General features: G+C 41.6%; 3 protein-coding genes across 3 annotated transcripts; 1 reads left to right on the forward strand and 2 right to left on the reverse strand.

Moving 5' to 3' along the window:
- Positions 1–350: 350 nt before the first annotated feature.
- Positions 351–7,349, reverse strand: SENP8 (SUMO peptidase family member, NEDD8 specific). The gene is made up of 2 exons (XM_083370962.1): positions 7,317–7,349; positions 351–3,869 (listed from the first exon to the last, which is right to left on the reverse strand). Exon 2 carries the CDS (start codon positions 3,825–3,827, stop codon positions 3,192–3,194), a length of 636 nt encoding a protein of 211 aa, XP_083227088.1. The 5' UTR covers positions 3,828–3,869; positions 7,317–7,349; the 3' UTR covers positions 351–3,191.
- A 497-nt stretch (positions 7,350–7,846) lies between these two features.
- Positions 7,847–100,055, forward strand: MYO9A (myosin IXA). The gene is made up of 45 exons (XM_083371214.1): positions 7,847–7,990; positions 9,277–9,405; positions 26,450–27,363; positions 35,681–35,775; positions 37,656–37,718; positions 39,016–39,115; positions 40,580–40,636; positions 43,270–43,367; positions 43,724–43,850; positions 45,221–45,310; positions 49,013–49,129; positions 51,495–51,629; positions 52,875–52,996; positions 54,201–54,342; positions 55,506–55,701; positions 58,502–58,522; positions 60,373–60,480; positions 65,711–65,786; positions 65,944–66,084; positions 66,578–66,617; positions 67,688–67,810; positions 68,771–68,851; positions 69,701–69,811; positions 70,174–70,296; positions 70,627–70,776; positions 71,284–71,606; positions 71,732–73,360; positions 74,226–74,313; positions 75,073–75,285; positions 79,780–79,892; positions 80,395–80,552; positions 81,386–81,594; positions 82,255–82,371; positions 83,505–83,693; positions 85,235–85,282; positions 85,768–85,879; positions 86,209–86,270; positions 86,749–86,941; positions 87,888–88,016; positions 88,776–88,881; positions 90,105–90,236; positions 91,100–91,223; positions 94,245–94,447; positions 95,475–95,617; positions 95,943–100,055. The coding sequence occupies exons 3-45, from the start codon at positions 26,521–26,523 to the stop codon at positions 96,422–96,424; spliced, it is 7,932 nt and encodes a 2,643-aa protein (XP_083227340.1). The 5' UTR covers positions 7,847–7,990; positions 9,277–9,405; positions 26,450–26,520; the 3' UTR covers positions 96,425–100,055.
- Positions 100,056–101,828: 1,773 nt separating this feature from the next.
- Positions 101,829–107,300, reverse strand: NR2E3 (nuclear receptor subfamily 2 group E member 3; the record flags this gene model as incomplete). Its single annotated transcript, XM_083370963.1, has 7 exons — positions 107,158–107,300; positions 106,421–106,524; positions 105,032–105,298; positions 103,779–103,960; positions 102,792–103,032; positions 102,230–102,335; positions 101,829–101,961 (listed from the first exon to the last, which is right to left on the reverse strand). The coding sequence occupies exons 2-7, from the start codon at positions 106,503–106,505 to the stop codon at positions 101,829–101,831; spliced, it is 1,014 nt and encodes a 337-aa protein (XP_083227089.1). The 5' UTR covers positions 106,506–106,524; positions 107,158–107,300.
- Positions 107,301–122,670: the final 15,370 nt, after the last annotated feature.

A 122,670-nucleotide genomic window follows, 5' to 3' on the forward strand; every position in this document is an offset into this window, starting at 1 on the left:
TGTTGCATTTGGACACTGACTTCCAGAACTCATAGGTAATCTGGTAATAAATGACAGACACACACACAGCAGTGATAGTGGGAGGACATGGGAGTCGCACACTGACTTTTATCTTTTTAAGGAGTAGCTCTGTGTGTCTGTGCACGTGGAGCTTAAGGGATGTTGCAGTTGTCACTTGCCTAGTTTAGTTTTGCAGGCAAGAAGCATCCGTTTCTTTGGCTCCTGCAAGTCTTGTCTCCACTTCAGGTACAAATCACAGTCTCTTGGTCCCTTCTGTCACAGAAAGACTTTTTTCTGGAGAATTCCTGTTGCTCCACGTGCTGAGATGGGAAGGACAGTTGGCCATTTAGGAAAAATCAGTGTAAAGGGGGAGTGGGGGGGGGAAACAGGGGGAAAGTCTTAGAATGCCTTGAACGGCATCTTACTGTTTGTCTTTCTCTACCTGGCGACGCCCTTGGCACCTGAAGCTGTTTGCTTTTCTCTGTACCTAAAGAAAGTTGCTGCATTTGGACTCCTGTGCTAAGCTTTTCAAGCACTTAAGATCACAATTGCACCCGGGTCAATCTGCTAGCTAGGAGCTCCTGCTTAGAACTAAAAGACTTCTAGATCAACAGACCCAGAAATGTTGGAGACGCTTTCTTTATGCAACTGGTGCAAAAGGGCAATTAGAGGAGTCCCAAAGGTGCTTTTTCAAAAGGCAACTGGACTTCGTTTTTCCCCTGAAGACATTTTGCTTCTCATCCAAGAAGCTTCTCCAGTTCATCTGAACTGAAGAAGCTTCTTGGATGAGAAGCGAAACGTTTTCAAGGAAAAAAAAACAAGAAAGTCCCTGATGCCTCTCAAAAAAGCACCTTTGGGACAACCGTGACCTGGAGGACTGAGAATCTTCACAGACATTTAGAGGAGTACATTTCCCTCGCCGCAGCCGAGAGCCAGAAACACTTCCGGTGATGCAACAATGATCCAAATTGCGCTTCGTTGATCATTTCTTGTGTGTCTGCTTTTCCTCTCCTCGGTGGATTTGAAGGCGCTCAGTGGGGCAGAAACTGAAATAAAAGCATCCGTGTAGGGCCTGTTACTTCCTGAGACTTCCCTTAATCCCGCACTCTTTTATTCTGAATTCTCTGTTTACAGATGTAGGAGTGCCAAGATCCTTTTTTTCCCCCTATCATCATGGCGTAACAGCTGAAATTTCATGCTGCTGCAGCATAAGGAAGCTGTCAATCTAGTAATTATGAGTAGTTACCTTTAAGGTGAAGAAGGTTGCTGCTAAAAATACCCAAATGGAAGGCTCTAGCTTTTAACAGCAGTTTGCTATTAAAGTTTTCCCATCTTAGTGTCATTTGGGCGCAAGAGAGAACAAAGGAGGCCTCCAAGGTGCGTCTGATGCTGTCCTAGATTTCCATGATTGAATTAAGGAGCTGCATCAAAAAAAGGCTCTGAAGTCATCCTTGATTTTAATGAGCTATAACTGCGCTCTAACAATCCATCAGGGTCTGCAGAAGCTTAGTCATCTTCCAGAAAATATCTCTAGAACTAAGTGGCTCGTTTCCCTCTCTCCTAGCTGGATATGGATTCCACAATTCAGCAATTGTATGGAAACAAAAACAGACTGCCACTGAGCATCACCTTTTATTTTTAATTTTTGACTGAAGATTTTTCCCAAACATAATGCAGTTATGCAAATAAGAGAAATTACGAAGTGCTTCTGCCCAACAGTTTCAACATACAGTAAACCAACTGAACTTGTTACTTAAATCCTGTTGAAGATGCTCCTTGTGCAGCGTTTAAAAAGGATTTTTGCTGAGGCAGCATCTATCATGAATCAATAAAACAGGATTGAATGGGGGGGGGCGGACATAATATAGGCTTTATGGCTATACCACCTGGCTTGGTATGTTACCGAACAAGATAGGTTACTTTTTTCAGCCCAGCCAAATATTCAGCAGAAGGAAGCAAATTTTCATCAAACCATGGAAGAATCTTGGTTATGATTCTGCCTTCACATCAAATCCCAGATATTGTTCAGCAATTAAAACTGAAGGAGACTTGAGAAATAAGCGAGCGCTAATCCCGTTTCGTTGGCTGTTACAATTTTTCTCCCAACGTGTTGCTGAATCTGCAGCAGAACCACTAGCACACCAGCCAGTTGTCTGCATTTGCAATTCTCAAGGAATGCGAGTCAACTGCAGCTCTTCATTGCACAAAACACTCAAGTTCTCCTGCCTTTACAAGTATATAATCAGAGATCCTAGGGTGCAATGTTAGGTAAGGAAACTAAACCTGACTTCACTCCAGCTGAATACAGTTTAGGGAAATTGATTCAGTGCACTATTAAGGCACTCTCTAGGTCAAAGTGCTCAAAGTGATATGCAGAAATTTCAGTTTCTGTATGAAGGGAAAATTTCTTTTTCTCAAAACAGTTTCATGATACCATTCATTCAGAAGTACGGCACCTTAAAAAAAAATCTTACTGTTAAATAACCAGGAGGCAGAGATGGAGCTAGAAATAAGAGGAGCTGCTTCTCCTGCTTTCAAGGCTACTGTGCTGTACAGTAACTTGGCTTCCTCCCACTACCGTAAAGCGCATCGTTACTGAAGGCAGGCAAAACCCTTTCTTTACACAATAAGTAGCTTTCCCCCCACTTCCTTTTCGGTAAAGCAGGAATGAGGGACCTCTCCTTCCTCGTCCCAGGACTGAAGCTTTGGATACAAGCGACAACAGTAATTTTGCAGCAGTACAACAATCTGGTCTCAATTCCCAGACATTCAGGGATACTTACGAAAGAGAGACACTGAAAGCTGCCATAATTACACAGAGGCCGTGTGTCTGCCACTGACATCACTTCTCTCTCTCTCTCTCTCTCTCTCTCTCTCTCTCTCTCTCTCTCTCTCTCTCACACACACACACACACACACACACACGAGTACAAAGGACTTGAGCGATGTGGGGATTTGGGAGGATGCAGAGGTTAGGCTAAGCAGCAGCTGTTCCAAACGGTGGGGAAGATGGCGTAGCTACTTCTCAGGGATTAGCACTACAGAATAATGCAGTGCAGAAGTGCAAAGATAAGTACATTCTTTCTGTAGGGTGGCGGGGGTGGGGAAGTCTTGTGCACAAGTGCTCCTCTTAGGCAGAGAGAACAAGATTTTTTTTTTAAAAAAAGACCCAATATCTGGAAAGTCACAAGTCACTTCTTGGAGAGTCTAGCAATGAGTTTTTTCCATTCTTCTCTCTTGCCTGTGATGTACGAAGGAGTCAAGAGCTGAAGCACTGGTTCCTGCTGCTCTTGGAAGAATTCTCGGCACAGGGCCTCCGTGTTGCAGATCACGTACATCCCACAGTCGTAGCTGTTCTGCTGCGCTGGAGCCTTCTCTTCTACAAAGGCAGCTTTGCCCCTCTTGCCGAGAAAGGACTGCAGATTCCTCGCAACCTGTTTGGCATGCGCTGAGTTACACCTGCTGTGGGAGTCATAGTGAGCAAAGGCGTTCTTGCCTTGGAAATACACTAGCAAGCTCCAGTGGGTGCCACCAGCTGCTTGGTTGGAGTTGTCATTGATAGCCAGGAACACGATTTTCTTGCGCAACAGGTCCAAGGGCTCAAGGAACAGGGCCAGTTCCTCCAGGTTGGTGGCGCATTTGATGAACTGAGCCACCTCCGGGCCCACGAAGCAGGCCTGGTCAGAGAAGTCTCGGAACTGGTCGTTGGCAAAATACTCAAAGGCAAACCCGATGATGTGGTCGTTAAGCCAGCAGGGAGGATCTAGTAAAGAAACGTCCGACTGTCTCAGCAAACTGTCCATGTAACTCAGGACAACAGGGTCCATTCTGTGCAAGCAGGGCTACACCTGCTGGAGAAAGCCCAAAGCCTAAAATGAACAGAGATGAAAAAAAGAAAATTTACACAGGAGATGTGTGAAGTGCTCCTGCATCTGAACCGCTGAATGAAAAGTACTAAATGCGAAAACTGGAGAACATGCTAAGATATGATTAGCAAAATGGGAGCGTGGCAATCGGTTAGATGTTAACTGGATTTTAAAATAGTTTTCTAGCTCACACTGTTAGGAGAATAAACTGACTCTTCCTTTAGTCCCCCTTTTATTCAGAGGCAAAAATTGCGTATTTTTCAGCCTGATCGGATTCTTGTTTATCTAGAAGTCGGTGCCACTAAAACTTTCTCGAGTAATTAAAAAAACTGACTGCAGCCTTGAAGTTATTTGACGTTCTGCTTCTGTAAATACTTCTGTATATCACTAGGCTCTGATTCAGCCTTTTGAAAGTGGACAACTGACAGTGAGCACTGTCCCCTGGGCATGACTCAGAGACAACTGGAGAACACCCATTCATTACCACAGGAAAGAAGCTGCATGTGCTGATTTATTTACTCATTAGGAAGGAATGAGAAGCTTTCCTGCATGCAATTAAAAGACAAAGGAAATTCACTGATGACCTGTATCTATTAGTAATCGTTAAGATCTTCAAAGGCAATAACTAAACAACTGCCTTTTGAAACAATGAGAGCCAAGAGTGACGTGCATGAAGGATCTATATATAAAGTAGATCTTCTATAGTGCAGGGCTCTCCAAACTTGGCAACTTGTGGACTTCAACCATGCTGGTGGAGAAATTCTGGGATTTGAAGTCCACAGGTCTTAAAAGTTGCCAAGTTTGGAAACCCCTGCTATAATGAACCGGTATGTGGAGTGTGTTTTTTTTTAAATGCATCCAGAGCTTCCCATTCTTCCAAGGCAAATATCTTATGGATTAAGACACATAATGCTGATCACCATAACAGGAGTAATAAGATGGAACAGGAGCATCCATGATTGCCTGAGTCAACAATCTGGACTTGCACAGATTAGTAGCTACACAATGGGTGCTGCATCCTTCTCTTTGCTTAGCCTCCAACTCTCAGGAAGAGCAATGTGGTGGTTTTCAGCATTGTCCCACAGCAAGAAATTGTTCATTTCCTGGCTGCATTTATTTTCCTCCCAATAGCCAAGTATTGCTCATTCTATCCATTAGCTGTTACTTGAAACCTCTTGACAGTGACTCACCAAATAAATTCTATATCTAAAGGAAATCTTTTTCAGATACCAACTATTTTCTTGGAAGCTACAACAAAGCACTTTTAAGTATACTATACAAAGAAAAAAAATAGAACCTGCAATTATGAAGGGATAGGCATACAGGAACCTTTTTTTAGGTCAAGTAACTTTCCAAGTGGTAGGAAACAAAAATAGAAAAATAGCCTTGAAAATTGTAGAGTAAGAAGAAAACTTTTGTGCACAACTTCTGGTGACCTCATGGACACATCCCTATAACTTTTTTGATAAAGATATGGCAGTCGTTTCCACTGCTGCTTTCTGAATTACTTTTTAATGTACATTTCCTAGTGGTGTCTCATCCAAGTATTAACTGAGTTGAATCTTGTTTAGCTTTTCCAAGATTAGCCAAGTTTAGCTAGGTGCTGCCATCTAGCCAGGTTGAATAAGAAAAGCTGTGATGACTATTAGTTCTTAAGAGTTGGGATTTCCCTGCAGGCAAGATGATCTAACAATGTTTTACTTAGCTTTCTAGCTACTAAAAGTCCAGGTGAACAAAACAATCAACTTGAATTAGATGAACTAAAGCTTACAATTGATTGACTCGATCATGAAAGTACCTTACACATGAACACCATCCTAGCTGGCAAAGAAAGGTTCACCAAATTGTCAGGCACTTTGCTCCTAGTGGCCTATTCTGTAAATGCTAGGAAAGAGCTTGGATTTTACCACTGCAATATAAAAAAAAATAAACTCTGACCACTTTCCAAGCAAATCAGTGGCAATTAAAAGGTGTCTGGACTGCACCTTCCCTTCCCTTCCTATAGCTGATCTTCATCTATGGATACCCTTGCTAACAGCTTGGCCATCCAGAGGTGCTTTTCCAAAAGCCAACTGGACTTCCTTGGTTTTTTTTCTTGAAAACTGAAGCAGCTTCTTGGATGAGAAGTGAAACGTCTTCAAGGAAAACCTAGAAAGTCCAATTGCCTTTTGAAAAAGCATCTTTGGGATAACCATGACCTGGATGACGGAGAATCTCCACAGACATTGAGCCTGACCATCGTTATCCTGCGACTTTTCATCAAACTGAAAACAAAAGAGCTCCTTTGAAGATGTTATCTAAATTTTATATACATGTACTTTAAATTTGGGGTCTCCTAATACCATGATACCTCACATGCAGCTTGTTTCGCTTTTGTTTTAGAGTAACGGCCATGAATCCACTTGCCGGTTTTACTGCATTATACACCGACTTACTCAACCAAGCAAAAGTTTTTTACAAATCTAAGGCCTAGCATTATGCGTGAGCCCAAGTCATGTAATTATTTGCTATTTTGCAAAGTAAAGGGCTTGCTTCCACCAAGGAGGCCTGGAAGCATCAGAAATAGTATCCCTGCCTCAGCCAAAGATGAAATCTCCAGAGCCAAAACCTCTGAAGTATAAATACAGCTTTTAAGGAGGAGGGAAATGCCACTATGGAATATGCTGTGTAGTACAGGGGAGTGTGTGTGTGTGTGTGTGTGTGTATGGGTAGTCCTCGACTTATGACCACGACCGAGCCCAAAATGTATATTGCTAAGTGAGACATTTGTTAAGTGGGTTTTGCCCCATTTTACAACCTTCCATGCCACCGTTGTTAAGTGAATCACTGCAGTTGTTAAGTGAACCTGGCTTCCCCATTGACTTTGCTTGTCAGAAGGTCGCAAAAGGGGATCACGTGACCTTGGGACACTGCAACTGTCGTAAATGTGAGTCTGCTGCCAAGCGGCTGAATTCTGATCACGTGACCAACGGGGATGCCGCCAAGGGCCGTAAGTGTGAAAAAAACGGGTCCCAAGTCACTTTTTTTTTCCAGGGCTGCGGTAACTTCGGTCACTAAATGAGCTGTTGTAAGTCGAGGACCACCCAACAGCCAAAGGCAGCCACTCCTCCGGCCTGACACCCCAGAAGGAGCAGAGCTGGAAGGGCCCTTCGAGGTCTTCTAGTCCAGCCCTCCCGCCCAACTGCAGCATTTCAGACAAGCCTTTCCTTGCACCCCCCATTTCGGGGGGGGGGCTCGTCCCGCCTTTCCTGTTTGTCCCGAGCGGATTTTGTCCCGGCACAGAACACGGAGCATCTCCCGAGCAAATAACTCGGGACGAGGCGAATGAATGGCTTCCAACCAGCCGGGCGCCGCGGAGGAGGGCGAACCCAGCCGGCCTTCCCGCTCCTTCCAGCCGGAGCCGCCAGGCCGGATCCCCGCGGGAGGAATTTCCCTCACGGGGCGCCTTACCTGCCGCCGGGCCTCGCGCTCCTCGCCTCCCTCAGCCGTGGGTTGCCCGGGGCGGCCGCCAAGCACCGCCGAGCCGAGCGTCGTAAAAGGAAGAAGCGCGCGGGGGGGGGGAAAGGCGCCGCGTTCCTTCTCTCGGCCTCCACCCCTCCCATCCCGCGCTACGCCACTCGCGTAAGGGACCGACGGGAATCGCGGCCGTGGCGCTGAGCGCGCGCTCCTGCCTTTTTTTTTTTTTTTGCTTGCTTCGGATAGCCCGCCTTGTTTCTACTCCGCCCCTCCCCACACCCCGCTCATGGGAGGGGGGGGAAAGGAAGCGTGGGCGGGACTTGGCTTGGGTCGCCGCGGCCGGAGGAGACTTCCGCCTCTCGCTGCGGCCGCCGCTGCGCGAGGCCGCGCGTCACGTCAGCTGGAGGGGCGGGGCGGGGCGAAGAGGAGGAGGAGCAGAAGAGGGGCGGGGCCCGGCTTGCCCGCGCGTGCACGTCCGGCGCGCGCGCGGCGGCGAGAGGCGGCGGCTGCTGAGGCGGCTGAGGGGCGAGGCGCGGCGGCGGCGGCGGCGTTTCCTCCCCAGGGAAGCGGGGAGGAGGCGGGCGGCCGTGGCGGTGGCGGTGCTGCCCTGGCCGGCGCGAGTCAGGGGAAGCCAGCGCGGCGGGCGGAGCGATGCGGCGGACCCGCAGGTGAGCCTCGCCCGCCGCCCGGCCCTCCCTCCCCCCCCCGCGCCCCGTCCCAGGGCTGCCCGGCTTCCCCTCCGCGGCACCTGCGCCTCCCCCGGGCAGCCCCAGCGACGCCTCGCCGCCGCCGCTTCCTGCGGGATGGAGGGAGGCGAGGCGGGAGGAGCGGGGCCGCCGCCGCCGAGATCCGGACGGGAGGGATGCGCGGGCGGGGAGGGAAGGGGCGGCTGGGCAGATCTGCCCCACGGACCCCCCCCTCCCACGCGGACAGGGGAAGCGGGGACCCGGCGGCTGCAGGGCCGGCCGGGCGCGGGGAGGCTTCATTCATTCCAGGCGGCTCCGGATGGCGAGGCTGGCGCGCTGGCTCTTCTCCTGGGGGAGCCCCCTCCCCTCCCCGTCGCTCGGCCGCCAAAGGCTTCTGGAAGGGAGCCCCCCCTCCGCCCCCCCTCTTCTGCCTGCCTTGCAAGCTCAGGGAGCCCCCACTTTCCTCTCCCCCCCCCCCGTCCCTCCCTGCGCCGCGAATGTTATACGTGAGACCGTCCTTTTCTTGGAGGGTTCCTTGTCAGCCCCGGTTTCCCTTCCCCCCCCCGCAAAAAAGCAAAAGAAGGGAGGGGGGTTGGGGAGAGGATGGTTGGGCTGTTGCATTGCGTGGTGTGCTAGGTTGAAATCTGGGCTGCAGCAGCTGCATTGTGATTTTTCCCCGATGGAAAAAAAAATCTCAAGCTGTGCTAGAGGAGAGAAATAAGTCCCCCCCCACCCCAAATCCTTTCTTCTCCTAAGGAGGTCTAGAGGTATTTAGATAGATAGATAGAGAGAGAGAGAGAGAGAGAGAGAGAGAGAGAGAGAGAGAGAGAGAGAGATAGAGAGAGAGATATATATAGAGATATATATAGAGATATATATAGAGATATATATAGAGATATATATAGAGATATATATATATAACCCACAAGAGAAAAAAGAAATGGGATCTGCTCGGCATCCTTAACAGGCTCTTCCTGTGTAAAAACTTTCTAATGGCAATATTTGTTTATCTGTGCTGCTGTATTTACTAGATAAGCTGCAAAAGGAAGGTTTTTGTTTTGTTTTTTCCATTTTGATTTGGGAACAGGGGCATCAGCGTTTGGTGAGGATTTTGCGTCTGTCGGGCTCAGGCCTTCAGTATGGCAGGAATGCTGCAGTCTCTAGTCAAACTGGTGAAAGGCTCCTCCGATATTGCTGGCTAAACCTGGTTGCATGCCTGCATTAACTGTAATGAAAATACTCAGTTTGCTGTGGTTGTTTTCTTCAAGGGGTGCCTTTAAAGACATGGCATGACACTGCGTGGCCGGCGCGTCCGTTCTCAACTGTTGCCGTGGAATAAAACTCCAGTGACTGTGATTGTTGATGGCTGTGGTTGTGGGTCCCGCTGGCTGAGAAAGGTGAGAGCTTTCGGAAAGCCTACTTGCAGGGTGCTGGTTTGGCAGTAGCTAATGCAGAGCTTGCAGTGACTTTTTATAAATTCAGTCTCTAAACCCACCAGTCTTTGCCTTAATCTTCAGGATGGGAAAAGAAGCTTAATCTTCTTGCTTCCTCCGTGTGTCACGTGGAATTATTTATTTAAAATGTATTTTAAAACTGAGTTTTCCAGTGCTGTAGAATTTAAACATATTTATATCTTTGGCAGTATTAACAAAAATGATTGGCAGCCTCTAAATTCACTTGCAGCCAGTTTCTCTTCTCCCCCCCCCTCTTGTCCTGCTTTTTAATTTAATTTAATTTAATTTAATTTATTGAGATTTCTATACCGCCCTTCTCCCAAAGGGACTCAGGGCGGTTCACAGGGCATAAATATAAATGACAATACAAAAATTAAAAGACAATTAAATCAATGCCCAAGTTAAAACAAGAATAATAAAACAAGCCTATAAAAAACCCATGTACCCCCATCAGGCCAGACCCGCTAGTTCAAATAAATGGGTCTTCAACCCGCGACGGAAGGATCGGAGGTCTGATGCCGTCCGGAGCTCAACCGGCAGTTGGTTCCATAATGCCGGAGCACCCACAGAGAAGGCCCTCCCCCTGGGGGCCACCAGTCGACATTCCTTGACAGGAGGCACCCTGAGGAGGCCCTCTCTGTGGGCGCGCACAGGGCGGAGGGGAGTTGACGCCGGCAGCAGGTGGTCCTCGAGGTATCGCGGACCCATGCTTGCAATGTCTGCGCTCTACTTTTCTTGCACTGAGTGAATTATTTTCCTTAAATCTCTTTTTCGTTTTTAAGGAGCCTTACAGTTTGGCTGTTCAGATTTATCATAACGCAAATGAACTAGTGACAAAGAGGGAGGAAAAAGAAATAATAGCACAGCAGTGTGGGTTGTATTAGGAGGACTTTCTGCCTTTCCTCCATCCAGTGGAGGATGAATGCAGTATTTTGAAAAACTTGGAAGGGATTCCATAAAGGTGAATTGGGCATTCGATGCAGCATTACATGAATAAAACCTCATATTTTTCTCACTAGGTATTTGTGCACATTTGTGCAAAATATGTTTAGCTAGCATGTGGCTCTGTGTTTATTGGACTCAGGCAGGGTGTGATTTTTTTTTTATTTCAAGTGTGCATGAATTCAGCCATTTGAATAAAGTAAGTGAATAATGAGTTAGCATTGACGTAACAACAACAATTTTATTGATTAGCCCTTGGGCCATATCAAAGTGCAAACTTCCAGCACAAATTGTTACTAAAATTTGATAGCATTAATGATTACTGTAGTGTCAAACTCATTATAATGAATACATTATATGTTCATTAAATTTTTCAGGAAAATGGTGCCAACTTCTTTAAAACTGCATCTTCTGGATCTCATATACTAATAGTAAATTTATTTCATTTACTGTATGTTTTCATAAGACACATTTTTGGAGTCCTGGCATCAAAAATGTACATGAAAAAAGTAATGAAATAATAGAACATTAGGAGGATTTTGTGAGTATTCAAGAGATACAACAAACTAATGTATTAGCTGCATTCATTTAAAAAACATCAGTTCTCTTAAGGAAATGCAGTAATCATAATGTTCTATTCAGGTTCTCTTGAAATTGCTGTGGTAAAAGTCAGTCTCAATTTGAACTTGATTTCTGGTGATTACATACTTCTGCTGTATTAAAGATACAGAATTAGGAATCGTAATGAAGCTGCTTTTTTGTGTGGCTGATATTGCTTATCAAAAGACCCACTTAAATTCACAATGTAATTGCTATATGAATGTATGTTCCAGATATATATTCTACCTTTTAATGTATCATTAGTACAAATGAAACATTCTTTAAAAATCTGGAAATGTTTTAACATTAAAAACAAGTATTTTTACTTGGTTCCAAAAGAAGATGCTTTACATAATTTCTAAAGTAGTCCTCATTTACAGAAATATTTCAATATTTTGGTAGCGCTTGGAGAAAATAGAAGGAAGAAAAAGCCTTTACTTTGTAAACACTCCATAGTGAGCCAACTTTTTTAAAAAAAGTCCAGTGATTAAAAAAATGTGACTTTGAAACTTTGTGTTTTCTTGGTTTAATTTTTGTTTACTTTTAAAGGGTGTTATGCCTCAGCCACAATCACTTTTGCCCATTAGTTAGCTGATGTTTAGTTAAAATGTGATGAGAACTAATTGGAACTTGGACCCGCTGTTTTAATCATCGGATGATGAATGTTGGACTTCTCTGCAGATTCAGAAATGGGAAGTTGCTAAAATTCATGCTCTGGGATTGCCTTCATGAGGCTTATGACCCCAAGTGCCATTGTCCTTATGCATGTGACCAGCTTGCTTCCATGAATGCTGAAGCAGTTGGAGCAGTCCCCCTGCGTTCGTGGAGACTAGTTATAAGTAGGGCTCATAGCTATTCCCCTAACAATACAAATTAAAAGAGTTTTAAATGCAACGTAATTGTCTGAATGAAGTTGCTTTCACCAGCTGTTGGGTGCTGCATGAAGAAGCTGCTATAGAAAGTACTGCCCAGAGGTCTAATAAGACATACCTGCTTCATCCAGGTTCCAGTGAAGGTAATGATCCGAGCAGCCACCCCTGTTTCCATCTACTGACTGGGTCAGAATCTTGAGTGAAAGGATTCCTAAGTGGATCTTATGTTGTTGTTGTTTTTTTCTTGCCCGCTCCTTCAGCTAATGCTGCTTCCCAACCTGTATGTATCAATCACAGTTCTGTTTCCTGGGCACCTGACCGGTTTTTGTGTGTAGCTAGTTCCATGCTGCTGTCCTTTGCAGACAGGAAATCTAATGTCCCTCTTAAAGCCTCCCCCTTGCAGTTTCTGCAGGCTTTTGTTTCGATGTGCTGTTTTCCACATTATCAAGTCGTCTTGGCAATGTTCCCATGGAGAACTAAGTTGGAAAAGACGGTTCTGTAATATGATTGGTTGTCTCAATTGATTTTTTTTGTAAAAGAAAAAGGTGCCGGAACTCACACGTCATACAACCCACCTTACCTACCCTACAAGGGCGTTCTGGGCATTCTATGAGAAAAACAGCCCTGGTCGTCTCAATGGATTTTTCAGAGAATATCTGTAAGACAGGATGCTAGTTTTCCTGGCAACTTTCACCCACCTTTATTTGAGAAATCATAAGAATGATCAGTTAAATTCAGTGTACTTTTTTGCCTCAGTCTAAACCAGAAATTGTTTTGAGCTGCAGAACTGCAGAAAGAAAATATTATTTGGAAAGAGATCATAATCCTTGCTGATCACAAATAGTTAAACACTGCATAAATTGTAGGAAGGCAATAGATCTAGTTTGGTTAAAATAATAATAACAACAACAACAACAACAACAACCAGTGTTGATCTGAAGTTTCTATCACCAAATGGCACAATTAATTAATAGTGCCCAAGATAACCTAAGTTGCAGTTACAAGCCCCAAGCAGTATGATTCAAAATACGGTGGATTTTAAACTGTCCTTTTCAGTATCACAGCCGTTTGTATTTATTGGACGTGTGCCATAGAACTTGTGTGAAGTAGTAGATTACATAATCATGGAAGAATGCAGTCCCATTACTGTTGGAAAACTTCTACTATAACATGCAGCATCACTTGAACGGCAGTATGTGTTTTGTTATTTTCGTCAGCTAATTTATTTTGCATTCGAGTGCCCTATCAGATTCCCATCTGAAGTGAAGAGCTTGGTGCAACAACATTTTTTAACAGTGACAGAGTTTTTGATATAATAATAATAATAATAATAATAATAATAATAATAATAATAATAATAATAGTATAATAATAGTAGTAGTAATAGTAGTAGTAATAATAATAAAGTTGGAAGGGACCTTGGAGGGAATCTAGTCCAAGCCCCTGCTCAGGCAGGAAACCCTATACCGTTTCAAGCAAACGGCTGTCCAGTCTCTTCTTAAAAACTTCCAGTGTTGGAGCATTCACCGCTTCTGGTGGCAAGTCGTTCCACTGGTTAATTGTTCTAACTGTCAGGAAGTTTCTCCTTAGTTCTAGGTTGCTTCTCTCTTTCATTAGTTTCCATCTGCTGATTCTTGTCCTGTCTTCAGGGCTTTGGACAATAGGCTGACCTCCTCTTTTTTGTGGCAGCCCCTCAAATGTTGGAACACTGCTATCATTTCTACATCAGTACAATATACAATGGGTCGTAGAATTATCAAATTCAAATTGCAGTAATCATCTTTGGTTATCCTGTCAGTGAAGAACTAAACTGCCCCCAAAGTTCCTCAGCATCAGTTCTTGGACTAAATAAAATATGAATGGGAGATGAATAGATTTGGGATAACCTAGATTCAATGAAGAAATGCATTGAATAGCTGTCTGGCCTTTTTTAAAGACCAGGAGAAAGATCCATGCGTTTTAAATAAATTGGTCCCACCAACAATACGTCTTTACAGTTTTCAATGAACTTCTATTTTTATCATTTAAACTCACTAATATTAGTTTTGCCATCTGAATGAGCTGAGAAAAAGAACTTTATCTGGCAAGCTGCGCATGACCTGTATTTGGAGAAGAAATGAGGAGTTGATTATTAAAATTCTAGAAAGGCACTCTGCCCAATAATGTTTTAGAAGATGCTAAGAGCTTTATATAATTGCTTTCTTGATTCACACATTGTTACATAATAATTTTGTTTTCATGATATGTCAGCCCAGCTATTGTGTTTGTAAAATTTTGTGTTACATTATGTATGAGGAAAACCACTTTGGTATTTTCAATAAACTGTTGAAACAAACCATGGCTTAACACAAACATGCACAGTCAAGCTTCAGAATTATGTTGACCTTATGTTCCTTGAGTGTGGCCTCTGAACCTCTCACTTGGCACAATTTCAATGGGATAGCAAAGAGAATTTTATCCATAGGAAGTAATAACGTCAAAATCATTTGATTTTAGTTATATCAAAATTAGGTGTGACTGGATTCATTTCTGTGCCCTGGCTTACCTGGTAAAGTAACCCGGTTCAGTTGTTTATCTCTGACGCGCAATCCCAAAGCCCCAAATGTTAGCCTTGGCCTAAAAAGCACCCTAGGGATACAGCTGTGAGTGATATAGTTTCCACATATCCAACAATAAATTAGAAGGTTTTTTTTACATTGTTTTAAATCATTCTTTTTAAGTAACATTCTTCTAATGTGGGCATTTTAGCTAACTCATAGTTACTGTATTATAGTGAAGCGGAAGTGTTATAACTAATACAGAACAAATGCATCTTTTAAAACAGGGGTCTTCAAACTTGGCAACTTTAAGTCTTGTGAATTTCAACTCTCAGAATTCCTCAGCCAGGCTGGCTGAGGAATTCTGGGAGTCGAAGTCCACAAGTCTTAAAGCTGCAAGTTTGAAGACCCCTGTTTTAAAGTTACATGTGTTCCAGTTCCAGGAAATAATGTATTTATTAGTTTTTTCTCCCTTTGCCAAGCAATCAAATCTGTGTTTTTTTTAAAAAAATGTAAAAAAAATAAATCAGAAATTGGCAGTAGTTGTTTGGGTGTGGCTCTGAAAGGGCATGTGTTTGGTGGCGTGCGGGCTGGATAAATTAGGTCTAATTATAGATACCAGAAAAAGAAGACAGGGTCAGTTAGAGACTGTCCAGTGATGTTTCTGTTAGCTTATGGCTCAGAATTTAGCTGAGTAATGACAGTTCATTTTATTGTCAATGGGCAACGTTTACATGAATGCTTACCATTTGCATAAGTGAAGGATTTCAAAATGAAATTGCAAGTAATGCTTTTCAGAAAATGGTAACTGTTGTCCCCTCCTCTTCCCCAATATTGGTTTTTCTGTTGGAAATGCCTCATCATCTCATTTTGCAGCTTTCTTTCAAAGTCATTTTTAGCTTGCTTGTTCTCAGGGCTGCGGCAGCATCCCACTTTTCTGTCTCTTGTTAGTAACTCCTCAACCTCTCTTTTTAACCTTGTCCTGTCTTTCTTGAATGGACGTCATGCCTTCTCTCAGGGACCTTGTGATTTGTGTTCCGCACAATGTCCGACACTAGTGTGCTTCTATGTGTATTAAGGGGGGAAAAACGGAGGAGAAAAATGTGGCAAAAATAACTTTACTGAAGCTAACTGAGTATTTTCCTATCTCATTAAGTTGGAGCAAAACGTTCTTATCAGTCTTCAGAAGTTTGAGATAAGAATTAGATAACTATACAAATGGCTACTTTTTAAAAATAATAATAATAATGGCTAGGAAAATTAAGCTGTGGAACAGCCGTTACTGTTTGCTTTTAAAGACCAAATGTACTTTCTCAGATGACTGGTTGAGAAGGTTTTCTAGACTTTGGAAGGAGCTGAAGTGAGTTCTTGGCTGTAGTTTTTTTTTTTTTTTTTTTGCTTTAAAACTTCCTCCCTTCTCTTGTTCCAAAGCAAGTTAAGGGAAAGCTTTCAGCAGCTTGGTTAGCATGGTCCATCAGTATAGCCGTTTCCCATTTTTTCTGCTTTGCCCCAGTGGATTTGTCATGGAATCTTTGTGGGTACCCACTGTCCTACTTCCTTCCCACATCGTGTGGGTTTTTCCAGCGGTTAGCATGGATAGCTGTTTGGATCTATGATAACCCCTTAATCTATAGTTGAGATCACTCCTGCAACAATATTCTCTGTTTAATTTATGGGAAGATGTTCCCTATTCCCCCCCCCCATAAAATATTATTGGAAATCCTAATTATAGTTCATTTTCTCTCAGTTCCTAAACTGAGAGATTGGGCCTTGGAAGGGCCAGTCGTTACAGTTACTAAAATGTGCAGTGACCCTTCTGGGGGGGGAAAGGGGGTTTTTTTTGTCCTCATTGTTTCAAAGACATGGTTAATATCCTGTCACATGCAGAAAGAGTCATTTATACGCTCTTGTGAAAGTGAGGATGTGTTGGAAAGCTTAAGGTCAGATTTTTGTTTTTTTTTAATGTCCCTGTTTGAGTTCTAAATCAGACGGATTCAACTAAAATTCTTACAACCGGTCTCGTCATGCTTAAAGCGAGATTAGGAAGTTTGCAAAACTGATATAAGAATCTCCACGGTATTATTCATCCCCAATTGTCAGGTGGCTATAAGCAAATTTCAGAATCTGAATTTGGAATGTTTGAAAGATAGCATCCACGGTTAAATACTTTTTTAAAGCATCCAGAGCACTATAAATCAGAACTAAGGCCTTTTCAGAGTTATTTGGCAGAAAGCAGAAGGTGGAATTGCGAATAAACATGCTGATTGGAGGAATTCACATTGCTGCCTCTGTTATTGCGTGCTAGACACTTTCTAGCCCTCAGTAACCCAGCAACACTGTTTCTTCTTTTCTCCATCTCCTATTTTCCAGAATCTCTTTTGAGAAACTGTAGAATATGTGTAGAGTTGCAATGTGGATTATATTATTGCTGAGAAACTGGTAGGATCAAATTTCCAGGAACCCTTTAATTCATGCTGCTGATCATATCTTTTTCTTCATACCAACTTGTCCCCTTCCCTTCTTGGAGGGCGTGACTAAAGCTTCCCGGGTTGTCTTTATCTCTTCTAATTGGCATATGTCACTATTAAACATATTCAGCGTTTTTTTTTAGAGATGTAATGAAATGCAGTTCTGGATGCCAATCCCACAAATGTGACATTTAAGTCTGCCTTCACTGAGCTGGGTAGCATTTCATAAACGCATGTATTTTGTTGCTAATTTCTCTTAGACTTACTTTGAGTTTCTACTCCAAAAATAGATTATATCCCTTGTAGTGTAATGCATTTAAAGGTTCTGTATTTTTTTTCCTGCTAGCTTCTGGTAACTGGATGTATTTTAAATGCATCGGGAGGAAGAAAAACAGAAGTGCGAGTAGCTGTGGTTCGGCTATAGTAGGTCTGTGTTAGGTAGATTTTTCCAGAGTATGTCTAAACAACAGGGCTTAGTGTTGTTGTTTTTTAAAAAAGTTTCTCATATTTAAGGTGAATCCCTTTGAAGATGACCTCTTAATTTTGCAGGCATTCTTTTTTCATAATTACAGAAGTTGAGCTCCCTGACGGGAACACATTTTGATCCTGAAGCTTGCTAACGATTTATCCCTAAACATAACAATTTAGCCCTTCAAGCTAATTTTCTTGTTGCTGTTGTTGCTGTGCAAAAGGAATTAACAAATTCTCCAATTGTAGGTTGGAGATTGCATGTAAAATTAAAGGGTAATCACTTGTGTATTGGTGAGTAACTAAAGCTGCACTGTCTTGTTATAGAAAGAGTTAATAATTATCTTTAGCATATCATTTTTAGGATAACGTGTTTGTTTAAAATTATTAACCATTCAGTTCTGCAGGTTTGTGCTCAATTTTGTATGTAAATGTGGGCCTCTAGTTTTTTATTCTGCTTTATTTTCTCTCCAATTTTTTTGTGACCAGTGGTAAAATTAGATTTTTGTTTTGTAAATTCCAAACATCTTTATCTTAAAAATTCTTAGCCAAATGTCAGAAATTGAAAGAATGGATGATACGTTGTATTTCTGTTTGTTAGAGTTGCTGCAGTTTGTTCTTGTCTTCTTATAAGATAGTTCAGAGCTTTCTTTGCTACCTGGCAGAACAATTCCTTGTCTTTATATAATTGACTTGTGAAACTTAGTTACCTTATATTGGTTGATTTGAAAATGTTGGTATTATAAGAAAAATTGATTACAGAATGAATGTGTAAATTGTTGCTCCATTATCTGTCTAATTCTAAACAGTAATCTTCAGAATATTTTAAGCCAGCTGTGTGATTTTGGGCCAGTCTCGCTCTCTCAGTCTAGGATTCAAGCTGTTAGTCCTCTTTATTTTTTTTAAAAAAAGTCCTTTTGGACAAAATAAATTTGACCATTTTTTAAAAATATGTGCAAAGTAGAAAATGTACTGATTTCTTTTTTCTTTTGCAGTAGGGCTCACTTGCAATGATTATTTGGCCTTGCTGCTATAGTCCTGCTCTTGGGTATCTCAGGATAACTGGGGATTGTTGTTTGCACCTATTTCCTTAATGTTCACTCCTATCTTATGGGAAAACTTCCACCTTATGTTATCAAACTCTTCTGAGCAACAACGCCCACACTGTCTGCAGCTCAGATTTTTCTTCATAGCCATATGGTCGTGCAATGCTTCTACGTCTGGCAAGCTTTTTCCACCATTTGCGCTGTTATTTCTTTTCTTTTTTCCCCCTCCGTCCCGCTTCCCGAAGATACAAATGTATAGGCTGATTATCTCACTGCAAAAGGCTTTTTCCAGAACATTAAGAGATGATTGTGGTTCTTCCATATAGAAGTCGTATTCTGCAAATTGGACTGCTGCAGGATTAAGCTTTCCTGCTGACTCCAGGTTGCAGTTTTGTCTTTCCAGAAGATATATTTACCTCTTGTTGTTCCCTCTACCAACTCTTCTGTCTTGCCTCTGCATTGGGCTTTGGAGAAAAACAAATTTCACCCATCCACGCTAAAATATGAAGCATGACGAAAGGGGGCAACAGCAGCTGCTCCCTTCTGTTTTCTTTATCAAGTTTGGACGCAAGTGAGGTCATTTCTTCCTTGAGAAAGACAAAAAGCTGGTGTCTTCACCTTGTCTCGTATGATGGAAAAAGCTGGAGTCTTCACCTCATCCACGTATGAAGGGAACACTAAAGGCCTCAGCAGATGGCCTCAAGTTGGGTACCTGAGCGCCGTCTTGGATGTGTGGCTTCATTTAGTGTGGCTATTGATGGACATATTTTTTGGTTTAATTAGCTGAGCTGTGCACCAGGTTATAGTTGTAGCATGAAGATAAGCCTTCTACCTCAAGGGTCCCCAACCCCTGGTCCGTCGACCGGTACCTGTCACGGCATGCCAGCAACTGGTTTACACAAGCAAGCAAAGCCCCATCCGGGGGATGCAGGCAGCACACAAAACCACGCACCCTCCGGTCCGCAGAAAAAATCTCTCCACGGAACCGGTCCCTGGGGTCCAAAGGGTTGGGGACCTCTGTTCTATCTCACTGTGGTTTTTGACTGCCAATCTTATCAGAAGACCTTCAGAGTTCACACTGACACTGACAAACACCCAAGTAGCCAAGCATCCAATTGAGGCTGAGGGGTAGCATCTGCCCTATGACTGACCCATTACTAGTGGACTGTGACAGAACAGGCTGCCCACTGAATGGATGGCTTGTTCAGTGCTTTCCCCTCTGGCAGCTCCCTGGTGAGTCAAATGCTACTTGCCTGAAGTTTCTAACTCAGCCAGCAAAAGGGAATAAATGTAATTTTTTTTAAAAAAAAAAACCAGTAGGCTATATTTCTTAGCATCTGATCTTTTACCACTGTGTCATTTACATAATGCACTTGCTTCGTCTCAAGGAAAAACAGAGCTAATTTTGTGCAGGTTTTTTTTTAAAGATTGAACCACCATTTTTGTTGGCATGGTAATATTCTACAATATCACGCTTTCGTATGTTGCAGAAATATAATTAGCAAGGGTTAAGCTTGTGAATAATAAATAGCCGAGAACAAATGTGACCACAGTGTTCTTAAAGATGAATTCTAAAGCATATTGCGTTGTTTTAGATTGTATAAATGATGATGAATAATGTGAGTGCGTATTTTGTATTTTTGGAAGCAATGTCTGAAGTAACATTACCTGAGACAGGACTGGCATTTGTATAATTTCATTGATTTAATTTGATTGTTTGCATAGACAGAAGATCACTAACAAAGAGTCTTAATTATGTTCTAGTTGTTAGTGTTCCATTTGAGATCTATTTCATTTCATTCATCTATTTTATTTTTTAAAAAAATTATTTAAACATTTCTTTCCCGTCATCTGAATAATAGTTCGCGAGATGGTTTATTAAGTACTGACTCTTTCAAGAGATGAGGCTATAAGCTGTGTTGGAAAAGCATCACCACTGTGCTGAGTCAACCCTAGAGCAATCTGAAGCACAAGTTACAAAAAGTGTACTGTTGTATTTCCCATTTCGTAATTAATGTGCATTAGTGCACAAAGTGCTCTTATTCAAGATGTTCCTCTGTAAATGTAACCAGAAAAGCAGTGGCAGCACAATATTTGAATGAAATAACATGGGGTGGTGGTGGTTGTGAGAGGAAATGCCTGAATTTAGAAGCACTTTGCTTTGCTAGATAGCATAGCAAACATGTGACAGGAAGCATCTGACTTTCAGAATTACACGCACAAATGGATGGTTTCTCGAACTCATGATGAAGAAGGATTTAAACCACCCTCAAGTAAAGTCAGTATATAAGACTGAAGACAAAGGGACATAGGATAGAAAGCAACCTTAAAATTATACTTGATTAGAAAAAGTGGATTAACCGTTTCCCGGCAGCCAGAAAGAGACTTAATGATAAATCCAACTATCAGTCCATGATACATATTCAAATCATCATGGATTGAATGTACTGCTGAGCAAATTATTTTATGCATTTGGTTCTTAATGGATTAATTCCTTCTAAATTCTCACCAAGCCCCAGTCAGTGTTCTATTAGATCTCAGGTGGGGGCCTCCAGTGACTGTGCATTTTCATATAATCACTCTTAGACCCCAACCTTTCCATTTTTATACACAAAAAAATTACAAATGCTGCTTTAATAAACATTAAAGCTAAGGCCCAAACAAACATTAGAATCACAAGTAATCTTTCATTGCATAGTCAATCTGTTTTGTTTAAATAATGTGGAGTTTGGTTACTTCTTGTCTGCCAAATTCCTTGAAATTATTATTAGACAGTGCTCATTTTCCTTGTAGAGCGACTCATACTTTTGATGCAGGGATGAAAAGAGATATGTGAGAAACACACTGCAAATGTGAATACATTATTTCAGTGCTTCACCTATCATTATTTAAATTATTATTTAATTAGTGGAGATAGTTTAAGTCAAATAAGTAAAGAAGTTCTGCAGCAGCTAGTTGCATGAGCAATTGTGCAAGAAACTCATGTGCAAAGGAGTTGCTTTTGTTACCTTTTGTAACCCTGGAAATAATTCCCAGTTGATACTGTAGGTGCTTCTTAAAGGAGATGTCTAAAGAAGACAGAAAAATGCTAATTATATAGGAGAGGTTTGTGGTTTCCTATTTTTTAAATAGCGTGCTTATTTCAGGAAGTGGAATAAATCCAGACTTGCCAGTAATGCAGGACATGTGACTTAGTTTCAGTTGATATAATTCTGACGTAAGCAATTTCCTTGATCCACCATTTTGGGGTGGAAAGGAAATGGAGGCAGTTGCTCTTCAAAGTTGAGGAAAATGTATGGAATAAATCAGAGATTTCCATTGGAATGGAGATAATGGTGGTAATCTTTAAAGTGTGTGCTTCAGGACTTTTGCATGCTGTTGCTCAAACTACTGTATTCTAGGTTGCCTTAATTGCAGTATATGTTTCACATCCTTTCATAACGTAGTTCCTTCCATTCTTACGGAAGTTTTTCACTTCTGCCCTTCCTCCAGAAAAGGGCAAGTGGTATCTCGAGTCATTTTGGGAAATTTAAAGAGGGATGCGGTAGCTCAGTGGGTTAGGACGCTGAGCTTGTCGATCAGAAGGTCAGCAGTTTAGCGGGTCGAATCCCGACTGCCGCGTGACAGAGAGAGCGCCTGTTACTCGTCCCAGCTTCTGCCAACCTAGCAGTTCGAAAGCATGTAAAAATGCAAGTAGAAAAATAGGGACCACTACGGTGGGAAGGTAACAGCATTCTTTGCGCCTTTGGCATCTAGTCATGCCAGCCACATGACCACGGAGATGTCCTCGGACAAGTGCTGGCTCTTCGGCTTTGAAACGGAGATGAGCACCGGCCCCTAGAGTCGGAAACGACTAGCACGCGTGTGCGGGGGAACCTTTACCTTTAAAGAGGGTTTGATAGGTAGCCTCAGAGCTTGCTTTGGCACTGATGTGTTCCTGCATTTCAAACAGTGATTATAAAGGATTATTGCCATTGTCAAAGTACCTTGAAAAAAAAAAAGGCAAAATTACTGGGAAAAGAAACAGCAAATTCCATTCTGTTTTCATGCCCTGGATGTGCTAGTTTGCATGATCGGGATATCAGTTTTTGCCCTTACCTCTTCCTCTGTTAGGTGTGATGTCCCAGCCACCAAAAGTCTGCCCATTTCTTCTTTTAGGTAAGTTGGGAATTGCATTTCAGGAGGCAGCAATAAAAATAGACTTACGAAAAACGGTAAGGATAGGTCTGAAAATAGCAGTGGCTTGTTCTCTTGCCCCCATAGAAAGAGGTTTGGTCGCAACAGTACAATACAGAATTTTCTGGTCAGATCCTCCTTATTAATGACTGCTATTAATCAGCACAATTTTTTGCCTTGTACTGCATTGCACAATATATTTCATTAGACATTCCAAATCTGTACGGTGGGCTGCTGGTTTAAATAGTTACGGCCAGTTGTTGAGACCCAAGTTTTAATGAAGTTATCCATCACATTATTTTGGAACATTTGGTATGTAAAAGCACTTTTTTGTTTTTAACTACTCAAAGAATGAAATTGTTGAATTTGGCCGCCTCACTGCTAAATTTTGGTCATTTCAAAGAAATAGTTTCCAATATAGTTATTTCAGGGACACACGTGGTGTTTTTCCTTTCTATCATGAAAATGTGATCTGTGCATATATTTTCAATTACTTCTTCAGTTCTCTGACCACTGCCGACTTATAAAATGACCTCTTCTCCCAATCCTAATTTTACATAGATCCTTTGGTAAAGTGTTTTGAAATCTTATCAGCATGGTTGTTGACACTGCCAAACTCTTCATAGTTAAGATAGCATGATGTAACTTTGCTAAACTTTGCTGACTTTTTTTTTTACCAAGACCTGTCCCTGTGTTACCAGCTTACTCAGAGCAGATTTTAAATGCCCTATAATATCCTTATTGGATACATTTCTTGTTATGATTTTCTGACTGCTTTTTACTACTTTGTTACAGAGGGAAATGTTACCAGCGTATATTTTTGTTAGAAGTTTACCCAATTCACATTCAATTTATTTTAGAACTCTGGTGTGGAGTTTTCAGTCATTTGATCAGTCCAAGGATGAATATCACAGTTAAACTTAAATCCACTCAGCTTCTTTACAATACATTTCTTCTGGAGATGTTTTAATTCCTTCGGCATTCAGGGATCGAATATGACAGCAGTTGAATTCACCAAATGGGTAGAATCAAGCACTGATTCCCATGTATTATTTTGGCTTGGAGACTTTTGGAGCAAAGAAGTAGAGGATAAATCAGATAAATTTCAAATTCAGTTTCTGTCGTTATCATCCGAAAAAGACTGGTAGTAGATTACTTTATGAGATATATCTCAGAGTGGGCGCCTGAAAAATTGCCTCCAAGTGGACTACGTTAAGTTGGTTCAGTTCATCATGCTACTCTAATATATTCTGTTGCCTTGACGTACTTAATTCAGTTAAAAGTAAAATAGTCATTTGATGCATACATTTAATATTGTCCATGCTATTTAAGCATTTGTGTTGTGTGTGCATTTATTAGTGGTGTGGGAAGCAGGAGATTGCTATTCCTGCAGGGCTGCCTATAAAAACTTCCTGCTTGGGATCTTGCAAATTTGCCTTTCTAGTTAATTGTTTCTAGAAGGGTTTTGCTTTTACAAGGTCACATTGCTCCAGAGCAGGGGTCTCTAACCTTGGCAACTTTAAGACTTGTTGACTTCAACTCCCAGAATTCCCTAGCCAGCCATGGAGACCCCTGCTCTAGAGAATGCTTTGACTTATTATTTAGCCTCATGCATAAATGCTGCTTGATACTTGAAGGCTTACTGTCCAGTAGTTGAATTGCTGATGAATGTATACTGACTATTTGGGCGCTAATTGACTTCCTAAGATCTGTATTTCATGTTACTGGCAGAGGAAATTCAGAAATAACCTAAACCTAACTGCATGTTTGCATGACTGGCTAGAGTTGAATGTTATTATTATTTTATTCCATTTCACTCAGGCTCAATATTGATTGTGATGTGATTCCCTAAGTCAGTTGATTGGGGTAGAGAGGACTGAAAATGTTCAGGATGTCACGAACAGTCTTTCCATAGAATTTAATAACTAAACTAAAGTATCCATTGCAATCTGGATGGTCTTTCTAGATTGTCCCTGAGAAGGATTCCTTTTGGTAGGAAGTCTGTTTAATTAGCTCACGTGCTGCTTCATTAAAGGAGGGGGAGGGAGGAGGGTTGCTGCAAAGGGAGAATCAATGTACTGTTCGATGAGAGTTTATCAATAGCATCAGTGTGCTTTTGCATTGCCTGAACAAACAAGATGTTAAGTCCCTCTCTCTCCTTCATGCACTGCTTTACAGTTGTGAGCACATTATTAGAGGTAACGAATAAAATGCAGGCTTTTATTATATCCAAAATTAAATTAATTTATCTCTGGGCTGAATTTTTTTTTTATGATTCAAGCACTGACCCCTTACAACTTTTGTGGTGGGGAATGGCTTGCTTTTTTGCCTGACTACAGACCCCATTCAAATAACTTTGTCTAAACTAAGCATCTAATACAGGGGTCCTCAACCCCCCCGAGTCACGAATCAGTATTGGTCCGTGACCTGTTAGAAACCCAGCCACGCAAGTGGCAGGAGAGCAAGTGAAGCTTCATCTGAGCGTGCATGGGGTCTAGGTTGTGTGTGAAACCATCCTACCCCCTCCCCTGATCCACGAAAGACAGTTTTTCTTCTGAAACTGGTCTGAAACTGAAGGCGGCGGGGGCTGCTGATCTAACACATCATATTAGCTAAAGCAACCACTGTCCCATTATTAGTCGTGACAGGATCACCGCCTTAAACGCTCTTATAGAAGGAAGCCTGAAGCCAGTCGCTTGCAGATAAGTTTTTATAGCTGTATACATTTTGATCGATACGTTCTGTCAGGGCAAGCTGGCACCAGTTCAATCTGATTGAATTTCCTTCTCTCGCTCTGTATGATGTGTTTCCAGGGTGTGAGGGCAAACTTTGGTAGGGCTGGCTAAAATATGGCAAGTTTCCTGTCGTCATGATTCTCTGCTTCATGTTCTTTTGTGTTGTAATAATTCTATGATGGGGCCTTAGGGGACGGCCCTAACATTCTGTCTTTAGAAAGATAAATAAATGGTTCCTTTCAGTGGATTGAAGACCTGTTTACACTTGCTGCATATGAAGAGATTGCCTATAGATGTAGAATTTGTATGGAGAAATATAATTAAATATACAAAATACACCAGGTTAAACAAAAGCATGATAGGTGTATCTTTTGTGTGTTCTCCCTCTCCCTCTCTCTCTCTCTCTCTCTCTCTCTCTCTCTCTCTCTCTCTCTCTCTCTCTCGTTACATATATATAGAATTGCAATGTAATATATTCTACATTTCAAATTTTAAAAAACTTCTATTTTTTCAGTAGTTTTTAAGCACATTACACATTTTTGTTCTTCATTTATCCCTTTTTATTGTACATGAGAATAAATCAGGTTTATATGAACACTGTAGGTAATTCAGAGTGAATGTAAGAATATAATTCCCTCAGAATAATGGAGGAATAAACTGGAATAAAGTTGCAAATCAGTATTTGAAAGAAATATGTTCTCTGTTGGCACAACCTTTTGGCCTATACAACATTTATTTAGATGCTAGTGACTATGAATTTGGTCCCTAGCAGACTACAGAAGATCAACATATTAATTATTGAGGGCAAAATAAAAATTAAAAAAAAAGTTAATCACACCCACATCTCATTAAAATGGTTTGCTAAAGAATTCCCTCTTTCCAGCTTCTCCCATCTAGCGATAGAACATGTGTACTTTCCATAGGCTTTCTACTTCTCTCCCAACTCTTCAGCAACTTGTGGTTCTAGAAGCAAATTTTTATAATTGAAATAATAATAATAATAAGTATAAGTTGGAAGGGACCTTGGAGGTCATCTAGTCCAATCCCCTGCTCAGGCAGGAAACCCTATACCAGTTCTGCGTCTGTTCTATAAATACTCAGTCTCCCTAAAATATTTTCTTTCTTCTTCTTCTTTTATTGTAGCACTGTCGCCATGATGGCTTATCTAGCCTTGTTAAAGATGGATCGCAGTTACTGATGGGAAGAAGTCCAATATGAGTGGAAATGATACCGTAGGCAGAAGACGCTTTGAAGACACAGAGCACACACTACACATCTACCCTGGGAGCATTGCCGAAGGGACCATTTATTGTCCTGTCATTGCACGGAAAACGTCCACCGCTGCTGAGGTGATAGACTCTCTGATTAACAAACTGCAGCTGGACAAAACAAAATGCTACGTCTTGGCCGAAGTGAAGGAGTTTGGTGGGGAGGAATGGATCCTCAACCCCACCGACTGCCCTGTCCAGCGCATGATGCTCTGGCCACGGATGGCCCTCGAGAACCGCTTGAGTGGAGAGGACTACCGCTTTCTTCTACGGGAAAAGAACCTAGACGGGTCAATCCATTACGCCAGTCTCCAGTCCTGGCTGCAGGTCACGGAAGAACGGCGCAGGATGATGGAACGTGGCTTCCTTCCCCAGCCACAGTACAAGGACTATGACGACTTGTGTGCCCTGCCAGATCTGAACGAGAGGACTCTCTTGGAAAACCTGAGGAACCGCTTCAAGCAAGAAAAAATTTACACCTATGTCGGGAGCATCTTAATAGTCATTAATCCGTTCAAATTCCTTCCCATTTATAACCCTAAATACGTCAAGATGTATGATAATCATCAGCTGGGCAAGCTGGAGCCCCACATCTACGCCGTGGCTGATGTCGCATATCACGCCATGCTCCTGCGTCGGAAGAACCAGTGTATCGTCATTTCTGGAGAAAGTGGGTCTGGCAAAACCCAGAGCACCAATTTCCTGATTCATCACCTCACCGCTCTCAGCCAAAAGGGATTTGCTAGTGGAGTGGAGCAGATCATTCTTGGAGCTGGACCAGTGCTGGAGGTAACATCCTACCGTGCAGGTAGTCCTCGACTTACAGCAGTTCATTTAGTGACCCTTCAAAGTTACAGCAGCTCATGACCGTTTTTCACAAATACGAGCTTTGCAGCCTCCCCGTGGTCATGTGATCAAATTTCAGATGCTTCACAACTGGTCCATATTTAACGACCGTTGCCATGTCCCAAGGTCATGCGACGACCCCCTTTTGTGATCTTCTGACGAGCAAAGTCAATGGGGAAGCCAGATTCACTTAACAGCCAGGTTGCTAACTTATTGGCTGCAGTGGTTCACTTAACCACCGTGGCAAGAAAGGCCGTAAAATGGGGCAAAACTCACTCAACAAATGTCTCACTTAGCAACAGAAATTTTGGGCTCAACTGTGATCGTAATTCGAGGACTACCTGTAGTTTACGATAAAGCTTTTCTTCCCCCTAATGTGTGCTAAAACAATTAGTTCTTTTAATAATCAAATCATTATTCTTGTCTTGGAGCAATTGATAAAGCTATGCAAAGATTTCCTTCCTATTGTAAGGAGTCTGCTGGTGAACTACATGTGGAAAACATTAGATTGGAATGTGCTTTTTTTTTTTAAAAAAAAATGCACCAAGAACTGTCATCCTCTTAAATCTTTTCTTTAAAAAAATTACAGATTACATTGAACATTTGTCACCCCGAAGTAAAATGTTATTGTAGAAGGACGCTTAAATTTAAAATTAGAGGATTCGTCTGAGACTTTTTAAGTGAGAGTGCTAAATATTGTTTGAGATAATTAGGTATTACACTCCATTCTTTGTTGATCTTGATTTTTAAATCTCAAGAATGACAAGCCAGAACTGCTATAAATGAGCTTTTAGTTTGTTTTTAGTGTTTTTGTATCAGCACAGAACTTTTCTGCTTCCCCCCCCCCCCCCAAGTTCAAAAGAGGTAAATAGTCTTTATTTCATGTGTGGATTCCCCCCCCCCCCATTTCTTTGAAGTGTCTTTTAAATGCCATCTGCTCCATCTTATGTAAATTGCGAACAACTCTGGTGAAGAATTAGGACAGAAATCTAGAATTGTCTTCTTTATGACAGTAATTTAACATAAAATAGAAAACTATCACTTCATACTCATTTAACACATTTATATAAAACAAACTGATTTAGCCACCCATCTACCAAAAGAAACTGGCATGTATGAGTCCCTTGTTCTACGATGAGCCAATGCTAATTTTACCTCTACTAAGTGTAGCACATCATCCATCCAAGGTGACTTAATAGATGAATGAACTATAAGGGAATTATCTAGACTTGTGTTAGGCTTTACTCACCTTCCTAAATGATCATTATATAACAAACCTCAGTGATTGGTCACTCATGATATATATCCCAGTGTGTTCTCCATCTCAGCTTAATATATTCCTAGTAATACAAGTAGATTGTATTTCCTTATAAAAATAGCATGTTCTGCCAACTCAATTTCTGCCACAAGGACAAAGGCACCGCATATACAATATATTGAAGTCATCTGCTAAAATTGCTGATTTTAGCATTAAACATGATCAGAGTAAAAGCTTGATATGGGACAAATTGCTGAGATCCCATATTCATTAACCTCTAAGACTTTCTTCCAAGGAAAACTGAGGGAGCGCTCTGGCTTTCATTGTTACTGACCTCGTTTCTAATGACCAAAATTGGGTAGGCTTGGGTGGACATCACGCACAACTTGTTCAGAAAGGAACGAGCAATTTTGCCAAAGAATGGATTTAAGATTAAGAAACTTTGTGATTTTTTTTTTAATTAACAAAGACATAATATTCCCAAATAGAGTTATTTTCCTATTGCAGTTAAAAATTGTGGTCCTTTCGGAAAGAAATCCAAAATCTCAGTGAAATAATACCGATCTTTAAAAGTTCTCACAAACTGCCTCCTATTTCAGGTTCACCAGGAGAATTCAGTTGACTGAATTTGCCTTAGTCAGAGAACTTTTTTCTTGCTTCATATCTCACTTCCTTATACAGCACTGTTTAATTAACCGATCATAACTACTGCAAGGACTGCGATGTTTAGAAAATATTTTTATCTAAAGTGGAGAACAATTCTTTTATGCTTCCTGTCTTCTAAGTCGCCACTAACTATAGTTGACCTCTGTTTTTAGTACACACAAAAGTACCGGGTGGTAAGCAAGGCTGAATGCCCATCACAGAGGTAGATAGCTTAGTTGCTAAATTTAGTAGGTGGACATCTTTGAGTATTTAAAAATATGTTCTTCAAAACTTGTGAGAGAACTTTTCTTGACAGAAGAGTAGGTGAGGGTGCTGATATAGTTGCCTAATAATAGTTAAAGGAACAGGACCATTAGTTCCTCATCAAGCAGATTTACATTTGTCAGAGGATTAACAGTGGCAGTGGATAAGAATATTGCATTTAAGGGAGAGATTATTCTGTTTCTTTTACATCAGACATGTCAAACACAAGGCCCGGGGGCCGGATCCGGCCCGCGAAGTGATTTCATGCGGCCCGTGAAGCCATCCTGGAAACAGTGAGGGAACGGCCCCCACTGCCTTGGCCCTGGCCCAGAGACCCTCCTTCTGCCAGAGACCCTCAGATCTGTCCCACTCCTGCCCAGGCCCCCATAGGCACCCTTGATGCAAACGATGTAGAGCTGGCCACGCCCACCCAGTAGGCCATACGCACTCTAGCCACGCCCACCCAGTAGGCCATGCCCACCCAGGCCACACCCACCCGGCCCCCTGAGGGCAACCGCAATGCTGATGCGGCCCTCAATGAAATTGAGTTTGACACCCCTGTTTTACATGATACCTAGTATTTCAAGGTATCCTGGAACTGTAAAGCAAAAGATAATTAAGCAAAGGTCTAAATATTACAAGGCACATACAGATAGCTCTCCACTTATGATCACAATTGAGCCCAACATTTCTCATGCTAAGTGAGACCGTTAAGTGTGTTTTGCCCCATTTTATGACCTTTCTTGCTACAGATGTGAGGTGATTCACTGCAGTTGTTCAGTTAGTAACACAGTTATTAAGTGAATCTGGCTTCCCCATTGACTTGACTGGTCGGAAGGTTGCAAAAGAGGATCACGTGACCCCGGGGGCATTGCAACTGTCGTAAATGTGAGCCCGTTGCCAAGCATCCGGATTTTGATCATGTGACCCCGAAGGGCGCTACAACGGTCACAGGCATGAAAAATGGTCGTCGGTCACTTTTTTTCCTGTGCTGTTGTAACTCTGAACAGTCCCTAAATGAACGGTTGCAAATTGAGGACTGACCGTATTCAGGTTCTGAGAAGTTGGGCCGTGCTGATGTGTGGATTATTGCTTAGTTGTTTTCTTTGTATTAGCTGCACAATTAAAAATCTTAGTAGTATTGTCAAGAGGAAAAGGTTGATTACTTTCATGCAGATTGCATCCTACGTTGGAAAGCTCCTTCCCCTTTAGTCAGTTTGAAGTCAGCCAAGGTTGCTTACTTTTCCGGTTTTGCCAGATGCAAGTGAGGGCAAAACCACATAGGTGTTCTTCCTGATGCTAACTAATCCTGAATCTCAACACTGAGTGCCTTTGCCAGGTATTCACTACACCCCAAAAAAACATTTTACATTTTCTTACAAGACGCTTAGAATCAGCTTAAAGGAGATAGTTTGGCTTCGGCGTTGTTTCTTCATATGAATTTTATTCAAATAACATTAATACTTACATTATTTTCATTTTCTTCCTAAATAGAGCACCTCTGGGAAGTCAGCATTTATTGCTGAACTGCCTTGAGACTATTTTCCACGTATATTGCATCCAACCAAGTACTGGTTTGCTTTCCAAACCCAGCTCCTATAATTCTTAAGAGGAAAGTATCTCAACTCCCCATACAGGGAACATATGTCCATTGATTATTGTTTCAACATGTTAGGAGGCGTGTTAGCTGTAACAGTGATATTCATCAAGAAATTACTAGAAGTAGATGTGGATCTTAGACATGTTTGGCCCTCCAAGGATGCATTGATCTTTAAAAAAGCTTATTTGACTCCAACATCTGCATTTAGTTATCCCCTTCCTGCTCTGCCCGCATAAATGAGAGTGAATTTCCTTTTTTTCTACCTCCATTGCATTTCTCTCCCTTCCCCTATCAACAAGTTCCTGTTTGTATCAGCTGTTTTCTACCCAGATCCTTCATCTTCCTTGTTGCCATGTACCCTCTGTTTGTCTTGTTCCACGGCCCTCATCTTTGCTTCCATTTGCCTGCTCCTTGATCCCTTCACTGGATTCAAAAGGATTCTGGTAGCACTTTTTCTGACCAATAACATTTTATTACATAAAAGATGTACACGCTTGTGAGCTGCGGCTACCGGGATAATTCTGATTTTTTTCTTTTTCTTTTTGGTCACCACACACACAGCTCTTCTCATACAGAGTTTGCTCGATTCAATATTTCATAGCTTTTCCATTTGTCTGGGGCTTTGGGGGATTCTTTGAGCCCTCAAAATGGGGCAAAAATGTGGTGTCTGATAGGCGACATCTGTTTCTGTCAATTCTAGCTATTTATGGAGACACCGTGGACTTCCTCCAATATCCTTGCCCATTCAGACTGATGAAACCAAATGTCTTTGAATGAGAAACATTAATGCTGGCATGAAACATTGTGCCTTCACTGTGACAACTGCTACTTGCAATCTGCCGAAGACAATACCCCACTCTTTTTAGAGGATTCATTCCATCTCAGCTTGAATTGTTTAGGATCAGCATGTGAAATTACTTGAGGTTGCAGATATTAGTGACGGAGACAAAGGATTCATTCTTGAATAAAAGAATATTTTAATCTTTAACCACTTTTAACTACCCCTCAGTAGCCAGTGGGGCACCGCTGAATATTTGGATCTAGCTAGTTGTATTTCTTCATACTTTATTAATGCAGTTTAATACAGTTTACGGTTGTGTGTTTGTGACAGTTTTGAGAAATAAAAAGATTTAAAACTGAGTTAGCAGAAAGCACAGTGGGTAATATGTAAAAGTAAAAAATAGATAATAAGTAATAAGTAAGTAGAAAAATAAGGGACGCGGTGGCTCAGTGGGTTAGGACGCTGAGCTTGTCGATCAGAAGGTCGGCAGTTTGGCGGGTCGAATCTCGAGTGCTGCGTAACAGAGTGAGCGCCTGTTACTTGTCCCAGCTTCTGCCAACCTAGCAGTTCGAAAGCACATAAAAATGCAAGTAGAAAAATAGGGACCACTATGGTGGGAAGGTAACAGCGTTCCGTGCGCCTTTGGCGTCTAGTCATGCCGGCCACATGACCACGGAGATGTCCTCGGACAAGCACTGGCTCTTCAGCTTTGAAACGGAGATGAGCACCGGCCCCTAGAGTCGGAAACGACTAGCATGTGCGGGGGAAACTTTACCTTTACCTTTAAGTAGGAAAATAAAAGATTGCCTTTCCTTCTAAAGAAAAAAAAGTAACCGTAAATTAGCTTTGTGCATAGTACCTGAGGGATGTCACCTTCCCCACATCCTTCCTAGCTCCCCAAAATGTAGGACAAACTATGCTTTCTGTTCTGTGATTGCTCAGATCAGAGGAACATGGATTTCACTAGTAGCATGCTTCAAATATGGGGATTTTTTTTATTGAAGGAGCTTCTCATGGCCCTTTCAACTTTCACCAGTAGGCACAGTCAATACATACCTATTTTTCAATTTATATTTTTATTTATTTAGCAATTTTTTTAGCTTTGAGTCAGTGTTGACTCCTGGCAATGCCTACACTAGTATCTATAGTTTTCTTGGCAAGATTTCAGAAGACTTTTGCTATTTCCTGCTTCCTAGGGCCGAGAGAGAATAACTGGCCCAAGGTTACCCAGTTGGCTTAGTGCCTAAGGCGGGACTAGAATTTCCCTTCTCCCAGTTTCAGCCTGGTGCCTTAAACCACATTTGAAAAATACATTACTCGGGCCTATAACTGAAATCTCTTCTTTGGCACCAAAATTATATGTGACCAGCAATATGTAAAGAAACGGCAAGAGAAAACTTGTACAAAAGGATCAAGCAGCCATTCACTGTAGTTAAATCAGTTTTAAATTTAAACAGATTAATCAGACACCTTGTTTTATTAAGTGTAAAAGCAAAAAAAACAATACCAACAGTAACAAATATTATGTGCAATTTGATTAATTTGGAAAGTTTTAGTCTTTGTAAATATTTAGAAGAATCCTGTCCTAAAACTATCTCCTATTAATCTTTCAACTCAAGCTATATTTTTTCTCATAATTATAGAAAACCTCTTAAGGCATGCCTAGGAACTGCGAGTGATCTTTCAATGCATGTAATTTTCTTAGCCAGCATTGACCTGATTCCCACAGCAAAGTTGATACAACATTAGAAATATATTGCCTGATGAGCTGCAATTCAGCTAAAGAGTATCCTAAATGTCTCTTTCCTGGTAAAATAATAATAATAATAATAAGGTAAAGGTAAAGGTTCCCCCGCACATGCATGCTAGTCATTTCAAAGCCGAAGAGCCAGCGCTTGTCCGAGGACGTCTCCGTGGTCATGTGGCCGGCATGACTAGACGCCAAAGGCGTACGGAACGCTGTGACCTTCCTTTTTCTACTTGCATTTTTACATGCTTTCGAACTGCTAGGTTGGCAGAAGCTGGGACAAGTAACAGGCGCTCACTCTGTTACGCAGCATTCGAGATTCGACCCGCCAAACTGCCGACCTTCTGATCAACAAGCTCAGCGTCCTAACCCACTGAGCCACCGCGTCCCCTAATAATAATAATACTGAATTACTAAGAAAATATTATCTGTATATTTCTGCTTTCTCCAAACTTGCCTACTGGCAAAAAGATAATTTAGCACAAAAACTCTTAGATTTTTCCAGATTCCTTTGAAGTAGATTCCGTGCCATTAACAGTCGGGACATTATTAAGGTCTGGTTTTGCAAAAAAGAGAATATAATCTTTCTGTTCAAGTAACTATAAGGAAAGCTAGTGCTTGAGGTTTCTTAAAATTGATGTATGGTGATTTTCCCCCCCCTCAATGTCTAAATTATAAGAATTAATACATATAACATTCCCTCAGATGCCTGCCTGTTATGATAAAATTAATGTCAACAGCATGTAAAATTCCAAAAAGTGTATACATCCAAACCATGTAGTGATTTAATGCTGGGAATGTTGACTACAGCTGTGTTTATGCTCTAGTGTCTCTTTTATGTTATGTTCCAAGCTTGTCACACATATTTTTGAAGGCAAACTTGTTGCTACTTGCTATTTTTTTCCAAGCAGATGTTTATAGGGGAATGAAAGAGAAGACATGTATACTTTCTATTAATAAGCATATTATTTTTACCCAATTAAGTTAGATTTTTCTTGAATACCTAATTCAGTTTGGTATTGAATTTGATCACGATTTGTCATTGAATCATCATCGTTAGTGAGGCCTTGCAAATTGCCAGGGGCGCTGCTGTTCCGTAGGTAACGGGGTATAAGGCCTCGGTTGTGAATAAAATTCATTTTCCTTTTGCTGGACAGCCTTGTCCCTCTCCAAGCTACTGGGTTGGTGATGAATCTGTCCAGACTTTCTGTGCTTGGAAGACTTCAGTTTGTCTTTTCCGAGGATGGGCCAGCCGCAGTTGGTGACTTCAGGGCCACCATAACAGTCAAGGATTCATCCCAGGTCACCGTGGGCATAACACACATCAGACGCTCACTTTAGACCTGGTTTGTATCTCAAAGCAATTGAGGCATAGTTTCAGAATGGAGATCTAGGCTTCATTTCTTTTTTGTGGCCAGATTACAGGTGCCTTGACTTACAACAGTTCATTGAGTGACCGTTCAAAGTTACTGCGGCACTGATAAAAGAGACCATTTTTCATTCGACCGTTGCAGCATCTCCATGGTCGTCAAAATTCAGATATTTATGACCGTTGCAGTATCCTGGGGTCACGTGACCCCCTTTGTGACCTTCTGACAAGCAAAGTCAATGGGGAAGCCAGATTCACTTAACAACCGTGTTACTAACTTAACAACTGCAGCGATTCACTTAACGGTGGCGAAAGGTCGTAAAATGGGGCAAAACTCACTTAACCACCGCCTCACTTAGCAACAGAAAGTTTGGGCTCCATTGTAGTGAGGACTATTTGTATTCTCTAGAGCCTAGCCTCTGCGCAACTGTGTCACTTCCATTCAGTCCAGCTGGCCTTTGCCAGTTGCAGTCCCCTTGAACTGAACTCAGCTCCTGGTAGTATGATGCACGTAGGAAATGGCAGATCCTCATCTCCGTGTTGCCTCTGCAGTGAATTGTTCTGGTAGGTTTTTGACACTTTTCTTATTTTGACAGGCTTTTGGGAATGCCAAGACAGCACACAACAACAATTCAAGTCGCTTTGGCAAATTTATTCAAGTAAATTATCAGGAGACTGGCACTGTGCGTGGGTAAGTGGCAATGAGCAGTGACTAAAGAGCTTTAGGCATGAATGGTGTGCAGCTGTTAGTAGTTTTATATGCATGATTAGAATGTAAAACATCCTGTGTAAATCTGGGCTGTAGCTGCTTGTCTGGGAAAGATGTGGGCATGTCATGTAGGAGAAATAATTGGCTGGATATAGGTATCTTTTGTTGAGGAAAGTAACTTCCTACATTCTTTTCATTACAACTTTTCAGTTTAATCACAAGGGAAATGGAAAAAAATTCTGAAATATGTATTTTTAATTAATTGATATAATAAATTATTAAGAAACTCCACTCTCCACTTAGATATTTTTCTCTAGAATTCTTTGGCTCTGGTTTGGATAGTACACATCATTCACAGCTATTTGAATCTGAAAAACAAACGGTTTTTTCAAGACAGTTACAATGTTAGGAAAGCAAATGAAGGGCCCCTAAATTAAGATACTATGCCTTCAGATCAGAAAATAAGCTATTGATCCCACTAATGCTGTATTAATTAGCAGCTAGAGTCTAGGTTTTCAAAATGGGAAGTAGAAGAAAATATTATGTTCAGTTATAATTGATGGTTGTCTGACAATCTTTTGGAGCTATTACAGTTTAAAGTATATTAAAGAAGAAAAACGTCTGAAACAGTGGAACTCTTTCTGTGACATGACTTTGTAAAATATTTGGGATTGCAGAATTTCCAGGTTTTGAAAGGCCAGTCTGATCATTGTGCTATATTTTGAGCCATTTAGATAGAACCTTCCAATTCTATTATTGGCTTGGTAAAAATTCTACTCTTCTGAATATAAAGAAATAGAGCCAGACATTCCCCCCCCTTTGTTCTCTGCTTCAGTTTCTTCAAATCGATTGCTTTTCCTTGTCAAAAACCAGGAAACAAAATTAGTAGCTTACCTGGGCAGTACAGTGTAATAGTTCCAGGTTTTATGTGGTCTGTTATCTTCCTGGAATTTGAAGAGCAAGCAGGATGTAAAAATCCTGTTTTCATTGTTGACGGCTACACCTTGTTTGGTTTTTTTTCTGCAGTCACATTTAGGATTAATACATGTAAACAATATTGGGCCCTCAGGTGTATCAGTCAGAAGGCATTGAGACACATATTTTTCTATAAACCTTTTGGCCTAGTTGTTCATCTGAGATGCCAAGAATAGCAGTAGTACCTTGATTTTGGCTCCGAGGAAGTTATATTCATCTGACCTTTTGTTTCACACAGACTGTTAATGAATATTGCTATGATGTTGCAACCCTTAGATAAATAAAAAACCTGTTGAAAAAATTATCTCTGTTACTGAAGGATGTTTTGGGCATTCGTGACACTTCTGCTTTTACAGTGCCTTAGCAAATTGCTTTTCATTTTCTTTTATCTGTTAAATACATTTGATGGCATCCGTTGAATGGAAAATGCCACAGGTTGGTCAGCCAAGTTGGGGTATAGGAGATATATAATTGAGTTTTGTCATGCATGTCTTCTAGGTATTTATGTTAAAATCATATCCCATCATTTCCATTACTTGGGTACCTTTTAAAAAAATTAAGAGTCTAATCTAAAATCTAAAGAATTAGAATAGCTCCAGGATAGATGCAATGCTGTAGTACTGATATGGGCAGACTACGTCATGACATGGTGACTCAACAGTTCACCATATTTTGCAGCATGTTTTCATTCAGATGAAGCCCACATTTTGCAGTATTTATATTTATATATTTATATTTCTTTGGGGAAATGGAAAATGCTACCCAGAAAGAAAGTGAAGAAGATGGATAATGTACAGAATTATTTCATCCCTTGTATGAATTAGGGCTCCCCCCGCCCCATACAATATTTTTCCCATACAATGCTCTGCCATTTATTTTTCTTCTAGAGCTTACGTTGAAAAGTATCTACTAGAAAAGTCCAGACTAGTCTATCAGGAACATAATGAAAGGTGAGTAACGAATGAAATAACACATATAATCTACTGGAACAAATAAAGAAAGATAAAACAACTATTAGAATTTCAAAGTATAATTATTTCACCGGGTTATAAATTGTGCCTGCCTTTCAACAATTTGGAAGAGATGGTTCTCATCCAAAATATGGAATGACGTACATATTACTAATTCATGTCCCAGCTTTGAGGGCTTGTTGTTACAATCCTGTTTTTATTGTCTTGATAACTAGCAGCAAGTAATAAAGGGTCCTATGAAATCTATCTCCAGGAATGTATAAGCAAAGATTGTAGGTTAAGAGTAGTTGCTCACACAAACAGTTCAGTTTCTTACTCAGAAATTACATTGTTCTTCTTAAGGGATTGCACACCCTTCAGTGAGCAAGGAAGTAAGGGGAAAGCATGTGCCGCGGTAGTTTATTAGCACTGCACTCCAGTTCAGATTGTACTTGCTGGTTACAGGGAGACAGGAAAAAGAACAGTGGGTTATTTCCTCCCCATTCCCCCTCCAGCAATTTGTGTAAGATGGAACTTTGTGTGTGTGGGGGGGGGGGGGTTATTTTCAGCATATATTTTCCACCGTATTGAAAATTGAAAAATGATACACTGGCCTCCCAAAAAAAGATACCAGATTTATACTTAACACACCTCTGTATTCATCTTTCAGTAAAGAATCCTGGACCACTTTTCCCTGTTTTGGTAGTTTATTGTTAGTGCTCTATTTTTGTATACAGGAAGTCCTCGATTTAATGACCGGAATTGAGCCCCAAATTTCGGTTGCTTAAGCAAGACGTTTGTTAAGTGAATTTTGACCGATTTTACAGCCTTTCTTGCCACCGTTGTTAAGTGAATTGCTGTAGTTGTTAAGTGAAACTGGCTTCCCCATTGATTTTGCTTGTCAGACGGTCGCAAAAGGGGATTGCATCATAAATACGAACCAGTGGCCAAACATCGTAATTTTGATCACGTGACCCTGGGGAATGCTGCAACAGTCGTAAGTGTGAAAAACGGTCATAAGTCACTTTTTCCCAGTGCCGTTGTAACTTCAAATGTTCACTAAGCAAACTGTTGTAAGAACAACCTTGGATTTAGAAAAAGCAAGGACTAACTAGTACTAGATTTAGGTTTTACATTTTCAGCCATGAGTTCCAGCAATACAAAGTAGTCTGTGCTGTTGAATCATCACCCTTTTTTCTAGTGTCTTCCTGGTATGCCAGTAATTTGTATATTTCCCACTGTTGCCCATTCTAGTTACTCATTTTTTACTGTAATACTTTTTTTAACTTGTTATCAGGAACTACCACGTATTTTATTACCTGCTGGCGGGAGCAAGCGAAGAAGAAAAATCTGCTTTTCACCTTAAACAGCCTGATGAATATCACTACCTTAATCAGGTGGGAATAGGCTAGCTGCTTTGCCTGGGTTTGACTTCAGAGTGATGGGCTATTCTCACAACGCTCTTTTAAAACTATTGTTCATGTCATCTGCTCAGAAATGTTGTGACCTAAGCAACTGACCGTTGCAATAGTGAACTACAGGAAATAAAAGATTTTCGATCAGAGCTTTTCAAAAGAATATATAATTTTCCAAGCGATTGTAATATTTATTAACAGCTAATAGTAGTTTATTATTTTATTTTCACAATTTGCACTTCTTAAACAACTTTGCATGCTTTCCTAATCCTTTTGTTTGGTAGCATGACATTTTAATATCTTTACAAATAATCCCAACTGCCTGTAAATAATTGAAATGATGGAGATACTGCATCTTATACTAACATTTCACACCGTTTCTATAACTTGTTTTCTTGAGTACCCAAGGGTTTTGAATGCGATACAACCGAGAGGAAAGAACAGTTAAGGTGGCAAAATGCTATCCCATTAGAATTACGTAACATAATTAAATACAATACTTTTAAGATTGAATCCTAAATTACTTTCCTTCCACTACCCAAATGGTACAAAACAAAGCAGGTTTTTCAGTATAAGATAATGTGAGATCAGTGTTAACGATTCATCTCTGTCTTTGTGTAGAGCTCTAGGCAGCTTAATAGTGATTGAATTATCACTGAAGGAGTATATAGGTATATTTGAAATTTTAAAAAGTAGAACTTTTTGAGTTTTATTTTGATTTCCTATTTTAAAAGATTCCTGGGATGGATACCCAGAGAATCTGGCAATCGGATCATACCTGACCTCTATATCATTAGTTTTACAAAATGAATTGTAATTTTAGATTTCAGTTTTACCCAAATGACTTCTATTTGGTCATAATAAGAAATATTTGACAACTTTTGTTTTTAACAAGATGGGAATCTTAATTTTAATTCAGATTGTAAAATCATTAGATGTTGCAGATTGTTTTAATATTGGAAATTAATCAGGCCAGTGCTGGTAATTTGGTAGAGTGCATAGAAGGCTCTGCTTGGTCTTGGAATAATATATTCAGTTACTAATTTTGCAGTATTTGTACATCATCCCAATCAGACACTTATCTACCACTTCACCAGTGCTACATTAAAAAGGCTGAAAGATAGGTGATCTACCTTACATAATTGTTTGGGTGGGGAGTAAAATATATAAGATGGAGTATTTCTTAAATGATGCAGAAATGCCAAAGCATCCTACAGTATCCTCCAGTTTTAACTATAAAATGAAAAGGGCTTTTCAGTAACATGATAAAACTGTGTGGAGTATGCTTTCTCAAAGCAAGGTGAACAGTACAGTAACACAGAGGTTGTGACGCCTTTCTGCAGTGGGAAAGCCTGACATTTAATGCTTACAGACACAGAAGACAAGTAGAAAGAGATTGTTGTGTGGGATTTGGAATGCTACTTACCCAATCTGCCTTGCTTTCAGATGACAAAGAAACCCCCTAAACAGAGCTGGGATGACTATTACTATGACTCTGAGCCGGTCAGTACAAGTCCATCCATCCATCCATTCTGGGTTACTGGTGACAGATGCAAAGCAAATGCAGAATCAGTTACTTTTTAAATTAACAGCTGTTGGTCTCAACATCTCTTAAGTAGTTTTGGGGGGGTCATTTTTGTGTAGTTATCTTTTTAAAAAATGGGATGGTATTATTATCATGCAAATAGAATTGATTATAAGATTTTCCTTGGTTCTGTTTTTCAAAATACAGACAAATAAGCTTTGCCCAGAATAATTTTTCAAGATAATATTTGATATAATATATTGTCTAGAGAGAAATGCATTGATTTTAAAAAATCTATGATACTTCTTGAACCGTATCTGATTTCAGTGGCCTGGTTCACCTGAGTTTTGTTTGTTTTGTTCTTGGTTTAGCAGGATATGAAAATCCATCCATTATGTCTGATCCTGATGAGTAAACCAGGTCACTTTGGCACTATCTTCAGTTAATTGTGGCTTAGAAAACCCAAATTATTATGTAAATGCAGCTACAGATACTTCAGTTCCCTTATACAGTAAAATGTATTTAATTTTAGGTCCAGGATTATATTTTATTTCATTTATGTATGAAATCAATTTGTATGACTGTCCATCTCATAATAGTGACCGTGGATGGCAAACATAGAATTATAACTCAATATTTTAAAAAGTAATAACAGCCTTGGAAACAACTCCTCGAGGCCTCTCCAAGTTGAAAGCAAAGTGAAAGGAAAAAATGATTAAGTAACTGGAGAATAATGGTTTTAATTCCTTTTAATTTGTATTAACTGTGCTCTGATCTTTTAATATTTTTATAATTCCCATTTTATTTCTAAAAGCATGTTTATTCTAACTGCATGTCAACAATTCTAACTTGTTTACAAATAAGATATAATGAAATAATGTTTTATTTCATTTTTATTGAGAATTATTTTTCCACTTCCATTTTATTATTTTTAAACTAGTGCTAGATGGCTCAATAAAATATTGTTTTTAAATCAGCAGAAGCAAATGGTTCACTGCAAAGTTTTCAATTAGCTCGACTCTCTGGAACCGAGTTGGATTTATTGTGGGAAAGTAAATATGAAATTATTTTTTTGCTAGTCCAGCTGATAGTGAATATTGCTCAGTTAAAAAGAGTGATATTGGAATAGGTCTGTCCTATATTGTTGAAGCCTTAGAAAACTTTTTTCTCTCTCTCAAACTTGGGATTCCAGGAAATTAAAATGGCTACCCTTAAAGTATTAATCAGCACAGTGGTAGTAGTAAATACTCTTCTTATCCTTGACCTATTTTGAGTTTTTCTATTAAAATACAGAGTTCTTGCCTGCTTTGTATTCTAGACTGTAGTTCTCATCTTTTCTCTTCTACCTGTTCTGTCTACCTATTGCTCCAGGATTTAACTGCCAACTTTGCTCTGCATTTTATTCATGGTTTCCTTTTGCTCTTGGTGACCTCTTTGTTCCTTTTCTCCTCAAATATCAATTTGATTTACCTCCTTGCCAGATAAAATAGGGACTCCTATACTCAGACCCTCTTTCTAAATAAAAGTTCAAACTTTTGCAGTCTTCTGCAATAGTTTTTACCAGACTGCACAGAACAGATTTTATAAAACCAAAAAAAATCTGTCCTAGTCTCCATACAGCGACATCACCACGTGAATTAAACACGCAGAGTTAAAATGCTGTCTTGAGAAACAGCAGAGAATAGAATGAAGCTCTCTTACCTCATTCCCCAGTTAGCTTCATGTATCTATCAATTCTGAGTAGAACGGTATAAATAATAGAAATAGAAATTCTCTCTGATACTTACATGTAATTTTATTTTTGAAAATGGAATGCGGTGCTAGGGTGGAGGTTTGAGTGTTACATGGACTCTGAAATAGTCCAGCTTTGTTTTTTAAAAAAAAACATTTTATGGATTCTTCAAATAACTGTTGGTGTTCAAGCCCACTCTGTTCAATTAGAGGTTATATAAGATAATGTCTACTCTCGGAATGATTAAAAATACTGTAAAGTATGCTGCCTGTAACTCTATAGGTTGAAGCTTTGCAGCGATCCGGTAAGTCCAGACTGTGTAATCCCAAGGACAAACATCTCGCATAATTCGCAAGACAGTTGAATGGCAAAGGATATTTAGAGATTGTCTTCTCCCTTAATTTTTTTTTACTGAAGAGCACTTAGCCTACGTACGAGCTGTGTTTACTGTTCCATGTGGACAAACTCAACACAGTGATTCTTATAAAGATGGAAGGCACCTAGGAAGAAAGCCGAGTTGTTCTTTTTCTTCTATTAGATCTACTCCTCCTCCTTCCAGAAGTGGTCCTGTCCCAGCATGTGTTTTTCCTAAAGTTATCTTAGGAATCCTTTATTCAGCTGGCAATATCCTCCACTACTTGTTTATAACTGAATTTGTTTCTTACGTTACACGGCATTGTGAAGCGTGGTATGGAGAATGGACTTCAGTACAGTTTGACGATTATTCTAATTCCAAATCCGCTCACCATCCAGTGTTGTACAGATTATCCAGTGGTTGTACAGATTGAACTTTTATGTTGCATTGTTAATATTTTTATAACTTTTGGATGCCTGTTTCCCCCCCCCCTTAATAATTGTTCCTTGTATTGGACTCGCTAGGACTGCTTCTCTGTTGAAGGTGAAGACTTGAAGCATGATTTTGAACGTTTGCAGCTAGCTATGGAGATGGTGGGGTTTCTTCCCAAAACCCGCAGGCAGTAAGTTATTTCTCTTTTAGAAGGCAATTGTGAATTGACCTTTTAAGAGTTACTGTGCCTGACATTGTGTCTGTTAGTAAAAATATTTACCATTTTTACCTTATTGATCATGGATGGCATATTCTAATTATTCCCATATAACAAATTATGGAAAAGCAGGAAAATCTGTCTCGCATATGTATTTATACAATTTGTGGGAATTGATTTATATGTGATTGAAGGAAACATACATATACCACAGTGTGGCTTAAGCTGAAGGTACAAAAACAGCAAGTTCATTAATACGTAGTAACATTTTTGGTGAACCTAGTTTAATTTAATTTCTTTCATTTCTTGTTTTTGTTTTGCACCCTTAGGATATTTTCCCTTCTGTCAGCAATATTACACTTGGGTAACATCCGTTACAAGAAGAAAACCTACCGAGATGATTCCATAGATATCTGTAATCCAGAAGTCTTGCCTATTGTTTCAGAGTTACTTGAGGTAAGATATCACGTTTGGACATAAGCCTTCCACTTTTTCTTCTTCTTCATATTCTTCTATTTCTGCCTAATATATAAAGATAAATGTGAAAGTTACTGGATTTCATATTGGTGGTATATTAGTTTCTGGAGTAGGATAAGTGAGGTTAAATGCTCCTCCATAAAATCATGCCTCCAATTTATCCATGTTTACTTCGTAGGACTTTTCACTGAAATTATTGGAAAAACTTTTAATAAGCAGAAATTTGCAAAATATATCTCATGTGATGGCCATCTATTTCAGTGTTATTTAAAGTGCTTGTTTAAAATCAGAAGTCTTTCCCATCATCTGGCATCAGAAGCCAGTTTATTGGTTGATCTTGAACTTACTTTATAGCATCTTCTTTGTCACTAAAGTCTTTTACTACAGATGGCTTATTAAGATATTCATGGCTTGAGCTAGCTAAAAATCTCTTTGCTGTAAAATATGCAATCATTTAAAGTACTGTGTGTTCATAGTTGCCTTTTTGAAAAAGAACTCAAGGTCGGAGGTTCACAAAAACTTCTAATCTGAGCCAGCTTGAAACTGGAACAAAACTGCAATAATGAGAGGCAGGCCAAGGATTCCTTGAGACTGCTATTTTGCATTTTATTTTACTAGCCAGGGAGTGTTGTAGGAAAGCAGTGTTTAATAAATGCTGTCTTTTTACAGATACAGCCGTTAGAGGAATGCAAATTTGTATCCAACTGGAATGAAATCCTTTCACTGAATCATAACTCACAAGGGAGTTTCACCTCTCCAAATACACAGTCTGCTCAATATTTTCTGCCACAGATTTATGTGTATTTTTTAATATGTACCAGTAGTTTAATAGCAAGAGACGGCTGCTTTTTCTGCTTTTGGGGTGGCCCACCTATCTGAAACCTTGTGCCTTTTGAAGAGGCAAAGTCGCTCTGGTGGGTCTGATGGGTGCCAGTGGATTCCATTAGCATTGCTGACAACTTTGCCCCAATGTTGTCTCTAGAACAGCTGTTGCCTTGTTTGTGGCACTACCGTTTTTTTTCTGCTGTCCACAAGTTCGCTCTCCGCCTCCATCAGTTCCTCCTGAGAAGAAGAAATGGTTAGACATGGCTTTATGTAAAGAGTGTGTAGAAAGCACACCGTACTGTTTCTTCCTCTAGTCTCACATAAGATGTGCCCTTTCTAAATTCAGGAAGGTCATTAGCACCACTGATTAAAAAATAGGACCTTTTAATACACATGAGTGACTACAGAACATCTTGGTGTGTAAAGTGAAACTGTACGGGTAGTCCTCAAATTCCTTATAAAAAAAATTGCTTATTTTCAAAACTTGAAACCTATTATGATTATAAGATTATGACTTTTTTTAGGTGAAAGAAGAAATGTTGCTTGAAGCACTGATTACAAGAAAAACAGTGACTGTAGGAGAAAAGCTTGTATTACCATACAAGCTGGCAGAGGTACGTATAGCAGTCATTGGAAACGTGGAAAATTTCATGAGATCTTTTTTTTTTTAGAAATGCCTGCATATTCTTGCAGGAAAAGATTGATAAACAGTCCATTAAATAGCCAAGCCCGCGACCTGATTAAACCCGAATATTTAAATCATGTGATTAAGCTGCATTATTTTATTTTGCAGTGTTCAAGAATGGCCTTAAATTGAGTTAAGTTCAATGTGTTAATTTTCCTCTAGTATGTTGAAGAGTCATGTCAGTCATAGCATAAAGTCAACCTCTTGTAATAACATCATCAGAAATAGAACAGTAATGTTAATTAAATCATCATGTGACATTCTGACACATAATTTGATACTGTAATACAAATGACATTTAATTTTTGTGAGCTAAAAGATGTAATAGAAATAGGCAAATAAGCCTTTGATTGAACCCAATGGAGTTACAGTTGAACTAGAAGCAAACAACGAAGTAGTGCTTTATTTCCCCTGCTTTAATTACTGCCTTCTGCTTGTGTCCTTTTTCATGTTTGTGAAATACATGTTCTGCTTGATATTGCTGGAATTGTAGTTCAGCAACATCTGGTAGTCATGGATTCCTTGTTCTTGTTGTATGATGCTTGCACTGAGTTTTTGTAAATTGCTCAGAGCTTTTGGAAATTGAGTGGCATAGACATCCAGATCTACACCAGTTGACAGCTCTTATCCTGAAATGTTCCAGGCAAGCTTCCAGGAAGATATTCTTCTGATATTGATTGGTTGGTACAATAGGGAATAGTCCATCTAAACTGGACTCGTGATGACCTAAGCCATTGCTTTAGAATTTATAAAATATTTCCTGTCTTTTCTGGGTCCTAGCTCAGGGATGAATGGTGTGCATCTCCTCCCAGCCCTAACAATAACAATAATAATAATAAAGTTGGAAGGGACTCTGGAAGTCATCTAGTCCAACCCTCTGCTCAGGCAGGAAACCTATGCCATTTCAGATAATCTCTTCTTAAAAACTTCCAGTGCTGGAGTATTCACAGCTTCTGGAGGCAGGTTGTTCCACTGGTTAATTGTTCTAACTGTCAGAAAATTTCTCCTTAGTTCTAGGTTGCTTCTCTCCTTGATTGGTTTCCATCTGTTGCTTCTTGTCCTGCCTTCAAGTGCTTTGGAGAGTAGCTTGACTCCTTTGGGGCAGCCCCTGAGATATTGGAACACTGCTATCATGTCACCCTCATCCTTCTCTTCATTAAAATGCCCAGAAGTGAAATACTTTGGTTTACAAAAATATTTAGGAAGGAACATTCTACCTGCGATCGCACTGCACGTCTTACATTCGTTCAGTTGACTTAGTGTTTTACAACATAAGTCATTCTGGAATTTATCAAACCAATAAATGTGCTAAATGAGAACATGTACTTTTCCTAGCAGATGGGACTCCATGAACAGTTGTATAGATGAGCTGTTCTTGACCAAAAATGGAATGAAGATCTGGTTGAAGACATTACGATACAATGCTCTCCTTGAAATAAGATTGGAGGGGGGGAATTGAGTCAGCAAGAACGTAAAATACTATACAGACTCTGTCTTCTAAGATTAAAAATTTTTCCGTCTGCACAGAAGCAAATGGTTTTGCAAATGGCTATATTAATAAGCAGAACTGCATTAAGACATATGTGAGGTTGAAAAATGGTCATGATTCTCGTGTATCGTTTATGAGTCACTCTGGAGTGGTTTTTACATGTAGTGGTCTTGGCCACTACATTAGCAGCACATGTAAGAAATGACATCAGTGTAGGAAATAGAAGAAGTGTCAGAGAAGAAGGAAGGGGGGGGAGGGAGAGAGAGAGAGAGAGAAGACAGTATGGCAACCATCTGTTCCTTTTTTTAAAAAAAATGTTTATATTTTTAAGTGCTCATTCAACAGTATAGATAAACCACTCTGTTAGGGTAAGGCTGATTTTAGTTGCCTAGATATTTTCTGCAAGCTGCAGGAAAACATGACATTTTTGGCAGCTACAAGAAAATAAAACGGAGGGAAAGCACCACATTCCATTAACTGGCAGAGCCAAATTATAGAAAATTATTCTCTAGTGTTGCAAAGGTTCTGCTCTTGTTTTTATTTCCTTGCTTGTCAATATAGCTGTGTGGCTTCATGTATGATTGATGGAGAACAGGTTGTTCTAACTTCAAGAATTCAAAACGTGAGACTGGTTTCTCTAAGGAAATGCAGGCAACGGTAGTTACTAAGTGATTTTTGACACATTCCATTTTTTTAAGCAGAAGGATGTTTACAGCAAAGCAGATGCAGAGAAACTAGGGCAATTTTAAGTATGGATTTTTATAGTGTTTCTTAGTAGTAAGGACTTTCTGTGTAATTTGCTTAGCTTATTGCTTTCAAGAGGCTATTTTTGCCAGCATGCCGCAGCTTCTATCATTAAGCACACTGTCTGTTAGCGTGCACACTTTGATGAACTGGGCCGTCATGTAGGACATTTGAAAGATTTCTCTGTTGGTGCAAAAACCCTGAATTTATCCCATGGTAGTGTATCTTTAGCTGCTTGGAATCACTTTGTTTTAGATAGATTGAAGGTTTAAAGGTTGTATTCTATATCCCAACTTAAGCAGCATCCATCAGAAGCAACATATAAATGTTGTCTTTAATCACAACGAGAACTCACTTCTGAAATCTGTTATCTGAGCTCTTCCCTTCAGAAAATGGGAAACCATGAAGAAAGGGAAGGCACAGATTTGATTTTTTCGTCTGCAACATCGAAACTAAATTTTGCTAATAATATCTTAATATCTAATAATATTTTCCTCCCACCTGAATACGTTTGTTCCACTTCAGAGAGATAATAATAATAATAATAATAAGTTGGAAGGGACCTTGGAGGTCATCTAGTCCAACCCCCTGTTAAGGCAGGAAACCCTATACCATTTCAGACAAATGGCTGTCCAGTCTCTTCTTAAAAACTTCCAGTGTTGGATCATTCACCACTTCTGGAGGCAGGTTGTTCCACTGATTAATTGTTCTAACTGTCAGGAAGTTTCTCCTTAGTTCTAGGTTGCTTCTCTCCTTGACTAGTTTCTATCCGTTGCTTCTTGTCCTGCTCTCAGGTGCTCTGGAAAACAGCCTGGCTCCCTCTTCTTTGTGGCAGCCCCTGAGATATTGGAACACTGCTATCATGTCACCCCTCACCCTTCTCTTCGTTAAACTACACATACCCAATTCCAGCAACCGTTCCCTATATGTTTTAGCCTCCAGTCCCCCAATCATCTTTGTTGCTCTTCTCTGTACTCTTTCTAGAGTCTCGACATCTTTTTTACATCGTGGTGACCAAAACTGGATGCAGTATTCCAGGTGTGACCTTACCAAGGCATTGTAAAGTGGTATTAGTACTTCACGTGATCTTGATTCTATCCCTCTGTTAATGCAGCCTAGCACTGTGTTGGCTGCATTAACAGATTGTGTTGAGATAGTTTTCAAATATCATTCAAGCATAAAGTGAAACTGTATGAGCTTACAGCAGTATACACACACAGTCATAGAACTGTGCAGCTGAAGTGCAGAACTCAGCATTGGCTCCCTTGAAAATTTTGGAGAAGTAAAATTATCTGTGTAAATGCGTATTGACAGTAATCCAGGAGGGCTGGAAATAGATGTTAAAACAATGTAATTAGTATTTGGCTTTATTTCCAATGATTTCCTTTGATTTCCTAGGCTGTAACCGTACGGAATTCCATGGCTAAATCATTGTACAGCGCCCTGTTTGATTGGATCGTGTTTAGAATTAACCATGCACTTTTGAATACCAAGGACTTAGAAGAAAGCACCAAGGTATGTCTTTTTCAAGAAAGGTCTGTCTGTAGTTGACTCAACTGACTTAGCTTTGAGGCTGGTTAAGCATGCTATCACAGAGAAGCAGCATTTTTAGGGAACCAGAGGTCCATTTGAGCATTTCCCCTTAAAATATGAAAACAGAAACTATCACACATAAGCTCACTTAACCTTTCGGAGCGATTAAATGACCTGACAGCTGAAAGGTAATGTCGAAAGTAAACCAGAGATTAAATTGTGACTTGTTTATTGTTTGTAAGTTGCTTCTTCTTGGGAAAAAGCAGCTTACAAGTTGAAAATTACTCACTTAACAGTTGAATTGCCATCCGCTCTGTGGCAAAATCTCACCGACGTAGAGTAAATTGTAGATACAAGAAGCATAGAAGAACAGAGGTGGGGAATGATGGCCCTTTTATGTCTTGTGGACTTCAACTCCCAGAATTCATGGCTGGCGCAGGAAATTCTGGGAGTTGAATCCCACAAGTCATAAAGAGCCCATCATCCCCCCTCCCCCGCCCGCTATAGAGCATCCTTCTTATGCATTGTTTTCATGAATACACCATGCGATAGAAAACTGGATGACATTTTTTCCTCCCTGTCCACTTGGGGCACCTGTCTGATAACACATTATATATTCTGGAAGGATTCCACACACTGCCTTTTGCATACACACAACTTTTATAGCATTAGGTGGAGCGATGGCCTTGAGGGAAGGGAAAGTCTGCCTTCCGTACGGAAGCCACCAATCCTGCTCAGTCTCTTCCTGGGCTAAATAACTTTGTGCCTCAGTGATTACTGTTTGCTGAGCATGGTCAGAATTATTGACATAGGATTAATTCCTCCATTTTCTCCGGTTTTATTTGAAAGATTGCAGTAATTATTCTCAGATGTCATAAGATTGCAAGCTCACAGTGTTCTTTCACCGTTCGGTGTTTAAGGCGGAGTTTTTCTGCCTGTACCAATTCAGTTGGGGTTATGCACTTAATGCTCCCCAAGCAGATAACTACAATGTTTGGCACTTAGCAGACGGCAAATAAAGCCCAACTGCTCAAGTTTAGGACACATCATTGTTCAGACTTAATAGAAAACTTGCTTATATAATGCCGATGAACTTCTATGCCGCAGATACCTGCTGTTTTGTAGAATGAATTCTATATAGTACGTGCTGGTTTAATTTTCTTGTTGTAGAAGCTTTTATTGCATAGCAAAACATTTACGTTTTTTTTTCCGCTCCTCCCACCCAGTTGCTTTTCTCTTTTTAAAAAAAGCTTTAATAAAATCTGTGGCACAAAATTAGCAGTATTTTTTTTGCTCTATTATATCTACATTTTTAGATTAATAGCTTACATGCAGATTATAAGAACTTTTACCTTTTTTTGGTGTTTAATTCATATACAGTACGTTCTTTTGTGCCAGTATGTGCTTGCACCTTGATAAGACAGAGAAGCTCGCTTTTTAAAAAGCTGCTCTCTTTCTACGGCCCCGAATGCATGGACGTGTGCAAAAAACCTTCTAAATTAATTTGTTGTTGTTTTAACCCCTTAGTTGTGTCTGGCTCTTGGCAACTTCATAGGCCAGTGCTCTCCATGCTAATTAGTTACTCAGAAAATAAATCTAAGGAATTTTATTTGGTTAAATCCTTAAATCATATAGAAATAGCAGAGAGCTCAGCCTTAAAACCTGGAAATGTAATTGTTTGGGAATTAAATAATAAATGCTAAAAGCTTTTGAACGTCGTAGCAGTGTCTGATTTTTGTATTCAGTACAAGTCCTACATTAGCTTGCCTTGGAAAATATCTGTGGCATTTATCCTTTTATTTAAATTTTACTCTGGGTGAAAATAGCTCCTGGGATTAGTAAGGCCTCCATCTATTAGCTATTAACCATCTATCTGGTGGAGTATGCTTCCTGGTAATTGCAGTTTCTCTGAGAAGTAGGTTAAAAGGCGTCATGCCAGAAATAATATGGGGTGAGGGAGAGAAGTCTGGTAATTAGTGATATATTTTATTCAGGCCTGCACTTTCAAGGTCAGTTGAAGCACATGGTCTACACCAGGGGTCTTCAAACTTGGCCCTTTTATGACTTGTGGACTTCAACTCCCAGAATTCCTGGGAGTTGAAGTCCACAAGTCATAAAAGGGCCAAGTTTGAAGACCCCTGGTCTACACAGTGCTGAGGTTCAAAGAACGGCATAGGGCTACTGTATGATGGATGGAAAGCTTAGGTTGAAATCTTTTGACCTTTTCCAAAGAACGGAGAGACTGACTTAATGGTTGCAAATGCCATAGCAACCTTTTTTTTTTTGTTACATGACCCTGGAAGTTCAAGTATTAAATGCAGAATATCTGTTTTTCTTTCTCTTGCAGACTTTGTCCATTGGAGTACTTGATATTTTTGGTTTTGAAGATTATGAAAGTAATAGCTTTGAACAATTTTGCATTAATTTTGCAAATGAACGTTTACAGCACTATTTTAACCAACATATCTTTAAACTGGAGCAAGTAAGCCTGGGGGGGGGGGTAAACTATTTTTATTTTTGTATGATTGTTTCCCATAATGTAACTTAACTGTATTCCCCTTTTACTGTAACAACTTGAACCTCAAGATGATACAGTCCCTTGATCTCAACATTCCTACCGCTTTTTCCCCCTTTTCAATAGCTCTTGTTCTCAGTTAGGATTAAACCTAAGAGATCCCATATCTTTTGTTCCTTCAGCCCTTTGGAAAATGAAACAGTCAGCAAGACTACTGAGGGACATGTGGGGCCTTGCATTCCTTGGGCAAGTTATTTTTCCAAAAGATGCCCGCATAATTAAATGTCTCCCATTATGTGAGGGAATGTTGGGTTGACTCAGAGAAGGAGGAGGAGAACGCCAAGCCAATGCAGAAAGGATCTTTGAGTCCTGAGGAAGGGGGGAACAAAAGAAACAGTGAGAAAAAGATTTAAAGCAAACCTTTATTGTGTTAGATACAAGCTTGAAGTAAGAGGCTTTCAGGATGATATTATAATAGCCCAACTGCATTAAAGTATATTCCAAGACGCCTATTTCCTGGCTACCTTGAAAGGCGAATGCATTACTATTATGTCTCTCCTCCCAAAATTCCTATAAGCAGTCCAAGAAAGTATTTTCCACATCTGCTTGGCTTCAAAGTCAGTAGCACATGCCACAGTAATATCATTGAATGGCCTTCAAATATAGGTTTCCTCAGTCTTAACAGCAGGTGGTCTGATTTTTTTTTTCCCCTGCATAGAATATGGACGGGCAACTTGAAATCCAAAGACCACATGGCTCCATTTGGAGCAGCCAAGAGCCTCTCACTGGCAGGCTTTGCCAGATGATGAGCTAGCCAATGAGAGATGGATTAATGCAGGGGTGTCCAAGCTCGCCAACTTTATGTTCATAGACTTCAACTCCCAGAATTCCCTAGCCAGCAGTTGAAGTTCACCGGTCTTAAATTTGCCAAGCTGGATACCCCTGTCCATGTTAATGTGTTTCTGTGGCCATTAGCGACTGGAACTAAATTACATTTTAGTCAACTAGGAGCAGCAATAATCTGCAGTTATATAGAAATATGGGACAGACAGAGAAAGAGTACATGTGACGGTACTTGAATATATTGGGGGTGGGGGTGGGGCTTCCAATACCAGATCCAAATTTATGTGACCTGGAGGTCAAAATGTCGGTGACTAGTTTGCTTACAGTTGCTTGGATTGTAGACTTAATTTATTTTTCCCCAAACACCAGGAGGAATACAGACTGGAAGGCATCAGCTGGCATAACATAGACTATATTGACAACTCTGGCTGTATAAACCTCATCAGTAAGAAGCCCACAGGGTTGCTCCATCTACTGGACGAAGAAAGCAAGTGAGTCTTCTCCCTCCCAGCTTTCCTAGTTATCAGATGGTAGATGCTGGTAGTGAGTAACAGCATAAAAGGAGAAAATGAAATAAGAAATGTTCGCATGTTTGAAAGCTATCTGGATGGTAAGATAGGCAGATTCCTTTGACCAGACTAATTGTATGAGGTCAGAGCAGGACCATGTGTTTATCTGCATAGGACAATTCAGAGCTGGGACAAAACATTTTAACACGAACTGTTTCAGCTCTGGGCACCAGTCTGCTTCTAGAATTATAACTTATTGAGCTGGATTTTTTTCAACCATATATAATTGCCAAGGTGACATACACTGACTCAAAGTACAGAGCATCCAAGGATAGCCTTGCTATGTTTGTGCTGGAGATTTTTTTAAAAAAATCCCATAAAACAACATAAATTGAGTAATTAAATTAGTGATTCAATGCCCTTTCATGAAACTTTAAACATTATTGGCCTGTTGGATTTGACTCTTTTTCCTTGATTAGAATCAAAGATGAAACTAACAGTGGCAATTTTTCCCCATATGTCATGTTTGTAATGAGGCCTAAATAACACAGCTGGTTAGGGTGGTACAGTTAAGAGGTTATGTGTATGGATTAGCATTTCTCAACCTTGGCTACTTTAAGATGCTGACTGGGGAATTCTGGGAAATGAAGTCCACACATTTTAAAATGGCCAAGATTGAGAAACAGTGGTGTAGACTAGTGGGGATTGAGCCCCTCAAGAGAAAATGCTGAGTTAAAAATAAGTTACAATTGTAAAAAAAAAATAGCTTGAATAAATGATTTTTTTTTACTTGCTAACAGAGGCCTCAGGGACTTTTTTCTTTATAATAAAATTGTGTTCAATTTACAGAAATGTCTACAGAGGTGGTCCAAAGTATTAGAAGACCACTGTTCAGTGGCTGAAATGATGCTATCTTGGAACCATTTTCCTGTTTTTTCATGGAAAAATTATATTTGTTCCTAGATTTGGGAACAAAGTTAGTTTAATTCATGAAGACATCTTACTCGCTATAAAAATATTATTTAGTGTAGTATTATAAATCATAGTTTTCCAAAATACTAATTAATTTAGGACCAGAATAAAGTAACTGAAATTTGAACTTTCAGAAGAATACACCCCTTTCTATAATAGTTACGATTTTGATTATGTATCAGCAAAAAACATTAATGTTCCTCTTTTATTTCAGTTTCCCACAAGCAACCAATCAGACGTTATTAGACAAGTTTAAGCGTCAGCATGAAGGGAATCTCTACATAGAATTTCCTGCTGTAATGGAGCCTGCCTTTATCATAAAACACTATGCCGGGAAAGTTAAATATGGTGTGAAGGTCTGTAACTTCATCTCTGCTAACAATTTATTTTAAAATATATATTAATCCCTTTGGTTAACACCTAAAAATCACAATAATGCCTAGAGATTTGCATACTGATCAAAAAAGTGCTGGTTTAGCACTTGGGTGATAGAAACATTGTTTTAATTATTACAAGTTTTCAATTTGCGTTTGTTCTGTCTTTCTATACCACCTGGTCTTATGAAATGTATAAAATACATTTTATTCAATATCACTTGTTGTCTTTCTCCTCCTTTAGTGTTTCTCAACCTTGGTCACTTTAAGAAATGAGAACTTCAACTCTGAGAATTCCCCAGCTTGGCTGGGGAATTCAACTTCCAGAATTTGAAGTATGCACATCTTAAAAGTGACCAAGGCTGAGAAACCTTGTCCTGCTTTATTTCCTATTTAACATTATATTTGATTTTTTCTCCTTGTGTTTGGTTTGAACGAGACTTCTCCATATATAAATTAAATTAAACCTAAATTAAACCATATTGGAATGTGAGCATGGGAAGATACGGCTAGAAAATCTAGGGTCTTAGTTGAGCCTAACAGCAATAGCAAGAGCACGCATCTTTCTTCCAGTTTGGAGATGCCAGAATCTGAATCTTTTTCCTGCAAAGCTTATATTTGACCACTGAGCTAATTATCCTCAGTAAACAGTTATAAGAGATGGTTGAAAAAAACGGGAGCTTGATAGTGACACGCCGAGAGAATACTCTTGATCTTGAATGAGTTTAGATCTCGAGAGTCACCACTTCAGAAAAGTGATGATCTCCTTCATTTTTGTTATTTATTTATTAAATTTACGTGCTGCCTCTTTTGCTGTTCGAGGCCACTCTTTCATTGGGTATGTTCAAGCAGAGATTGAAGAGGTATCTGTTGGGAAGCTTTAAAGTAGACTTCAGAACAAAGCAGAAGATTTAATTCAGTGGCCTGAATTACCTCTTACAATTCTAAGATTGTTTTTTAAAAAAAACAGGCAAAATCAGAAGAGCTTAGTATTTGAACAATTCCAATGCAAGACTTGTGGGACATTCCAAGATATTACAATAGACTAAGAAGCAAAAAAAAAAGTTCTGAAAATACTATTTAAAATAGTTAAGGAAAATAACAAGACTATGCTAAGCTCTGCTTCTCTTCTTCTTTCTCATCAGGACTTCCGGGAGAAAAATACAGATCATATGCGACCTGACATTGTTGCTCTCCTAAGGAGCAGCAAGAGTGCCTTTATCTGTGGCATGATCGGGATTGATCCCGTTTCTGTCTTTCGCTGGGCTGTCCTCAGAGCGTTCTTCAGAGCTGTGGTTGCCTTTAGAGCTGCTGGTCAGAAGTATATTGAGAAAAAAACCGGTACGTATCAAGCGAGATGGGCAGCATATCAATTTAATAAACAAATATTGTATTCTGGTCTCAAAAGCGGCCATCCTTCTTGGATTCTTAGTAGATGCTATATTTTTTTGAGCAATTTCTATTTTCCAGTCTGCTACTTTATAAGAAATAGTCAAAAGAATCTTTAAAACATATATTAAAAAGATTCCAAAGATTTTGGCGTAAGAAAAAGGGAAAAACATGTTATAAAATATAAGAATATAAGATCATAAATATTCATGGTGATTTTTGAGTGTCGCTTTTGTTGAGAAGTACAATGTGCAGAGGACGTTTTAAGCTCTAGAATAGTGATATTAGATTTAGTTCATTAAGGTGTTATTGGGTTTAAATTTATTGTTTATTTATCAGTATTAGAACAGCCAATTATTTGTTTATTGTTTCCTAGAAAGTTTGCTGGCTACTGAGAACTTGAAAGGATAGCTATATCCTTTCTCAAGTTTTCTAGAAAACTTCACTTGTACTCTTTAAAAAGTCGATTTGTAGCCCCATATAGAGAACTATTTTGATTAGATGAATGGGGGAGAAAATTCAGAAACTAATTTTTGTCAATGATTTAGGATGGTTAAGATTTAAACTGTATTTTCTCCTATGTAAGCTGATTGGTAAGCAATGTTTTTTTTTCTTTTCAAAGTTGAAATCTAGTTTGAAACAAATGTATTTGTTTTAAAAAATTGGCACTTGGAGAGGATCACACAGAATGCACAGAAATCCCTTTTCATTGTACGGTTAGAATACGTAAACATTTACACAAAAGAGGATGTTTCAAATAAATCTCTGGCATTTCCATAAACTTCACAGAATACAAATTTCACGAGTATGCTTATAAATGCATGTAGTAAAGTCTAGCAGCTGTTAATTTAGAAACAGAGTAAATACATTCTTGCATGAACATCTGGTGTTCTTCTTAATAAGTTTCACTTCTTACAAGCATGTGTTGTTTGCCAGTCATGTTTAAGAAACCATTGTTACAGAAAAGCTTTGTAGCAGAGAGGGGTCTGTGGGCTCAAAAATCAAGAATAAGGGCTTTGCACTACTTTCACATCAGGATAAATATTCATGTGCACTTTCTCTAAATATGTGCACAAAATAGTTGTTTTCTTGTGAGGATTTGCTGGGAAACTGTAACTGACCCAAATTTCTTGGTGTGGGTCCAAGTAGTAACACTGAGTTTCTTCCTTTCAAGTAATGGCATTCATGTTTTGTAGCTATGTTCTCTTAACAAGAATTTTGGTAAGTAAAATGTCCTATGGGAAACAAACCTGATTCTCAGGAGTTTCAAGAGTTGGCCCAGGTCCCACACATTTCTCTCTCATTAGTAGAAGGTACTAATGGTTCCCTAGCCAATTATTTCCAAATTCTTATTTCTGGTGTGTGTTCAGAAGAAGTTACCTTCAACTGTTGCGAGCGGATACAGATATTTCAGCATAAGGTGCAAAGTTTTGCTTTGAAGCCATACAAAATCAATCAGTCCATCTGCAGGTTTAGCAAGGCAAATCCCTTGCTAAAATATTGTATGCCACAAAGTTATTTACTTCCTCCATTTCATTTTTTTTCTTATTGTCACATGCACCAAACTAAGGGATGTAAAGTAGCAAAAAAAAGGATATAAGTTTTATGGTAGACTTTTCCCCCTTTCTTATTTTTTTATTTACCTTTTTTTTGGCACTGGCCACAATAAAGTTTGTTCTGGTTTCATCAAATAATGCAATATAGGGAAAGAGTTCCGATGAATAGATACTATGTTTCATAAGGAAAAAAAATACTGGGTGTGCTCTTTAAAATGTGAATTGTCACTTACTAATTATTATCTTGATCACAGAGGAACTTAGCAGTTATGCTCCTCTCCTGTGGTTTTCTTATGCTAAGAACTTCTTTTTTTAAAAAAATCTTTATATATAAAATTGAATACCAAAATATATATTGATGAAAGTGGCTTTAGGAAAGAAAAACAATTTTAGAAAGGAGATGCAAAGAATTCTTATTTCTTTTTTTAATGCTTTCCTTGCCTGCTCCTTTTCCTTTGAAAACTCCTTTCCTTCTAGAATTCATATTTTTGGAACTGGATTTGTAAATGGACGTTCTATAAGCCTGTGTCGAAATGTAAAGGAATTCTTAATGATATTATGCACGCATCTTCTCCATTGAAAAGAGCCCCTTTGCAGGTTTTGCCCCCTGCAACCAGCAGCTCTTGAAATCTATGGGGTTTTTCTATAGCCTACATAGGAAAAACCTCTCTCCAAAGGCTAGGGGCCTCTGATTTAAGGGGTCTAAGCACAGTTGAGATAGTTTGATTTTAGTTCTTGCACCTGGCCTTCTGATGCGAACGTTCTGTATGCTGTTTTTACTGTACCTTTCTCCTCTTCCTCCTTCTTCACAAAAGGCGTATATCTGGTTTTAGATTGTGTCAATTGCTATATATATTGTCCCAAGGTTAAAAGATTGCCTGCAGGCTTTTTTTAAATTTTCCTCTAAAATCTACCTAAGGTAATGTAGACCACAGATGGGAAGTATCTCATGTCCATGTCTGGTTTTCATGTTAACTGTTGCTGCTGTTCAGTGTGCACCTGTGAAAACAGATTTGGGTTGAAATATTAATATTAATTTGCAATGCTGCTTCTGAAGTACCTGTGTTCTTATGGTGTCCTTTTCCTGTTTGTGCATTTGTGGTAAAATCTGAGGATGTAGAATCAGTCATACGTTATTGTCAGCAATGTGCTTAATCCACTGAGTTTGTAAATAATATCATATGTTATATTGGCAGGTCGTGCCTTGATAGCTGAAGGTAATTTTTTCCACATTATTTTCTATTCAGAAAAGCAATCCGTGAAAATCTAACGATAATTTCTCACATAAGAAAGTCAAATTCCAAGATGAATATCCGATGATTAATTCCATAATCACCAACTTTCAAGATTTATAATAATTATAATGTGTTTTTAAAAAATCACAGGTTTGGACATGATTAGCACCTCTGGGATGTCTGTGGTCTGGGATCATCTTCTTTTTAAACCTTTTTGTCTTGAGCGTTTTGTCTGCCTCACGCTACCAACTATTGTCTTTGGCATTTGGTTTGTCTTTCTCTTCTGGGCTGTTTTTGTGCTGCTCCAATGTTTCTGCCAGTTCAGATCTAAAGACACAACAGCTGGATCTACATCCACACTACACCATAAGTGGCTGTTTCTTCCTTTATTGGGTTATGTATTCTACCCATCATAGCAAGGGTCCTCAAACATGGCAACTTTAAGACTTGTGGACTTCAACTCCCAGACTTCCTCAGCCAGCAGGGGTTGAGGACCCCTGCATTACGTGTGAATCCGACTAGTGATTTAACCAAGAAAAAGAAAACTGCTGGAATTGGTTTGATGTGAATTAAAAGAGGGCTATCTTGAAATACATGATCAAGTAGGCAGGATGAATTTACAATAATCATGTCAGAGATTGCCAATTTGGTGTAGTGGTTAAAAGTACCAGACTAGAAACCAGGGATCTCTTGAGTACTAGTCCTGCCCCTCCCTCTCCCTCTCTCTCCCCTTCCCTTTCCCCCTTCCCTCTCCCTCTCCCCCTTTCTCTCCCTCTCCCCCTCCCCGTCTCCCCCTTCTCTCTCTCCCTCTCCCTCCCTCTCTTTCTCCCTCTCTCCCTCTTCCCCCCCCCCTTCAACATAAATGCCTTCAAAGCTCATAACACGCACAGTACCAGCACTTTTGGAATCCTTTCTGCTGTGTGTGAGAATTGTATACTTCAAATTGAAAAGCCAGTCTTATTTTAGCTGTACTGAAAGAATTTCAGTGTGTTTCCCTGGCTACCACTTGATCTACTGCTTCCAGCCCGCATAGGGTTTCCTTTTGAGTCCTACCTGAAGGATTTCTTGCAGATAAGACACACAGTTAAAATTGGTCTAACGCTTTATGTCTCAGTTGCGAAATTTGACATTTCCAGCATAGAATTATAAGCTCATTGAATAAGATTGGTGCAAGTCAAGTATGAGCAGACAATCTGCAATTGGAATTGGTGGGTTTGTGACTAAAAGTTCCATGTGTTAAAGAGCACTGCGGAAATGTATAATGGGTTTCGGGTCACCCAAAATTGATGCATTTATATCTGCTGCTTTAACCCCTTTTAAGCATCAGGATATATGATATACACATATTGGATTAAAACAGTGGCGATGTTAACTTTTAACAAAACACACGTTGCAATGTGCAGCTGTCTTTCAATGTCATTTATAGCTTATGAAAACTGCCTAGGCCAGGTTAAGCCACTCCAGCTTCAGTGTTACCTTTTCTGTACTTAAATTATACTTGAAAGACTCTAGGGCAGGGCTGTCCAACCTTGACAACGTTAAGACTAGTGGACTTCAACTCCCAGAATTTTGGGAGTTGAAGTCCCCAGATCTTAACATTGCCAAGGTTGGACACCCCTTCTCTAGGATTTATTTTACATTTCTTCAATAAACGACACGCTTTGTCCATTCACCAGAACTGCTCGAAACAGTAAACGGGCAGAATGGACCCGTGAGTTTTGAAACACTCTGTGTCAGTCAGACATTGTCCGCGCTTGTTCTTGACTCTTCTTTGGTTTCTGCTTATGTAATCTTTCTCTTTTTTTTCCATGTTTTTGTTTTGCTTCCCGAAGGGCATGATGATGCGGTTTTGAAAAATGTGGATAGTTTTAGCTTTCTCCATCACCCAGTTCATCAGAGGAGCTTAGAGATTCTACAGAGATGCAAAGAGGAGAAGTACAGTAAGGCGCCATATACCACCATCTCTCTGACATGACACTCACACACAGCAGGAAATGGAAACCAGGAGCAGTCTGTGTTAGCGAGGACGGGCCATGCTCAGAACGACCTAACACAGCAGACCTTAAATGGTGTGAAATGACAAACCAAGGAGAATTTGGAAGGCGGTTTTAGATTCAAGGATTTTCTAGGCAAGGGGAGCATTAAAGATCAGCTGTTGATGCCCTGAACCATACCTTAATTGCAAACCCATCTGCAGTATTTGAACCATTTGGTCAAAGTAATTATTGATTATTTCCCAGAGTTTCCGGAGATTGGCTCAAAATTCTTCTATAGCAGCAGCCTTTAGAGTAAAAGAAGGAAGATGCTAAAGGAAGAATTTGCTGAAAGGCATTATATATATATATATATATATATATATATATATATATATATATATATATATATATATGTATATGTATATGTATATGTATATGTATATGTATATGTATATGTATATGTATATGTATATGTATATGTATATGTATATGTATAGAGAGAGAGACAGAATCTTTTAGTAGAATCTGACCATATTTCTCATCCCCCTTTCCCCCCCTTTTATACAATAACATTTACCTAGGATTTAACGGCTTTAGCACAGCTTACGTAAAACCGATAAGCTGTCACGAGAACGCCTTTCATTCTAGAGAATGGCAAAGATGCCCTCGGTCTCCATTTCCTTCTCCTCACTTCTGTATGTTACGTAATGAACTAGTCCTGCATGAAAACCAGGCCCCCCCACCTTGCCTTTGTTACTAATGATGGCTGGATTCCTGTTGTGGGAGGAGAAGGGGTCCAGCAGCATGAAACATAACCCCCTCTGCCATAAAAGAGTAGCGCATGGTGTTTCAGGGTATCAGCTACATTGAGAGCCTACCAAAGGGCACCATGGTGCTAACTTGCTCATTAAGCAGCTTTGCATACACCATCGCAAGATGACTTCATTTGAATGACCATCTGCCTCATCGCTGCTCTTCAGAAAGGGGCGACTAGATTTTATATCCAAGGTGTATAGGAGATTTCTTTGGTCAATTGGTCAATTGTTCCAGAAAGCCTATTAGTGCTTTCCTTTCCTTCTTTGAATATAAAGGTTTGTAGCAAATGACATATCGCTGTTTATATTAATAAAGAAAATGCCTATCTCTCATGTATATGTCTTGAATATCTCCTGCAAAGATGGGTGCTCTGTGTGAAGATGACGTAAATGGTAAGTCTTGATGCAGGAGGATTTCTTCGCTTAATTCAAAAACGCATCTGAATAAAACTGCATAAGAATTGGTCTGCTAGTCCCTATAAAAAGTCCATCTAATCCAGCATGGGGGAGCTGGAAGCCAACAACTGGGTTATGGTGTGGGTTTTTTTTAATATAAAATAAAATGTAAAGACCCAATTATCATTATGGTAAATAGCTATTGATCAAACTATTCGTGAAAGTAAACCAAGCATCAGAGTTGGTAGCTATTGCCTTATGGTACAGTAAACCTAGCAAGTTGTACAGTATTTAATCCGAAAATGTACTTTGTTTATTGTCCAGGTCTACTCCTAATTAAGCATTGAATTCTAGGGCTCAAGATGGAAACTTCACGCTGTTCAAAATCTTGAAAATAAAATTATGTTGTCACCCCCATTTATCAGGGCGTTTTTTTCCTGAGCCAGAACTTCCTAGTTACCTTAGCTCTTAGTCTTCTCCAGCCTGATGTCCTTCCACCCTATTCCCCATCATTTTGACCATAGGTTTTAGTTCTGCAGGCTTGGAGGGAAGAGAGCTGCTGGGAGGGAACCAATTTAGCTGGAGGACTAATGGAGCTGAGGACTGCCCCCGACCTCCGTTCATTCCGCCGGGACCTGAAGACCTGGCTCTTCGAGCTCTCTGGCCCAGGCTGAGGATTAATCTTATTTTAACTGGGGTTTTATTTATACAGGGACAAATTTAATTTTTTTTAAACTTGTTTTTAACTTTTGTATTTTGGTTTTTAATTACCCTGTAAACCACCCTGAGTCCTTCGGGAAAGGGCGGTATATAAATGTAATAAAATAAATAAATAAATAAATTTAGAGACTTCTTCCGCTGCTTTTTACTTATGCTGATTCTACAGCATCCTTTTTTGAGGTCAAGCAACCAAAATTCTATACTTATGTATGACAGTATTAAAATATTGTCCGGCTGACTCTGTTTTTCTACTTACACTGAGGTTCAGTGATTTTGATACAATACTCCAAGTTTTCTAAAGCTTACTGTGACCATTGCATTTTTCTGTTAAGTAAAACTATCTGTTTTCTGCCAAGCTATGAAATTTCCAGTTTTACTTCCTAGATTACAGAAAATTGGCTTTCCATGTGGGTAAATGCATAATGAAATAAATTATGATTGGCATAATCTGAGAAGTTGCTACGCTTTGTTCCTCTGAATATACCTATGACTTACTTAGGCTTTTGCTACTTTGGAACAATCACATGTCTTCTGCAGACTTAGCTGTATCGTTACCCATTTCAGATCAGATGAATCCAGCGTAGATATTTGCAGAGATCTTCCTTTTTGTTTTGTCCATCTAATCTCTTCTGGCTCTCTGTTAATAGACACAGATTGATAAGAGAATTTGTCCCTTAACTCCTGATTTTGGATTTTCTTACAGCCTGTTAGTAATCTCCTTCATTAAAGTGTGCATGAACTATATTATTCATGCATTAGATCAGGGATCCCCATCATGCGGACTGCAGCCCACTAGTGGGCCGTGAACTGTTGGCAACCAGGCTGCAGAAATGGGTGAGCACATGCACGCACATCCCCATTTGCACCAGCAGTGAGCAAACACATGCACACATGCTCCGTTTGCATGAGAGGCTGGCACGCGTGCACGTTGCTCACGCAAATGGAGCTGCACGTGTGCGTGCGCTTGCCGGCCACTCTCATGGAACAATATCCCTGTCTTTCCCCCCACCATCGGTCCACAAAGCCAGAAAGGCTGGGGAACTCTGCATTAGATCATACACGTTGGTTTAAAGGCTACAAAGGAAAAGTGAATTAATTTTAAGGTGTGGAAGTGACTACTTCCTAAGAAAATTAGGAATTACAGTTTTACTATGTTGGTTTACTTAGATGAGTACAATAAGATGTAAACCTAATTTCATGTAATAATACGTTATTGATTACCACAGACAGATTTATAACTTTTCAGTTGGAATTGTTACTAATGAAAAGCTTGAGTCAGAGAAAACAGTTACAGCTCTGTCTCCATGTGTTATTTTGCTCTTCTTCTCCAGATCTTTGTAGTCAAAAATAAGCAGTAATATTTGGCTGGGGAAAAAAATTCATTTCGGTTGATAGTTTTCAGTCCTGTCCCATTTTGCATATTAGCTTAGCTTGGCTAAGGCAAAAAAAAAAAAGCTGTATGAAGTTCATTGATTCTCAAAACTACAATCTACTTTTTAATATCAGGAAACCCTTATAGCAACAAAACCTGAAAATAACAATTGTTATTGAAGAGAGAGAGTTCTCTAAGCATGTAATTCATAGAAGAGTAAATTAGTGGCACTGCTACAACAATTGTTGTCTAGAAATCTTTATAGCAACTGTGTCTTTTCCCAAATGCTCAGCAGCTATTATATGATCCCTTGAAAACACACAGTTACTTACAGACAGAGTCTATGTTAGCCCTCTGTAAACACCTTTATGGAATATTTATTTTCTTTTTATATTTATATGTAATATAAATATCTATCTCCCTTTTTCTCTTCTCCTTTTTTCTCCCTGTACTGTTTACCTTTCCTTTTTTTAATATTTGTCGTACTCTGTATTAGCTTTTTATCTTTGTATGTTGAAACTTCAATTAAAAGGATTATTTTAAAAAGAAAGTGAAATTCTGTTCAGCCTGTGAACTAGACTAGTACCACAGTTAATAAGAAGGCTTTCTTAAAATCATGAAATGAATTCACGTTGGAGGTGAAATTAGAAGCTTGTGGTTTTGTGGTCAGAGGAACAATTACCAAACACATTCAGATTGGTAGTGTAAGCTTTCAGATTATAAAAAAGCATTAGCCATTGTAAAGCACAGAGTACAATATTTTTAGACCAAGGACAAAGGCTTTTAGACTGGAATAAGTGCAATCTTTTATCGGTTATTGATCAAGCAGATCTCCATAGAGATTTTGCTTCAGGCATAAATGGAGAGACCAAAAATAGCAGAACGTACTTGTTAGGCTCTGGTTGCTAAAGCCAGGCACCAGCTATGAATCATAGCATATTTTTTAAAAAAATTCCTGTTATTCGTAGCAGTCAGAGGCTTCATTTTGCGAAAGGTTATTATGGCCATATGGTCTGTATTTCCCAGATGATTAACAAATAATTGGGAGAGTGAAACAATTTTCAGATATTCTGAACCTGGTTAGGAACTTTTTAAAAATAAATTCTAACTTGTATCTGTAGCACAGAATGCAGTATTGCAGGCTAATTCTGCCCACTGCCAGGAGTTGGATCCTGACCGGCTCCCGGTTGACTCAGCCTTCCATTCTTCTGAGGTTGGTAAAATGAGGTCCCAGATTGTTGGGTGCAATATACTGACTTTGTAAACCACTTAGGGAGGGCTGTAAAGCACGATGAAGTGGTATATAAGTCCAAGTGTTATTGCTATTGCTATCTTATCCCAAACTGAAGAAGCTTCTTGGATGTGAAGCAAAACGTTTTCAAGCAAAAACAAAGAAAATCCAGGTGACTTTTGAAAAAACGCCTTTGGGGATAATGACTGAATGACTGAAAATCCCCATCAAAACTTGCATTTTAATTATGATAGCCAATGATTTTAATGCCAGGCAACTTGACTGACAAAATGCCCTTGGTTTTGTTTTGGTTTTTTTTGGTTTTTTTTTTTGTTGTTGTTGTTTTGCCCCTGAAAAAAAGAGATGCATTTGTATTGAACAAGTTAAAATATGGCTGGTATGTGGAATTACAAGTCGGGTTGTTGCTTTTTTTTTATGGCAACCGATTGGAAAATGGTTTCCCTTATTTTTAGAAGCCTGTCAAATATATCACTTCACCTCACACCATATTAAAATCCTTTTGTCTCCCTCTTCCCAGCATGTTCCATTTTTAGCCTACATTGCAACAGTCCTTTTCAAATGTGACCCAGTGAATTTCCTTCGTGCAAAATGGAAGGTTACATTTTTTTTATTCTTATTCTTATTGATGTGCTGCTACAGGTATTGCTCGGAAGCGGCCGAGAACCCCACTGTCCGACCTGCAAGGAGTTAACACTATTAACGAGAAAAGTCAGCGGTAAGTGGATCCGTCAGACAGCTGAAGAAAAAGCTCTGCTATGAAGCTACGGCTGTCTGATGGGTTTCTCCTTTTTTAAAAAATAGCTGACATTTTTCTTCCCCCTTCTTGGTGAAAAGTAAAAAAAGTAAAAGTGTACGACTTCCATACCTTGCAGCGATGCCTACGGAGTGTGGAATAGCAGGATGGGCCTCAGACAGAACCGATTCTCCAGCCACAGCACCTTCCTTGACAAAGACGGGATATTTGTGAATTCGACTAACAGCAAGCTTCTGGAGCGTGCCCACGGCATTCTCATGTTAGTGAACATTTGTATCTATTCCAAAGGTGGCTTGGATAACCGTGGATACGATGGGACCGGTGAGGGTTAGAAAAAAAAAAGTTGGTCCTGAGTACAGGCTGTCCTCGGCTTGCGACCACAATCGAGCCCAAATGTTGCTAAGCGAGACGTTTGTTAAGTGAGTTAAGTGAGTTTTGCCCCATTTTACAACCTTTCTTGCCACAGTTGTTAAGGGGACCACTGGAGTGGTTAAGGGAATCTGGCTTCCCCATTGACATTGTTTAGTCAGAAGGTCGCAAAAGCCGATCCCGGGATGGCGCGACTGTCATAAATGTGAACTAGTTGCCAAGCGCCTGAATCTTGGATCGTGTGAGTATGGGGATGCTGCAGTGGTCATGAAAAACGGTCATAAGTCACTGTTTTCAGTGTTGTAACTTTTCAACAGTCACTAATACCTGTTTACAGATTAACCGTGTAATCCTGCTTTGTATTTGGTTCTTATCTTCCGTAGGCGGAACAAGAACGTTAAAGTCAAGTCCAGCCTACCGAAGGTGAGAGAATTCAATTACTTCAGTGGTTCCCAACCTTCTCTACACCCCTAGAACACTTCTGGTATATTCTCGCACCCCTTAACAAAAGCTCAAAATAACGGCAATGAATTACGCATGTTGTTAGTTGCGAAGTTCTGTCCGACCCATCGCGACCCCACGGACAACGTTCCTCCAGGCCTTCCTGTCCTCTACCATCTTCTGGAGTCCATTTAGGCTCACGCCTGCTGCTTCAGTGACTCCGTCCAGCCACCTCATTCTCTGTCGTCCCCTTCTTCTCTTGCCCTCAACCTTTCCCAGCATGAGGCTCTTCTCCAGGGAGTCCTTCCTTCTCATTAGGTGGCCAAAGTATTTGAATTTCAACTTCAGGATCTGGCCTTCTAAAGAGCAGTCAGGGTTGATCTCCTCTAGGACTGGCCAGTTTGATCACCTTGCAGTCCAAGGGACTCGCAGGAGTCTTCTCCAGCACCATAGTTCAAAGGCCTCAATTCTTTGGCACTCAGCCTTTCTTATGGTCCAACTTTCACAGCCATACATTGCAACTGGGATATACACTCTAATTTTGAAACTTCTAAGGCCAGGTTTTCACACCCTCTGGAATATCTCGCACCCCCAGTTGGGAACCCCTGAATTACTTGGCTGTAAGCACTTCTAATGGATCAAGTTAAGAGCCACATCAGGCATGATAGCCTTTCCCCACGTGATATAAAAAAATTACAAGCCCTGCACACAAATACTTATTCAAAATGTTGCATACAGATCATCTACTCATTTGCTTACAGGATATCATCCATAATGTAACTCCATCCAAAAAGAGTGGATGTAACAAGTCTGCATGCATCCATACGTGCATCCATAAGTAATTTGTGGAACATGGCAGAAATACGGCAACCTATTACCAATTATATGATAACTCCTATGCTGGTTAACCTTCTTTGGGATCCAGGGCAAAAAGCTGGGATGGAAGTTTGTTTGTAGCCTACATTCAGACGTATGCCTGTCTGAAGGTTATCTCTTGCACTGGTTTATGCTGAGAGCTTCTCCCAAATTTTTCTGCTTCTCTGCTTCCTCAGAACTTGCTGGAGGTGAAATCCCTGAAGCATCTGACAAACCTGACTCTCCATGACCGTATCACAAAGTCTCTTCTCCATCTTCACAAGAAGAAGAAACCGCCAAGCATCAGTGCCCAGTTCCAGGTTACTTCCTTGCAGTTGTTTGGTTAAGAAGTATACATTCGGGGAAGAAGAAAAAAACCCCACATGTCAGTCAAAGGTTTTCAAGCTGTGGATTTTGTTGGTTAGGAAAAGAAACGCTCGGAAACAGCTGATCAAGAGGCAAAGCTCTAGAGATTTTTTTTTTTAAAAAAAATAGGTTTTTAGGGGGGGGAACCCCTCTTGTTTTCCATGGAACCCATCAGTTGTCATGGAACCTGTTAAGTTAGAAAAACCCTGGGAGGCTCTACTTTCAGGAAAAAGGAAGGTTATTTTGGGCTGGTTCAGTGGGAGGAGGGAATCTTCACATGCTGGCCTAGATAATGGCACCAAGCCGGCTCGCTCTCTACACTAACGAAAGCTTGTAGTTAAGCGTGAACAAATTTCAGCGCCTCCGTTGAATCCGCCCTCTTTTCTGCACTGTGAGCACAGCAGCTGCTGCTAGATGGTTTTATTGGGATATCTGCTTCTGTTTTCAACAAAGCCTAAATCGTGATTGCAAAAGTTTACTGCAAAACTGATTGCAGAAGTTCCTAAGAAGAGACTGGGTAACCATTTGTCTGATTTGGTATAGGGTTTCCTGCCTGGGCAGGGGGTTGGACTAGAAGACCTCCAAATTCCCTTCCAACTCTATATTATTATTATAAAACTTTTATTCATAAAACATGAAACTCAGTCAACTGAACACTCAAATTGACTGGCACTAATGGTTGACACGGGTTGCTGCCAGCATCCTAGGTATCAACCAGGTATCTCCTTAAAATCTAAGATGTTCCGAGTAGCACAGTTTTTTGTAGCTTTGCTGGAATTATTGCAGGAAGCTGCAATTTCTTGATGTATTTTGCGAAGTTTTTGGACATAGTTCAATATTATTATTATTATTATCATCATCATCACCACCACCATCAGCAGCAGCAGTAGCCAATGTTATGTTTTGTTCTCCAGGCATCACTTACCAAGTTGATGGAGACTTTGGGGCAGGCCGAGCCCTATTTTGTCAAATGCATTCGCTCCAACGCGGAGAAGGTAAACCTTTCCCCAACGCCGAATGATTTGCAGCTGAAAGATAGTCAGCCTGCAATTTGTCACATAGCTAAAGATTACCGAAAGTAGAATAAGACGCCCTCCCTAAGACCAATCATAACACAAAGGCAGGTTAAAATAGCAAATATCAAAATGAGATACCAGATCTTTTAAGTCCGCGCAGATAGTAATGGAGAAAAGTTAACTTTAAAATCCCTAATTTTTGATATGCATTTAGTGAATCAATCTGCAGACTGAATAATTTTGGTGGATGTATAAAACATTCCCCTATTATCTGCTGGATGAAAACATATTATGGAAGCAATATTAATGTGGAATGTTTATGATTTTCTTTTCCTTCCAATTTGGCTCTTGGCTAGAACTGTGAGTGCAGAGTTTATAGATGTGAGGTTATCTGGCTGTGACAAATTATGAGTGGAACAGATTGTTAGGCTCTCAACCAGGGGTGTGAAAGTTCCGACCTGTTCAGTGACTATTAGGCGTATCGTGACACAATATTCCTGATTTCATCAGCAATGCTATTAACTTCCTGTTGCCTTTTTGTTGCTAAATATGGCACAGGATTAACATCTGCATTGATGTTGACACTAAGATAGGCATTAAGCCAAGCTTGTAGATAATCGCATATTCTGTTTGAGACCGATTCAGTTTCTTGTCCGCAGTGATGTGGACAAAACTGTACATTACTGTTAGACTTAAAAAGTGGGACGATTTGCTACTTTGTGACAGTGTGTTGGCTCCATTTAAAAACACGGAAACTTGGAAATGAGTTATCATGCACAACTGGTTCTGTAGGCGAGTTGGCTCAAATTGTGTATTTTGCTTTTTCAGCTGCCCTTGAGGTTCAGTGATAACTTGGTGCTTAGACAGCTGCGTTACACAGGAATGCTTGAGACAGTGCACATCCGACAATCAGGATATAGCTGTAAATATTCTTTCCAGGTGAGATTGTTCTTTCTTGATTCTCTGAAAGGTTATGGTGAGAGTTTAAAGAGCCTGAAAGCAGATGAGTTGGCTGGGTTTTGTTTAATTGGTTTTATTAAAAAAATAAAAATAAATGCCAGGTTGTTGCTGGAGCTATTTGTAAATCCAAATCTATTTCCGAATTGACAGAGTTGTGCATGGCAGTATTTCTTGTCAGCTGCCTCAGCCTGTTTGTATTTCTTCAAGATCCAAGTGACGATCTTTAAGGTTTAGGTATTGAAAAGTTTATATACAATTTGCTAACATGACTTTCTTTTATGTTTGACACATGAAGAGTTTATAAATGTAACAATATGGTGATGATGTGTCTAAATTGCCAGGATTTTGTAGACCACTTCCACGTACTTCTCCCACGAGGCACTGCCCCATCTAAGCAGAATATTGACAGCTTCTTCAGAAAGACAAACACCAACTCAGATAGTTACCAAGTTGGGCGAACGATGGTAAGGTCCAACAACTGTTTCTAGACACCTTTCAAAAGGGGGATTTTGTGATGTTCTTTCCTCACGTGTCCTTAAAAAAAAAAAAAGTCCCGTGGACTGAGGTAACTTCTACAACTTGGATTTCAAAGATCCTATTTGTTTATCCTTATATCTGAGGGATGATTAGAACTTAATTAATCTCTTTGTGAAAAAACAAACACTGGAAGAATCTATGTGGTTCTTTCAACACATGCACAGTTGCAGATATTTTACTGGAAAAAAACCCCACATATGTCTGTCAGGTTGCTAATAGCAAAGGGAATGACATTAATTGTGATAATTATCCATCAGGTGTTCATGAAGGAACAGGGACGACAGCTTTTGCAAGGACTGTTGCACGAGGAAGTCTTGCAAAGGATTATCTTATTGCAAAGCTGGTTCCGGACAATGCTGTACAGAAGGCAATTCCTGAGCATGAGGCAGGCTGCCGTGCTCATACAGGTGGGGGTCACTTGTATGTTGTTTTTAAATTTAAACCTTGAGGATGTTTACCTTACTCTCAACATAGATATTGTTGCCTTTACACAACACAGTTAAGCTAGTTATTGAATTTATCCTTTTTCTGGATTCATACGATGCATCAAACCTTAAGCCAGCTTTCTTTAGAACTGGAGGGGTTTATTCAATGTATCCATAACCACGTGCAAGAAAATTACTGACTATTCTTCAATTGACTATTTTTCTTCATCCACCCTGCCAGTTCAAAATTCTTGTATGGATTGGTATATACTTCTGTCTGCATTAAAACCCAGCGCTTTAAAATGCTTGTAACCAGTAAACGTAAACTTTTTTGTAACGAATTGGAGTATCATAATATTAAAAATTACTACTTAAGGGTTAGAAATATCTTACCCAGAACTATTCCAGCTAACGGCTTCGGATAAAAACTCATCGTTGTGTCAATAAAGTATTTCTTTTTTTTCTTTTTTTTTGTAATTCCCTGGGCAGCATTCTTGGCGTCGTTATCAGAAAAGAAAGCAAGCTGAAACAGAGGAAGAATCTCTGCACAATTCAGCCTTTTTAGAGCAAGCGGCTGTGGTCCTTCAGGCATACTGGCGAGGCTACATGGCACGGCGAAGATTCCAGCAGATGCGGATTGCAGGCTTCCTTATCCAGAGCTCTTGGAAGGACTGCTTAAGACGTCGGCACGCGGCAGCAACATCTATTCAGGCGCACTGGCGGAGCTACCGCACGAGGACTCTCTACAGGGCCAAAAGGAACAAAATCATTTTGTTGCAAGCAGCCTATAGAGGCTACAAAGCCCGGCAGAGGTAAGGCATGCGGTGTTTAGGAAAGGACACGTGTGTCTAAACAAAAGAAGACCTTGAGAATTATTGGGACTAAATGGGCGATCATCATAACTGAGCTCTTTCTCTATCTATCCTTCTTTAAACAGGTTTACCACATTAAAAGAGCAGCGACTGAGTGAAGCCTCGCTAAAGAATAGGCTAACAAGTAAAGATAATAAACTAATGCTAGGCCATAGCTCGGATATTAAGGATTCAGAGTCTTCTGAATGGAAGGAGAATTCATTTCAAAATAGAGTGAAAGCCGCAAAAGACTCTAAATCGGTGACGGACAATGGAATCGATCCGTCAGATTCTTTACACAAACATCATGAGAGGGCCAACAGCCAGAGCGGGATGAGCATGGAAGAAGAAGTTCTTGTAAGAGAAAGACCAAAGTCCCTGGAAGACCTCAACCAAAAAAAAGGAGTTCGTGCAAAGCGAGAGAGCCGGCGGATGCGCGAACTGGAGCAAGCCATTTTTAGTTTGGAGCTGCTGAAGGTTCGATCCACTAGTGGAACGTCTCCCTCGGAGGAGCATCAGTTGTCCCCTGAGCTTGTTTCTGAAGGGGTGCCGTCTCCTCAAAGAACTCCGAGGAGTAAAAGCTCTCAGGGAAGTCTCGAGAAGCTAAGCCAGGACCCCTTCTCATCTCAGGATCACAATGTAAATCTCAGAGAATCACTACACGATAGCCCAAAATTTGATGACGATGATGATGAAGATGATGATGAAGATGACAAAGACATCTCCAAATTTGCTACTGCTGCTGCTGCTACTATCAATAAAAATATGTCGGAGAGAAAGAGGTCAATCTCAAGTTCCGAATTGCCTGACTGCCTGGCTGCTAAAGAGCGGCCAGTTTGTGACCCTTATGACATTGTCTCCAACGTGCATACAAGAGTCCCATTGATTTCCATTAGTTTGCCTACATTTTATCTTCCGCCACAGGACAAGTTGAAAGTTGGCCATTCAGTGAGGGACAATAACCTAAGAAACAAACAGATGGAAATGGAGAGCAGTTTTTTTTTCCCAGACGCCCCAAAAAATCCTCAACTGCAAAGGGCCACACAGAGTACAGCTTTACACGAAGACGGCCGAATGTCCGGCAGTGGAGAATGCCCAGCTGTTCCAGCTACAGGAGTGCATCTCTCGGATGGGGTTATCGAAAAGCTGGAGAAGTTAAACGTTGAGAAAGAAGAACGCCAGAAACGGAAGCAGATGCAGAACGAAAAAGAGATGATGGAGCAAATACGAAGGCAGACAGAAATTTTGGGGAAGCAGCAGAAAGTTTTTGAAGAGCTTCAGAGACAAGAGAACGAACAGAACAGGATTCGGGACTCCTGCCATGGAACCCCTCTCACCTCACCTAAGAAAATGGTTCTTGGTTCTCCTCCAGTCAAGGGAGAACTAAGACTTGCAACAAGTGCAGAAACCACCCCATCGGTGAACCTTAACTCTCCTACTGGCCCCAAAAAGGGAAGCCCCCCTATTTGCCAGATGGCGCTGAAGGAGAAGGCCATCCCCACGATCCCAGACAAAAAGGAAGAAGGTCTGACGCCGGTCACCCTGGAATCTGTTGGAACCGATTGGTTGAATTTGGGTGCCGAGTCTCAGGAAAGGGTCAGCAATCTACCTGCGAGGGAGAAGCGGTTCCGATTGCCTCGAATTCCTAGCCAGGGCAAGGAAAGCAGAGTTGGTTCCATTTTCTTTACGCCAAAGGATACTCATTTGGGCAACACGTGAGTACGATAATGGATGCTTGTATGTTACACTTTCATAAAACTGCTACTTGGATCTTCCTTCAAAATGGCAGCCTTAGAAGAAAACCGAGGGAGAAGGAGAGTAGCAGGCAGACATGGCTGTAAAACTCTCTCTCTCTCTCTCTCTCTCTCTCTCTCTCTCTCTCTCTCTCTCTCTCTCTCTCTCTCTCCCTCCCTCCCTCCCTCCCTCCCTCCCTCCCTCTCCCTCCACACATGATAGAGGAGAGTATTTGTAGTTCAGGGTAGAAATGAGAGGTCCTTGGTGCTCTCTGAGCTTGGTGGTTTTCTTGCAGACATTTCATTACCAATCTAGGTAACATCATCAGTGCTAGGGTGTACATAGTTTGGGTAATGAAAAGTCTGGAGAAACAACCAACCAACCTCAAGAGAGCACCGAGGACCCCTCGTATTTATGTCAGTCCCAAGGTTCAGATCCTGGGTCTCTTCCTCCTGTCTTTTCAAGTTAACGGATCTTCGGCTGCTCTTTTCATGGCCTTGAATCTCTCTCCCATCCATCCAACGTTTACAAAATAGGGACTCCCCACTTTGCTGGCTTCAAACCTTACAAACAGAAATATATAGATAAGAATATCAATTGAATTCTCAGTAAAAGACATGCAAGCTATGTGTGCAATGTCTGATTCCTTTAGACTCCACACATTTAACGCCCATACTCTAGATGACTGAACTAAATAGCAATAAAATCACAAGGCACTACCTTTGCTGTTCTACGGAAACCCAATACAGTAGCTTTGTAGGAAGTTGGTCACTGCTTTCCCATGCTAATGACTTTGGGCTATGTATGGTCTACTGCAAGTAAGTTTGCAATTGTTTTGTTTTTTAGTTTTAATAAAGGATCTTCAGCACCTCTGCTTCTTCCAAAAGAAGAACAGAAAAAGCCATTGAAACTTTCCAGAACAGACAGAGGAGAGGTAAGAAATGTTTTTTTTCCCTCCAGCAGTAAATCAACTTATTTCTCCCAGCTATCTCCCCCAAACCATCAATCCTGTTAGCATGCGGTGATCTGTAGGAAGGAATACAGGGTCTTGTCAGCTGGAAAGCAAATGTAAGATTAAAGAGTGCTATTATATCACAGTATTTATTTTTTTTGAATTTTTGACCTAGTTTTTAATACGGTAGCAAACCTGTTTCTCAGCTGTACACTTCAGATTGTCAGCAGGGGCTCCCGTAATTGCGTGTTGAAACAAGCACTGCATATAGGAAACAAGGAAGAATCTAGTGACTAGTCGCAGATTTCCTCTCTGGCATCAGATTATCTAGATTTTTGTGCCAGGGGAATCTCCCCTTGCATTTTAAGCTGCAACTCAGCCACCACTTCGCTGAGAACCAGGGCCATGTTCTGTCTGAACTGGCTCATCAACAAAACAATATTAAACCCAACAAGGGCATCATTTCTACTTTTCCCGTATGTGGGGTTTTCCCTCCCCCCACCCCCGCTGTCCTTCCTTCCTTTGTTGAGAACCAACTTAGCACGTTGTTTAAACAAATGATGCACTCGGAGGATCTTTTTTTGTTAAAAACAAAAACGGAAGCAAAAAAAAAACCCAACCCATTTGGTTCCACGTTCCTTATCCTTTGACTTGTGTTTTTTTTTTTTGGGTTGTTGTCGTTTTGTTTTGTTTTGTTTGTTCATTCCATATCATCTGTTTTTATCATTTGGTGTCAAGCAGGTTGCCCGACCAGTCCATAAAAAGAAAGCCCGCATGGCACGGACACGCTCGAATTTCTTGACTAGAGGTGCTTTTGCTGATTGGGAGGGGGACACAGAGGAAGAGGATTGTGATGACAATCTTGAATTCCTTCTCTCCTTTGAGCATCCACCACACCTTGAGCCTGGTTGTGCAGTCAGGCTCAAGCAGCCCTGCCACAGTGACTCTGAAATGGTAATATGTTCCACAAACAGTTGTAGGAGTGGGGTGGGGGGGCAGGCATCTCTCGGCTAACCCTCAGCAGAACTGACACTTCCTCTTGCCGTTTCTCCCATAACAAGAGCCTTGGTGGAGCAGTGGGCTAATGCCTCCTTAAGTAACACCAGCTGCCTGCAATTAGTGCAGGTTCGAGTCCCACCAGGCTCAAGGTCGACTCAGCCTTCCATCCTTCCGAGGTAGGTAAAATGAGGACCCAGATTGTTGGGGGCAATTAAGCTGACTTTGTAATAATGCCGCTTGGGGTGTGTGTGAAAGCCCTAATAAGCAGGCATATACATAGAATGAAGGCTACTGCTAAGCTTGTAAGCCGCCCTGAGTCTTCGGAGAAGGGCGGGATATAAATGGAATTTAAAAAATAAATAAATAAAATAAAAATCCGGTAATGGATATTATTGGATGGTAACCTCTAAGAACACAGTCACCCAGTGCTGATGCCTCTCGGCGTCAAGGTTTAGGCAAAGTTGTAGAATATCCCTTAGCGACGGCTTCTTCAGTAGGTCCCTGCAGTCGTACTCCCATCATCCCCTTCCATGCTGCGTTTTGAGGAAGTAAAGATGGAGAAGGCTGAGCATTATATTTGCTTAGCTTGCCAGTTTCCACCCTGTTTCAGGCAGAAGATAGACTGGAGTCTACTTTGGGATGAAATGCAGCCTTCGGTGGAGCAGCTAGAAATGTGGTGGCTTTAGTAGCACAGGGAGAAAACTGAAAGGTTAGCGGGGACATCGTGAATAAAATGCTTAAAAAGCATACTTTTTTTTAATTCCCCATGAACTTTCCTGCTTGTCACTCCCACTGAGATGTTTTAAGAGCATGCAAGATAATGTTTCCACTTAATTCGGTCGTCCTCGGGAAGATTGTGAAATCCTTTCCTGCAGCAGTGGTGAGGCCAGGCAGCCCAGTTGCTCCAGACTGCATAATTCAGAGAGAACGTGCTGTGTTCTTGGAAGCTCTTTCCACCAACCTTAAGTAGTTTCAGACCGGGAATCGTGGTTGAGTTGTCAAGGTGCTAGGTTCGCTGTTTGCTTGGAGAGCTCTTTCCTCAAAAGGAGCCTCGTTCCTCCCACTTTTTCAAAACCATCTTTTGACTCTCCTGCCGCCATTTAACAGATGCTATCTGCATGCAAATAGCCCTAGAATCTTCAATTATGTCGCATCCTTTCTCCTTCCATCCTTTCTCCTTGACGCCCCCATCAGCTTTTTCACTAGCGGTTTAGCACACCTGCTCGCATCTGCATGCAAAATCAAGCTCTGCTTTCTTAAGTTTTACGCTGAATTTCACGACCGCTGTTACATAGGAAGGGTAAACTACAGATGTCTAAGTGTAATTCGTAATATTGCTCGGATATGTAATAGTGCTCAAATGTGTTTTGAAATTGTCATCTGTGGGTTTGTTTGTTTTTTAAAGTTGTTTTGTCGTTGGGTTGTGTATTTTTTATTTTCCCTGTCTGTCTTTTTAGTTGTTTCGGAAAAGGCCATCAACTGTGTTGTTAGACTGATAAATTTTCGTGCAGCTCATTACTGTCCAGAAAATTAATGGCTGGTATTTGCCGAGGCTGTTTTTAATCAGGTCACATTGGTGCATATTTTTCAGCACATGAAAGGAAGGTTGTTTATTCTGAGCTTTCAGCACAAGAGGTGGATCAGTTAAGGAGCTCCCTTTTGCTAGCACAGGGTTGATTAATGTCAGGAGGAATAGGTTATCACCTCCACACCAGTTGTGGACGAACAAAAGCCCCGCAAGTCACTGTTTTTCCCATTTTTTGCACATTGCTCATCATCTTTGAGTACATTACAATATGTTTGGCATCGATTTTTCTTTTTCCTTATTAAATGTCAGCTATTCTGCTTTTGGCTAGCTGATCAATTGGCGTGGATAAGGCTTGGAGGGAAGGTTAGAATGATTGTCACCAGCGCTTTTTTTTGTAAAACAAAAAGGTGCCGGATCTCATACAACCCTCTTTGCCTACCCTACAAGGTTCCATCCAAAAAAGGTGCCGGAACTCCGTTCTGAGTGTTCTTTGACAAAAAAAGCCCTGATTGCCACTATGCCAATTTAAGCATGCATAGGATCGAATATTGCAGAAATAATGTTTGGGTTTGGGGTTGTTTTTGTTTTTTTAAAAAAAGGAACCTGAAATATTTTGAATTCCTTAACATTCTGGCAGGACCTGCTGTTGTTACAACTTGTCTGGATTTTGCTTTTTGTCTCCAGTAATGCAGCTGAAATAGGTCTTAAATCCACTCATTTAAGAAGAGACAGAGGGTGCATATCTTTAAAAAAAAATCTTTATGGAAATATAGCTCCCACATTATCTTCTCAGTATGCAGAAGAATTAGGGGATTATGCTATTCCTGCTATTAACGTCTCTTGAATGCGGTTTTTGTTAAGGATGGAAATGGATTTCTTTCTTTCTTTCTTTCTTTCTTTCTTTCTTTCTTTCTTTCTTTCGCAAGTGAGCTAGGAAAATAATAGTAGTTATAAGGGCTTACTCTTTCTTGTTAAAATTGAGAACAAATTGAATCAGAGCAGCTAAAGATGTAAGAGTGGTTTTCCAGATGGGTATCTCAAGCCAAATTCTAGTGCATGCTTTATTTATCAGTGTTCCCCCCCCCCTTTTTGGGGGGGTGTTTGTGAATTATATTTTTCAAAATTTGACAATTATAAAACTCTAAAAAGACTTTTATTAGAAGCCGTATCCTTTGCATTAACTAATACTGTCAGCGTTCCCTGCTGAGATGAAATTAGATCTGGAGGGCAGCAGTTCACAGTCCTGTTTTAGCAGATTCAGCATAACATTTTATGTGAAAAACGTATTTACCATCCTCAGAATTATCACTGTAAAGTATTTTTTTGCAATTGCAAATGGAAAGTAATTGATCCATGAGTGCTGGAATATAACGGTCTCTCACTCTTCTTGTTTTCCTTTTGAGTGGCCATTTTTCTGAAAGTTTACTAGTCACGTATATTTTGAATTATTGATTATGTGCCACCAAGTCTGTGTTGAGTCTTAACAACCATCATAGATAGATTGTCTCAATGATAATCTGTCCCTAACTGGGTCTTCTGATGTTTCAGCAATGAGTCAACTATATAAATTTCCATATTATTTATAATAATCAAAGGATTTTCCCCACCCCCTCCCCCCAGTGTGAACTATTAAATGTTGTGAAAAGATAAAAGAACTACTGTTCCTAGGCAAACTGAAAAGGGAATCTTCCTGGAATCTTTAAGGCTAAGAGATTTATTGTGGCACAAATTTCTGTGGATTAGAGTCCAATTATTCAGATTTATATAATGTCAATATATAAAATACTTTAGATACTAAAATAAAGAGACCGTGAAATTCTATAAAAAGGACAAGTTTCATAAAGCAGGGAAAGAATTCCAGAACATCCTACTGCTAATCTAAAAACCACCATTCTCTCATTAGCGATGAAAGGCAGGGAAACAATGAATTTTCAATGAATGAAATGGGAGAGTCTAAGAGTAATACCGTAATTATTTTAGATTTGGAGAGCTGCTTTATACCAATTCAAACCTTTAAGTAATTCCGTGCCACCTGCAACAGCAAACAGCAATTCTCCAGGTTTTTACATGAAGGCCTTTTCTAGCCTTCTTGAAGTTGCTGAAAGTCACCCCAAAAGGCCTTCTGCAAAATTAAACCTGCCAACAAAATCCCACTCTTTAAAGACAAAAAAGATTATTTTTGATCTGGTGCTAACATAGGAACAGGAACTTCAAAGCCTGCAGCGTAATTTGTGGTCAGATCCAATTCTCCATCCCATTTCATTTATTCTCAAGCAAAAATATAATTTCCATTAAAGGCTTTTGTCTATTCTCACAAAAAAAGTCATACAACAAGCTTTTCTATTGTAACAGCACTTTATGTACAGTGTGTGAGAAACCTGAAGTGGAGATAACGTTCACCAGCTAGCAATTTCCATGAATGCATCAAAGAAGTAGTTAATAATAATAATAAAGTTGGAAGGGACCTTAGAGGTCATCTAGTCCAACCCTCTGCTCAGGCAGGAAACCCTATTATTTTTAAATTATTTTTATTTTAGAATATGATTTTTAAAGAATCAAAAGATACTTCAGGCAGACTTTTTTTTAGCTCAGAAATCGAAAAGAATAACTGCCTTTGGTAATTGCCTGCTTTGATTCAAAAGCCAATTAGTTTTGCATTAAAATCCTACATTAAGGTGTTGCTATTCCTCTCAGTATTGATTTCCTGAGCTAATAGTAACAGAATGTTGTGCTGCATCTTCTAGTTTACGAGGAAACGAGCATAAATTAATCAAATTAAAAGTGTCTTTTTCATAGTGAGGGGTGGGGGGGGGATTAGCAGCTTAAACATTGAAAGGGCTGTAAAGTTCAGTTGTGTCTTCTTGGAATATCAAACGATTCTATCAGCGTTAGAGCATCTGTTATGTTTGAAATTATTTCAGATGTTACAACGTTCAGCGTCCAACGAAGGCCAAGCAAAGCTTCACAAAACAATGTCTCAAGGAGAGATTGGGAAACTGCCAGTTGCCCAGAAAATCATAGCTGTGGACCGAAGGTATAAATTCTCCAACAAGTGGGGGGGGGAATACCAAGCCTGAATTAAATATGATTTGGTGGTGTTTTTTTTTCTTTGCATTTTTTAAAAAAATTCACTAAACTACTTGTCCTTCAGCACCATCCAACAGGGTTCAGTTATCGTGCCTGAAAGAGAGAAATGATGAAGAATGAAGGACATAAGCAGAGCTATCTTTGTTCACAAGTCTGGACACAAACTCTGATTGGGAGATTAGGGAAAAGCACCTATCTCACGGGTGCTGACCATTAGTAAAAGGACTGCCTTTATTTAATTCCAGATGATCTATAATAGAAAACATTAGATTAAAAAACATTACCAGTAGCCCTCACTTAATGACAGCCTTGTTTAGCAACTGTTCAAAGTCACGAAGGCGCTGGGAAAAAAGTAACTTTGCGACTGGTCCTCAGATTTACAACCACTGCAGTGCCCCTATGGTCACATGACTTGAGTAAACTTCTCTTCCCATTTTATCGTTTAATAGACCTCAAAGAGCCAAGATGAGATTTTGGGGAAAAGGAAGGCAGGGGGAGAAGAAAACAAGCCGAGAGAAGCTTTCTACCCAGTCAGAGCTGCTGGAACTGTATCCCGACCAAGATGCATCAGGAAGAGACATGATTCCAGGTCTACAGCTTGAGGAAGGTAAAACTGGTAGTTTAATACAGGGTTTCTCAACCTTGACAAGATAATTCCACCTTAAGATAGGTGGAACTCTGGGAGTTGAAGTCCACCCATCTTAAACTTGCCAAGGTTGACAAACACTGGCTTAATACAAATGTCAGCTAGAGAGCTGATAAGGAAACGTGTTTCTTCTGTAGATTACAAAGACCGAAACATAAGTGGTAATTCAGAGTTTCAGAAATGCGAAGATTGGCTTGGCAAATCAGCTTTGTGACTTATCTGAGATGTAACAGAATCATAGAATCTCAAAATTCAACTCCTGTCTTGTGCAGGAGACATTGTGAATACGTAACATATTTTCTCAAAGAACAACTTAGGGCTTGATCAGTCGGTTGTCTTGATAGTCAGGTCCAGTGTCAGAAATCCAAAAGATTTGCGAATTGCTCCTCACTATTGTCAGAGGTCATTGTTCCAGACCCCAGCAAACTTCTCCTTTGAAGAATCTAATTTTCCTTGAATCCAAAATTTGCTAGGATTTCCCTAGAAAATTGAAGGTGAAGGTGGAAATCTCATCCATGCATGCATGCATGAGCTGTTTCCATCCATTAGGCCAAGGGTAGGCAAACTCGGCTCTTTTATGACTCATGGACTTCAACTCCCAGAATTCCTGAGCCAGCCAAGCTGGCTCAGGAATTTTGGGAGTTGAAGTCCATGAGTCATAAAAGAGCCGAGGTTGCCTACCCCTGCATTAGGCTAAAGAAATGATTTTCCTGTTTCTCGACTAGGAAGATAGCTTCTGCTCGTTCTTCTCAGGGGGATTCTTAGCAAAACTTGTATTTCTTTGCACATGACAGAGCTGAATCCTCCAAGGAGTCCTGAACTGTCCGGCATTTATCGAAGGGAATGTAAAGAAAACAAAGAGCCATCCCCAAAGGTCAAGCGAAAACGCAGCCTGAAAATTAGCAACGTAACTATGGAACCTGCACAATGGCAGAACGACGCTCTTCAGATCATAACGAGTGCCAGTGATTTGAAAAGCATGGACGAGTTCCTCTTGAAAAAGGTAATTTACACACACACACACACCTCTAAATCTACAGCTTCACTAGCTAAGAATAATTCTTGGCTTTTAATCAGAAGACTGTTATCTTCAAAAGCTGATTTTATGGACTTCATGGATGACTTTTATCTGCCGTATTTTTCTCCTGTCTGTCAAAGCTTAGTTAAAAGAAAAATAGCGCTTGCCTCTTTGACGTGCAATCCAACAAGACACAAGTAAGAGAAGGGAAAGTGAGTGCAGAAGAAGGTCAGGCTGAAATGGAATGAAATATCAGCCGTAACAGGCTGATTTTCTCTCCCAGTTCTTGAACAGCAGTTCATGGTCTAGTGGTGGCCTTGCTTCTGAATAAATCCTAGACGGTATTGGTTCTTAGTCTTGGTAGAAGCATCTGGAAGGATTTTAGTGTTCTGCCTGACAGGGAAGAATAAAGCAAGTTACTGCTGTATCTTCTTTGGGAGAACTTTTGCTACATCTGGACCCAGGACAGTCAAAGTCTGGATCCAGCAAAACCAAGCAGAATCCTATTTAGGTCATTAAATAGAACAGGGTAGCCTTATAAATAGTTACCTTAATGTAGCCATCTTAGTTCTGCCTGGGAAATTGAATCTGTCACATGGTAACTTTTGAAAAAACACTCTTAATTTCATTTTTTATGGTTTTCAGATGAATGATTTGGATAGCGAAGACTGTAAGAAGGACACTCTTGTGGACGTGGTATTTAAAAAAGCTTTGAAAGAATTCCGGCAAAATATCTTCAGTTTCTACTCTTCCGCTTTGGCAGTAAGTTAAATGACTACTTTTAGGTTTTTTTAAAAAAAATAAGTACTAATGGTAGGAGTTCCTGGTGCAGCCAAACTCTGCAGAAGCATCTCTTAATGTTTGGGGAGATCATTATTTACAATGAGAATATATTGGGTTTCGTAGAAGGCGAAACTAGATTTATTTCTGATGTTCCCGCTTCTTCTCGTTATCATGCATCGTAGTATGTCACGTCACAAAGAGAGCTTTTCTTTCTGCTTTTTGCAAAAAAAGAAGGAGGAAGAACTGCGGGACCGAAAAAAAAATCAAATGTGTGCGTTTCAGGCAGATGCTTCTTCACGCAGTACTAACTAAATAAATAAATAAAAGGTCTCGGCATCCAAATTATAGCAAATGGAAGAAAGAACGAAAGCAAATGAGTCATTTGTGTAATGAAATTAGTAAGAGTGGTTCAAGCAAGAACCATAGGAAGTGGGATTGCGAAATGACATTCAGAGCGGTGCAAATAGAATTTATGCAATGCGTTTTTTTATAGTACCAGTTTCCTCAAAGTTCGGTACAGCAATGCGTGCTCTGGGGCAGCCTTCTTCCATCTTGAGAACTTTTAAAATGATTGGACTTCCACTCCCAGAATTCCCCAGCCAGCCTTGCTGGCTGAGGGGAATTCTGGGAGTTGAAGTCCACATACCTTAAAGCTGCCAAAGTTGAGAAAACACTGCTCTGAGGTAATACTGTGAATCCAGAATTGTGACCCGACACCTTTCCTGCCTTGTTTATTTATTATTTATTTGTTTGTTTGTTTGTTTCGATTTATATAACGCCCTTTTCCCGAGGGACTCAGGGCAGTTTACAGGGCAAATTAAAACAGTGCAATGTACAAATTAAAATAAAATTAAATTAATAGCCCCAAAAGAGTTTAAAATTTAAAATTTAGTCATCCTGCAAGGAAGCAAAAGCCCAAGCTTGTCTGTTGCTGAGTTCTAGGCAATTAGCCATTATTACCTGCCCTTTCTATTATTTGATTTCAGGACTGTGCTTATGTTTTTCTTCGGATTTTAATGTTTATTTGTTTTAGTGAATGAACGTTCTAATACATTTCTCTCCTCTATGTGGAACATTCAGACATTGACGTTCATTTCTCCATGTTTTAATAGATGGGTGATGGGAAGAGCATCCGCTACAAAGATCTCTATGCATTGTTTGAGCAGATTCTAGAGAAAACCATGAAACTTGAACAGAGGAACTGGAGTGAATCCCCCGTAGGGGTCTGGGTCAATACATTTAAGGTGTTTCTGGATGAATACATGACAGAATACATGCCTTTGGATTATTCTGCGGCAAAGGTAAACTACTCTACCACAATCACAACCTCATATTGCATCCTTCTGGCAGGAGGACCACGTTCTGGATGTCCTTTGAAGAATCAGCTACCTTGTCCCAAAGGAGCTTTTTCGAGAGGCAACTGGACTTTCTTGTTTTTTCCTTGAAAACCTTTCGCTTCTCATCCAAGCAGCTTCTTCAGTTCTGTCTGAATGGTGGAAGATGGAAGGATTTATATTCCTTGCAAATCATCTGGTCATTAGTACCCTTTCAGAAAGTTTTTTTATGCTGCTTCACAACATAATTTCCTTACCCCTTGTTATTGACGAATAGAATTTGAAAAGCTGGCTTGCAGTAAGGTTTTATCATGAATGTTAGGCGAATGTAGCATAATGTTGTAGGATCCAGCCTGGGTCGGTCAGATTGGTCTGGTCCCGGTGACCAACCCAGATTGGATCCTGCAAAACATTTTTTGATCACAAAATATAATGTGCTATTGGAAATGAATAAACTCAAGTAACCTGAATGCGTATGTACCATTCTGTTATAAAAAGACCCATAAGGAAGAAAAACGGAACAAACCCAGATTGATGAGGACCCAGATTGTTGGGGGCAATTAAGCTGACTTTGTAATAATGCCGCTTGGGGTGTGTGTGAAAGCCCTAATAAGCAGGCATATACATAGAATGAAGGCTACTGCTAAGTTTGTAAGCCGCCCTGAGTCTTCGGAGAAGGGCGGGATATAAATGGAATTAAAATAAAATAAAATAAAAATAATTGTATGGATGTATGTACATGCATATTTTAAGGCTTCTGTTCTTGAAGTATGTTGGAGAGGGCCAGAAGCAGGGGAAAATAGCAGTTAGTAATAAGCCATGGAAGGGGCAGTTGTAGGTCATTCTGCTACTTACACGAAATAGATTAATATCTAATAAGAGCCTTGGTGGAGCAGTGGGCTAATGCCTCCTTAAGTAACACCAGCTGCCTGCAATTAGTGCAGGTTCGTGTCCCACCAGGCTCAAGGTTGACTCAGCCTTCCATCCTTCCGAGGTAGGTAAAATGAGGACCCAGATTGTTGGGGGCAATTAAGCTGACTTTGTAAAAATGCCACTTGCGGGGAGGCCGAAAGCCCTAATAAGCAGGCATATACATAGAATGAAGGCTATTGCTAAGCACATTGATTTGTGCTTCTTAGATTGTAAGCCACCCTGAGTCTTCGGAGAAGGGCGGGATATAAATGGGATTAAAAAAAAATCTCCTTCCAAATACCCCTGTTTCTGCCAGAATTCATGACAGCGGAATTCTGATTCTAGCAGACACTTGTTAGCGCTCTCAGTTCTGTCCCAGTAGTGCCCACATAATGAAATATTGAATGTTATAGGAATATCTTGGTCAGGAGAAGAAGCAGTAGATTTAGATAAGAAAGGTCCGTCTGAATTTTTAATAGCTCCTTGATTTGCTTTGTAAACAAAGATTAAATAAGAAAACAGATTTCAATTTGCAAATGGAAGCAAAGTATTCAAAAAACACTGAACTGCTTGATATTGTCTCTTTGTTGTCTTAGGTGACAAAAACGGAGAGGAAGAAGAGACGAAAGAAGGAAACAGACATAGTAAGCTGGAAATGCTTCCTCCTTTAACAGGAAGCAAGATGTTATAAATTATATAGACACCTATTATGTACGTTTAAATGTTTGCAGCAAGTCCAGCTAGGTCAATGTTGGCATTCAGTGAGGTTATCAACGTCCTGATGGTTTGACAGTTTTTGAGACAAGCTACAACAGGATGGGATGAATCATAAGTCTGATTAAGAAGGATGTGTTATATTTTTGTCATCTGAAAATCACCGTAAGCAACTTTCATTGTTGAAACAGAAGGCAGGGTAGAAATTCAATGAATGAACTAATGGATCACATTATTGAACCTTCTGAGGAACTGTCAACACTGCCAGGAATACTCTTCCAGCATTCCAGCCAAGGTTTTTTTTTTAAAAAAAATAACAGTTATATGAAATACCTTTGTGCAGTACAGTAAATATTCAGATCTATTTTCAACTACTGTGTAAATGTCAGATTGCTTTTTCTGTTGCTGTTACTAGGTAGAAGAACATAATGGTCATATTTTTAAGGCTACTCAATATAGCATTCCCACTTACTGTGAATTCTGTTCCTCCTTGATATGGATCATGGACAGGGCCGCTGTTTGCAAATGTAAGTGTGAACTGTTAAATCTTCATGCACTCTTCCTATTCTTTCTTACATTAGCTCCTTTAGCTTTTGTTCAAATGCTTTACCAAGTAGAGAAAGGGCAATAGTAAGTATTGTACGGTAGTTTTAATTTTTAATTATAACTAAGAAATCCAAAGAAGGCTATAGGAAGTGCCAAATTTGTATAGAGGAAAAACATGTAGCCTGCTACATTCCACAGTCTTAATTATGCAGCAAAATCCAGTTGAGAGTTTTCTTGTAAAGTTATAGCGCAATAACATTTCACTGCATTTCGTTATGTGTAACACTAAATACGTTTTTCTTAATTCCAGTATGCAAATACGCTTGCCACCGAAAGTGCTGCCAGAGGACCACAACAAAATGCTCCAAAAAGGTACCATGTTTTCTCTCATTTCTGCATGCCACACATACGGGGGAATTCTGGGAGCTGAAGTCCATACATCTTAAAAGTTCTCAAGGTTGAGAAACACCGGTCTAGCTGCTGATTTCTTAATTCATATTTCTACTGCGGCACATTCTGTAAAACAGAAGCAAGGCAGTCAGAAAACTCTGGGGAGATGGCAGAGTTAAAAGCTTGTTTTCTGCTGCCACTTTGCTCTGAATTGAGATTATGACTCAAATGCTAAGCCTGTGTAGGGCTAAGCAAAGACAGTAAGGATTGGGGAAGCATCCTGAGATGTTTCCATTGCTCTAATACTTACTTTATGTTTTGCCTAGCTTGCATTTTTAAAGCGGGGCTGTTCTGATCCTTGGAACTTAGCAGCTTTAGACTCATGCAAATATTGCTGGAACTTGCTCAGTGTGGCTGTGATGTGCTTGCAACACTGATTGCATTATCCCTATCCCTACAGTATGACCCAGAACTTTCCTCACGGCAATTTGGAGTTGAACTCTCTCGCCTGACCAGCGAAGAACGAATTGTACCGAACGTGTTTGAGAAGCTCACCAGCTACATAGAAATGCATGCTTTGTATACAGAGGGCATTTACCGGAAATCTGGATCAACAAATAAGATCAAAGAATTACGGCAGGGCCTTGACACAGGTGAGGAGACTTATTGTGCTTTTCCCCCTGGTATTTGGGTCACACAGGTCCCTCAAAATGACCAGGCATTTGGCCTGACACAGTTTATTTTAGACATGCTAGAACTTTAGGCAGACGATGGCCAGAAAGTTTAGTATTTGGGTGACGATAGTATTCAGTTTGATTTAGCTTGGGGTTTAGACAGTGCTGAAGCAGGACTCATGCAGTACCTATGGTTAATTCTATGTTAGGCTAAAGCTAATCTGTAGCTTTGCTTCATGTATGGTTTGTGTTTGAGAGTCGGTTTGGTGTAGTGATTAAAATGATGGACTAGTTCTCCCTTAGGTAGGACAGCTGGGATAAATCTATATCTTAAATTCAGAAATTTTGACTTTGTCCTTTTCAGTCAGTTATACTATTTGTGAAGGAACCTAGGGATTAGTATTATATCACCATGAACTCGGAGAGCAAAATGGACATCGCCAACAAATTCGGAGTGCTTGGGTATGGTTAGGAGGGCACTAACTTTTCTAGCCTGCCCTATCTATCTTTCCTGGTAAAATACATGGGAAAATCCCATAGGAGGAAAATTCCACTTAGGCTATCGCATCTCATTACACTTTGTGTTGGAGACACCAAGGTACTTCTGGGTTGAAAGGATTAGCCAGTGACATCACCATGGCCCTGGATATGCTCAGTTGGGGGGTCCTTTCAAGTCCCTGACAGGAGCTGGAGCGAAGGACGTGAGGTCACCCACCACCACCACCATGGTAGCGCTCCGATTTCGAATGCAGGCCTTCTGCTTGTCAAGCCAACATCCTAACCACACGAGCCACCATGATCCTATACCTTGGCCATGACTTAATTCTTACGTTGGTACCAATGTGTCAGATTGCATGCTGAAGCATCCTTTTGCTGTTTCTCCTTTGCTTTCAATTTCCTTGCTTTCATTCTTTCCGCTAACCAGATATCGAAAGAGTGAATCTCGATGACTACAACATCCATGTCATTGCCAGTGTGTTCAAGCAATGGCTGAGGGATTTGCCTAATCCTCTCATGACCTTTGAACTCTATGAAGAATTCTTGCGAGCCATGGGTAAGGAGTTGTCACATCTAGTAGGAAGCAGGACTTTGGGGGATATTAAAACCGAAGCTAAGAGGAAAAGCAAGTTCTGTTTCTGCTTGGAAAGTTGTGCTTTTCCTTATCCTTGAGAATATTTCTACACAAAATACCTGGGAAAATTCTTTACCACAATGAAACCTAAAAAGTGATGATACTTTTTCTAGGGATCTGCTTCAGACGGTGGCCTGAGGTATCTCACTGTGATGCAATGTATCCCCTTGATGAGATCCCAAATCAGACCAATAATTCCACTTCTATACTCTGCCCTCTTTCTCTGCATTTCAGACATTATATCCTGATTTTTCACCTAAATATTTCAAACCCCTCAGTTACATGGAAATGATCTTCTGCCCCTTGAGTTGCAGTAGGATTTCCTAGTGCATTCTTCTTTAAGAACACCACTTGCATTGCAAAGGTATTTTGAGCATCTGGCTCATAGCTCAGAGGTTCCCTTTCCAGAGTATTCATTAAATCCTGAGAAGTAGTGGACTTGCAAGATACATGTGTTTAGATGTGTATATCATATTTTACAAGCTTCACTTGATGTAAAAAGATACTCATTCCTGAGACAGAGCAGGCCACACTCCTGACGAATTGAATGAAATGTTGCAGGGTGCAATCTGGGTCGGTCATCGGGAACAGAGGTTTAAACCTCTGGCTCCAGTGACCGACCCAGATTAGATCCTGCAACATTGTCGCCTTCATTTGTGAATGACATTTGTTTTTCTGCAGGTTTGCAGGAGAGGAAAGAGGCCATCCGCGGGGTCTACTCGGTCATTGATCAGCTTTCCCGAACCCATCTTAATACCTTGGAACGTCTGATCTTTCACCTTGTCAGGTATCAATAGCCAGGATAAGGTTATAAAGAGATTTCCTTGTGAATGTCAGTTTTATCGGCAGATATATCCCCACGTTCAGCTTTTGGTGAGACCTGCAATCTTGAAAGGCGGTTTTGTTTTCAGAGTTGTGTGCCGAGACAGGCTTATTTGCAGAGAGCTTTGGAAAGCTAAACGCTGCCTATCTTCACCTTCCTTTCAGTCATGCTTATTATAATCCCCCAGGAAAGTCAGTCATTCTTCTGGGTGAAAAAACGCTTTTCTCGAGGCATACATATCAAACCCAAAGGCCTTTTTAACCCCCTGATCAAGTTGGAGGGCGGATCTTTCCTTGTTTGTTATGTTGGCGTGTTGTTTTAATGTGGGTGTGGCTGGGGAATTCTAGGAGTCGAAGTCGACACCTCTTCCAAGGTTGAGAAACATAAGGCTGGAGACCGGCACTGTGGTTTGGACTAATTTTGGAAATATGGGACAGAATGTGGGCCACACAGAGATCTACCATCCAAGAGAAAAGAATGACTGGGAAGGACAGAAGGAACAGCTAAAAACCTGACATCGTTGCTTCATGTTGAGACTCTAGAAAGAGTACAGAGAAGAACAGCAAAGATGATCAGGGGACTGAAGGCTAAAACATATCAGGAAGGGTTGCTGGAATTGGGCATGTCTAGTTTAATGAAGAGAAGGACTAGGGGCAACATGATAGCACTCTTTTAGTATCTCAGGGGCTGCCCCAAAGAAGAGGGAGTCAAGCTATTCTCCAAAGCACCAGAAGGCAGGGCAAGAAGCAACGGATGGAAACCAATCAAGGAGAGAAGCAACCCGGAACTAAGGATAAATTTCCTGACAGAACAATTAATCACTGGAATTCCTTGCCTCCAGAAGTAGTGAATGCTCCAACATTGGAAGTTTTTAAGAAGAGACTGGACAGCCATTTGCCTGAAATGGTATAGGGTTTCCTGCCTGAGCAGGGGGTTGGACTAGATGACCTCCAAGGTCCCTTCCAACTTTGTTGTTGTTATTACTATTACTACTATTACTATTATTATCCCCAGCATCGGCCATTGCCTCACACTGCCTGTTGATGTCCACCCTGTTTCTTTTCTTTGACCCCTGTGTCAATTCTTAGGTTCCACTCTAGGGGTTTGTCCCACCTCGCAACAAGTGAGGGTTGCCACAAGCGTCTGTCGTTAAAGTTTCATTGCCGTTCTGTTTTGATGCTGTTTAGGATAGCTCTACAAGAAGACTCTAATCGGATGTCAGCTAATGCTCTGGCCATTGTGTTTGCTCCCTGTATCCTCCGTTGTCCAGACACCACTGACCCTCTGCAGAGCGCTCAGGAAGTCAGTAAAACCATCAGGTAATTTATTTATTTATTTTTTTAAAAAAGACTTGCTGCCTGCCTGACCGGTTCAACTCCACTGATGTCACTCATGTAGTTTGGGGAGGAACGTTTCACAAAAATGAAAATTCCAGAAGAAAAAGCTGCATGCACAGATTGATTCAAGAAAGAAAGATCTTTGTCTTCATGTCTGGGTTGTATACAGCAATGTTTATTGATTTGCCACCCATCTTACCACAGGGTAATTCTGGGCAACTTACGGTTACATCTAAGTTAAAATATAAAATGTTAACATCAAACCTTAAAACCAAAGACACGTGGGGAGGGTGGGGACGGGGGGGGAGGTGGGATCTGTTATTACTCAAACAACCACCTCCATTGCGCTGCTCCCCCACTGTGGCCCCAAGCTGATGGGCACAGCCAGGTCTTTGGACCCTTACAAAAGGATAGGAGGGTTGGGGCCAACCTCACATGTGGTGGGGAGATGTTCCAGAGGGCAGGAGCCACAGCAGAGAAGGCCTTCCTCCTGGATCCTGCCATTCAGAATAATTGGGCTGATGGGTCCCACAAGCATGCCTCCTTTGTTGACACGAGTGGGACAGGCCAGTCCCAGTGGGGTGAGACGGTCCCTCAAGTAACCTGGACCCATGCCCGTGAAAGGCTTTAAAGGTGACCCCCAACACTTTGAATTGCACCCGGAAGCACACTGGTAAACAGTGCAGCTTGCGGAACGGTGGTGCTACAGGAGCCATTTGGGGGGGGGGCTTAAAACTACCCGCGCTGCCACACTCTGCCCCAGCTACATCTTCCAAATGCTCTTCATCGCTTAGATTCTGGTCCTCAAGCCACAACTTTCCCTCTTGACGATTTTTCCCTTTCAGTTGCGTAGAGTTGATTGTTATAGAACAGATGAACAAATACCGGGCCCGTCTGAAGGATATCAGCAGCCTTGAGTTTGCAGAGAACAAAGCAAAGAGCCGGCTATCCTTGATCCGCAGGTCCATGGTAAGCGGCAGGACTGACCGACCGGCTGGCCGAATGACAGGCTGGCCAAGTGCCAGATCACAAAGCAGTGGAGACTCCGTCCTCTGATCTTCCCCGTTTTCTATCTCACATTAATTGTTCAGGGAAATACTGGGACAAAGATCTGCTGCGTTTGTCTCTCCTGATACCATCCTAGTTTAACAGCCTCGATTATTCTGGAACTGTGAATCTCTGTGTGAGATTTAACTGACTTGGGTGTGGATAATAACTGAAAGACAGCTGTCTCTTCTCTTCTCTTCTCTTCTCTTCTCTTCTCTTCTCTTCTCTTCTCTTCTCTTCTCTTCTCTTCTCTTCTCTTCTCTTCTCTTCTCTGTAACCTTTCCTTCCCGTCTTTCTAACTCCCCGCACATCTCAAGTTCTTTAATTTGTGATTTAGTCTAATGCAGAAGTTAAAAAGTGTGGCTTAAGCACTAATATCTGAGTCTTCAAAGGTACAGGTATCACTCTGTTGTTATTTTGAACAGGTAACTCATGGTTCTTGAGAGCTTTTTTTTTTTTAAATTTCCCAAATATCTTTGGTGAACTCAGACCACCCTAGCTTGTATGGAATGGGCTTTTATCCATGATTAGTCCCTGTTCCCCTAACTTCACAGTATTCCCATCTGAGACTGCTTTAAGAAAAGGCTTCCGTTCTCCTGTCTTCCACACGCACATGCCAGTGGGAGACGCTGGGGCGACAGCATGGTGTGCAGACTGCACTCTGACCTCCGTTGAGCTCTTTGTAATCAACCACTTCCTCTCCCGCTCGTGAATTTTATCTGGCGCAGAAGAGTTTGCATGCTTCTTAGCTAGGCGGCTGACGTGAAAGGCAGTTGCTCCGCTCAGAAACGGTCTCGGGCCGTTCCTCCTGTCCATGGAGATTGGGGCTTGGTTGACCTCATGACAGGAAGTCAAGGGGAGCATTGCTGAAAGCTGGCTGAGGCTGTGGGGGGCCTAGTGGGCACCCTCTCTTGGGGACCCAATCTATCCCTGCAGCCAATGCTTCTCCACCCCTCTTGCAGCACAGAATGGCTTGTCGCTCCTTTGCGCTTTCCAGCAGCTGCAGCCAGGCGCCAGCTTCCCCCGCCATGCCCAGCCACTCCCAGAGTCAGCTGATGGCGTGTGCTCTCTAACCTGCATCTTTCCTTTCCTTTTCCTGTCCTCTCCGATCCAGAAGCCTGTACTAATTGCCGTTAGATTTATGAGCATAACCCGCAGTTCGATCCCGGTATGTATCCGAATTGCAACGCGCTGACCTTTAACGCCATAACTCTCCATCCATCCCAGTGCTTCTGCATGCTCCATGGCCACGACCCATATTTCATAACGCTGTGGGGTGTGTGTGTGTGTGTGTGTGTGTGTGTGTGTGTGTGTGTGTGTGTTTATTTCCAACTCTGGCTGCTCTCCACTTCTCGCGATGACAAAAGGCATCACAAGGGAATGCCCGCCAGGCCATTTTCACCTAGACAGATTAGGAGGTAGACAAGTAACCATTAATACGGAAGAGAATCAGTTTTTAATGTGGATTTCTGTTAATATTTGGCACAGAAAATGTCTTCAGAGGAGAGTCTGTGCTGAATTGTTTCCCCCCCCCACACACACTAAAGTAAAGCAGAGAGTGAGGCAGAGTCTTATACAAACTGAAAAGCTAATGGAAATTTGGCATGAACGCGTTCACTTGAATTCTTCTGTTGAGCTCATTTCTGTATCCTCTTTTATTTTCCTCAATTCTTTTATCTATATCTTCATTCTTTCCTCTGGCCTAGACCAATTTCACATATTAAGACCACAGACAATCTCTTGAAGCACAACAGGAATTCAATATATATTCCCCCCCCTCCCCGTTTCTAACCTTTCCAATTTTCAGCAAACAAACACGTCATCTTCCAGCACTGCCTTTGCTCGAATTTTCCAAACCAAGCATAGAAGAAAGATTCCGTTTTAGAGTCAGACAGCATAGGAGCTCTGCCTAATATTAACATTAAAGCAACGTTGCTAATATCTAATCAGCGCCTCAAGTTCTAAGGGGAAAATCTGAATATGACTTTGGCTGTGATTTAAAAAGAGAGAAAAAAAACTTCAATCCCAAAATATATTATTTAGCCAGAAAGGGAAACCTCAAAATTGATTTAACAATTCCTGGAGTCATTTACATCAGGGGTCTCCAACCTTGGCAACTTTACAACTTGTGGACTTCAGCTCCCAGAGGAAGTTGGAAGTCTGAGGAGTTCCATGCTGTCTGAGGAATTCTGGGAATTGAAGTCCACCGGTCATAAATTTGCCAAGGTTGGAAACCCCTGATTTACATAACATGATGCTGCTGAAAGTATGAAGTGGTTAAAAGTTTTGATATTTTTTTTTACACCATATACCCCAGGACAGATGTGCGAATCATTGGCTTTTGAGAAGCTGGATGAACCCAAAGAGCGTTTATATATTTCTTGGCTCTGGGTCCAGAGAAATAAATTCTCCTTCTCATATTCACAGTGATCCACTTCTGCTAGTTTATTCACAGAATTTCATTGGAAAATATAAGCAGCAGGATTATCTATATTTTGTTGATGGCTTTCTTTGTTCCCATTTTTTTCCTGCCTAGAGGGATTCTTTAATTAAAATACGATTCAGTACATTTCAGCATTTCCAATGTCCTCAAAGGGAGTAATCTAAAAGATGGTATAAACGAGGGTGTTTTTTTTGTTTTTTTCAGTATACTTTAATCCAGTTTCCTTCCTTCCACCACTTTTTGTTGCCGGCAACCTGAAATATTCTGTTATAAGTAAATCCATAGAAATAACCTCTGGCTTATAGATCAAAAATATTTTTGAGGACCTTCACAAATAGTCCCTGTGTCCTTGAATTTATACTTGCTTTCCATCCTACCTGCTAGGCATCTGAAGAAATTGTTTGTTTGCTGGTTGTCTCATACATATACTGGGGGTGTGTTTTTCTAATTTCAAAGCTGGTGGAAAGGCACCTTCCTCATTAGCCTTAATTTGTGCGTAGGGCAAAGGGCGTCTACGCCGAGGCAACTATCCAAGCCCTACGTCACCAGCAGGAGTCAGGTTGCCCTCTATGGGGGATGCTCCCGAAGAGGCCCTGAGCAGCGAGGAGGCCATGGAGATGGAGGTCACCGAACAGCAGCAAGTAGCCATGCAACACGAAGAGAAGGTGCTGGCCGAGCAAATAGAGAGCCTGCAGAAAGAGAAGTGAGTCTTGAGTAGTTGGACCAATGAAACTGAAGCAAGGCAGCCTAAGTAGCTGGGCCAGTGAGGTGGGGGTGTCCATCTGCTATAATTCAGGGAATACTTAACCCGTATGTGTCAAGTCGGGGTGCCGACTGAATATTGTGGACACAACCTTAATATTCATAAAGGAGGGTGTTTGTAGCTCAGGGTTGAGACGAGGGGTCCTTGGTGCTCTCTGAGCTTGGTGGCTTTCTTGCCGACGTCTCACGTCCCAAACTAGGCAACATCATCGGGACTAGAGTTTGCGGAGAGGAAGAGGAGGAGGAAGACTGTAGGGTCCTTGGTGCTCTCTGAGCTTGGTGGTTTTCTTGCCGACGTCTCATGTCCCAAACTAGGCAACATCATCAGGACTAGAGTTTGCAGAGAGGAAGAGGAGGAGGAAGACTGTAGGGTCCTTGGTGCTCTCTGAGCTTGGTGGCTTTCTTGCCGACGTCTCACGTCCCAAACTAGGCAACATCATCGGGACTAGAGTTTGCAGAGAGGAAGAGGAGGAGGAAGACTGTAGGGTCCTTGGTGCTCTCTGAGCTTGGTGGTTTTCTTGCAGACGTCTCACGTCCCAAACTAGGCAACATCATCAGGACTAGAGTTTGCGGAGAGGAAGAGGAGGAGGAAGACTGTAGGGTCCTTGGTGCTCTCTGAGCTTGGTGGCTTTCTTGCAGACGTCTCATATCCCAAACTAGGCAACATCATCGGGACTACAGTTTGTGGAGAGGAGGCGGAAGACTGTAGGGTCCTTGGTGATCTCTGAGCTTGGTTGTTTTCTTGCCGACGTTTCATGTCCCAGGCTAGGTAAGGTGTAGACTAGCGCTGATGATGTTACCTAGTTTGGGTAAAGAAATGTCTGCACGAAAACAACCAAGCTCAGAGAGGACCAAGGACCCCTCATGAGCTTAACAGTCCTTTATTTCCTAGCTTCTGCTGCTGTTTTTTCTTCTTCTTCTCTCCTCTATCCAGTTCTTTCCATTTATTTTCTGTTTTATCCCCGCAGGGAAGAACTAACTTTTGAGATGCTGGCACTGGAGCCTAGAGCCTCTGATGATGAAACGTTAGAGTCTGAAGCTTCGATTGGGACTGCCGACAGTTCTGAAAACTTGAATTTTGATTCCGAAGGAGCCATTTCGGACAAATCAGGTAGATACAAATTTGTCGGAGAAGGCGTCATAAAGGAACCGTCATTAAGTACATGAAGTTAACTATTCAGTAAACTATTCGGTAGTCGAGGTTTAAGAGTAAATCAGTTAAAACGTTACACTTGTTTGATCAGATACGAACAAACCGAAGAGGGCAAGCTAATATTCTGAAAACCCTTGTGGGAAATGTCCCCTCCAGGCAGTCTGATTCCATGGATGGGAATCAGGAGAGCTTCTTTGGACTTTCCCAGGGAATGTTGCCTCTTTGTCAGTGCCTTCCTATTGCTGCCTCTTAAGCCACCTTTGCATCTCTTCCCCGCTACCAGGCAGAAGTGTAACCTTCAACTCGGCAAGATCCATCAAGGCAGACCCGACCGGTACCTCTAGGTCTAGAAGGCAACTGCGCAAGCAGCAGGACTCTTTGGACTCAATGGATTCCTCGCTTCCTTCTCCATCCCTGTCGCCTTCTTCCTCCTCATCCTGCCTCCCTCACGTGACGAGGAAACGATTCCAAATCTACTCCAAATCGCCTTTCTATCGAGCAGCCCCCTCTGGGGACGCTGGTGCCCCGGAGAGATCGCCAGGACACGCCAAGGCCCCGGATGACAGGCCACAGTTCACCACCAGAGGGACATTCAATCCGGAGAAAGGCAAGCAGAAGCTGAAGAATGTGAAGGTCTCCTCCCCGAAAGCCAAAGAGCGCCCAGAGGGGTCTGCAGGGACAGGCCGGAAGCGTCACCCCGATGCTGCTGATTACGTGAGCCCTCAACAACTGGTGCTGCTAGGAAATAACGAGTTCATGGTATGAGTTGGCTGCGACAGCAGAGCAGAAGCATCTCCTCCACTTCAGTGCCCTCTGCTGCCACTCCGTTGTAAGACTGCTGCTGTCCCCCCAAGTCAGCATCTCCTCCCTATCTGTTGCTTGGAATCCTAGCGTTGCATTGCCAGTGGAGAAGTGGGGAGCCTCCCTCTGCCGTCTAGAATGAGCGGAGGAGAAAGTTCAGCTGTGGCCTTAGCTGACTTTAGCCTTCGGAACTCCGTCATTTCTCCGCGAGTCAGACTGGGAGTTTGCAGTGAAATCAGCCGGGCTGAGGGAATGATGGCGGGCGAACCAGGTTTGGTGGGCCCGCTTTTTAATGGGCCAGGGAATGTGTGGCAGCCAGCTGAGAACATCTGGAGGGCAGCCGGAGTTCTAGAGAGGTGTTCTTGATCTTGAGGGTCAAAGCCAGTGGTGGGATTCAGCCGGTTCGCACCACTTTGGCAGAACCGGTAGCTAATTTTTTTTTTGCCCAGGATGGACTTCCGGAAGCGGCATCCACACAGAGAACCGGTCGTTCACCTATTTGAATCCCACCACTGATCAAAGCTCTTGACTTTGGGGTTAGGTTTTTGCACTGGGATTGAGAAGTAATGAACTTCCTAGAAGGACACCGAGCTCTTTGTTCAGGGCTGTTTATAATGCACTCCATGGCATTGTCAGATGTGGTGGAAAATGCTCATTTTCACTCAAGCACTTCTTAGCTCCGTTGAGAACAAAGAGTTATTTATCTATCTAGTTTTCTTGGTTTAAACTTCTTGGTTGATGGTGTCAGAATAACCAATGCCAGTTTGATTCCAGGTCGGTCAAAGCCAAATATCTGTGCCGAATTTCCAGTAGCCATAATCGCAACGTAGGTCCTGTCCCTTGGGGCAGAAAATCAGACTCTTTTTAAGACTAAAAGAAAGTATTAGGGAACAGAACCATTTACTTTTCTGATTGTGTCTCCAGCCCAGTTCCATGCTGGTAGCTGAGCAGGCTCTTACGTTTCTTGACAGGCTGAGAAAACGCTACTTAAGCAAAATGCAAGCAAAGGAAAGGCTGCTGTTGAAGTCAACCAGTTTAACACACGATTTAACATCGCTTTCTTTGCTATACATCAGTATTAAAACAAGGCGCAATTTTTTTTTTAAAGAGAGACTACTTGAAACTCTTTGTTAGTATTATGGTTACTGAAGTTCAATGTAAATATAACTTTTTATGTTTATTTTCTTTTTCCACAATGTGGGACTTTATTAATGTGGGACATTTAAGCCAGAAGAGGAGGAGGAGGAGGAGGAGGCATGAGTTACTAGAAGTAATTCCAGGATCTTCTCAGAGTGGAACAATAAACAGTCGCCATGTTTTGCACCGGTATGACATTAGATCATTCCACCTGTATGTTGTGAAAAAAATGGCTATGTTGCAACTATACAACAAGAGCCCCTCCTTGAGGACAACAGAGTGGTCTGTTTAAAGGTCTTTGGGAAGCCCCATTTTTCAGTTCAGCCCATCGCTGATTTGTTTTTGTTAACAGAAAAGTTAGATTGCAGAGACCACCCGTGCTGAAATACCCGTCATTATTTTATTTTATTTTTACATTTGTTGAAAAGGACAGCGTGTTGTGATTAACTGCAGGAACCTGAGATAGTTGATCCTCTTTACAAACCACGCACACCTTTATCCTTTGAACGACAAGCTGATCCTAATATATTTCTCATTTCCCATCTAAGAGGTTTGATCGACCGTGTGTTGCAGCTGTTAATGTTTTAAAAGCGCCATTCCCCACCCTAAAATTGGAAGGAAGTTACACATTTATCTTGGAGCCTTGTAAGTCTGCTGCAGCCTGTGGCTGAATCGCAGTTGCATCTGACAACTGACGTAGGTTTTAATCTGGCACCATACAAAGCTGGAGCTCTTGACCTAGTAAGGGTATAGACAGACTGACTTTTCACACGTCAAAAGTTGTTTTAAACATCCAACTTGAATAAGTCAGAATCGGCACTCTGACTTAATGGCAGTGTAGCACTCACGAGAAATCCCCATATTTACAACCTTTCGTGTTACTATAAAGAGGCCTTATTAGAGATTTCAAACAGTTCTTTCAATGACTGAAGATGGCGTTTGCTATGTTCATCCAGCTGTTCACCGAAAAATCCCTTTTGTGTTTTTCCTGCTTCACAAAAGCAAAAGCTTTCTCCTTCAAACCTGTTGTTGGATTCCTTTTTTTTTTTTTTGCTCTTGGCCATTGAGGTTTAAATGTTTGTTTTTTACACCAACCTCTTTTGTAAAAACAATTCACCTAACCCTTCATTCAGGCGTCTCCATTCCGGAAGCATCACGAAGATGCTTTTACAAACCTGGTGAAGATTATCTTTGTCTTATTTTTTCTTGCAACCCGCAGTGATGCACCCAGTAGCTTTAGCCTCTAGTTCAGTGTTTCTCAACCTCAGGAAGTTTTAAGATGTCTGGACTTTTAATTCCCAGAATTCCCCAGCCAAAACGTCCTGAGATTGAGAAGCTGTAATACCTGCAAGTTGGTTTTTCTCATAAATTCTACACAGGGGATTGTGTAACTCCAAGGAGCTCTTATAAACTAGAAAAGGAACTCGGTAAGCAGGATATGGTTAAGTGAATGGATCCTAAAGCTGGCTCTTTACCAAAAAGCACCTCCCCCCCCCCTCTCTCTCTCTCTCACACACACACACACACACACTCCTCGCCACATATATCACTTTTACCATGCAAGCCTTACTCTTCCCCCAACCCTGTGCACCAAGACTTTTTCCTGCCTTTTTTTTCTTTTCAGATTCTCCCCTCCCCCCCCCCAGATGTCAATTGATTTTTGTGCTGAGAAATTCCAAGCTTCGCCTACAATCCTGGGGACTAATTTCCCCCCTTTTCTTCCAGCGGTAAAAGCTCTGTCCTTGGAATTGGTCCTGGAGCACTGAAGGGCAGGGCCCGATATCCAAGAGAGACTTTTGTTTGAACTTCTTCTGAATTTCAGGCAGCAAGAAATTCCTGCCTGGATTTCTCTGTGCTTGCTGTCTTCCAGGATCGCCCCGTCTTTTCTTAGCATCTCCACCCCAGGACAGCCTGTAGAGTTTTGTGGACCACCTCTGTTCCCACCCACGATATTAAGTGAATGTACTCCCCACTAGGAAGGACATTGGCAGCATATAATTATTTTTAACGGAAATTTTTAAAAGTAATTTATAAGTATACTGAGTGTACATTTTAAAAGCAGACTTATGTATTGTAAAAGGATATACTGTCCTGTGTCATATTCTATAAATTTTACCTGTGAGAGAAGAATTCTATAAATGCTTTATTTTGCTCACGGAGCTGGATGATGTGCAGTTAACTTGGTCAGCCAGCACACTTGTTATTTCGCATCTGAAAGGATTTCTTACACACACACACACACACACACACACACACACACACACACACACACACCCTTGTTAATGTTATTTTGTTACTTTTTTCTGAAACAAGGCCGTCATATTTGAAGTGCAATTTGTGTAATATTTCATAAGTACAATACTATTCTATGGCTGTACAAAAACAACTTTATGAACAAATAACCACCCCCCCCAGCTTATTAAAGAACAAAAGAATGGAAAATAAAGTGATAGTGGCAGACGTGTTTCCTACCTGTTGATGTTCATGGACACCCAACAAACGGATTATATTTTACTGCTATGTTCCTGGAAGAATGCTATGTTAAGGTTTTGGGCTCCTTGCCTGGTTTCCAGGCACCAATAATTGCTTAGAAAACTTGTTTAGTTTCTGATGTCCAGCAGAGAGTCTGCTACACTATCAATTAACACCCTTATTGCTTTTCATCGAGAAGTGGATACAGATTCCAAAGGGTACCTTCCAAGGGACCAACTGCTTCCTCAACCAGTAAATATTAGTGTGGTTGTCTGGTTTTGACCTGGAAACGTAAATCCTCTCTATACAGGGTCACGGAGAACATCGTTCCACTTTCCAATCCCGCCAAAGACTTTTCATGAGATTGTTTTCACCCCTGCTGATTGTGGTCCATGGAAAATAGGCAACCAAGCCCATAAGCCAGCATGCTTCTTCCAGATGGGAGAAGACAGCCTCCTGGTGAACTACGCAACAACTTAGTTGGGAAATAAATCATCTGATCTTTCAAATGTTGTGGAAACGGAAGAGGAGAGCAAATCCTGCATGTGGAAGCCTAAACAAGGCCAGCAAATAAAATTCGGTGTTCTAAGGAACAAGCGATCCCAAGCAATAATACAAGCTACTCATTTATTAACATTTATACAAGATTGCTCACAAAGTCCTCTCTGCTGACACCCACCAGCCGAAGAAGAGGATCCAATCTCTTTTTCCCCAAGCTAGATGTGCATTTGATTTTTAGCTCCTGTTTAAATTTTCAGTTTTTATTGCCAGAATAGGTTATGGAAAGGTGGACTATGGGCACAGTTAAATAAAATAAAGATTTAGGCTCCCGTCAGGGGTTCCATCATAGCTTCTATGTCTTGCATGTGGAAAGTAACATAGCTGGACATTCCCGGGATGAAATAATAGGAGCCTCAAGTACTCTTGTGTTCCGTATCCGAGCTAGCCAAGGCCTCAGTCTGGAACATGGAAGAAACTTGTCATTTCCATAGCAAGAGGCACTTCAGCTGTTTTCTGACACAAAATTGAGTTTGCTCATACAGGTAGTCCTCAACTTAATGACCACAATTGCACCCTAAAATTTCTGTTGCTAAGTGAGACAATGCTAAGTTGAGTTTTGCCCCAGTCTGCAGTCTTTCTTGCTGCCATTGTTAAGTGAATCACTGCACTTGTGAAGTTGGTGACACGGCTGTTAAGCGAATCTGGCTTCCCCCTTTGATTTTGCTTGTCAGAAGGTCGCAAAAGGGGATCGCGTGACCCCCGGGAGACTGCGACCGTCAAAAATACGCCTCAGTTGCCAAGTGTCTGAATTTTGATCACATGACCATGGCAGATGCAGCAACGGTCTTGTCAAGGGCCATCATAAGTACTTTTTCAGTGCAGTTACAACTTCAGATAGTCATTAAATGGAAGGTTGTATGCCAAGGACCACCTTTACTTTTAACCGTACTATTGATTTCATCGAATGTAGAGTTAAGTTTGACTAGCTTTGGATTCAATTCAATAGCTCAATGCTACAGTTCAACAGTTTCATCCCCACACTGTTGACCCTTGTGATAGTGCATCTGAAGCAGTTTTTGTACTGTGGGATGCCTTTTACAGTTGAATGACCAGCATTGCCTAGGTATAGGATCACTTCAGGCTTCCAGCCCACATCCCAAACATCTTCTGAAGAGGTTTCTCTGGTCTCTCCTCCTGCTTGCATTTCAGATCCAGAGGAACTTGCTTAGAACGTTCAACTGCTCCTCTAAAAGGCGTGTTAGTTTTTGAACATGTCACACAGCAGCTTCTCCATAGGGGTGTTCCCAATGGTCCTGCGGAAAAATAGAACCTCAATGCGTTCCGAAGAAATGAATTTCAGCGAAGGAAGCAGCAGCAGTAGTTTTCCAAACCTAGGAGGCGATATAGAAAGACATTTGTAGCTATTTCACCAATAGCGGAATGCTAGAATAATACCGAAGAAGCAGGAGCATGCCAAAAGTCAAAACAAAGTCTTAATTTGGTGCCCCCAAATTAACAAGGGTGCCACTGAAGATCTGAACAAGAAAGCTTCTCAGAATCTCAACGTTTCTATTATGTTGTTATTGCTGAAAAAATCAGTCAGAAAAAAGAGTTGCTTTCTTGAATAAAATACGGAAAGAATACTATAATGCTAGGTACCTGACTGGCTGACTAGGATAATGTATATGAGTGTGTTGTCCCAGCATCACTTGTGACTGATCCTGCAAATTTTCTACCTGGTCTGGATCCTTCAATCCTCTTGTTTCTTAAAAAGGAAAAAAGAAAAAAAAATGAAATTTCAGCAGTGCTACTTTGACAGAGATCTGATCCTTGATGCAAACTTTTACGCTCTTGAGGTCTGTGACAGTTATATAAAAATGTTTCTAATAGGTTGTATAAATTTTGGAGGGCTGGCTGAACACACACATACTCGTGCACAAATGTGCTCACTGTGTGTGTGAGAGAGAGAGTGTTATATGCAAAATGCAATTACATTTTCCAATAAAAGGCTACACAGAGCAAGAAATGCAAGCTAGACAAAATCACGAGATAAGAAAAACAACAGAAAACACAGCCTAATCATAGCTCTAATCAGTGTAACTTAAGACTGCCAGTTGTGTACTTCTCCATGCAGATTTGAATTTTGATTCTCTTAGCATTCCTTTAACTTTGCCTGTAACCCAAAATGTGCTTTTTCCCCCACCGCCAGCACTGGGTTCACCTGGTTTAAAAAGAACAATTGCCTTCATACAGGCAAATTCAGTGGGATCCACCGCCAGTGTTTTAAAGCGTGCGATTATTTCTTGCAGCGCACAGATATCCATTCCTCCAGATCCCGCCTTGGCGTGGAAGGTGGCGGTGAGCTCTGACAAAGCGAGGAGGGGGCAGGTGTCCAGAGGCAAAGACCACTGGATCGCACAAAGCAGGAACAACTCACTCCAAGCTTCTTCCAGTAAAATCACCTGCAAGCCACAAGATACGGAAGTTGAGTCCCTACAAATAATTTGGGGCAGGTTCGCTGAATAAACTTGAGCAAAAAACCCATCCAGATATATATTTTTTTCCTTCTATAAATCTCCTGTCGGCACTTTATTTATAAAAAGATAGCCCCAACTGTGAGCAATTTTCACCAAACCCGTAATTGCTATATCCCCTGATCCTTACATACGTTGGGCCCAAAAATAAGTGAGACGTGATTCTTTCAAGTGGAGTTCTTTGCTGTTTCACACCTATGGACAAAATCTTGCCAGTCTGAATCCTCTACCTGCATCTACGATACTTTCTGAGAACTATTAAGGAGGATCTACCTTCACCCTCATTCTCTCATAAAATATCCGGGCGGAGTTGCCTCTTCTGAAATGCAGCCTTTCTCTCTGCCTGGGAATCTGCTTCCTACTTCCTCCATTCCATCCGCCTCCCCACTCCATTCCATCACACATGCCAGCCACGCCTGCCTATTCCTTTATTATATTCCCCATGTTGGTTTTTCTTGACTTGTTCCCAGTAAATCCCTTTAAACAAGACCGTTCTATTTCAGCATCACAAGCTCTAAATTCAACCTCTACGTAGCAAAAGTTGCCAGCGCTTTATTAATCAGGTCTTAGAAACTTAGCCTTTCTCAAAGACTTGCTTTCTCGCTGGCTCAACTCCAAAACTGCGTCCTCTTGGCTAAAGCTGCCAGCTCCCAGACCTGACTCGGGAGGCTCACCTGATCACGAAAAGGTAGGTTTGAGAAAACTGGGAGGTTTTTTGCCCATTTCACAGCCATGAAAAGGAGTCGCGCGGAGATTTCATAAACACTTTCTGGGCCAGTGCCCGGGTGTGGGGATCGGGGAGCCTCTGTCCCCAGGTGTTCTGGCTCATTGCCGGTCACATCGATGTTTTCCTCTGCTATAAAGGAAAACAGCCGGTCACAGTGTTGTCTGCAGCAGTTAGTAAGGTTTGCAAACAGTTGCGGCGTGATTAAGAAAAATTGTGAAGAAGTAAATGAGCTTAGTTAAAGCAGAACTGTCACTAGGCCCCAGGTATCTCTTGGATATGATGTTTTCTATAGTGATCACCATATTGGCTATGTCAACATCTCTGGTGAACATTTGTTATCCCATCTGGCCCTCTATACATAGAATGAAGGCTACTGCTAAGCTTGTAAGCCGCCCTGAGTCTTCGGAGAAGGGCGGGATATAAATGTAATAAAAAATAAAATAAAAAAAATAAATTTGGGGGAAATAAATGCCACATACTTATTTAGGGGCAGTACATAAACCAAAAGGTCCTTTTGCTCTACCCTGAAAAGGAATTTCTGACTGCGTGTAAATTTGAGAAATGCCCTCAACACTCAAGTATGAAACAGAGGAATTGCCAAATGTGGCCCCCGATTACCCAATATTTTGTTTGGGGCCTGTGCTGAATCTGAGCCCAAGTGTCAGAATTCCTGATTCAGATAGTGTACCAATGACAAATGCAGTGTCTTCATTAAATTATCTCTATACTAACCTTGAGCAAAGCCACGATCCTAGGAACTAAGAGGAATTATTTTCCACACTTGTTTGTAGTGAAATCCTTCAAGGAAAAGATTCCGGATGCTTTGAAGCGCTGTGCCAGTTTTCTCCCCACCTCACCTGAGCTGAGTTTTTATTTGTGAGATAAGTTGCCTATGGACTCATCTTCAATCTCTTGATTTCCTTTGCTTCCATTCCTTCTCCAGCCCCCCCACCCCCCACAAATCTCTCTGGCTTGTCAATAACACAAGACTGGAAGCAAAAACAAGTCGAGAAAGGGCTGAGATCTTCTCTGAATTCATCCTAAATCTTAAATTTTCCTCTGAGAACTAGAATTGCACCAGCAGGGGGTGCCATTGTTTGCAGCCGGTTATCTTAAATTCTGTAGGGTTGATCACCCCCTTGTAAGAGTCACTTCAGGCAGACATACTCCCTTGTCCCTCTCTCAAGCACAGCTACCTACCGTCCTCTGGCTCCAGCTTGGCACAAGTCTCCGCTGTCATCAGGCTGGCCATAAAACGGTGGCTGTTGGGGGGAGTTACCCCTTGGGCCCGCAAAACCCCACCTATAGAGCAGCCAGGAGGGACCCTGTGGCTCTGCAGGGAAGGGTGGGGTGGTGTCGGAGCAGCCTGGGTGGTGGCCACATGTTCCGGCTGCTGTTCCGAATGCAGGTCCGTGGAGTCAAGGTGCACGTGAGCCATGCTGCGTGGCTGGCGTTCGTTCTGAACCGCTGGAAGCAGAGGAAGGTCAAGATAAGCACCCAGGTGGGCAGAGAAGGCTTCATTGCCTCCTCTTGAGGGTGTTCACCTAACTCAGGGGTAGGCAACCTCGGCTCTTTTATGACTCATGGACTTCAACTCCCAGCCCCTGACCTAACGGAAGCAATCATCTTTGATTTCAACCCCTTATGCTAGTAGTGACTTCAGAAACCACAGGTGGCCCGAGGTCATCCTGAAACATCTATGGTGGGTCTCCTAATCCAGCTCCTTCACCACTATTCCACCATGAGTGTTGGGCTGAAAGGGAAAGAATTCCAGGTCCAAGTCCCCCAGAGAATTCTCATGGCTGGGGAGAGACTAGAACCGACGTCTTGCCCCTCCTGATCTGAAGCCACCACTGGTTCTTGGAGTTGCAGAGATACTCCCAAGTTCTGGTTCTTCCTTAAGACAGGGAAGCCAGGTGGAGGATTCTTGTCCCGTTGTTCTCAGCCCAAGCCACCTCACAAGGTTGCTGTGATGGGGAAAACAGGAAGAAGGGGCATTGCATACACAGCCTTGAGCTGTACAAAATAAAGGGGACTGGAGGCTAAAACATAGAAGGAACGGTTGCTGGAATTGGGAATGTCTAGTCTAATGAAGAGAAGGGCGAGGGGTGTTCCAATATCTCAGGGGTTTCCCCCAAGAAGAGGGAGTCAAGCTATTTTCCAAAACACCTGAAGGCAGGACAAGAAGCAACGGATGGAAACTAATCAAGGAGAGAAGCAACCGAGGAGGAATTTCCTGACAGAATAATTAACCAGTGGAACAACCTGCCTCCAGAAGCGGTGAATGCTCCAACATTGGAAGTTTTTAAGAAGAGACTGGACAGCCATTTGCCTGAAATGGTATAGGGTTTCCTGCCTGAGCAGGGGGTTGGACTAGATGACCTCCAAGGTCCCTTCCAACATTATTATTATTATTATTATTATTATTATTATTATTATTATTATTATTATTATTATTATTATTATTATTAAAATATCTGAGGCACCAGGTGGAGAACGTTTGCCTGTAAGATCCGCTTGCCAAAGACTTATCCAGTCCAGTTTACAGCTCAACCGAGAATCGGCCCTTTTTCCCAGATTCGGGTTTACCGTCTTTATTCATGCCCGCCTGGAGACATTTCTTCAAGCGACAAGCTTGGCACTGGTTTCGGTGTGCTTTGTCCACAGGGCACATTCCACTGCCAACCTGGCACCTGTCAAACGGACGAGATAAGATTCTATTACCGGTAGATGTATCTGCCAGGAATTCTATTTTGGGGGTGGGGGGGTTGAGATTCTGTGCTATATAATACGTGAAAGAGCGACAGAAAGGCTAAAACCTCTGGGTTCCCGGAAAGTTGCTGTCACAGAACAACTAAATGTTTCAAGAGCCACCTAATCTACATTAACTTCTTTGAAATTGAAATTTGTCCTCTAGAAGCCAAGAGACACACCAAGCATTGATGTTTCAGGACTGAGAAGAAAAACAGTGCTTCCGTTTTGAGATTAGGGCAGGAAATATCCCATCCACGCCTGAAAAAAGAAAGCATGTCTAGATGGGCAGGGGAGATTAAGATGTATCACAAAACTAGAGGTCACAACTCACAGGCTGCTGAATATGGAGATCAGAGCTAAGAATGCAAAACTAAGGGTGTCCCTTCACCTCCTCTCCAAGTTCAGCATGTTGCATTGTGTGAAGGCGCTTTCTCCATGCAAACGTAGAGGAGTACAAAGAGGAGCTAATCTGTTGTAGGACAAAAGTTGGAAGCCTCTTCACCTTCTCGAAGCTTGACTGCATGATTATAAATTGTTTATTCTCCCTCTACTCCAACAATAGCATCCATTACCTATAAATGAGCTTCCGGCGGACACTCCGCTTGAAGAAACCGCTGCAGCCATTGCAAGCGTAGATGCCATAATGCTTCCCACTGCTGGTATCGCCACACACTTTGCACAGCAACACGGGACTCCCTGCTTTTCCTGGAGCCAGACTAAGCTCTGCGCCAAACAAAGAAGAGGACAGTTAAGGACCGGATGGATGCAGCACACAACAAAGGAGGCGAAGCCAAAAGATTTTCAACAGAGGATGTGAAGGGACGACGGACCTTCATTCCGTTGACAGTTCATCCCTGCCTTGCCTCACTCTAATTTTACCTTGACTTGCTTTACAATTATTTATTTATTTACTTTCCAAGTTCAGTTTGTAACAATTGACAAAAGTAGACAAGAAGCAACTCCAATCTCCTATCCATCCAGAGAAGACATGGGAGTACTTTCCACGGTTCTGTCACTTCTGTCCTTCCCCACATTTCGAAATAGATGGTCCTCCATCCACTGCCAATTTAACTGTATCTGCCTGAGCATCCTGCCAGCTGTTCAGTGGTGCTTTGATCCTCTCTTAGCAACTGAAAAAGAACTGCACTACATACTGTACAATGTTCAGCATCTACAATAACCGAGTAAGACTCTGACCTTGACCAGCTCCTAACTAAATTCCCACAGGAGTTGATTAATAATAAACCAGTTTGACAACAAGACACTATGACAAATATTGCATGAGAACCCCCAGTGTGGTCTGTGCTGCACAGATTGTGTATCACTGCCAGAGATACAAGAAAGAAAGATGATTTGATGCATGAGAAGTAACTTTGCCACCACGCCTGAACTTCCCAGCAGTATTCCAACTGCCTGTCAAATGCAATTGGGTGAGCTACCTTTGGCCCAAATGAAAGAGAAACATGGTCTGAAGAGTTGTAACACCCTCACTTACCTAACGGACTGGCCTCCATTCCTCTGTTCATCAGCGACTTCAACGGGGAGGCCGTCATAACAGTGGCTGATGATCCCTGGGACGAGGCTACTTTGTGGAGAGTTCTGACTTTTGTCCTTGGGCTTTGAATTAGAGGCCCAGATGCAGGAAAGCCTTGTGGACTGGCCAGTTTTCCCTCAATGAGGCTGGATAAATTGCCAAAAGAACTGCTTCTGTGTAGACTTTTTCACTGGAAAAAAACCTCACTCTGCTCCAAGCCTCTTAACAGACCATCCTCCAGACCATCACAAGCCTTGCTCTTCTGGATACTTCGTGTGTGCTTGGTGTGTGCTATGCTCATGTGAGAGTCCTTCCTCTTCAGGGCTCCTGTGGTGTAGCAGGAAAGATTAGTCATTAATGCTGTGTAAGCAGTTGACTGTCCCTCATCCCCTTAATCTTTAGTTTCTTTTCCAAGGTGGGACCATTAGCTCCATAATCAAAGAATGAAAAAGATGCCGGAGACTTCTGTCAGCAAGGTCAGGATGACACCCCACTGCAATGTACCCCCATCTTGACAGGGACTCTGGGTGCAACGTTTCTACCCACTCCAGCTTTGCACATCTGCCACTAAGTTGTGTTCTTGGAGAGATGATTCTTTTCTGGAAAGTTCTTTTATTCGGTCCCCAAATAAGTAGGATGAAGCCTGCTTGGGTTCCTAAGATGTTAGATCAGCCTCTACTTTGACTCTACCATGTTGTCTTCAACTCCGGCTCCTACGTTATGACCCAAGAGCAAAGGTTTTGGGGAAGAAAAATCCAGTCAAACCTACAAGGGCAGCTGCTGAGCACAACTGAATATTTTATAAGGCGAGAATATTTTCAGCGAGAAGAACGTACTACCTTGAAGAGCAAGTTTTATATTATTGATGAAGGGAAAGGTGAAACAGAAGCAATTACATGACAGAAGTCAGAATATAAGGCTCATATACCAAGATTCGGCGATCTGGGAAGACATGGCGAAAAGGGCTGGGCTGGGGCTGAACGCAGGTAGCCCTCGACTGATGATGGCTTGTTTAACAAGGGCTCAAAGTTATGAAACCCTCTGGAAAAAAAATGACTCATGACCCCCATCAAAGCTATGACTGTCAGACCATCCCTGCAGTCACATTGCCCCAATTCCAGCACTCGGCAATCAACTTGACTTTACGATGGTTGCAGTGTCTTGCAGTCATGCAATCATGGCTTGTGACTTTCCCAGATGGCTTTCGACAAGCAAAGTCAGTTGGGGTAGCCAGACTTGTTGAAGAGCTGTGGTGAAAATGGCTGTAAAACTGGATCCGGTCACACAATGTCTTGCTTAGCAACCACATCGCTTAGGGTCCCAATTATGCGAGTATGTCAAGAACTACCTATATTGGACCAACCCATGAGTGGTCACCCAGTTTTTCTCTGAATATCTGACTTATGGCATCTGGGTTGGAGCCGATAGGGAGGGTAGATCACACATCTGGAAGGAAAGTGGCAGAACAGATCCTCACACAAGGAGGGAAGCTATTATGTGGAAGATATTATCCACCTTAGCCCATTTGTACCTAGTAAAAAGTTGCAATACGATAGGCTTATGGCCAGAATTTATCCAATTATGCCCCAAATCAAGGATATTCCATTTCATCCTTCCCTCTGCAAGGACATCATCATTCTGTTTATTCATCATTGGGCCATTATGCCATTTAGGTTGTTTTCCTGTGAAGATTTATTGAATTTCAGCACAGTTCTGAGTCCTTCCAAGCTGGCCTGCTATTTTGACAATACTGTAGGCAGTTCCATTCATGGCGCCAGCACTGAAAGAATGTCTGCCATCTTCCCCTGTGCACAGAGGGGGAGGCAGAATCTCCTACAGCATGCAGTTTGATTCATTCAGGCTTTGTAGCAACTTTCTGATTTCCAGCGAGGCTGACATGCCTTCTGTTATTTGACTCTTTCGGTTGTTGGGAACGGATCTGCCACTCTACTTTTCGGAATCCAAAGGCGACAATCAAAGCATCACAAAACGATGCTTTTTAATTTGATGGATTACAGCGAGCTGTTGAGCAAAGCTTTGCAAAGAATTGAGGCTGCAAAACAGTTGGGCGGTTGGAGGTCCCGATTCTCCAAGCGGCCTCTTTTTAAAGCAAGTAGGTTTGAGCAGCTTTCCTTGCAAACCAGTCTCTCAGCTAATCCCTTTTACTCTGGGCAGGCGAAGGGGTGGGGTGGGGTGGGGGAGGAAGATAGGTAAGCAAGCTGCAAAGAATCTGCTAGTTAAACACAAAACAAAAACCCAATTAGTTTTAGGATTGAGAGAGCAGCTCTGAGTGAGTCAGTCCTGGCCAGGGACAGATGGTGCTGATGGATACTTGATCAGCCATTAGCACTAAGGTCCTTAATCTACAGCCTGATCTCTCTGTCTCTAGGAGGTCCCTTTTGACCAGGAAGATGGCCAGATGCACACAACTACTCTACCTCCCTCCCCCCAAATTAATACTATTGTAAAACAATCACCCCAGAACTTATATCTTAAATCATTAGCAGAAAGAAACCACCTTCAGATTTTCTCTTTCTTTCTTTCTTTCTTTCTTTCTTTCTTTCTTTCTTTCTTTCTTTCTTTCTTTCTTTCTCTTTCTTTCTCTTTTTCTTTCATTCTTTCTTTCTTTTTCTTTTTCTTTCTTTCCTCTTTCCTCCCTCCTCCTCCTCCTCCTCCTCCTTCTTCCTCTTCTTCCTCTTCCTCTTCTTATCTGATGCAAATTCCAAGTTTCCATTTGAGTCAGTAAGAGCAAAGAAATCATTCCAGTAGGCTAAACATTTCTCACGAAGGCCGTTTGTCCTGTGGTGACCCATCACCCTGCCTTGACACCCTGACTGCTTGTCCCCTCAGGTTGACCTGTAAAAGAGGTCATGTTCGGGCTGGGATCTCGTGGGGGGGGGGAAAGAGAGAGAGAGAGACTCATCTTCACTTTTCTTGGATCTAATTCCCTGTCCCGGCTTTTACCTCCCAGTTCTTGCTTTACGATGATACTTTTGATGGCTGTATTTGATTAAGCTCTGACATCTGATCACCTTGTTCTGGAAGTTATCCACGGTAATGAGAGGTAGGCCATCAGTTTGAACTTGCACTGATCCTTCATCTGGGCATGGATTACAATTTTCATAATCATCATCATAATAGTAAAGTTGGAAGGGACCTTGGAGGTCATCTAGTCCAATCCCCTGCTCAGGCAGGAAACCCTATACCATTTCAGGCAAATGGCTGTCCAGTCTCTTCTTAAAAACTTCCAGTGTTGGAGCATTCACAGCTTCTGGAGGCAGGTTGTTCCACTGGTTAATTGTTCTAACTGTCAGGAAATTCCTCCTTAGTTCTAGGTTCTTGTCCTGCCTTCTGGTGCTTTGGAGAAGAGCTTGACTCCCTCTTCTTTGTGGCAACCCCTGAGATACTGGAAGGGTGCTATCATGTCACCCCTCGTCTTTCTCTTCATTAAACTAGACATCTCCAGTTCTAGCAACCGTTTCTTATAGGTTTTAGCCTCCAGACCTCTAATCATCTTTGTTGCTCTTCTCTGCACTCTTTCTAGAGTCTCAACATCTTTTTTACATCTTAGTGACCAAAACCGGATGCAGTATTCCAAGTGTGGCCTTACCACACTTGGTATTAGTACTTCACGTGATCTTGATTCTATCTCTCTGTTAATGCAGCCTAGCACTGTGTTGGCTTTTTTGGCAGCTGCAGCACACTGCTGGCTCATATTTAAGTGATTGTCCACTAGGGCTCCGAGATCCCTCTCACAGTTACTACTATTGAGCAAGGGTGCGCTCACTCTGCTATTTCTATTCCACCTTCTGGATGAGGTTTTCTAAATGGTGATGATGTCTTCCCTTGATGCTCTTGTCCTCCAAGCTGGATAGCTGGATTCTCTCTCTCCCTCCCTCCCTCTCCCTGTCTCTCCCTCCCCTCTCTCTCACTCACTCTCTCTTTCTCCCCTCTCTCTTTCTTTCAACATTCCTGAACCACCCATCTCCTTCAAAGGGGAATATATCTCACTATTGCAATTGTTTCTCATAGGACTTGGGATATATTTGTAGATGCCTGCTTTCCGCTGGGCAGAAAGATTCTCACAAACCAAGAACTTGTACACAACCACAGAGATGACCTTGGAGAAATTTCAAGTGATGGTTACAGCATCTTGTCTTGTCCAGATTCCTGCTGCAGGCTAAGCTGACTTTTATCTAATTGTTGCCCTCTCTTCCTAGGCCATTCCCATTACAGCTACCATGCCGAAACAAACTTTTAAACTTTTTATTTTTGTGCGTATTTATTCCTCAAATCTATACACCACCATCTCACTATTTATTCATGGGTGCGCTCCATCAAATGGGGAAGCGCTGCCAGGCAGAGCTATGATGTTGTATGAATAGTTGAGATTATTTATTAGTTCAGTTTTGTGTTCATAACTTTATCGTTCTATACCGAGGAATGGATTTTCAATCATCCGTTCCTCTTGAAAGTCTTCCACCACTTTTAGTGATTCACAAGCCATTTACTTTACAAAAGATCAGGGGCTCAGGTTGGAAGAGGTGAGATTCTCACCCCACTTGTACTTTTTCCCCTACATACTACTATCTAAACTCTTCAGGAGTCTGGTAGCCCGGTTTTTGATTAATACATTTTATTCAAGGCATCAGGTTTGTCCGACGCATTCAAATGTGGTGAGCTGCAACTCAAAGCTTTGGCCAAGGCAAATCAAAGCCAAGGAATTCCGGTGCTTAATCTCTCACAGCCCCAAGCTCCACCTGCTTGCAAACGGCATTAGTGTTTATTTCCAAAAGCCAAAGCCGTCAAATCTCAAAATATGCTAGGCTGTCAGGTCGAGGGTTACTGTCATAACCTGTTACGTAACTGTCACTGATGCTCAGAAGGAGCAAGAGTGGAAGAGGAGGAGGAGGATCAGCTCTGAACTAAATGCTGGTCTCAGCACATCGGAGATGAAGCCGGCCCTCTCAGTATAATGCTCCAGCTTAATTCCCCGAGATCCGTGGCTCTTGATGGAGATGAAAAATGACCGTATGTTTAATGCAACTGTGGCACACCATCAACCTTCCAACTTCAGAAGGATTTTTCTGATCAGAATAGAATAGAATAGAGCTGGAAGGGACCTTGGAGGTCTTCTAGTCCAGCCCCCCAAGCAGGGGAACCTATACCGTCTCAGACAAGTAACTGTCTAGTCTCTTCTTAAAAACCTCCAGTGGTGGAGCACCCACAATTTCTGGAGGCAACTTCTGTTCCACTGGTTAATTCTCCTCGCTGTTAGGAAGTTTCTCCTTAATTCCAGGTTGCTTCTCTCTTTGATCAGTTTCCAACCATTGTTTCTTGTCCTGCCCTCTGGTGCTTCGGAGAATAATTTGACCCCCTCTTCTTGTGGCAGCCCCTCAAATACTGGAATACTGCTATCATGTCTCCCCTATTTCTTCTTTTCTCTAGACTAGCCAAACCCAAGTCCTGCAGCTGTTCTTCATATGTTTTGGTCTCCAGGCCTTTGATCGTTTTAGTTGCTGTTCCCTGAACTTTTTAAAAAGTTTTTTTTTAAAAAAGAGAGATTTTAGGGAAGACTCTTGACTTGAGTCTTGAATTGATTCTATTGACACTTAGAGCAAGCGGCCGCATCCCATTTGGCATTACTGCATTATGTCTTGCTCATATTCTGCATGTCACCCGTCACACTTTCCATCTGTGACCCTACATCCTCCTTGAATGACAGTTGGGGCCTCTTGACTTAATCTTTGGAGATGCAATCATCCATCCATGGCGAAAGATATGTGGTGGGTTAATTCAGAGAAGAGTTAGCTGTGTTCTAATCCCTTTGAAGAGCACAGACCTCACCGAGAGCATGGCAAGCATCAAGAAATGCTCACTGCCTACTTTATTCTGGGGAGGTAACAGGGCTAGGTGATCAGACGTGGACCAATCGTTTCTCTCGTGCTGGGGTTAACTGCTCTGGTCATGCTGGCTTGTGATTCTGAGAGGACGTATCTAGAAGGCATCAAATTAGGGAAGACTAATTTAAAGAGAGGACCGAGGCAGTGAAAGGTAGATATACTGTACGTTAAAATTCTTCAGCAGCAGCAGCACATTGCCTGGGTCTTCCCTGAAGAGAAAGGCTGACTCAGATGCTGTCTTTGCATGTTGGTCTTGCATACACTCAGTTGACGGGGTGTGTGTGTGTGGAAATCCATCTCTCCAGTGGGGATTTGGGGAGGGGGAAAGATGGTGGATTAGCTTGGCCCACCATCTGTCATTAGGCCAATAATCACTGCCTGAAGCCAATCCACTTGTCATTGAGGTATTTAAAGAATAAGGCCATTTGTTGCCCCTCCAAAATCATTTAGTTAACCCCATTAAGCAGAGAGACTTAAAGTGAAGTCGTCTGGCAAGGGGGGGAAAAATGCAAGCAGTGCAATGGGAAAGTCAAATCTCTCTCTCCCCTTCTCCTCCATCTGCCCTTTGAGTAGAAGAAATAAAGGGCATTTTTCTCCAAGCGTGGCTGCATCAAGGTCTGCTGAAGCTTACTATCCAACCCTAGTTGAAGATTGCCACTAATATCTTAGGGGGATCAAGCTTCTAATAGTAGCCACAACATCTTCACATATGATCATGCGCTCAATGCCCTCTATCTGATCAATGTAGTACCTGGATCCTGTTTCATAGCTAATTAGGATTCCCAGAGAGCCAGGAGGTTTCCCCCCGCTTGTTCTGCAACAGGCCTTGGCTTTCATTATTTTTCAACGGGGTGTCTTGCTTTCCACAGTTGGCAGACAAAAAAAAAAAAGGATGAGGATAGGGACTATCAACTTGGCAGCCCAAGACAAAGTTCTTGTGATGTCTTCAATGTGTGCACTTAATTTCACGCAGTCCCAGGCACGACCAAACCTCCGAAGGTAAAGGACAACCCTTTCTGCAGCTCTTTTGATACCTAGCGGAACCTAGTATGATGTCAATAGTCTGTTGTAGTTGTGAGAAAGTGAAGTTTTTTTACTGGTAGACGGTAACGTGCAGAAGATCCCCAAAACATAACCCAGGTAGGACAACTTCAACCCATCCGATGTTGGTGAACCATGGGCCGGCCTTTTGATTTTTCATGCTTGGTCATGCCGATGAGAATGACGAGAGTTGGAATTCAGCCATGCTTGCTGAAAATCCAGTAGGTAAAAATGTCAACTGTCTGGAAACTGCTGGATTTGAGAAAGTTGTTAAGTAGAACACAGCTAAAGTGCAGCCTCTTCTGTCCCCGTTTTGTCTCGTGATCAACTGAATCTATTTGCTTGACTGCCTCAACATACTAAAACAGCAAAGGATGAGTTTCAAGCTACTTAAGTAGGCCAAGGGAGGACTTTTACTTTTATCTGTATTTATTATTTTTGCAGGTCATAAGACTTCCATGTTCCTTGTGGAACATGTCCACAATTGTGGTCCAGAGGCTGTTCGCTTAGAATGAGTACCTTGGAAAATATGCTTTCAAATTATTGTAGAAGGAACTGCTTATGTGCATGATTCTCTTCCACTGAAAACTTCAGTCTTACAAATGCTTAAGTGCTTTGGATGCTCACCTTCATGGTATGGACTTTGATTATATTAACAAGTTACCCTCACCCAATTGTCTTGCAACTGTGGGACATGTTAGCTTGACATTCTGTGGTCCTGAATGTATCTGGATTCTAGACAGCATCAGGTTGAATGCATGATACCATAAAGCACAAAATACTTCTAAAAAATTAAGATATGTTTAGGCAACAATTACAAGGGAAAGCAATTGTCCACAATGGAATACAAAGAATGTTTAGTCATGGGACTTCCGTCTGCAAGATCAAAGGATTGAGTGGGTCCAGAAAGAGGACGGACTTTCTCATCCATCCCCTTCTTCTTGGACCACCATCAGTAGGGTTTGCTAAAATTTACAGGCTGTAGATATTCCATTGACTTACGGGCTTTGAAAGTCAGTCCCGGTAGGAATACCAATAATGGTGTGCAGCTCCCTCTGCTGTTTTAATTGGGAATTGCCATAACTATTGGATTTGCATGCTTGGGAGGCCCCAAAACAAATTTTAAAAGGCCAACGTTGCTTTTCCAAAAGAGTGCAGGCCAATTTCCCAAGTGGACACCAACAGCTGATTGTCCGATCTACTGAGAGTCTCCTATTAATGGGGTCCTGTAAATTGACCCAAGTCCCCTTCCTTCTGTCAGTAGCAGCAGAAAAGGATTTTTGAAAGATCATTTAGAGTATTAGCAAAACCGGTTCTGCATTTCTTGGGTGGGAATGAATGACGGGACTTTCCACAGGCGGGATCCATAAAACAAAGCCAATGTTTGAGAAAGGAGGGCAATTTTCCTTGAAAACCCCTTAGATTATCCTCCAGGCCTGGCGTGCAACCTTCTCCTTTCCCTCCCAAAAGAGGACCAGCTCAGCTCTCGCCTGTCACCCCCCAAAGAGCTTCGCAGAGGGCACCGGCCCATCGCTTTGTGCCCAGAAGATAGCAATAGCAACAGCGCTTAGACTTACATACCGCTTCACAGTGCTTTTACAACCCTCTCTAAACGGTTTACGGAGTCAGCCTCTTGCCCCCCAACAATCTGGGTCCTCATTTTACCAACTTTGGAAGGATTGGAAGGCTGAGTCAACCTTGAGCTGGTCAGGATCGGACTGCTGGCAGTGGGCAGAGTTAGCCTGCAATACTGCAAGGCCGGGCAAGGGATTCTCTTAAGTGTCTTTGCTCTGTTACCGGTGATCTCTGGGTGAACTCAAGGTTGACTCAGCCTTCCATCCTTCCGAGGTAGGTAAAATGAGGACCCAGATTGTTGGGGGCAATTAAGCTGCCTTTGTAATAATGCCGCTTGGGGTGTGTGTGTGAAAGCCCTAATAAGCAGGCATATACATAGAATGAAGGCTACTGCTAAGCTTGTAAGCCGCCCGGAGTCTTTGGAGAAGGGCGGGATATAAATGGAATTAAATACATAAATAAAATAATAAAATAAAATAAAATAAAATAAAATAATAAAATAAAATAAAATAAATAAAATAAAATAAAATAAAATAAAATAAAATAATAAAATAAAAAATAAAATAAAATAAAATAAAATAAAATAAAATAAAATAAAATAAAATAATAAAATAAAATAAATAAATTCTAACCACCCCACCACCCAGATGCCCATCGTGGCATGCCGAGAATAAGCCACCCTGGGCCTTCGAAGTGGCAAGAAAGCCACCAGCCCTCCCCCCACCCCCGCCCCAACCCGGTTTGCAGGCCCCAAGGCTGAGCCCTGCCCGCTGTGTAAACGGCGAGCAAACCTCCCAGGAGGGGCAGCGCTTCTTCTCCTCCTCCTCCCGCGCGGGCTTCACCGGTTGGATGGGCGTCCGAGCCGCGCAGCCGAGAGCCCTTCCCGCCGGTCGGCCCCTTTAAGGGGCGGGGAGGCGCTTCCCAGCCCCGGCTGCAGCAGCCGCTTCCCCGCGCCCGCGCCGCTGACATCAGCCGCCTCCCGAGCGGCTGCCGGGGCGCGCCGCGTCCCCTCCTGGAAGCCAGGCCGGGCCAGCCCCGCCGTCCCTCCTCCGCCCGCAGCCATGTCCGCCGGCCAAGCCTACAACGAGGAGAAGGGCGGCTCCTCCAGCCTGGGGGAGCCGGAGTACGGGCACGATCCGGCCAGCGGGGGGATCTTCTCCTCCGATTACAAAAGGTGCGGCTCTCCCGGGGGGGGGAGGGAGGGAGGGAGGGAGGGGGGTGCGCAGCCTCCATCCCGTTCCGGAGAACGGGGGGCGCAAGGTTGCAAAGCCAGGCCTCCCCCGGGAAGGGTGGAGCTGCTTGCCTCCCGCCCCCCCCCCGCCCCCCGCTTCCCGGCTAATGGCTCCTTGCTTGGCAAAGGGATGGCCAGGATTCTTCGCTGCTCTGCGGCGCCGCTCTTAGAGACCCCCCCCTCTCCATCTGGGGAATGACGCCAGGAGCCTCCGAGCCAATCTAGGCCAGGAAAGCTCCCCCCCTCCCACCCACCCCCCCGCCGCTAAAAATCCCCGCTAAAAGGGGAGCGGATGGGGGGGGCCCTTGTGTGATTATGCCTTTCCTGGGTGGACCGTCCTTGGCTGGTCTCCAAGAGGCCGAGCAGGTCGGACCGTGTTAGTGCTGGGATGGGAGACCACCAGGAGTCTCTAGGATTGGGTTGGGAAGTGAAGAAAACCATTTTAGAATTGAGGCAGGGGTTAAACACCCATCCCAAAGGCGCAAGGTTGGCTCTGTATGACCTGCAGCCCTCTGGTTGATTCAAAAGATGGGATCTCTTTTTTTTATGATTAATATATGCTTGATTTGATTTTTATACTGGGTAGTTGGAGATTCTGGGCAATCCAGAAGTTTCATAAATCAATATGAAATATATATATATATATATATTTCCTCCTTCCCTTCTCTTTACTTTTCAATCTTGTTCTTTTTTTTCTCAGACAGGAACTTGCAATTTCCATCCATTCTGAGTGTGATGGTTACTTGTTGCATTTTTTATTTCCCTTTCTCCAAATTGTTGGGGGCAATTCCTGGAGTGCCCTACCTCTGGCCCCTGCCCCAACTTTATATGGATGGAGGGGGAGGAATAAGAAAAATCGACCCACAATTTCTGAATCAGATATTCGCCTAATTCTTGGTCTGAGACTAAAATTTCCACCTTGCCATTGGATTGTGCTGTTTCTTTGCTGGCGGGGATTCTGGGCAGTGTAGTCCTAGTGCATTTGCAAGGCAACCAGGTTGAGGGAGGCTTTGGGGGAGTGAAGGAGAGTTGCAGTTCCATGTTGGATATAATGGATCATTCCATTCCTCAAGAGTTTTTGGCGGGTATTTGGACCGCCTTTGGAGAAGCATAATTTTTTGTTCTGATTCTGCATCACAGCTTTGCATTTATGAAATGGAGTCCTCATATTAGTTTCTGCACTGGTTGTTTCTCTTCTTTTTTTTGAGTAGAAGATGGGAAGTTTTCTGCATAGGATACTGATGGGAGAACAGCCTTCCTATGCATGTAACTTCTCCTAGCATCGCTCCAAGCAGTTTTAGCATTGAAAAAAATAAACCTGTATGCCACATCTGGATGATTTGGCACGCCATGAAGAGAATTAAGGCCTGGTTGGACAGGGAAAACCTGGCAGGTAGAGCCACGGCTGTGTCAATAGAGACAGCCTGTGAGAATGGACACTTTTTCCAGGACATGTAAATGGCCCCGGATAAAATAAGCCAATTGGTTCCCCCAGTACCCAGTTCATCCCCTTTGGTGCCCAATTCATCCTAATATTGGAGTGATATTTGGATGATGGCAGGCTATTTCTACCATCCTTAAAAATCTTTCTAAATGTTTCTTCTGAGTTGAAGGAAACATCTTAACATTTTTGGATGGATGGAAAGTGGGATGGTTGAATGCATGGAAGGCTGGATGCAGGTATGAATGCATGGATGTAAATGAAGAGTAAATTAGTATCGGATCAGATTATCCCTTCACCCCAGCCCGGTATTGTTTGCCTGTTGAAAGCAACTCCTTAAAGGTTTCATGCAGAAATGAGTTTTTCCCATTATGCGCTCTCTGATGTTTTTCTTTCTTTGCTAGGGTTCCCCTGCACGAGAAACAAGATTTCTTCTGTGAATTGGTTAGCAATTACTCTCTGTGTTGGCATGTTTTGTTTGCTTTTAAACCCTTAAGGACTAGCCACTTGTGAGCATTTTTAAATGAAAGTTGGGAGTTTCTAAGTATACTAAATTTCTCTGCCCGTACAAACTTTGTATTTTTCTGGTAGGTAACACGTTCTGCGCTAAAGGCAGGAAAGTGTTGTTATAATGTTGAGGCATACGGCATATATTGTTATGTTGTCAATGTGCATAGGGGTCTGCTTGTTTGTGCACTTCCCAGCATAGTGCCTGCTTGTGTTCTTCAGTGAAAAACTCAGCTGCTCAATAATTCTGTAGGTGAGTTTTGCATTTGCACAATTGTGTTGATTTTTCTGCTTCCGACCACCAGCATCACCAAAAGAGATATGCTGCCACCTGTCTGTGTTTGGGGAGTGGAGAGGGCTGGCAGGTTAAAATTCAGGGTCCAGGATGAGAAAGACTCAACTCCTTAGGACACGGGTAGGCAAGCTCGGCTCTTTTATGACTCATGGACTTCAACTCCCAGAATTCCTGAGTCAGCTGACTCAGGAATTCTGGGAGTTGAAGTCCATGAGTCATAAAAGAGCCGAGCTTGCCTACCCCTGCCTTAGGAGCAAGGCTATAAATGCAGTTTTGCCACTTCTGTGTGGCCTTTGAGAGCTGAGCTAGTACAATGGACAGCTCACTGGCTTCTTTGATGAATGAACGAGTCTTCCCTCGGTACAAGAAGGAAGGAATTTGTTATTGTGATGACTTCTGAGCTCTCTTTCGGGGAGGGGGCATCTACAGCCCCTTTCTTGTTTTGTGTTCTTTAGCCGAAAACCGTTCCGTCAAACTCATCTTTGTCTCCATATAACTGTCGTTCCCTTTCGGGGCACCAGGAGGCCACCCCAAACCCCGGATCTGTCCATGGTGCTGAACCATTGATGTGTATTATTATTATTTTGCTGCAGGCTAAAAAAACAACAACAACCCAGCCAGGCAGGCAGTTTCTTGCCGTTTTGATGCCAGAAAACAAAACAAAACATGAGAACAGAAGGTTCTGCCTTAAAGGAAACTTGAGGTAGCTTAAAAAGCAAGACAATAAAAGGCAGTGTAGAAAAAGAAATTCCAGGCAACACAGTGTGACAGTCCTTTGGCTGCAGTTGGCTTGATTTTGGTTTCTTGATTAGAGTTGGTTAGGTTCAGGGAACAAGTCACAAAGAAGCAAGCCGTGTTATGGGTTATAGAGTTGCGTGAATAGGGCCTGAGCTTCACTGTTCAGCAATATGGCCCCTTCCCTCAAACTGCCAAGTACAGCCTGGACCCCTGAAAGATTAACTGTGGGAAAGATAAGAGAAGTGGCTAGAAGTGGGAAAGTTGATGGGGAATAAATTGAGGTCTACTACTTGGAGTTGCTGCCAAAGAACAACAATCCTCTTTACACGTCAGACCAGATGAGGAAACAGGCTTCATAAGAAGAGGCAAATTCAACTTTATTGAGAAAGGCTTTAACTGTGTTTCTCAGCTTCAGCAGCTTTAAGGTTCAAGACTTCCAACCAATCATTTAGTGACTATTGAAAGCTATAACAGCATTGAGAAAAAGCGACCTACAACCGGTCCTCCCATTTTATGACTGTTGCAGCATCCCCACAGCCATGTGATCAAAATTCAGATGCTTGGCTGAGGGTTCCAGTATCCTGGGGTCACGTGATCACCATTTGCAACCTTCCCAGCCAGATTCCAACAAGCAAAGTCAATTGGGGGGGGCAGATTTGCTTAACAACCATGGCCAACAAGATTGTCAAATCAGGCACAAGTCACAACATCTGCTCTGCTTAGCACAAGGCAATTCTGGACCCAATTATAGCCATACCGTCTCTTTCCCTGGACTTAAGGGATCTCAGTATTCACTTTACAGGCCATCTCCATGGCTTTGCACCCCAACCCACATGAGAAGTCCCAGTGAAGTCAGTGGCTTTATTACATTGTGAGTGCATTTTTAAGAGTTGCATCTCGAGCAAGGGGTCAAAAGGTCAAGCTGGTGGCTGCAATTGTGCTACATAATGCTCATTGAAAAGGGGCAGGGATTTGATTGTACAGTGGTAACCCCCCCATCTTGGTATTTTTCATCTCCCTGCCCTTTTTGACCCGGCCAAGTGCTTGCCAGGGAATTACCACTCCCATCATCCCCAGCCAGCACAGTCTTTACATGACAAAGGAATGTGTTGGGGCTGGGAATCTGATCTGCAGAGCCCCTGGCAGTCAAAAACGGCTTGTCGGCACCGAATCGATCCACGATTTAAGTCAAATCGGGCCGCTTAGAGCTCCTTACTTAGTTTCGCGCACGTGCCCAAAAGCTTTTCGTGACACCCTACCTACGTACAAGTTGTCGGGAGACCTGGGTTCACGCTCTCACCGGCCAGTAAGCTCAGGGGTGAATTTGGGGTGGCTTCCTATCACTCCTCCTAGCCTGCCTCACGGGTTGTTGCAAAATTTAATGGGGGGGAGGGGGGGCGGAGGAAATAAACGCATCGGGATCTGAAACATTTCCAGTGTAACCCGAAAGGCGACTGCAGGATCCCTAGGCCGTCTTCGCTCCCACCCACTCCCACCCACTCCCAGCCCATGCCAAGAATTCGCTTCTCCCGGTCCGCCACCCAGGATCCGAAACATTTCCAGTGTAAGCCGAAAGGCGACTGCGGGATCCCTAGGCCGTCTTCGCTCCCACCCACCCCCACCCACCCCCCCAGTCCATGCCAAGAATTCGCTTCTCCCGGTCCGCCACCCAGGATCCGAAACATTTCCAGTGTAAGCCGAAAGGCGACTGCGGGATCCCTAGGCCGTCTTCGCTCCCACCCACTCCCACCCACCCCCCCAGTCCATGCCAAGAATTCGTTTCTCCCAGTCCGCCACCCAGGAGCGGTCCTAGCTAGGCC

Source organism: Vipera ursinii (genome assembly GCF_947247035.1).
Source record: "Vipera ursinii genome assembly, chromosome: 11".
NCBI lineage: Eukaryota > Metazoa > Chordata > Lepidosauria > Squamata > Viperidae > Vipera > Vipera ursinii.

Bases quoted from the DNA above. Each gene is read 5' to 3' on its own strand.
- SENP8 (XM_083370962.1), bottom strand. From the start codon at position 3,827: ATGGACCCTGTTGTCCTGAGTTACATGGACAGTTTGCTGAGACAGTCG.
- MYO9A (XM_083371214.1), top strand. From the start codon at position 26,521: ATGAGTGGAAATGATACCGTAGGCAGAAGACGCTTTGAAGACACAGAG. The intron at 75,286-79,779 runs GTAATATGTTCC...AAATTATTTCAG, and splicing joins GCCACAGTGACTCTGAAATG to ATGTTACAACGTTCAGCGTC. The intron at 86,942-87,887 runs GTGAGGAGACTT...TCCGCTAACCAG, and splicing joins ACGGCAGGGCCTTGACACAG to ATATCGAAAGAGTGAATCTC.